We start from the raw sequence: 116,639 nt of genomic DNA on the forward strand, positions 1-116,639 counted from the left end.
TTGTCATGAAGGGTGAGGGTGGGGGGTGGGTGGCAGCTCATATGACATTCTGTTGCTAAAGTAATAAACATTAACCGACCTTTACAGACGATGTTATGCCTACTCTAGTTACTAAAAATTACAACTGGGGAGCAATTGTTTAAACAGTAATAAAACGCTTGGCGGTTTATTATAGAAATGAACTGACATCTCCTACTCTACTCAGATTACCGCAAAAGCAATAAACACTTAACACTGGACATTGACACACGATCTATTCCTTTCCAATTACAAAGGAACCGACGACAATTGGTGAAAGTTGAGATAGTCTATTGACAAGTGAGACCTGATCTGTTTATTTTAAAGCTGTATCGTCTCTAATTACACTCAAACCTGTTTTTGTGCGATTTGTTTTGTGTGGTATATGAAAATTACAATCAAATTGGAACATAATTGATTTCTGTAAAATTTTTTAAAACTCTATTGGATGTTTTCTATGACATCAGCAGGTTTTTTCATTCAGTAAAATTTTTTTCTCATACGTTTTTTCGGTTCCCTCGTATTTTGATAGCATAAAAATTTGAAATTTTGTGTTATATTTGAACAGATGCGGTAAGTTAGCTCCCCTCCAGCTTTAGAGACTGCAGGTGTGAAATTTCACGCCTTGCTAAATGAAACAATAACACTTCCTGCAGCTATATTTATCAAATAAAATCATTTTTTAACAATTATTATTAACTTCTTAATGTTAGATTCGTATTTAAGTGGAAATAATTAATTAATATAAAAAATAAAATTCTTAGAGGATTTTTTTTCTTAGTAGGGATTGCAGAAAAAGGCCCAAGGAGTTAAAAAAGCAATTTCTAGTTATTTCGTAGGGTTTTTTTATGCGTGAGGCTTTTATTATGCGGTCCCTATCCACCGCACCAAAACAGGTTTGAGTGTACAGGGAAATAAACGTACGTTATTTTTGTCCTAATGCACACACTAACGATGATTGCATTATATTCCACTTTGCCTGAGGAAGACGTTCATGCCATGTCAAAAGTTTCTTGCTAACTTTTTTATCGTTAAATTGCGAAAATTTTTATTTTTATTTTTATTATCATTAAGAAATTGTAACACCGAAAGACAGTATCGGTTTTTAATTATTGGCATGAAGTGTATTTGTTTATCGTAATTAAAGATGATGTGAGTTTAGCCAGGGTGGAACAGTGATTTATAATGAAATCCGTCCACCGCTTACTGGGTTCCAACCTAGATTGGCCTCTCCAAAGTCTAGGATGGCTTCCTTAAGATATATTATAACTGAACAAGGGTCTGCAAAGATCCCCTGTGGGTTGTTTTCTCCTGACACCGGGTTATCAGTTTTATTATACGTGAATAACCTCGCGTATTTGAATCTATCTCGCGGAATAACGAGTGGGAGGGACGCGAGTAAGTTTGTAAGGCGCTGAATGAATTGGAGTCAGAGATGATTTAAAATTAAACAATAACTAATATAATTTAATTTAACGAAATATAAATGGAATACAATAAAAGAATAAATGCAACAAAATCTAAGATGGAACTTAAACTACTTATATCTATTCCTATTCCGAGAGAGTCTCTCTCTCTCGGAATAGGAATAGATATAAGTAGGAGTTTCGGAGTTTACAATAATATTCTATTATTATGATACCTCAATATTCTCTCGGAGTTTACAATAATATTCTATTATCATGATACCTCAATATTTGATGAATGTAGACGTTTTCTATGGCACAATATTAAATCTTTATCTTCCATTTAACGACTGACAAGTATTTATGATGGGCACTTATTTCATATTTCACTCTATGTGGAGACTATCGATAAACTCTTAACTATTTATTGGAGAACCTCAGTTCACTTCTTCACGGGATGAAGCTTCTAAGCGGACTCCTCGATTTGGGTGCGAATTTCGATAATATTCTTCTGCTTTACCCAATCAAAACATTACAATCTTACATCATTTGAGGAATAAACAAAAGGGTAAAACACTTGACGTCAACAAGTTAAGTCGACGATAACGATCTTAAAACGGAACTCAACTTCTTCTTTAACGGAAGGGGGTGAGAATCCTCTCCTTCCCAAAATTATACAATTTAAATATATCTGGTCCTTTCTAAGTTACACAGATATAATAATTTGGTTAGAATCCTTACCTAATAACAAATAGTATAAAAATTAGGAACTTTTATGCCCAATATTACCAGTTACTATGTAAAGGGGGGCAAAATGACAACATGATGTTATCAGTCAATTTCTGTCAACACTTGCTTCTAGATTTTAACGCGTTTTGGCAAGAAAAATTATAATAATAATTTAAACAAAGTAAATTTTTAAATAAAAGTAAATATATTAATTATAACTAAAACTCAAGCTTCGTCTATTCTCACAATGTTGTTTACTCATCATTCCTTTATATATCTATGTTTTTTGACTATTGGGAAAGATTGTTATATTGTTATTTAGGTGACAGGTACGTCAGTTTTTTCTGAGAATTGCAAAAATTTCATCCTTGCAAAACTTTTTATGCGTTTCTAACATTTTGCTACTTTGTAGTGTGTTTTAATATTGTAGAAACCAGAAGAGCTGATAGAAATCAGATCCACGTGTCACCTTTCATCCCTTTATGTCTTATATTCTGAAATATGTTTAAGTAAAACTTGTAAGATGGGTAGATGAAAAACTAATTACATATTATTTTAAATTGCAATAACCACAGATTCAAATCTTAACAATGATTAAACCGAGACTGTACTGGTAAATAATGAAGGCAACAAATCAGATTCTGTAAGCATTAAAGTACAGCTAACAGCCGTATAGCACGGCACTTCTATAGCACTGATTTACTCTAACACGGTTCGAGAATTGGGTAAAACTCTCGTACAATATGAAATGTAATAAAAACTATTAAAAGCAAAGTTTATCTAATTTGAAAATAAGGAAATTCCCGTACAACAGTTCAATAAACGTGATAAAGCTTTGAAGTGCGAAAGATACCCCATTTGACATTTTTTATTCGAGCACGTATGTACTATCAGATTTTCCTGCATAATTTTTGTGAACTATTAGTACTTAAGTACAGTATGTGAATTTTTTTTTCCTGCCTTCTGTCCATACACGTGATCCTTTTCGAAACTTGTTTCATTGTTGCCAGATGTTTTTCCCTTATTCCATACTTGCTTTATTCAGTCACAGGTTTTTAGGCATTGAACCGCCCCTCCGACCGTTGGGACAATCCACACCTTTACAAGTATACTTTAAGACTTTAATTGTGTCTCATTTTTGGCTACGTAGATTAAAATTTTTCACTTAATAGTGCTTAGTGATGACAACGAAAACATTATTTAATTTATATTAATATGTACCACTTCTTACGAAAATTTTAATAAAGATATTTGTTGAATTTTCAAATGGTAGCTGTATTGTTCGTAGACTATCTTACAGCAATTGCTGTAAGATAGTCTACGAACAATACAGCTACCATTTGAAAATTCGGATTAAAGAGACAACCATTCACTGAAAGATATGTTACTATATATTTTCATAAATAAATGTTTTTTTAACTTTTGGAACCTAACCACCCCCTTTTCGTACTAGTTCTTTATTTCGCATAACACGGCAATTTTTTGGAACACGACTCCAGTGTAAACAAGGGTTACCTGTATATTCATTTTATTTAACATATATTATTTTTTATTGAATAGCGTGTCTAAATAGCTTTTTTTACTTAGTAACACTACTGTTTAAATATAAATTTTATAAAACTATCCTAAATATGCTGATGAAACTTCATTTTTCGTAGGAAACTGTTTGGACAATATTTGCCATTAAAAACTTATATTTTGTAAACCCATTTCTTGCTGATATTAGTTTTAAAAAAATGATAATCATGTAAATGAATGAATAAATTTTAATATTTTATAAATTTTATATAAAATGTTAAATGAGTATAAAATATACAAATAATATAAATAAAAAACGGAACCTTGAAATAACTGAAAATTAAAATAAATTATCAAATTAATGTTTTAGTTAATACTGTTTTACTCTGACAGATGGCGATTCTGATTAGAGAAGCAGTGCGCAATTATTATAATATATATATGAAGCGTGCAATGCCATAAGGTTGTAAATGCCAAAAAACAAATTTTTCAGGAGAGAGAAAAAACACTTTTTCTAATGAACAAACTTTAATCAAATGCTAGAAAAATTATTTTAACAATTTATAGTTTGGAATAAAACATTGGGTTTAATTTCAAACACCTACGAATAATAGTAAGGAAACAAAAAAAGTTTAAAAACAGGGTTAGAGCCATAACGTTGTAAATGCCAAAATTGTGCAAGTGCATAAAGTTGTAAATGCCAAAAACAATTGCAATCATAAAATTAATGTTTCTACAGCTGAAAAACAGTTTTGAATACCAAAAACTTACATTTAAATTATTAAACACAATTTACAAATTCAATATCAATTTTAACATTAAAAACGGACAATAATCTATTAACCCCTTTTGCTGCGTTTTTTTTTTAAATTTTTTGAATTAATTATGTTTAATTACATTAAAAAATATTAAAAACGAAAAAAAAACGAAAGAAATGTGTTAATTTTGAAGAAAACACTTCAAAGTACAATTTCCTTTTTCTCGCCTTAGCGCGAAACTTGACACTGATGAGTCATTGTTTACACAGCTGGATGACCTTGAGAACAGCTGGTGTCGTGTTTCGCGGGACATTCTCATGAAACTCTCGGGAGGAGAAGGGTAAAAAGTAGGGTGAATACTAGATGGCTGGATATTTCAAAACTTTTTTTTTTAATTACGATTTTTATTGAAATTTCCGACCCCCCCGACTTAATTAAACGTAATTATAAAAAAATCTATTAATTAAAAAAATTAAAAAACTATTGGATGTTGTTTTTTACATCAGAAAATAGCTTTAAATAACTTTACCGAAGTAAAATCGGTGCGCTAGAAGTTTAGAAGGATAAATAAAGTTCTATAAAAAAATCCCATAAAAAAACAATTAAGCGTTAATTGCCCGTCATTAAGGGTTAATTAAAATCGCAATAAAATTTTTTCGCGCGGGAAAAAATTTTTCAAAAAATTTGGGGACTGAAAATACATCCGAAAGTCCAAAAAAACATTTTTTTTTCGCCGATTTTTTTTCTCCGAGGGTCTAAAACACCATTTTCTGTGTAACGCTATGTAAACCGATCGAACTCAGTTCGATTGCGGGTACGAAGGGGTTGAACTGGGCTGTAATCTTTATCAATAAGGTATTAATTTAGTGTAATAAAAGTTAAAACGTATTTAAAAACTTCAAATTTGAAAGATTAATGGAAGTCCAAATATCATTTTGAAATATCAAATAATAAAGTGACAGGTTAACTATTAATAAACTGGCATTTAGTTATCCGGTTCTGCTAGCATCTCCTTGAAATAGGTTTGTGCTATTGGATTTAAAAATGGTATCATTTTACCAATGTCAGGTTTCTTCTTTTGAGGAATCCCAAAATGGGAGCGAGCAAGAGGAAGTGGAAGATTTTTGAAATCATCAATGCTAACTCCATCTTTCAGCACATTAAGCCCAGTGCACCATCTTGCTGCTTTACCTCCATCTTTAGCAATCATAACTTTACCAAAGTTATTTGATGAGAGTCTAATTTGGGATGCTGTTGAGATTCCCAGGTCTTTTGTATTCAAAAATGCGTGGGCAATCGATTTAAAGTCATGAAATTTCTCAAATACGATGCAGGTAAAAGGGTTTTTGGTCCCTGCACTTTTAATGATGTCCACAAGATCCTTTAGTGTGTAAGCTTTGCATTTTTTCTTCCGTTTTTCAATTAGAGCAAAGTCTCGATCACAGCTGAGAAATGTGTGACCCTTTACAGGGTATTTATGTGTTATTTCTGAAAATACATTATTGGCCAATAACACCAGATACATGGCTATCACGTATTGATTTTTGTTTTGACCAACACAATTGTCTGTCCACAAAGTCAGCTTCTTTCGGTCACCAATAGCAGCCTCAGTAGTAATATAATGGTATATACAGGATGATATTTCCAAAGACCCTCTTCCTCCAAAATTCTCACTCCACAAACACATGCATCCTTTCTCTTTAATTGAATCATGAATTCCAAGGTTGTAGCATGCCAATTGTTGAGCATAATACATTTCAGTGTGTGTTAATTGTGGTATATACATTTGCTGCTGCAAGTCAAAAGATATAACATACGAATCTGAGGTTTTAGCATTTTTTGTGTCATCAGACATGTCTTTTGTGGTTACTTCAGCTCTGTAATGATGTAATTCCAGTTCTGTTTTTGCTGATGCATCACCAGCTTTTTTTCGTACATCAAGGCGGTCACAAGTTGAGCAAGTGTCCATGCGAGGTCTTTGAAAAGACAGATTGAATTTGGTCAGGAAAATTTCATTGTACCATTGTCGAGTAACTGGGGCTTTGCTCCCAGCATACTGTTGACAATATTTCTCAAGGAAAGCTCTATACATTCTGCTAACATTGAGATCAGGTGATAAGTACATTTTATCTGTACTTTTGGCTCGAGCATAATGACTTTCTTCACTTGGAAAACTCTTAATGTGCTCAATTATTTTTTCCGTCCACAACTGCTTTTCAGTACATTTTCGTTGGCCTCCTCTTTGATCAGTAGCATCCATTCTTCCTTCCAAAATCTTTTCTCTAATCAACTGAATTCTTCTTGCAGTAACCCCGAATGTATTACACAGTCTTAAGACAAACTCTTATTTCACTTCCACCTGGAAGAAGCAAATGATAACTGAAAGAGTGTTGCCTTCTACTTCCAGAAGGATGGTGGTACTTCCCATATCGTCTCCTTTTTATCATCTGGGGATGAACAAGTCTTTGAAGATAACTCTGTTGCTTATTGTAGTCAGCCAGTTCATAAAATTGTTGGAAGAGTTCCTGACGGTAAGCCAACGTTACGTTTTTGCAAGCGAAGGAACACTTGCATGTCACCTGTAACGTAAACAAAAAGTTTGACAAACTTGTTGGAAACAGTCATATACAAGTTTTTCACCCATGCATAGACACAATAACTATCCATATCTTGCAAATCTCAAATCTACGTCTATATTTTTGAAGTATTAAGTCTTTTACTTACCCCTGTTGGTGAATCCTTTCTCGGATTAACTTTCTGTGATATGGGAGAAATGTACTCTAAGCCACTATTTTTTTGTTTCTTTCGAATGTTCTTCTTCCATTTTTCTGCACATTTCTTTCTTCTTTTAGGTATTTCATACTTTAAGGAATTCATTTCACTCGTAAAAAACTCACTGCGTTACAAATTGGAATAACAAAATGATGTAAAAGTAAACCGTAACATTTTACGCGCCAAAAGTCACGTGGCTTGCGCTTTGGCGCTTAAAACGTTATGGCTTGCACATAACGTCATCTTCAAAATATAGCCACTTAGAGCGCCACAATCGCCACAATATTTTTTGTAGGAAAAAATATTGTGGCGATAGTGGCACTCTAAGTGGCTATATTTTGAAGATGAATTTATGTGCAAGCCATAACGTTTTAAGTGCGAAAGTGTAAGCCACGTGACTTTTGGCACGTAAAATGTTACGGTTTACATTTACATCATTTTGTTGTTCCAATTTGTAACGCAGTGAGTTTTTTATGCAGAACCGGATAACTGAATCCCAGTTTATTAATAGTTAACCTGTATCATCTTATTATTTGATATTTCAAAACGATATTCGGACTTTCATTAATCTGTTAAATTTGAAGTTTTTAAATACATTTTAACTTTTATTACACTAAATTAATACCTTATTGTTTATATTTTCCTTTATTTATCATAATTATAATTATTTATCATAATTATTACAATTGATAAAGATTACAGCCCAGTTCAAGTATCAAAACTGTGGGCCCAACATTGTTGAAGCCAGGAAGCAGTCACTAATAGATTATTGCCAGTTTTTAATGTTAAAATTGATATTGAATTTGTAAATTGTGTTTAATAATTTAAATGTAAGTTTTTGGTATTCAAAACTGTTTTTCAGCTGTAGAAACATTAATTTTATGATTGCAATTGTTTTTGGCATTTACAACAATGCACTTGCACAATTTTGGCATTTACAACGTTATGGCTCTAACCCTGTTTTTAAACTTTTTTTGTTTCCTTACCATCATACTTAGGTGTTTGAAATTAAACCCAATGTTTTATTCCAAAGTGTAAATTGTTAAAATAATTTTTCTAGCATTTGATTAAAGTTTGTTCATTAGAAAAAGTGTTTTTTCTCTCTCCTGAAAAGTTTGTTTTTTGGCATTTACAACATTATGGCATTGCACGCTTCAATTATGTTATCAAATATGTCTCTTTTTAAAAAATAATTCAGAGAGAGAGCAGTGCTATACCTAGGTTATGAAATTTGATTTTAATTACATGTAAAAGATATCATTTTATAAAAAAAAATATATATATATATTTACCATCCAAAAAGAAATCTATTCAATTTAATACATAATACGTAATATTTTTAAAATTTTTATTTAAATAATTAATGTTATAATTTCAAAACGTTTCGTCATAAATTTATATAAGAAAAAAAAAAGTACAAATTATAATGAAGTATTTAATAGTTTGTGTCGCCATCTATTCGAACAAATTTCAACTAGTCATGATAATATAAATTCGTTCACCATTTTAGTTTTGTTTTCTCAAGATAGATGGCGACATCGAGTAGAAAAAGCATACCATTTCTTTCCACGATTCTTCCTTTCAAAATTATTTATTTATATTGTTAATAAATTATTAATAATAACTCAGTTGAACCGTGATGACTTTTTGTCAAGTGTCGCCATCTATCGTCGATGTAATTATTTACTTTTAATGTGTATTAAAATTACCTCACGAATATTTGGATTTAGCGTAATATTTAACTATAATTATCTCAACGGAGGAACATAATATAACTTATCAGACACAAATATCAGCTTTATAACGATTCTATTATCGTTAATTAAACTACAGGAAGATGACAGGAAACGTGGAGAGCGGGAGCTCGCGAACGCCAGGTTGAGTAACTCTATGCGTACTTCCTTCAGCGGTTAAGTTATATTTAAGGATAGGATATAAGGAGAAATAATCATAGTCAAATCGTAATATGTTATGTTTAGTTTTGTATCAAAACAATAAAATTCATAATATAACCAACAGAAAAATAGTAATTTAATGCAATATGAGCCTCTTCTTTTACTCGCGATTCAACCTATGACGACGGTTGACTTACGCTCTCCCGTTGGTGTCAGTTATATAGTGCCCATTTACACGTACGAAACCACATAATTCGTAATTAAAACGTGCGTAATGGACATAAAACCATATCAGTCGTTATATTTTTGAAGATATTTCAAAATAAACTGGAGCATTAAAGAATACAGTAATTCGTGTCATTACTGCTCTTCAACAATTTATTACTCGGTAAATATATTTATATTATTTATGTCTGACCTACTTAAATAAAATTATTTCACCAAATATGTATTTTACGTGGGTAAAACTCATTTTTTTACGAAGGTTATAAGCAATTTTATAAATTGAATACTTGAAGCAGTGATGGCCTCATTATGACGTATTAATTTTAATGAGGATGATAAGAAGTGTTCGGTTTATCATCCTTATTATAATTATACATCGCTTCCTTTCCACGATTAGATAAACTTTAGAGGAAACAAGAAAAAAAAGGGTCTGTAAACTTCAAAGGCCCGAAGCATTGAGGAATTATGAGAAGAAAAAAAAACAATTCCGCTTCGGGTGCTAATCCAAAGAAGAAGGAAGTGTTCAAACTTCCTAAATTTAGTGATTTTCGAGGGCGTACATCTGTACAATAAACTGGTCTGTGCTCCTAGAAGGCGTGAAAGAATGGAGAAGTATTCGACACGTGGGTTCGAACCCGAAATCAGCTTCCTCCCACGTATAACACGGGTTCATCCTCGGTCTTGCTTGAGGTGTTTTCTATGCTCGTTGCCGTTTTAACGTAATTTTTTAATTTTAAAAAAATGGGTTATGACTGGGGGCATTAATTCCACATATTTAGCAGGTCTGTTAATTATTAATACAATATACGTACTGTTTCAGGAAGCGCAACTTGTGCAGTAGTCAGTACTGTACACCAATAGGGAAAGTGAAATGGGCAGTTGGTGTTTTTCTATGGGATCTTTACTCGATAAATCAATTAAATCGGGGGGTATTGGCGGTAAATAAATCTTTAGAGGAGTGCACTTCCCGGTATTAATGCCAATTACTACACACCAACACGAGTAAACGTTCATCCAAAGATGTTACGACGTAACTTTTGCATATTTACAAAGGCTTTAATGAAGTGTGTTATTTAATAAACGGGACTACAGGTATGGGGACTCGATGCCCAATCCTTGTATTAACAGCTTCTATAGAGGGCAAGCAGATTAACAAACGAACAGGGAAAGCAGAGTGTGGTAGAAGTTGTTCACCCACGTGATCTAATTGAAATTCCAGGGGGTAATAAACAAAACTGGAGAGAGAGAAAGGACAACAAACAACGCTATCGACTCGACTATTTCCGCCAGTTGCAACAACCTGTTTGTTAATAGAACGTATTTGGTAGTAGCGAAGCGTTTGATAGATTTAACGCTTTTTATTGTTTGTAATAAAAGTTTTTACGGCCTCAAACGAGCGATAAGTTACTAAAATATGAGAAAAATTCAAGATTAAAATGGCTGAAACATGCCTTTTTTTTTATAAAAATTGCGAGTGCTCAATCATTAACACTGAAGCCTCGTCTGAAGCATCAATGATTTATTATTATTATTAGAAAGTAGAACAGTTCGAATTTTAAAAACATATAATAATAATTAAGTTGTAAACGTGCAGAAATATTCATGAATTGAGCTTTTATTCGGAAATTTACACAAAAAAGGAGAAAAGTACACTAGAAACAAGGTAAAATAGCCGTTTTTTCGTGTTTAAACACAAAAAATGAAGTTGCTTTCTGCATTTAAGTAAATAAAAAATTGTTTTACTTGTCTTTTTACAGTTTGAAACAATAAATCAAATTTAAAAAAAAATATGCAGTCGACAGTTTTAACTTGTTAAATTATTTTATTTTTATTTACTTTTTTGTTTCTACTCATGCTTATTTTTGAAACGTTTTTGCATTTTAGATAAGAAATTAATTGGATAAAAATATTTAAAAATTGGAAAAAGTAAGTCAAAATTTACTAGAAAAATTATTTTAAAATATTAGAAATTGAAAACAGGCGAAACGAGTACTAAAATTAGTGCAACTTACCGTTTTTTTAGTGTGTTTGACCGACATTTTTAAGTGGTTTTGGTACAGTTTAACTGAGGTTTTTTTTTTTTTACTATTTTAACCACAATGTACCGATCTTTGAGCCGTTCTAGGTGAAATGTGCCAATGTTTGAGCCATTCTAGCTGCAAAGATTGAGCCGTTCTAGGTGAAATGTGCCAATCTTTCAGTCATTCTAGCTGCAATGTGCCAATCTTTGAGCCGTTCTAGGTAAAATGTGCCAAAGATCGATACATTTCACCTAGAACGGCTCAAAGATTGGCACATTTCACCTAAAACGGCTCAGAGATTGACACATTGCAGCTAGAATGGCTGAATGTGCCAATCTTTAAGTCTCTCTATATGCAATTTACCGATTTTTAACTATTTCAATCCTACTTTAATACATTTTCACTCGATTTAACTGACATTTCTGCCAAATTTAACCGATCTAAAATAATAAAAGAACAGTAGTTTAAAGATCGTATATATTATATTTTAATACGCTCTTTCTATATTTACATAAAAGTTAAAACTGCCGATTAAAATGGTAAAAAAAAAAAAAAATGTACAAAACTGCCAGCTGAAAGCAATACAAAAGTAAAGTTACGTTCCTTTTTTTTAATAAATCGCTTAAAAAATTTATTTCTCGCGCTCAAAAACTTGTGTTTTTTTGCATTTTCTAGGAAGTTCAAAGGCTATAATTACAGAAAAAAGTAAAAAAAGAGTCAAATTTGCAGCTTGTTTGTTGCCGTTTTTCACACATCGATTTTTATAAAAGGCTCGCATTCATACTTGAATTTTAAGAAAATTACTTCCTTTCGTGTTCTTACCAAATTTAAAAACACGAAATTACATTTGTTATCAATTCGGGTCTATTTTTAAGCTGTAGCAAAGGAAAAATCGAGAAGATAATCACAACGGAAACCCCCTCGAGCCACGTAAATGCGCTTATTTCTCTTTTTTTACGTGTTGCCAAATTTCGATCGTACAATAACGCACAGACAGCTGACGGACGGACGGACGGACGAGAGATAAACGTCATCCCACCTCGAGATAAACCGGTTACGGTTAAGGTGGGTAAGTGACGTTTGCGGAAATGACAAATTTCCACTTCCTCGACACGTGAATACTACCCATCGAAGGGGTGCCTTGTAAGCCTTACATCACAATCAGAACGGGTGTAGTTTGCCGGGAGTATAGAGGTTCCTACCAGGGAAAAATCGGGAAAAAAAATCATCCTGTGGAGGAGGAAACGTTCACCTGACCTTAAGAGGCAATGTAGCGGGACTGGAGGAGGAGTGGACCATACATCTACACACATAACTGGTTTAGAAACTGGTTCTTTATTACACGATGTGTATTTCTCTCCGATCATTTTATAGTTAGGGGGAGAGTTTGTTAAGTGGACTCTGAAAACCATCCGCGTGCCGGTATCAAAGCATGAAAAGAAACAAACACACCAAACATTGACCCTACAGGTAAGGTGTTTTCCCTTATTTTTTTTCTGTGTTATAGGCGCGTGTATCTCTATAGCAACACACACACACGAGAGAAAATATCGAATTTAATTCTTTTATCCTTGTATTTGAGGAAAACCTGCGACCAGTCGAAAAATGTATTTATAACAATAATACTTAAATCGATTTTATAACACAACTTTACAATATGTAGAAGTATAATTCTATATTCTGTGTTTGGATAATTGATGTCACAGCTGATACTTATTTTAGAGGTGATATAAAGCTATTCTGTAACCTAATTCTAGAAAACTCGACTCTGTGATCGAATTTTTTTAAGGAAAAATAAATACTAGATTAGTTCGTAAGTTCTGTAGATTAGGGCCTCATATTTTTACGTGTATCCTTATTCAGTGGAAGGAAAGGGCACGTAAAGTTGAAGGAAAAACAATACCAAAAGCTTAAATAACAATAAAAATTCGTAGGCGAGGAGTAAGGTTTAACATTTAAACCCGAAGAATCCTTAAAATTCATCTATATAAAGCTGAAAGTAGAAAAATTTTAAATTTATGTACGTTAGAAATGGTAAAAAATCCAACGTTTCCCTTGTGTTACGTCACACAGCTCCTTAATTTTGAATCTAAAAATAACGGTAAACCGTCAAAGTAACCAATAAGATCCTTTGTTTTACAATTAAAAAACGTATTAGTAAAGGAGAATTACTAAATATTTCTGTAATTTCACTCGAGTAGGAAAAAATATGGCTTAGTTCGGATCACAATAGAATCGACGATTGCTTTTTATTTTTAAATTGTGCAATAATTTATTGCATGGACGTGCGCTAAATATTAATAAACGAGAAGGAAAACTCGAACGTGGATTGAAAATATATTCGAAAGGATGATAATAAGTAAGAATTACTTATGTTTTTCTGTCCTCAATTGTGTTTCCTAGTAAATGTTACTGAACCAGTACAACGTCGTGTTTTGTTGTGTTTTCGGAGGGGTGTTTTCGGTCACGTGATCGTCGAGGTGGTGGGAAAACGTCGATTTGCGTATATTACACCCGCTTAAAAATCATTATCTGTTATGCAAGATTTATAAAACACCCATAAGTAATGACATGGATTATTAACCATCGTGTGATACATTCCAGGAATGTGGTTATTATTCATGGTTATTAATAAAAATTCCCCCTCGTGGGCACGGTTAATTTTTTGTATTCTGGTTGCTTAAGATTTTGTTGCTATCCTTGACAAATATGTTTGTTTTTCAAGGAAGCTCTTGAAAACAAAACTGAATCAAGGTTAAATACCTTTATTAATAAGGTTATTATTGTTAGAGATAATGAATGGTGTTTATCTTTATGCCTGGTGGAATTCGTATTGAATTATCGTCGAGATGGGCCACCTCTTTCTGTGGCCATTCGACTAAGTAATTCGGGATTAGGGGAGGAATCGTTTAACTGGACACGACGGGATGAATGGTCATTGGATACGGGAGTAATATGGGATCGTTCAACGGGTAACCTCGGGATTAGGGGATCATTGCGCCCAGTTAGTGCCACGAGGTGACGGGTACGATATTAATAAAGGAGATCATTCATCAGGATATTTGAGATTAGAAGAGCGTTAAACAGGGGTTATTTGGCAAGGTATTTAGGATTAGAGGATCGTTGAACAATAAGCCGCGGTATTTAACAGGATATTTTAGGATTAGGTGGTCACTGAACAGGGGTAACAGGGTAGTTTAGGATTATGTGATTATTAGACAAAGGTAGTAGGAGTTATTTAACAGGGTATTTAGAATTAGATGATCATTGAACATAGTTAATATGGATTATTTAGGAGCTTTATGATCATTGAACAGAGGTAGTAGAAGTTTTTAACAGGGTATTTTGGGATTAGCTCATTGTAGAATGAAGGAAAAGAGCTGTTCAACAACGAAAAGAGATAGTATTGCGAAACTTCGATACGAATAGTGAATTAATAACTAATATATGCAATTAATACGTGTTTGCAAATTAATTGTAAACACGCCTATAAACGAGATTACGTGTACATTGTTTAGAAACGAATTAAACAAAATAAATATTGATAGAGACAAAGATAAGTTAATTTGTTCCTGTAAAAAATACAATTCGGTGTTATTTCTGATATAAATTTGCTATATATTAGTTCATAGATTATGTGTTAAACGTTAGAAAAGGAATGAGAATGTAACTAATTATAACACGTAATGAAGGGATGACAATACAGTAAGTATAGGCCTAACTAATGCTAACACAATAGGAAATAATAACAAAGATCAGACAGAGATGCGAGTGATAAGCACAATTGTATGAGGATGAGAATATAACTTTTTTACTGTGTAGAGGGATGAAAATAAATTTATTACACAGAACAGCGATGAGAACATGCTTAACATTTGTCTAATGCAGTTGAACCTCCAACAGCAGACTATACTAAACAAAAATGCATACAAATAACCTTTAAATCAATGCCATTTCTTACGTTTCCGGCAGTGGCCGCTGTTTACAAGTTTGGCTGTTTTTCCTACTGTATCAGTATGAGCTTATATCTATTCTAACATCATTCCTATTGTTTTTTACAGGTAAAGTATGGCAAAGCCTCTCATTTTCGAGCTTAATATTCGCTTTATTTTTACAATGTTTCTATTCTTGACAGACACAACAGATGTGTCTTTCATTCAATGTAGTTGTATAGGTCACAGTATTGCCTAGAGGTTAAGTAATCCATTATGTACAGTACATGTCCTAATTTCCGGTTACTTTATAACAACATTACTAAACAGGACGTTATTTAAATATAGCCTATATATGTGTGTAGTATCCTGTATAGAACACGGAGTAATTAATTTAATTTAATTAGTAATATTTTAATTACAGATGGACTGATTAACTTGATCATGTCAGTCATATGCCAAACTTTCATACAGAATTCTTGGAAGAAGGACCTGTGTTCCAACTGCTTCAAAACACTGGCCGATCATCGTCAGTCACGTGATAAGAATCGTTACTATCTTCACACGGCCACCCCTTATCACGGTCACCAATACGCCGATCCAACCGAGTGGAAGTATGTTTTTAACACGGATAAGAGCGCCAGGAGCCAAAACTGGTCTATACCAAAAGTTACAAGCATACTGAAGGATGATAGACATCAGAATGGAAGAAGTGTTGCCTTCTTGGATCAGGATCCTATCATCATAGGTTACGGCGGTGATGATTATCACACGGATGACGATGAGTTGTGGGACGTGCTATCGGATGATGGTGAGTTTAATTTGGATAAGTTCGACGAAACTGACGAGGATAGGGCAATCAGCAAGATTACCAAAGAAAACACTCGATTCAACACCGTGATTAAGGAAGAGGCGAGGAGTACGATACGTTACGAACCAGTTTACATGGATAGGAGAGTAACTAGAATCGACGATAGCTACAACAAAAATAGCTACCGCGATAACAGTTGGAAGTACAACGACAAACAGAAAACTTACAACGACTTTCCCAAACCTTATCACTTGCCTCGTGTTTCTATCGGTTATCAGAGTTCTTCCAGCTCCTGCTCAAATTCGTCATATCAGAGTGTTAAACAGAGTAAATCTGAGGTGTTACCACTGCTCAAAAACAGCCCTAAACTCGACTTACCAGATAAGGAGAGTATTTTAAGGAGTAACAGTCCTGACAGACGTCATCAATCGAGTCCAGCGAGTGAGAGATGCGACAGTAGATCCAGTACCTCAACAAATGATAATGCAAGCTTCGTAGCTGCTAAACTTAAGGCATGTACGGATAATGAGGCTAAAGGCGCTGTGAAAACGTCGGAATGTCCCGTACGCGGCTCGATTATTTCTTCAAGCTCTGATAAAGAAATGAGCAATAATAATAACAAAGATAAAGAGGAGGATAATCCAGATCGGAACAGTGATAAAGCTGCGTCAGATACCGAAAAATTACCCGTTCAGGAGAAACTGGTTAGCGAAACGATGCAGGCAGAGAGTGAGAAAGTGGAAAAAAGCGGCGAACTCCCAGAGGAGAAATGCAAAGTGGAGCCACCCTCCTCCTCCCCTAAAAGCAAAGAACTTCAGCCCGAAACAAGAACTAAGGACGAAGAATGTAATGAGAAAAGTGTTAAGAAGGATTCGGTTCATTACGCTGTAAGCAATGCGCTGAAAGAATCGCCTACCGAGAATTTTTACGCGGTGAGTCCTATCCTTGATGAAACACAAAGGAAACCTAACAGAGAAACGAAACTGGCAGCTCTAGCCATAGAATTGGAACAAGCTCGTCACGAACAACATAAAAATACCCACTCGGAAAATCCGCACGCCGACGATACGTGTACGAAATTAAATCGGAATCAGAAACACGGAGCAGAAACAGAGAAACATGACGAATGCCAGAAAAGCAAAAAGAGTAAATTCTCTCTCAAGAAACTACTTAAACGTAACAAGGACACGGAGAGTGGGGATTCCAGTGCAAAATCTTGGAAACACGGGGATTACGATAAGTCTACTTTAAGGTTAAAGATCGTCCATCCTATGGATTTAGTAGAAACGCTATGCAACAACACGAATGCTGCAGATACAGAAGAAACGGTGGCCAATGACTTATCTCATACAGTCAAACAGGAGAACGAAGAAAAAAACACCCCTGCTCACTCGAGCAAACAGCAGGTGAGATACTTTTTTTCCTCTAGAATTCTGATAAGTGTCGTTCTGTATTCTTTTGAGAGAACGGTTTTTTTTTTACTCTACGAAACAGCATTGTTTAATGTGGCAAAGCAGGAAAGTTTTCACGATAATGGTTTAAAGGTAATAAATATTCGAGTGTGAAGCTTTCTATACTGATCATTGTTATTCCGCTGATGATTTATGTAAACATCTCTTCTATTCTTTAAAAAAATTGATAGCGGATGTACCATGTTATGACTACTTTTTGTTGTAACTAAAAATAAATTTTGGCGGTTAATTTATTCATAAAGTTTTTTTTTAATTGTTGTTAACAGGAAATACCCTCAACCACTCCTCAAACTAGTCAATCTTCATCTATATCTCATCCCGCCAACCGTAATAAAACCAGTGTGAAATCAGAGAGGCCATCTAAACCACCGCCTCCTCCAAAATGCAACCCAGTTCGACCAAAATCTGCAGATTTGTTCGATTTAACAATACCCCTAAAGAACGGTTTACCAATGGTAACTTCATTACAGTTAATCCGTTAATGAGTTTAAGGAACGTTAATGAATAGACCACATCCTGTTTTCTTTAGGAAATCTCCACGAGGAACCATCAGGAGCAGGTTTACGACGTACCAAAAAACCTTAAAAACCAACAAAAGAATGAAGAGAAAAGAGGTTAGTGGTGTTTTTTTGGGGGATGGGTTTTATTGTTCTGCAATTTAGAAACTTGGAAGAAAAAACGTTAAACTCTTGGAAAATTTTCGTTACGATTGCTGGGCGCGGCTCGTAAATCACCCTTTTAACCCAAAAATAACTAGTTCGAAGAGTGATTTTCGATGATAACCTTTCATTGACGGTGACCCATTTTCGCGATAATTTACCAAGATAATGAATCATGAAGTGGATCTGTATCTAAGATTAGCTATCAATATGCTAAATTGCAGCTATATAAAGTTATTTTTGGATGAGATCTGTTAATATAAGTTGTAAACGAAGGTTTTTGTTGAGTCTTATTAGTCTACTTGATCATATTTTTAAATAGCTCAATTTTTTTTTCAGATAGCGCAGTTTTAGATGAGGATAAACAAAAGTTAATCAGTGATTCGTTAGAAACGAAGATTAATGGAGTTAATCCCGTAAGTTATTGTGCAAAATCTGTACAGAAAGTCTAGGAAGGTTGATTACTGGAAACAGAGTGGTCGACTGGGTAAAAACCACTGCAATACTGATTGTCGTGGGTTCGCCCCTCACCAAGACTGGTCGCGTAAAGTTGTCTTTACGTAATAGGGCCACTTTAATCTCTGGTCGTGGGTTTACGCCTCATCAAAGGGCTGATCAAGTGAAGTTTTCTTCACGTAATCGGGCCATAAAAGGCGGTTCACTCAAGTGTTGCTTTGCCTTTTAATCAATCAATCGAATGCCCACTATGTAGACTCGTGTGACATTACCTAAAATATATTTTATAATCAAATATTGACAAGTATTTCCAGTAAGCATCACTCCTGGACTTAAGCATCCTCTACAAGATCCTCATGAACCCCTCTAAATATTCTAGGTAACCCCAGATATCTCGCAAAACACTTGGAGAACCCTAAATACTTCCTTAGAATCACCTCAAACAAACAAAGAATCACCTAATTTAGATAAAATGATTAACCATAACGATCCAAGTAAGAAGGAGATGAATAAAACACCTAAAGCATGGATCACGTTAGAGCATAGTTACGCAGTAGTTACAGCAGCTAATCATGAAGTCTTGTCGAAATTCCTTGATACCGTAAGCTCAACAATGTAAAATGTATATAATTTTCCTTTATATATTTTTTATCGTTGTTTAACTCTTTACTTTAGGCAGCTGAAGAACGATCTCAACAACTGTGGAAACCAGAAAATTGTTCGTTAAACTGGACAGATTTCGAACTAGTTTCCAACCAACCGGTTAAGGTATTACACGATATTCTCCTCTTCGATGCCATATTCAGGCATGGTTTAAGGACGGAACTGACATTAATGGTAAATATGCAAGTTTATTTACGTTATTAACAGGATATACATTTTATTAAAGCTGATACGTTTCTTCAACAGGTGACTAAGAAAACTCTCCAACCGCTTCCCTGTGGGAAAGGTGAATCTACTTATCCTGTTTTGGGTTACTTTGTCGATAATTTACCTCAGGATATTGCGTCACGTAGCCCTTTAACCGATTCAGTGTCTACTGTACATATTTTACAGCGTTCGGATGTAGATACTTTAGAAAATTACTGCTCATCAACTAACACAGACGTGGACTTGACCACGGAGAAAACGTTCATCCTGCTGCAACTAGTTCACTTTTTGAAGGTGTTCCAGGGTCGAAACTTGAAAGGTGTACCCGAAATGAGGAACATCTTCCTATCCAAAAAGGATAAAGAGATGAATAGGGTTATTTTCCTTAACAATTCGGACTTATCACGTAATCACGATAAAGTGTCATTGTGCCAATTTGCCTTAACCGTTGCTAAGAACTTATTCCATTTCAATTCCCTGGAAGATATATCTTCGAGCCCTTATATACCAGCAACTCATAAGAAGATATTTAATAACATCTTTCGCCTGTTACAGCAAGAAAAATCCTTTTCTCTCATGCAATGCCAAGGATTTATCGAATATGCCCTATGGGGACCCCTCAATGTCGTTCAGAATTGCAAGAGAAATCAGCAAGAAATAGACATCACTCTTCAGAGATGGTTAGATACAGAAAGAGCAAAGTGCCTGAAGATACTTGTAAGAACGCTATGCACACCAAATGTAGTTACTTTTCTAATTTCCTACGACGAATTCCATGCGGAATTCCTTCTGAAAACCAGTGTCAGGAGCCTCAGAGAAGTTGCACTCAAGTCTTAAACCCCCGTGTAAATATGTAATACTGTACAATCGAGAGGTTTGTACGACTATTCTCCCATTGAATGAACATACTTAAGAGTATAGAAATCCTGCTAAACGCGAAACTGTTTATACGTATTTGTTAAATATCGAATAAAATCTTTTATAATGCTCTGTTTACAATCACCTCGCACGATTAATTCAAACACACGCCCCTCGTAATAGGAACTAAATCGAAAATAATCGGCGCATAACAAGGATATCGGAATATAGGACCCATTCAAACTAACCAACAGTTAAATGCAAATTCGTCGCTCCCACCCCCAATGCCTATTATGTTACTGGCTCATCAATATGGCATACGAGTCCTCCCTCTTTTTCCTGCTCTACTTAATTAAATATGCAACAAGTCATTAATTAATGGGATTTTTTAAAGGGTGTTAGCTCCTTAAATAAAATAGATATTGTCATTTTTGTATGACCCCAAAGGAAATTTGATAGCATCCAACCGGACACAAGTGGATCCGGTATGGATCTCGAGTTTCTAACGAAGGTACTGTAGAATTTGCATTCAAAATCTCGCGTAGTTTACGTTCTTATTCGATTGATAAAGCATTAAGAATGCAAGAAACTGTGTCAAGGATGGAAGCTTGACGTGAAGATCAACTTTTATTAATTAACTCACTCGCACGAATGTAGAAAACACATTTTATGCTAATAAAATGGTGTCTTCGGATAGTTTTAATAACGTTATGCTCGAGTTCCAGACGTAATTTTTAAAAAGGGATTTTTTACGTCAGCGCATCCGTCCCGTCCTACCGACGCCATATTGGATTTCCAGATGTTTCATCATATTTGCGTGTATTTTCGGTCGTGACCGCTGGTAACCCCTGAAGCTATTTCTTGTTTAAAGGCCATCAAGCAGCTCGACTTTTTAAATATATTATTTTTTTAGAAAATCCACTTAGATAAGAATATAGGAAGTGGATCGATAAATGTCAAGATTACTGAAAGATGCGAAGTTTTTATTTTGTTTTTAAACAAATATATTTCTTTGTATTATGTGTCATGAATTGAGGAACAAGATAAATTAATAGATTAAGGTAACAGATGTAAAGTACTCCAGAACACGTGATAATAATGATGAAACTATAGTGAAGAATGATTTATTTGGTATTCAAAACAATCCCTCCCTCCACACACACACACACACACTCATACCTTCAATAAAATTAAGTAAGGTGAGCAATATTAAAGAATATAAATGGCAGCCATATTCTGAAAATGTATTCCAGGGAATTCTTCACGTACCCAGGAATCTACAAACATTCTAGAGATTCACAGATTTCAGGAATTTTCACTAAACTAGAATTGACATTATTACAACGTGCAAACCTGCATTCACCCCTGTGCCACTCTGTATGATTTTTTTTCCTATACTTTATAAATGAAGAAAAATCACAAGGCATAGGTTACGCTACTAAATCCAAGCCGTAGTAGTGTTGGTACTTAGGCTTGCCGTTTGTATAGCACGTGATCACAACAATTGTGACGTAAGTGGAAACAATTGGAAAGTATTTCGTGTGTTAACAATATTGAAGTCAGGTACCAAAGGAGTGGTGTATACCACAAAAAACGATCCCAACACATTCGTGTTACTACCAGACTAATAACCTTGGTCACTAGCGACGTCCCGAGGGGGTCAGTCGATTTATTTGGGGGGTTGATAAATTAGAAAAGCAGCTATGATCGTGTGACGTGTGACGATGTTACTACCGTCATCCATCACTGCATCCACATTCAATATGGTGGATGATGTATGGGGAGAACGGCTGAATACTTCCTCTAATAATTTCGTTAGATAAAAAGTTTAATTAAACACATGACGAATACAGTTTTCAAGTGTGTTATACTATAATTTTTCACTTCTAGTAACACAGATTAAGGGAAAAATCTGGAATATTTGTCACGTGTCTTAAATTACCTTTATATTACATAAAAATAATTTTTTTCCTTACAATTATATGTTTGAAATAAAATTTAAAGGTATATACTTACTTTAACAATAGGTCCTTAATCGTCCATGTTTAATCCCTATGAATGATTTGGATGCGACGTTGTCGTGACGACGTAATTTGGAACGTCACGATTATGGTACGGTGGACGTTAGTGGAGTACAATGAGCTTGTGAATGAATCTGAATGACCGTTTGCGGTTATTTCCTGAAGAGGGTGCCTTATTTCTAAAGCTACTGCCCATTATGCCTCGTTAAAGTCTGCTCCGTGGCATTATCAGCATCTACAAATGGCATTCAGGATTACCCAGCGTTCAAATTTCTTATACACAAAGTAAGAAATTGTTTTATTAATAAAAGAAAAACTCCATATCTTTACTTGAATTATACGAACTGGATGAGATTTTTGTATAGATGAAAGGTAAAGAAGCCGCAAGGAAGCTGAAAAGAAAACACTTAAGACAAGTCTTAAGTGTTTTCTTTTCAGCTCCTTGCAGCTCTTTAGCTGTTGTTCAGATCATAAAAAGTAATGTCCAGAAATTCAAATAAATAGCACTAAAATATTTATCAGTCTGTCTTCTGTTTTACTTACTAGTCTTTGTAATAGTGAAGCCCTACCAAACAATAACAACAGCAAGACTTCCTTAATGTCTACATGTGGCAACATATGATCATGTATTTGAGGCAATAAAAGGGAGAAAGTTTCTTAACTCCACCTTTTAATGGTTGAAAAACTAAACACAGTTATCACAAGTTGCTTTAATGACTTCCCCAACTGTCATTATTGATGATGATGATGATGTAAGGAACATGAGCAAATCTGTGCAGGAATGGAGGGGCGCATACAGCTTAAAGATTGCACCATTCTGTACATTAACTAATGTACAATACAAACTTTTAGAATCAATCCACAGAATTCTGGACACTACACATGTATATAAGCTGAATAATGTAATTTATTATTCTTACTTTTACTCTTCATTAATACACAATAAGGGTTTTCTATGTATGATTATTCTTTTAAATGGAAATTTAGCATTGTGATTTTGAATCTAAAACATGAATTTTTTTTAATAAAAACTATTAGAAAAACATCACTACTCTATCATTTCGCCAATTTAAAATAAAAATACACTGTAAACTTATGACATTTAAAAAAAGAACAATCCACAGTCATCGCTGAGTAGACTGTGATGTATTATACACCAATAATAAACATTTTCAGATTAGTATACTCTGTACAGGATAAAGAACAAAGCCATGCCATTTGAGTAAAGGTATGTCTGCACTAAGATGTATTGAATGATGATGCAAATTATCATTGCATTTTCTGTGCAGCATTTGATATAAACATATCGTGAATTATTGTATACAGTACATTGGTACAATTCAACAATACTTGCCATTCACATTGACAACAGCGAGACGTGTTTCGGAAAGTAAAGACTGACAGTGCAGATGTGCTATTGCCTTCAGTAGACATTTCTCCTTGTTGTTATTTCTTTATGATTAATTTTAGAATGAATACTAAAAGCCAAATGAAGCAAGTTGTCTGGAAAGTATATTTGCATATCAGGAAAGCTAATCTGACACAAAGCACAGAAGTAGCTGTTAACGAAGCCACAAATCCGACTGACGTATCATCTTTCGTCATCTTAGTTTGAGAAAATATAGCAATTTAAAATGAGATTTCGGCACCTTCCTTCAAAATAGCAAACCGAGCACAATTATTATTTCAGTTAGTCAGTTTTCTATAGTTCAAAACTGCAACTCTCATTTACAGTTTGACAATTTATCTCAGGAAGAGAAATCCTATAAAGAAAGTCAATGGTCACAAGCTACTGTTTGCATAACAATTAATTGAATTTAAACGGCATCAGCTGTAGTTAGTCTATCGTAAACTATATTGTTCTTTTATTTACCTATATTAAAATGTATATGGTGTTCCAAGAATTATGTAAACTATTTATTGTAATTATGGAAATTATCAGTTGTTTGTTCTCTACACATATATTAAAAACACACACAAAACTCATTATCTTCAAATTAGTAGGCATTTCTAAACCCGTCTTTCTGTACTAACCAGTGCTTCGAGTGATATCATTTTAATCATTATTTGCTCACACTGCAGTATTTTAAATTGTCATAATTTATAATTAACACTAATTGAGTCAATAAAACTAGAAATTCCGTTAAGTGTTATTACTTTTCTTGCTTAATATTGTCAGTTATTTTTCATCATCAGTATAAGGCAGTGTTACTCGACCTCTTTTTTCTCGGGCTACATACACGTGGGCTGCAACATAACGATTATAATAAAAAACTTTAAATTTCTAGGGTGAGTGAGAAATTATATGTGTGACTGTCGACATTGCGAACATTTTTCACAATTTCATTTAAATTAGGCTTGTAACTGCCGCATGCTACTCGTAAAACAACACCCAGGTGTGAATCAGTAAGCCAATTTCTATATGTATGTTCTTTGCATATTTATATTTGATTTTTGAGTATGACATTTCACGCAGATACGTTGATGCAAACAACGTAAAATTTGAGCACATTTTTTTTACAGAAAGGATAAAAGGGACTTAGATTCGGTCACTTCGCCCACACTGCTATTTTTTGCCACAAAAATTTCAAAATTTATATTTTGACTGCATTATTTACGGGTCATGTCCGGGCCACTCACAAAAGCTCAGAGAGCCGCAGGTCGAGTATCGTGGGTATAGGGGAATCCTAAAGCTGATATAGTATGCTGAAGTGGAATTTGATCAGTGGGGGTTGCTGTATTTACATGCTATATGCACTGATCAAATTCCATTCAAATTCAGGTTATTGACAACAATCTCTCAATCAGTTTCCGCTTTTGTCACTGGTGATGATAGCAGAAAATATGATTGGGTGAATGTTGTCAATAACCCATTCGAGTATCATACACGCCAATCAAACTTCACTGCAGAATACTACTACATATTCACTGGAAATTTTAATATTCAATTTTTTGTTTCAACTGCCTTTAGTAAAGAAATAGGATGTGTTAAAATTGCCTACAATCAAGAGATAATAATGGAAGAGGAAGAACCCTATCTTTATGATGAATATACTAATGTGTATTCAATGTAAAGACTTGGAATCAGACAAGAAAACAATAAAAAGCAATTGTAAGATAGTAAATATATAATTTTAAAATATAAAAATTATGAGACATACATCACACTTCATAACAAATATCTTTCTAGTGACTACAGAGAGAACTTTTCTTCTTGGTAGAAAAAGAATTTTACATTTACATCTCATACCGTCAAAATATAATACAAAAAATTTGTAAAATACGGCGGACACTGTAAATCTTTGGATATAGAGAGATGGCCGACGCACGGAGCATTTGCGAACATAGAAAAAATTATACACATTCACATAAATATGTACAAAACAATGGATCGAACACTGATATGCACACCAGATATAACTTCTGTTCTGGCTAAAGAACCAGCACAATATTTACATTTAAATTAATAACGAGGGGGGAAAAATGTAATAGAGGGAAGCGAGTGATCATTTGTTTTCTGACTGTTGGTCATTCGGAGACACTCCTAAATATTTATTTGTAAATATATCACATAATGGAAGCTTCTGTATGGCTGAAAATATATCTTCAATTCCAATCGTGTCGGGATATCTGAAAAGTTTATATTTTTGTGGTGTTTATAACCGGGAGAATGCTCACTAGTTAGGTATATTTACTAATGTTTAAACTTACAATTTCTTCCCAATTTTATTGAAGCTTTCGCTCAGAGCTACTCTTAAAATGTCCGAGATGAATTCTTTGCAAGACTGGAATGTAAAAACAATGTATAATTATAAATAAATTGTAAAATTTTAATATTTAAAGCTATGTGTAACTCACCGCCAGTATCATTTCTTCAATGACGTGACCCATTATCGAAGGAGCTAGCTCGCAAGGTTGAAACTTCAGACCAATCTGGATGCGTAACAAATCGTAGAATTATAATTTATCCAAACGCAGAATAATTTTTATCATTCCGAATTATATTATACATTATTTTCCTTACTTTTGACGCCGCTTCTCTGACAAATTCGACGCATGCCGACGAATCGGGAATGGATAGTAGTGACTGAGTGTAAGAGAATCTGTCAAGGAGAATATTTTCTTTGTTGAGATTTTTACTGGTGATGCAAGAATGATCATTATCAGTATTCAGAATGTCTATTTCTTCTTCGAAAAGAACCATTTCGGGCACGGTCTTCTCCTTCTCGAGCATCTCTAACAATTTGCTGGATTCCGTAACCGTAGAAACTTCACTTAACACTGCATTAGTAAAAGAAAATGTACATCATTAGCCTATAAATCCCCTTCATTACAGTTCCTCTTTCATAATTGTTATTTCTCTTACCTCCGAAATGATGTTGAGGGTTGGGAATAGATTCATCTAAGTAACAAGAGAAGTTATTAAAGTACTTATAAACAATTATTTCTTAATTAAATTAATGCACTCACTTTGTCTTTTCGGGGTGTAGCCATTCCTATAACACCACACCAAAATTTCCTTCGTCGACCAGACGTCCTTTGACGTAAAGCTGGAGGATTTTTGATTTAGCAATTGCAAAATGGCTTGACGAACCGCTTTTGCACGATGCCACTAAACAATTTTGTTAAAATTTATTTTTTTGCCCTTCTCGTTTCCAATTTTGGTATAGACTTACCTCGGCGGCGCGTTGCTTCCCGACGTTCCAGGAATAGTATACTTCAACGGAAGGTGCGCAGTAAGGATGGCAGGAACGATCTACAAAATATTTATGTATTTAATACAGAAATTTTCAATTTGCAAAAAATAAAACGCTATGGTAGGTGCCTAACGTCTACCTATAGCAGCAAATTACTTTGCATTAATTATTTAAAATTAGCGGAATTGCAGCCCGATCATTTAGGCAATCATTGGATGTTTATATATACTTATTGGGCTTAGAGAACAAATAACGTTTTGAAGAAATGGGTTTACAGAAATGCAAATATACCTCAATGTCTGGCAGGCGATTTTAATCTTTTATCTATGTGACTTTTAAACATGAGTCTGTTATCTCAAATTATGCCAAACTAAAGAAACGTATTTGATATTGTGTGTGTTAATAGAGAATGCAGGTTGAAGAGTATTGCTTAAAAAGAAGTAACTCATGATGACATTTTCTGTGAAGAGATTTTAAATCGGCTTTAGCAAGAAGAATTGTTAGAAGTTGCATATCAAATTGAAGGGTATTGGGATCATAATTAACTAATTTGGTATCTTTGGCAAAAGTAACTGTTGTTGATTTAAGTTAACCTGAAATATTGTTAATATAAACTGAAAAAAACAATCCACTCAAAATTGAGAGTTGTTGAAAAATTCATAATCACCTATAATAAGTAATTAGTGAAATTGAGACCAAAGTTTTAAATGCGAAAACGTCTACATCAGACATTTGGCGCCACTTTCCTGTAAGCCTAGAAGTTTGACAATGGCGTTTGGAAAGTCAGTGGAATCACGCTCGACATTCCAAACGCCATTGTCAAACTTCTAGGCTTACAGGAAAACGGCGCCAAACGTCCGACGTACACATTTTTGCGTTTAAAACTTCGGACTCAACCTCGCTGTTATTTAACCATGAGTAAATAATATCAGATGGAACAAAAAGAACAGAACCAAAGGCTAATATCAGTGTATACAATATAAATGAGTTTCTTTTTTTCAAAGTTGTCATTAATTATGGATAGACTTTCAAGTAGGTTGGCAGAGGTCGAATGGTGATGGAGACCACAGTGCTGGATAGGGAAGAGTTTAGATATGATTGGGTAATAAATCTTGCAGTAAATACAAATCTCTTAGATCTTTAGCATGACAGGTAACAGTAATAGAGCAGAAGAAATTTCATCTTTTTTTTTGGAATGGCTAATATAGTAGAGGAATATCACTGTTTTGGAACAAAGATATGTTGAGTAAATATAATAAATAATCTCAAGAGAACTGCTATGGCCACTGGTTTTAACATTTTATAAAATACGGTTTGAATAAGATCTGGACCGGATTAAGATGCTTTTAATGTCTACGTGGCTTTGGAAGTGTCGGAAAAAGAAAATAAACAGTTATAAGTACAAGAGTGACGAGAGAGCGATTTATAATTGGCAAATTGTAAAATATTAATACACCTATTTTTAAAACTGTTGTAAATTTTTAAATTATCGGTGTTCTTTAATTTAAGCAATTTATTTAAATCTCTTATCATTTGCGTAAAGAAAGAATATCAGTATGTCTGAAACTTTTGTAATATTTGGTACCAAAGTACATTTCATACAGTCATAAAAGAAAATGTACACTAAATATTAGGAAAAGAAAAGGTTGCGAAGTAGGAATCTATTGTATTCGGACAGGAGAATTTGGAAATACACACGCTTTACATATTATTTTTAATTAAACTGATAAAGAGATCAATCAACGTAGACCTTTCTTGACTATATTATCATATTATTTAATGACCGATGTTTCATTTAATCTCCTTTGTATTATATACTAAAGAATTCCCAATATAACACTTCCCACGGCTAGTGCCAAATCCATAATTCTGTATTGTTAATGATAAATATGAACTTAAGCCAAATTATGTCAGATTTATTGTATGTGCCAGCATATAAGTCGACTTTGAGATTTTTGACTCAAATCTATACCTGCCATAAAAGCCGATAGTCAAATATTTAGTAGTGGATCTTAAATGCGGATATAGTGTATTGTAGCAAAAGTATATAAAGCCGAATCGCTAATTAATACTAACGGTTACATCCTTCAATATATATAAGGTCAACATTCCCTCTAATGTTTCATATTGCCACATGCTGCCAAAATTAAACATGCACAATATTTTTACACACCTTTCTAACAGTTATTTATTTATTTAGAAGACAAAATGAATCACTTTTGCTTATGTTATACTAATGAAATACATGAAACACAAGATTTAGTTGGAAATATTTCAGTTAGCCTGCCAGAGTTACAGTAAGTGGTGTTCCTGTTATTTACCACTGACAAGGAAACTGTTGAAATGACTTAATAACTAAATTTTATTAATATTTATTAAAAGACACTCCGACAGTTCCTTTACGAGTGGTACACAGATGGAACAACACTTCTATTACACTTACCGTATAAATTAAACCCTACTTTTGGAAAGAATAGTGTGAAAAATCACTGCCGAACAATTTTATCATGGCCATTTTTGCCAAATTGATTTACTTAGCATGGGGATTTCATGGAAGACTAGCTATGCGGTATCCATTTAAATGTAAACATCTTGGTCAAAAAAAATTTTTTTCCTACTTATCACAAGCTATCAAAAATCTGCTGCAGAAAATCACCATCTTATGCAAGCAACTGCATAAAATGTTTAGAAAATTGCCACTCTTGCATGCGAATGTGTGACAATAAGTAATCTTGCTTCATTTTCAATAGCCTGTGTCCTTTCAAGGACATTGAAACAGAACAATATTTCATAAATTTAGCATTTGCATTTCCTATCTGATAACTGTTTTAAGTCAAATTAACAATGTAAATGCTATAATTTCAGCATTAATAAGAATTTTTAAAGTTTGGTGAGGCACGAACTTGCTACGAAGAGTTTTCTTTGTGTGCAACACCTAAATAGGATCCAGTTTCCCTAAAAAGTCCCCACCCGGGAAGCATTCCTCTTGGACTAATTCGACACCCTGGTAGTCTGCCATCAACCTTAATCTTAAAATACATGAAAATTAGTGATGTAACAAATATTCGGTTACTATCCAGTATTCGACCTATTCGGTATTTGGCTGAATACTTAATAGGAGTACTTAAAAACAGGAGTAAGAAATTACCAAAATGATTAGTTTACTATGTTTTTGTAACTTTTATTAATGCTGAACATTAAATTATAATTATTAAAGTTAATAAGAAATAGCATCTAACTCTAGTATTAAATTATTTCGTAATTAAATAATATTATAGCCTTTATCTAGCCCGACATCTTATAGAATTGATGGCGTGTAAGTTAGAATGTATCGGGCATTAATGTTATTGTTTAGTTAATTATGTTATAATCGTATTCGCATATATTTTAATATTTTTTACGATATTTTAAAATGATTTACGAAACGTTTTATTGAAACTTATCGTATTTAATGAAAGAATTATTTATCTATTTCTAGAAGATGAGTAACTAATATATAATTTATTTTATATATAAAGCAAAGAATGAGCATTTCTCATTATATACAAAAGATAACATTTGAAATCATGTTAATTTTAAAAATATTGACAAAAACAATAGCAACAAAATATCACAAAACTTTACAAATAGAAACCCTCAATAATATATTTGAACTGTTCCACAACTGGGAAGAAACTAGACCATACGTCCCCACTAAAGTATATCCTTAGGGTACTATTCAGCATACAAATACGTAGTAAAAACAAAATTTTAGTGCTTAATTAAAAAGTTAAAAAGATCGATTGCAAATAAAATAACTTAAAAGTAATAACTTACATTTAAATACCAACAACTGCCGAATCATATCGGGCTATTTACGGCTATTACATAAATTACAAACCAATTTGGGACTAGAGGTAGATGTTAGGCTCCGTCTCATATTAACTTTAATAATTATAATTTAATTAATTAATTAAAATTATTTAGACCTACTGGAAAAAAAAATCGTAGTGACAGCGGGCCAATAGAGAGCAGGGTGCGCGATCCTTGCCATAATGCGGTTTGCGCACCAATTTTCGTACGTGCGTTAATCGAGCCAAATAGTTTGGCCGAATATTCGGTATTCGGCTGAGGCCGAATATATTATTCGTTACATCACTAATGAAAATGTTATGTACGCCACTCTTCAAGATAGTTTGCCAGATTTTTTTTTATCATAAATGTTTTGACTGCTTGAAACTATTAAGCATGATTATCAACAAATCTCTAACAGCAACTCACCTATATCTTTGTTGATAAGAGGAAACAACTTCACCACTTTATTAATCAATTCAAACATCGTTTCATAATATTCTAACCTAGAATACACAGATTCAAAATGTAAACAATGTAGTAAAGCATGTCTTAATAATCGGACGTAACCTACCTGATGGAAAGTAGAGCTTTCTTCAGAACCAAACTGTCGTCTCTTTTGGGTATTTTGGTGTTATTTTTACCAACTGTGGAAGAATCCAGTGAGATCGCCTTCTCTGCTGCTTTGTTCGGAGCCAGGTTAGAGATATTAACAGCATGTATACTCGTCGAAGGACTCTTTTTTAACAGGTGATCACTGTCTATACTAGTCTGATTGGCCGGAATGAGAATTACCTGGTTCATACTACCGGTGTGATTCGGCAGAACTTTCACCATGTACGACGACACGTTCTTCTGAGATTTTGGCGAAATACACTTAGAGTTCGAGCTCTGCTGATCGGCTTGCAGTTGGTTATTTTGGTTTGGCTGAACCAGAGATTCGCCGACACCTGTTTTGGTCTTTAGCGAATTGGGTAATTTCACTACAGAACTCTGAGGTACGAGAAGTATCCTGCCCTGGTTGTCCATACACTTCACGAATGTCGTCAACCCGTTCAGCGAAGCGTTCAGATTGAGATCCGTCGCAGACGTCAGATTTCCCGCGGTCTTCTGAGATAAATTATTTTTATTATTTAATGCCACGCTCGTCACCTGAGAAACGCCGGTGGGTTCAACGGAAGTTTTAGGAAAATTAGAATTTAAAGGCACTGGAATGATTTTCTTAGGAGACGATTCTTGCAACTGTTTCGATAAATAATTCTGCAGTTGAGGAGGCTGTTGTAAAGGTTCTTGAGAGATTATTGTTTTGTTAATCGTTGGTGGAATTATGAGGAGAACTGATTTAGTCTTTTTAACGTCTTCTATCGGTAACTTAGAGTTCTTCTGATTCGACGACGTATCTACAGTAGATTTTGGATAAGAGCAATTGTTCTCTAGCTGTTGCGCTTTGGATACATCCGAAAGAATTCCATTAGTTTCAACCAAAGGTTTATGAGTATCTACACAAGATGCTTTAAGATTATTATGAGGAGGTTCTTTGTTTTTAACTATGTCACAATTTACCGTTCCTGTATTTTTCTCCGGAGTACCTTCCGACACGGAAGAACTCCTCCTGCAGTTTATGCCACTCATTTTTCGTTTGGCTTCTTTTCTGAACAACCATAGATCGACTGCCTGCAGGAAATATTTATAAAATTGTTAAAAGTAATTTATTTGTAAATAATTTGTTTGATTTATTTATCTAGCAATAAGCTACTAATGAAATTAATTCAATTTCTTTTATCAGTTTAGCACTTGGATTTTAATAGAGAAGTTGAGCCCAAAGTTTTCAAAGTGAAAATGTGTCAGACGTTTGGCGCCGCTTTCCTCTAAGCCTAGAAGTTTGACAAGTCAGTGGAATCATGCTCAACATTCCAAATGCCATTGCCAAACTTCTAGGCTTACAGGAAAGTGGCGCTGAACATCCGACGTACACATTTTCGCATTGAAAACTTCAGCCTCGCTTTTAACCTCGCTAACACTTAGAAGTTAAACTGTAGAATTAAACTCCTTCCTATAACATGCCATAACTTCCCTGAACAGTATGGAACATTTGACAGCAAAGAATGTCAATTTTTCTCTTCTGTCTTCTCTATCTAAAGTGAGACTTTTTCTTCTCACTTTAGAAGAAAACAGGAGAATTGTTGACAGGAAAGACATCTCACAAAGCAACGCACCAAGCTAGAGAACAGCAGCAACCCACAGAAAACAAAATTAAGAATAAAGTGACTGGATGAATTCCTTAACCCAAAATACAGTCAAACTTCAGTTTTCAAACATAATTCATTCCTAAAATTTGTTCGAAAACCAATTTTTCGTAGCAGATTTACAGTGTTTAAATTTTAAAAAGTATTGTTACATGTAAAAACATGTAAAATTAATTACAGCAACAAATATAAATAACAGTTAGTATCATAGTTCATTATATACTTCTTATAGACATAAATAAGTAAAGAAAACTGATATAAATGTAATGGTGTGCTGAAGGTTTTACACAGTGGAATGGTGGAATGAAAAAACAATTTGTTCTTTTAGTTGTTTATGTATTCCTGTATTCAAGTGTTGACTATTTGTTGTTTTCCTGCTCACTACATTTAGGTACATTTGAATAAAATTTAATCACATCACCACAACTTTTATTAATGTTTGGTAGGAACTCCAAGACCTGTAATGTCAAGAGGAGAAAAAGCTTTTGTTTGAAGGGCTACATTGTTGATAAACAAAAAGGCAACGTATCGTATTGACGACGCAAATGCAAAGAAAGCCGTGTTGGCATTTAAAGTTAGAAGACGACGTCCTTTGAGGAGAAGTAAGTAATCCACCCGAAGCTAGATGCAACGTGTCATTGAAAACAGTGCATAAAATTAGAGAAAGAGTCAAGCAATCAGAGGAGGTAACGTCAACTATTATACAAAACTGCACTAGTGATTACCCACTTGATGCTGCAGATGCCCTTCCTAAGAAAGCAACCTTTGCGAGAATAATGCATAGACAATGCTTGGCACCAGATAGAGATATTTAAACCTATGGAAATTTTTGCCATCTGTAAAAGCGACAACTTGTTAATTTTATCAACGCCTATCAACCGAAACTTTTTGTCGTATTTGCTTTAAAGCAAATATCGTACATTATTTTAGTATATGTGTAATAAACTGTTATAAATAGAGATAAGGATATTACCATTGCTTGATTTTAACTTTGTTTCTTTTTCATAACTGATATATTAAGTAATAGCCAAAAGTAAATTGCTCGGAAATCCATTTGGTAAAATGTCTGTCCATTCGATCGATTGTACAGGGTTAGCAAGAAATAAGTTTCCTGCTTCAGAAAGCTCTGGAGTGTGTTCTACTGCTCGAAATGAAACAAAATTTGGACTGCAGATAATTCAAATGACGAGCTTGACATTTCTTAAATAAAAAAATAGTACAAAAATCCATCGACGGGTGGCACTGTAACATGAATGGTATTTATTTGCATATGTTGAACACATGAAACACCATGCAACTTTTGATTATGGTGTTTCCTGAAGGATGTCTACCATAGAAGACCTGCATCTGTGCCAGATCTGAAGGACAACATTTGGTGCCATGTTCTGGATATTGCAACAGGCGCACTGCATTCAGCTGTGGAAAATATGGTCTTGCAATTAGAGCACATTGTTCAAAATGACATAAATGATGAATATGTAGCACTAAAACTGCTCAATATATGTGCACGCATAGTCAATATTTCTGTGCGCTCATTTCAAGCAATAGAATGCACACAAGGTTCTCTGAAGTTGAAAACTTATTATTTGCTAACCCTGTACTTTCATCCACTCAGCAAAATGTCTGTCAGCACAATGGCTGGGTGCCTTCTCGGACGCCATTTATATAATGCAAATGTCAATTAGCATGGTTTTTATTAATTCATTTGATTTAGATTTTACAGTGGCACATACTAAAAAACACAAATAGATTTTGATGCCTGTGGAAAAGATACTTATTTAAATAGCAACATCATCGCTGATTTATGTCATGATTAAGGACAGGATTTTTGAATGCAGTTTTAGAATGGATTAAGTGCTTTTTTCTCCGTTTTGGATGCCAGTTTGGGTGCTTTTAAATGCTGTATTATTAAGACAAAAACAAGCAAGATGTACTATATTTACAAACTACATAATTGTTTATTGCAATTTACAACAGTAACCATTTCAATGTTCTTAAATGTGAAGTTTTCTTGTCTGGAGAATAGAATATCATTATATAAGGAAAAAGATTTTTTTACGTCGACCGAGACTAAGGGGACATATTTCAGTTTTACTCAGAATTCCAGATTAGTGAAATCCAGAATATTTTTCAAATCGGAATTTTTTTGATAAACTAGATTTGAGTTTGTCCAGTGCAAAACTGTCTGGTACAACAAGCACCTGACTTACAACATTCCCCTGATCCCACATTTCAATTCCACGTCTTTCCAGCTCTGATTTTATCCACCAATGATTTGTACGAATGCACAGAGTAGAGCTCTGTGGTCACTACTGGATCAGCGACCAGTTTCTCGACACTGTCAATGGTTGCAGAATCATCAGGAGGAAGTTCGTTGATAAACGCATTAATTTTCTCGAAGTTTTTGCAGCAGAATACCACACTGTTTATCTAAGACCCCCAACGGATGACCAGATATTAGAGTTTGTTGAGTTCATATTTTCAAATTGGTACATTTTGAACAACATTGGTTGTACATAGCACCTGGTCAGTGGTGCAACAAGAATGTTCAGCACGTATCGTTTTGTGGAATCCGTTGTTTCTTCCAGTATAAACATTACAGGATTGTCTCCAACAACGTCCAGGTGCCCCTATAAATATATGCTCGAAATTCCTCCTGTTTTGTTTGCCTTCTCTATGCTTTTCCAAACTCATGTGTGGCGACACATGATTTTCACTTCTCGGTCTTTCGCATCAACCAAAATCACATAATTGCAAATGGAACAGCAATTATGTTTCTGTTTGTGCATATGCCTTCATCTTTAAACTTATTTGCTGAAATTTTCAGTTTAGATGCAGACAATTTTACCATTTTCTAATGTCACCGACATCGAACATTGGAAATTGGAACCGTTGTGCTCACAAGTCAAGGTAAGGTGACCTCAATACAGAATTTTCTAGATTGTTCTTTTCTTAGAAAAAAAAACACGTGTTGCAGATTTTCAGTGAATATGCTTACATTCTTAAAACAACCCTAAAGCTTAGTTGTTTAGTCCAGAAAATTCCGCTTTACCCCCTTTTCTCTCAACAAAAGAAGAGAGTGAGCTAATTATTATATTTTTTCCCTCAGCGTATGTGGTCTGGTTTAACAAATTTGTTCTTCCCCCCCCTCAAGTGAATGAATAAAAACCACTATAAAAAGAGATAATTGTCAACATATTCTTTTAAAATGTAAAAAAAGGGGGAAGCTGGGTGCAAAATATATAGTTTGGGTGCCAGTCACTGTTTTGGGGACAGGTTTGCAATTTGGGTGCTAAACAAGTTGGCAACGAGTGAGCCTACTGCACTAAAACCAACTTAGTTTGTCTTTTTACACTCTGCCCCTTTCAAAAATCGAGTGGGTGCGACACCCGAAAATCCAGACCTCAGTCGTGATGTCTAATGACGCTTGGCAATCTCAGCACCACCAACTTTTGAATCGGTAGTCCCATCATTGATTGGTCGATCCATCACCTTCCTTTAGCATAGGAAGTATAGGGAGTTGACGGTCTTTTTCCGTCTAATCTGTGGCCAACTCGTGCCGAGTAGCTTGTTCAGAAACTGATACCTCAGTCGCCAAAACAATCTACTTGGTGCAATTGAGTCCAAAACTCTGTTTTCAAATCAAATTGTCCAAAAAGTGAGGTGTTAGAAAAGCGAGGATTGATTGTATTGCTTAAAGAACATTAATCAGAAACAAGTTGTGTTCTTTAGACAGAATAATTCCACATGTGTTTGTAAATAATGTCTGAATGAACAAATACTTCTTTTACACTCAATAACAATCAATCTTTAAAACAGTTAACTCAAACTTAACACAAATATACGTAATATAAAAAATAAAATACATTTAACGTAAAGAAAACATTACCGTTTCCGCCCCTAGGGTCTGTAATCCGGTATACGTTTTATCGAGCTAAATTACAAAAATATCAACACGTTAAAAATTTAACCCATTATTATTTATTATAAATGTAATAGAAATGGAACAAACCTTGAGATTATGAATGATGTCGACCGGTTTATTGGACTGGTTATGAAAATGCAACTGGACACGAATGGGAAACTCTCCCCAACCTCTTCTGGTGAGATGAAACGGCGGATCACTAAATAAATTATTCTATAATGAATCTCGTTTAAAACCATTACTTCGTATGGTAGAATCCAATTATAATGAACGTGGAAATTGTTATGGGTTGTTTAATTGGGGATTAACCCACCAAAAATCGATATTATTTTAAATTAAAAGGAAATTTCTTGAATCATTTAGCTATAATACAATCATTTATATCTTGAGAACTGCGCATTTGGGTATTCTAACTTTTGCAGTACAGTGGAGTCCCCAAAACTCAACTCTCGATAACTTGACATTCCATAAAACTTGTGCCGTTCAGAAAGAAAAAAAAATACACGTAACATAACTTTTACCTATAACTTAATACTAGGACAAACAAGTTATTGTTGACACTTTCATAACAGCAACGATTCCACGCTAACAAATAAAACCCTTTTTCCAAGGTGCCACTGCAAAACGCCACAATAGCCAATACTTTTTAAAATTAAAATTTAACTAGAAAGAGAATTAATCGCTATTGATACATACTTAATACATATATGAATTTGCATATATAATACCATTACAAAAATTCAGCCATTAATGTCTTCAGATAGAATGCTTCTCCTATACGATACGATATGCTTCTTCCCGATAATTTCTCCTATACTTAATAAAGAAAGACCAGATGAATTTAGCTATAGTTTTGTTAATTTGGATACAATTTTCTGATCTAAATTAGCCAAAAGGCTAAAACTCTTTAATGTTACAAATTAAAACCTTACTTAACTATAACCAAAACTTTGATTACAGATATCATTATCTTTGGATAAGCGGATGTTTCTAAGTTGTCTTTTCGCGCTAACGTCTTTGACACGGAATCGATAATGATTTGGAGTTAGTCCCGTCGGTCTCGACCGAGTTAAATATTAATAGTTTTAATCGTTATTTGCTTGCAATAAAACCAAATTTTCTGAGAAATTTTGGATTTATCAATTATTGTAGTTTAATTTGCTTATCCTACTCAATGTTACATGCATAGGTGAGTTCCCAAGTGATCACAATAAGTGGATTCTACTGTATTTATGTGAACAATACTTTCTTGGGGCAACCAGGAATGGCCACTTTCTAACTGATCTAATGTTTGCCGACGACAGTGCCGTCTTTGCTGACAACGATGCAGTGGCCACAGACACGCTTTATGATATAGCTACTACCGCTCAGTCATATGGCCTTAAAATAAATGTGGACAAAACCAAAGTGCTTACAACGGATGGATCGCGGGCAACTGTTTACCTTTATGGAGTCCAAATCGAGCAGGTACAAGAGTTCAAATACCTTGGGTCACTAATCCAGGAGAAGAAAGTGGCATCGTCAAAAGAAACTCATGCCTGTATTGGACAGGCAGCCCATGCATTTGCCTCACTTAAATGGTGTGTATGGAAAAAGAATAACATCTCTTTGATGACCAAGATCCGCCTGTTCCGTACACTAGTCATACCGATCCTTCTCTATGGGTCAGAAACTTGGACCCTGCTTAAGACAGACTTGGACAAACTTGAGACCTTTCAATTGAAATGCTTGAGACAGATTCTTGGTATCTCCCTTTGGGATCGTATCACTAACAATGCCGTCCGGGCCAGATGCCAACAACAGCCATCTGTTGAGACACAAATTCAACAGTGACGGCTGAGATAGTTCAGCCATATGTGCCGAATGGATATCAACCGAATTCCCCACCAACTGCTCTTCCGTCAGCAACCTATGTGGAAAATCCAACACTCCGCACCTAAGAAAACGTGGACCAAACACATTGAGGAGGACCTCAAGAACCAACAGCTTGATTTGAACCAGGCAAAAGCGGCGGCCATGGATCGGGGGCATTGGAGGGGCATTGTGGAGAAAGCTCAACTTCCTGCAACACCCACAGCAGCATACTGGTTGCACGGACACCCGCAACCAAATGCCAGCTAGGGATGATAGAATAGAAGATAGCTCATGTTTATAACTTGCAATAACTTTACTTAGACATTACAAACTACTGCCTCTGAATATATGAGCAAAATTAAATGAAATGTAAGTGCACATTCATTCTGTTTACATTTAAGAGCTTCGCAATTCTCATTTTGACTTTTTTAAAGAATCGCAAATGTCAGATTCCTGTCAGATGTTTGCTCCCTGAACATTATAAATCAAGCAATGAACTACAAAATATTAAAATATTTTGTTATAAAAACTCTTTGAATACAATTCTAATTCAAACTACTCCTCTTGGAGCAAGAGACAAGAAATTCGAAAGGATTTTTACTTCAAAAACAATTATTTTTTTCATTACTACACCTGTAATAGTCAGATGAATAATCCACTTCAAAAGATAACCAAAATAAATACTTCCTATAATTAAAGTAACTAAAACCACAATTTAACAATTAAACATATATTATCGTTAAAACCAAATGAATTAACTCACCAAACTTCCACTAAATCGTTTGGTCTGTAACTGGGGTGAAGAAAAAACTGGACTTTTTTAATTACGTTCTCTATGTGAGGATTATCTTTGCTTCCGCGGACGTAAACCATCCATTTGTGGGTCGCTTGATCATTCTCGTCACGACTGTCCGCCGGTATGTATCTACACCAAAAAAAAAAAATTTATCAACTACAATATTATGTATGTAAATGTAAAACAAGATAATGTTTTATTATCGAGTACCCCCATTTCTTAAGGTAATTCCTTAAATGTAAATCCAATTTAAACTGCTTTTCTCAGAGCAAAACGTTTTCGGAAAATTTAAGTGCAGTCGTGCTACACTCTCGTCCTCGGAAATAAAAAAAGAGACTCGCGAGTGTTTGCTTTTCGCTTACTGTAGTATACAGTACACTCTCATTAATCTTCCCGATCAATGTGAGTGATATATAAACAAACGCATATATTTATATTAAAATGTGTAGTAATAGGACTTTTTTAATATCGATCAAAGTTTCTTCTTATAACGGTCAGGTAATTTCAGAAAAGACAATGTAAAGTCAAGCCGTATTGCTTATTAAATATAATTCCTAGTTCTCGATATTATTAACAGATGTTTTGTACAGAGAACAATTATTTATGCAAATAATTGTTAAATTGATCGCAAATGAGGTCTTATAACAATGTTTAAATGATATTATCCGACGACTAGTTTCTTTGTATTTATAAATAACACGATACTTACTTTGATACATTGCCGACAATAATGGATAACTTCCTTTTGAGTCTCACTCCGTGGTTTATGTCGTTTTCTTTAATATTGTGCGTATCTACAGACTGAGACTTGAAAAGCAAAAATAGTAAATAGATAAACATTTATTTTAAGGATTTTGGAAACTTCTTATTCAATTTAAATACTTACAATGGCAGTGGAATCGAGATCGCTCAAAGAAATCTTCGAATTTGGAGAATAATTATTAATGGTCTTTTCTTGTGGATGGAATTTTGGAGATTTTCCAAGACATTTCTTCACCGTGGGATGTACAGACGGACTACTCTGAACAACCTAATTGGAAAACAACACCTTTATTGGTTACATTTTTTGACATTGGGAGTGGAGCCACACTCCTATAACATCATTAAAATGCATCGTCGTCGGACAGTGTCCTCTAAGTTTCGGCCTTCTATCTTAATTAGAAGGGGATGAAATTCAAGTTGCATTGCAAAACTCAAAGATAAGATACAAAGCAAGTTAAATAAAAATGATTAGTCAGTCTCAAGCTATTCATTAGAAACACAAATATGTTATGTGATACACGCATTCGGCAAGAGTATTCACCGAATAACTTCAATTCATTCGATACTGTGTACAAATAACTCAAGAAAGCTAATTTAAAGAGAAGTAAGAGACTGTTTAGAATGAAGAAACATAAAACTCTGTTCAAAAATAATAAAATTAAATACCTGTTCACCATTTGAAGAATAGTACTTCATCACTATACATGCCCTTAGACGATCTAAAATTATTCTTGCTTCGTGAAGTTTCTGTAACAAATATTTAATGTTAAGAGTGAGTAAACATAATATAGAACTGTGCAAACTTACGAATTATCCCATTAATAGTCATCCTTGAATAAACAATGCAGCCAAATCAAACAAAATGCCATATTATCAGGCTACAATAAGGCCAATTTAATGTCTTTAATTATTATTAAAGTTTGTAGATATATTTTTATAAACAACAGAGCTGAAAGTTGAAAAAAGTGATAGACAGTGCACTGTTTATTAGGTTGGTTGGATTTGGGGTTTTGTGGCACGACGGCCTAAGGAGGCCAAAAAATGCCAGGTTTAGCCAGTTATAATGCCGTATGCCTGCGATACTTTTATACCAACTGATAAACTGGCAATTACAAATAGCTGTGCCCAAAATGATATCTGAATGACTGATAATTGAAGAACAATACTTGTCCAGTTCTTGTTGTTATTTTGTTAAAGTAATTACACGTAAACAGATAACGATAATCTTCTTTACTCGCCATGTCCAATCACCAGGAACAAACTATTCTCCACAGCAGAGACGACCTTTCTTTAGAGGCTACGCCACTGCCAAATTATGTAAAACAGTCTAAAATGTCCACAGGTGACAATCCCTTCACAATTAAAAATATAAGATTTCTTTGTAAAATAGGGCTGGCGGAAATACAGTATTAATAGAATGAAAATCTGTTTACGCGTTTTTACGTGTTAATACTGTATTTCCGCCAGCCCTATTTTACAAAGTAATTACTGTTTAAATTACTAAACCAATGGTTGTTTTATGTAACTAACATCCCTTCAAACCTGAAATTACAATAACAAACTAACTAACCTCATCTATTAATTGTAGTTCGGCTTCTTTCATCTTTATTTCTTTATTAAACTGCATTCGGATTATTTTCTCTATTTTCTTTATCGTAAATTCACGAGCTAAAATGCGCAAAAATTGATTGTTTAGTTAAATTTGTTGGTTCATTACGCATTATTTTCTAAGAATAAACATTTAAGTACAAAAAAAAAATCTAACCGTCTTGTTCAATGAGACGCAATCTCTTCTGCTGAAGTTCAGCCGGAATACTCTCGTAGTCAGGGTCTTGGTCTATCTGACGTTTCGTCGTCATGTTTACGGAATTTCTAAAATCCAAATGGACACCATTTAAGATAATTATATATTTAATTCATAGAAAAGTCAAGAATCTAAAACAAAACTGTTAGAGATGTAAAAACTTATGACATCTCAGATGAATTTGTTTGGATATCAATTGTTTTTTGTTTAATAATTGTGTTATTATGTCAAGACGTAAGATTGGTCGATGCTCGGCAACCAGTGACTCGACGCACTGCCGACCGAATGCTTTCAGTAAGCAGTTTAGAAAAACCACCATAAAAAGTTTTAATTCGCATAAATTCGAACTTTTACATATCTGAGTTACATTTTGAATAAAATTCATTTGTTTCCATGCAATTTTATCTTTATAAATATAAAATTAAGCCGTAAAACTAAATTAGCTCTACGAGAAACCCCCGTAAACTCTGACCTATCGTGCCAGAGTTTCGCCAGCACCTCACCGATAACGAGAGGGACTTAAGTTTAAAATCTGAGCATTCTAGACTGAGTAGTTTTTCTGTATGAGCGCTTGCATTGCCGAATGAAGAAAAAGAAGAAAGTAGAGAGTCTTGGCAATTTTTGCACTTTTCAATTGCTTATATTTCGGCAACTGTTTTATAGAAAATCTTGAAATCTTGAACACTACCAAAGAAAACAACTGTCTTTTGAACAAGATATTTGGAATTACTTCAGGTGTTTGGAGACTGAAGAATTGACCCCCAAAAACCAGCAACTCAGATTCTTGTATATATAGTCAACCAGTGACTTTTATACTTGGCAGGGAGTCACTTCCATGACTCCAGATTTCATTAGAAAATAAACTGCAACAAAAACATCCAAATGCTATTCTTTCTGGATAATTAATTAATACAACTATTAGTGCACAACAGCAGGCCAATGCAGCTAAGACATCAACCTATCTTTCTGATGCTCCCAGAATCAAAGCCACATGAGCAACCCGGTAAACTTCGATATGTTCGGAACATTTGCCACCTGTAAAATCTTCATTCCTCGCCATTGGCTGCTCCCTTATGGGTTTGGCACCAACATGGATAACTAATAGACATCTGTAACATATTATGGAATTCTAAACCAATTCAAATCTAGTCTTACAGACTGCGTTCTTCAAGCTTAAAAACTGAACTGCATAGGAATTTGTACAAATGAACAGTGTCAAGTTCCTTAAAAATAGCTCAAATTATTTCATAATTATGTAAAACTGGTAGAATGATCAAAATAGTGGTCCATCCTGTCTTGTTTTGTGGGCACATGACACAAAAAACAGGAAACAGACGTGTCGGGTGAGTCAAACAACATCAAAAGTCTTCAGCAAAGGTCTATATTCTATAGCAGAGCCCATGGAAATGGCCTTGGATATAACAATACAGTTAAAATTATTCATAGTTGCAAATCAATGAGACAAAAATTAGAATTAACAGTTTTACTTTTATGTTTATATGTAACATCGAATCAAAAGTAACAAGATCGTTTGGTTAACTTTCGTGTGTTTAACTCTTTCTGTCTTGTGGGCACTGAGGGCTGATTTTCTTTCACACACGTTGTGGGTTTGACCGGGCTCACAATAGGAATAAAAAATGGAACCCACATATCCAGGAGGTAATACTGAGTAGTGTCATTAAGCAGAACGAGTACATTGTGATGTCACTTAAACGATAGGCAGGAAATGCAATACTAAACCTTGTGGCATTCTCATTTTCAGTAAACGAGAGTTGTCAACAAAAGGTTGGCATGAGTTACCTTTGAGTCTAATTATATATTTGACAGTTGTTTAAATTCCTATTTTATTTATTATTACTTTCATTTTAAAACTATATTGTTTAATTTATATTTATGAAACCCCACTTAAGGTTACCTGCTGTGACTCCATGTGGTGGTAATATCATGATCAAAATGGGAATAAATGATCCTCATTGCCAATTGGTGAAGAACATGTGACATTAACCAAAATGTTCTACCTGTTACCGGTGTGCCTTCTCTAGACGACCAAAAAACGTAATCAACACCAAACCTAACATGTGACATTGCAATTTGTGTGTTCAATTCAAGGTGAACGATTGTTTACAAACCTAACGAGAACGGTAAAGGTGTAGTTGAGTGTTGTTTTAGGCCATGCATTTATTAGAAACGATCATTGGCATTAAGTAGTCGAAACCTTTTCACAATGACAGTCGTTGCATTCGGTATTGCCTCTCAGGATAGACGACCAAAGAAAAATTCCCAGGGAGTTGCTCGATTGGATTCGACCCTGGGGTCCCGTGGAGTGGTAGACGGATGCCTTAAAGTTGTATTGAGAGTAAATTAATCAGCCACAAATTGCTTCTTTTGACAATTAAAATAGACAACCGATCAATGTTGCCTTAATTTTGTCACCTTCATTGTTTATCTTGTTTCTATTATCAAAGAATATAGCAATGATTTATAAATTAATTTCAAGAAGTACTCGGATATTTCTGTTGGCAATTGACATACGAAAATGTCAACAATTACACAACTATTCCTAAATTATTAATAAATCTGGAAGAAAAACAGTTTAACGCAAATAAATTGTGATTCACGTGTTGATATGTTGCGAAAATAAAATAATAATACAAATAGATAGAAACTAGGGTTTCTCAAACGGGATCCTGAGATCCCAGTTGTTTTTTAACCCAGGAAATCCCGCAAATTTCTTAAAAATTTACTTTTTTCTTATTTTGTGTTAAGATTGAGGAAATTTTGCAAATAGAAAGCATAATTAACTCATAAACTGTCAGAATATATTAAAAAAAACTAATTTTTGCTCATGATGGCATGTCACAAATAGTCAATAATCAACATGTAGCTTATTTGTGGCAGGACTCTTATTCATACAAGTAAAGAATTTTCATTGTGTTTATGCTGTCTTAATTTTTAACCATGCCCAGTAGCTTCAATAACTGCATAATGCCAGGTTGTGCAAATTGGGCAAAGATACAACCAAGTACAGAGTCTGCAAGTATGAAGTTTTCCTTCATAAACCTCATTAAAGTCAAACGAACTGCCGAATTATCGGGGTATAAGCTTAATACCGCTATTAAAGCAGCCGAGGTAGACAAATCGAGAATACTAGGGAGCAAAAGAAGTACTACAATCTCGAAAACGAACTAGAAATCTTCCAGGCTACGGGTGAAAAACACATAATATCTGTCTTCTCTTAAATGCATTAAACACGATTCCGATTACACGAATTGAATCGGAAAGCGCATTCTCGGTAGCAGGACTTTTCATTACTAAAGTAGGAATTAGATTGAGTGATCGGAGTATTGACCATCTTTGCTTTTTAAAATCTTATAAAAATTTCTACGTAATCCAAAGGTAATTTTTAATATATATCTTACACAGCATTATTGATATGATTTTGGAGGTTACAGAATGTATTAAATTACTTTAAAAAATAAAAAGTAATTATATCATTTGATTTCAAGGTGTTTTGTATATCTTAAAAACAATTAATTCTATCCTGGGATCCTGGGAAACAGTTCACTTTTATCCCAGAATCCCAGGACAAGCAAAAGACTGGGAAATATTCAGTTCAGCTCACCAGTGACCAAGCGGTTCCGTTCCCTGAGCACTGGGAGTACAATCGTGGGTTTTCACCTCAACCGTATGGGCTGGCCATGTGGAGTTTTTCGGGTTTTCTCCACCTCTGTAACACCCGAATAGGGGCCAGTTACCCTTAAAAAGATCTCCCGAAAGGCATTCTCCTAGGCAGATCACCCAAATGTTGCGTTGCCATAACTTAACAAAACAAACAAACACTCATTCAGTTCAATAGAACATACTTCAACACTCAACACTGGTAAACCACACATAGAATTTCTAAAACTATGATATGCAGTATATCATAATAAAGTTCTTTTACAATGACATGCATAAGTGATACACAACATACAATGGGCACTGCAAGCAGACCTGTCTTGTAGCATATAGTAAATTTACAACTGTACATCACATTTGTAACTGTAGCTACCTGAATTTGTCAGTTTAGTAGTATATAAGGACTTTACTGTGCATCCTATATTATAAAAACTAACAGTACTGAAAAATTTGATATTTCTTAAGTTTACCATGTCTAAGTTGTTTTACTTTGGTGGGCTAACTACACTCTCTCGATAAAACTGTCATCCATAATTTTAGTAAGAGGTCTACAGTAGGTAGAGCTCAAACTAAGTAGAAAATGAAAGCCATACTTATGTAAGATCATTCCACCGATTTCCCATCTCCATCTTGTGCCGCGTGATACAGCAGAATCAAAAGACACTCAACATGCTCTGTGAAGCAGTCAAAGTAGCCTGATTTACTGACAAGACAAAACTAAATCATTCATCGCAATAAAGATCCTTAGCATTAGTCATTTCTAGTCAACAGATGTCTTTCCCTACCTGTTTTCTCTTTCGTCTTTCCCATACAGACTGTTTTATTCATTTCTTAAATTGAAAGAGAAGTTAGAGAATTGCAAATTCCAAATCAGCAGCAGAGGAGAGGTGGAAACTGCATTAACATATGTCCTTAGACCATCAACAAAAAATCTGTTAAACAATGTTTTGAAATGTTTGTTAAAAAAAAAAACGTCCATTATGTTTAAAAAGACTGCCGTCTTCTAATTTTGTATGGAAAAGTGTCAATCGTTGATTGGCTATTCGATTTAAAGACATACGAAAATGATATCGTATCCAATTTCAATTCTGTAATGGCTACAATAAGGAGTGAAAAATAGTATTTTGCATTGAAATTCTATTATTGCATTAAAGAAATCACTAAAGCATACAAAGAAAATGTTTTATCACAGGTGAAGAATGTGTTTGATTGCACAAATGAGGTTAGGGAAAATTACGGCCGTCCCAGAGAAGATTGCGGTAGAAATAACAACATTGCCACGAAACGCATTAGGATAAAATGCAGTAATATCTCGGCTGAGCGTACGGGTCACTAATCGGAGACATTCACTGAAGCACAAGGAAACTGCATTTTAAAAGTGAAATTGGAATGTTTATATTGTTTCCAGTCAGTTTGGTTATGCATTACATCACTGCTACTTATAGATGAATCAGTCTTGCTTATCAAACCACAGTTGCAATTTTTACAAAAAATAAGACCAAAAGACGGCTTTAAAAACAACCGAAAAGAAAATACGTTTTTTGGAAAGTATTTAATAAGTGAAATTTCACATTCAAGCTCATTTCCCACACGGAATATTAATAAATTAATTAACTGAATTTATAAACTGTATCGATTAAACAGCTAAACAGAAGCTCTATCATCATTTTACGAACATCATTTTCCTTCATTTTTCATATATTTATTATGAAATAAAAAAAGATTAATGTCAAAATATACAGAATGCTCGCTTTGATATTCCACAATTTTAAATCTTAATAAGCCACATATTTTTTTATTATATAATATTAATACCCAAACTTTAAATTTTTTTGGCAACATGTTTGTTGTTATTGTTACAATTGCGTGTTTAAAATGGTTGTTTTTGAATTCATAAATCAAAAGAAGAGAAATACGGTTACATGGAATATTGAAACTTGTTAGGGTTGTAGTCGTGCCGGTTTTTGAAGCGGGTTTATTAACTAACATAGTAACCAAAGTCTGTCTGTTATTTTTTGTTTAGAATTTGCCTTCTCATTCAAGAAACCAAAAGAATATTAACTTCTCTATTACTCAGAAAAGATAGCAAGGAAATCTGTCTATAAGGCTATAGAGATTTTGGTATGGTTCCATACCTAAGATGCAAATGACAGAAGTGTTTATTTCATTACGGTCTGATATGATGTTCAGTTGGGCCAGTCTGACAAGTAAATAGCATTTGATGGGAACATAATATATTAATTTGGGGGAGAGGTAGAATAAATACATTACATCCTTTATCCCACGTTACGGTAACATGGTAAAACATACACCACATCATACAACCATCATTGGTGCAAATTATAGCACTGTTCTCCAATATTTGCAAGTGTGTATCTGAAGAAAAATGCCTAATATTGCTGGTAATAGTCGAGAATCGACTAGTGTCGGAGTACTTGATGCCTCAAACTAGTGAACAACCAAATTATTGCAATTGTACTTTGAAAAGATGGTTTCTTGCTGTCGTCAAACCAATGCCCATTGGGAAGCATTTTGGACATTTATAATTTAAAGCAGTATTTTAATAAAAGGATAAACAAAATGAAGGACTTTTTCTACTTAAACAAGGTTAGTTTGTGACACTTTTCATGTTTTTTTTTTATATTAATTACTATATTATTGAACTAAACATGTTAGTTTTCTCCATTCTAGGAAGATTTTAATATTCACCTTTCTTTATACACAGAGTTCTTAACTGTTAATTTATTGTTTTAAACAATATTTTCAAAAAGATTTTATCAAATCACTTGGGTAACATTGTGACGGTCTGTTTGCTGCATAAATCTACATTGGATACCACATCTCGACGTTACTCTTCTACAATTGCCAGTAGGAAAAGAAAAGAAGAAAACAAAAATCATTCATCAAAACTGATTCCATAGTAGCACCCTCAAAAATTACAATTAGAAGATAACCCAGAAGAAGAAAGCAATTGGTACAGTCTCCATTATACAAAATGTTTTATTTCATCATCTGCATCTCTTTATTCTGCAATTTTGCTCCCTATGCTATGACCAGATTCTTTGTATACTATTGCCAAACTAATCTACTACTATTAATAATTAATTGCTAAGTAATTTGACACTAGAGGTAGGCATTAGGAACCATCTCCTGCTAAATTTAATAATTATAATTATTAAACTTATTAAATCTCCATTTATTAATTATTAATAATAGTAGTAATATAGCACAATATAATAAAGCAATCATTTGGCTTTAATAAACAGTAAATACTTACACAAATAATGGGTATTCTAAGAGAATTTATATATATATATATTCTATATTGCCCGAAGAAAACATGAATGTGACGTTGAAATACTTTCTAATTTTTTGCATATCTCGTTCAACAGTTTGCTGTAAACGACTGTTTTGTAGTGCTTAGTTTCCTCCAAGTAGAAAAAGGCTCCATATATTGTTCCAATTCATCTCGGACACCAGGAACTATAATTCATTTATTGAATTGTTGCTATGTTGGAATACCAACGAGCAAGTATATATAGTGACACGGTCACAATGCTGTGCTGCAATTTTTAATCGTATTTATTTAGGTTAAAGTTTACCTAGGAAACCCCAATGGCCGCACTTCCGGTAATCTCGACGGCAGGTGATGTTAGAAATTCGGTGTAGGTGGCGCAATTTTTAAATAACACTATCGTATGCAAATTTTTTGTTTTTCGTGATGGCTCGACTGCTGCGAGTGGTTTTTTTTTCACCAGTTAAACATTTTTGAAGAAAAAATGCTACTTTCTGCTATTTTTAATAGTAAATAGGTAAGTTTTTATTCCGTCTACTTTTCGTGATGCAACGTGTAGCAAATTTAATAATTCTGTCGTATTCGTAATTGTTGTAAGAAGTTTTTTTCTTTTTTTTGACGACAAAATGGAAACTGCATACATTAATTCTGAAAATTTTTTGATTAATTGTACCTCCGGTCGTTTCTTTAGATTAATGTACTCTGGTTTCGATGATTTGGCAATAGATAAGAAAATACCTAGTGATGTGAAATTTGCAATATTCTCGAATTTGCAACATGTAGAAGAGGTATGCGACAAATGTGGGAAACATCGTAAATTAATGTATAGAGCAGATAAAAACTCTGTCTCGGTGCGATGTAATGTTTGCAAGACGAATTATTCAGCTTTCCAAGGAACCTTTAAAGGGAAATGTGGTCGTTTGTCGTGGGAGAGTATTTTGTCATTTATCTGGCACCTACTGTGTTTAGAGTGTTCTCTAACTGTTGCTGCTGGAGCTTCGGGAATCTCCAAAAAAACAGCAGTCAACTGGGCAAACTTTTCACGTTTTGTTATGATGGTTTCCATTAATAACCTATGTACTTTTAAGATTGGCGGGATAAATAAAGTTGTGGAAATAGACGAAACTGCAATTGCAAAGAGAAAATACGAGAAAGGTAGAAAATTGAAGGGGACGAGGTGGGTTGTAGGAGGTGTGTGCAGAGAAGGGTCCGGAATCGAGCCAAAATGGAAAGAACTGGAGTCCGTTCCAGCTGCTCCACAAAGCGACGAGTGTAAGAAGGGAAAAAAAAGTAAGGCACATTCGTGTGGCGAAACTAAAAAACGTGTAAAAATATCAAGTAAAAAGAGAAACATCAGCGATAGGGATCGCAAATCAAGGAAAAGCGAGAAGAAACGGAAAGGAAACGTATGATAGAGCATCAAACACGTGAGTAACAGTTTGTTTTATATTTCATAGCTAGCTGAACTTGCAAAATAATCTTAAAACATTTATTTTTTACTAATGTAATTATTATTTTTTCAAAAAATTATACATACTAACTAATTTGCATAATTTTTTGAACGTAGTACGCCTGCGTAGTACAGCAAACAAAATGGCGACCGGAAGCGCGGCCATTGGGGTTTCCTAGATAAACTTTAACCTTTATTTATAAATCTTCTATTCTAAATACTGGAATCTTGAAAAAACTCGTACTCACTTAACCTTTATTATCCAGTACTGCTTAACTACTCGTAAAACACGTTTTCAGCCTCAATTGAGGTCTGCTTCAGGATATAAGAAAAATCGGATTCCACTCTTAGAACTAACGTTTTGTTTTTAAATTATATTCGAACCTATGCACGTGTCATGCATCGTTAACGTTCTGCTGTTTTTCACATACCTAGCGCCAAGCATAGGAAAGCGCGTTGCCATCTTTGGCAATGCGCTTTCCTATCATATTTATTTAATTTAAAATATATGCTCTCCATCACAAATCATTAGTGGCTTGCCCCTGTATATCATACTTTTCCTTTAATGATAAAGTCATGCCAGTCATCTGTTAACAGCTTTCGGGGGATAAGTTTTGAATTAAAATAATGTGACTTCTGGTTTGCATCAGAAGTTCATATGGAAACGGATTAAGGACAGGAGGCCCACATCTGTTCTCGGATTTCATCTAACTAACTCCGTCCTCAAGATTAACGAAAGACAGACGAACGGACGTGGAAATTTATAGGTGTAAATGTTTACAAATTGAAGCCCGACCAGCTTTATCTTCTCATTAATACGATGCTATCATTCTCAACTTATTTTACATGCAAAAGCTAAATGTTTCAATTAATTCTGTCAAAAGTAATATATATATTTATTTAATAAAAAACATACTTAATATGCCAGAAATCCTTACAAGAATTACTTTACAGTTCCGAGCAGTGCAGATCATGCTACAGTCGTGCAGTTGGAGCAGTTCTTTTGTAAGAATGGCTATCTAAAGGTACATTTTATGTAAATAGTGTGTACTTCGACGTCAAAATGACGTCGTAATCACACTTTTTCTACGAAAACCCTGCAAATGACGTCAAATTGACGTACTAGTGTCCAAAACGAATGCACCTGAAGTAAGAACGCGTAATTAACATGCCGAATTGTTGTAAATAAGCAATATCAATGTATATTTCTTAAATTTTACCATTGTCATCGCTAAATTACGTCCTGGAAACCCACAAAATTGTAATTTAACCGTGTGCAGGAATTATAGTGTGAAATGTGAAATGATATTGATTAATTTCGTCGAGAAGTGCGCGTGGGAAGCTATGGAACACGTGAAACAGTCTCCTAACGCCTTCATTCATTAACATTGAGATAAAGGAAAACTTATCAAAGCGTGTTTCTATGGAATTTGACTGAATTAAGCGTCACGTGAATCATTTCGTGAAATTCTCTGGCGAAAATTTCATTTTCGATACAAATTTCATTTATTGTTTTTTTCACAAAGAGAAAAATAAAAAGTAAAAACGGAAAGTTCCTTTTTACCTGTTTCAGCTTCGGAACGATAATAACGTCCTCTGTCGGTGAAAATATTATAATTATAAATGTTTATTAATTTTTAATTTATTTAAATAAATTCGTTAAATTAATGGCGTTTATTCTTATAAATTTTTAAATGTTTTTAAAAATGTTTTTCTTCGTATATTTTTAAAAAAAGTTTTTAAATTTCCTCTTCTAGTAAAGCTGAATGTTTACTACGAAACTCGATGTAAAAGTTGAGTCAATAAATAAAACAAAATTATTTAATAATAAAGATTTATAAATATTAAACATTTAAAATTATCGATTTTTTGTAAATTAAACGTTTTTTTATTTTTGAATAAAAAAAATAATAATTATAAATTTGTATATTTATTTATTTACTTCGCTGAGAGGGCGCTGTATACGTTTCTGATTGATCATATGGTAACCACTTACCTATTAAGATGGTAAGAATTTCCTATTTTTCTTTGAAATTTTCCATTTTTTCCGATAATATTGACTACATAAGAGTTATTTTTAATGTTTTGAAGGCTTTTAGAAGTCAATAATTATGTATTTTAGGCGTTTCATTCTGTTAATGTTACTAGCAGCAGCATGCATTAACTAAATGGTAAATTAGTCTGTCAGTCACGCTATAAAAATCGTAAATGTATGTTGTTATATATATATATATATATATATATATTGTTCTATATTAATGGCTATATATAAGCATTAATATAGTATAATATATCACCATCATCAAATATTCATGGCACACCAAGATGCAGGAAGATGTCTTCAGCACTTTTATAGCTTATCTATTGCATACCTCTGAATCTGCTGTATTCCCATTGGTACAAATGCACGTGGTTGGGACCTTATCAAAGATGTAGACCGTGACCACAGGAGTAAATAAATTTAATGGAGTTGATGATTTGTGTGTGATCCTTTGCAAGATGTAGCTCCCTGAATTCAGTCTCTGGAATTTTGAGGACTTCAAAAGTGGGGTAAAATTTAAAAGTGAAAAATCCAGATTATTTCTCAAAACAATGCTAAATACGAACTGATTTCGGTTAAATTTACTATGGGGCAAAATGGCGGCCGTCTCTGATTCTGGCAAACAGAAGAAACAGTGGGGACGCATGTTCTAACGTAACCTAACTTAACCTATTCTAATAATTTGGTTGGCAATAATTATGGTAATTTAACCCTGATTTCTATTTTACTAGATACTGCTAAAAGCTCATAAAACACAAGAAATGCCATTGCACTAACTACTTCCAGGATGTGCTCAGAGTCACACTGTGTGCTCTGTTAAACCTCTCCATGCTTGCCAACCTTTATAGCTGGGATATTAGTAGAAAAATGTTGCTTTATTAGCATTGGTATTGCGCAAAATACTTACATTAAATAAAATTAAATTTTCTTTATTAATGGTATCTCTACATGTCATATCATGTAAAGCAGTGATTCTCAAAGTGGGGATCGCGACCCCCAAGGAGGTCTTGAAAAATATTTGGAGGGTTGCAGAAAAATTGATGACAGATCATGTTTTTCTACACATATGCATTTTTCAGGGGGTCCTTTGGGATTTATAAGTGCAAAATGGGGGTCGCGGACCAAAAAGTTTGAGAAACACTGAGGTAAAGCTACTTCCAAGCTCTTGACATTAACATTGTCAAGAGCAATAGCTTTATACTCTTTAACATCACAATTTAAAAAATGTCAAGAATTTTATGGAACACATGATAAATCCACACCCAGAATTATCATCTGTTCCATCTTGATGTGTCATGAGTCTTGATATCGCATGATATGGGTCTCCTGTTATATGTCTTTGTGAAATGTTTTGCTTTGTTACAGTGTTTTCATGATAGTTGTTTTCAGTCAGTTTATTAACTTTCACTGCAATTATTAAAAACAATGATTTTCCTGGTTGTGGTTTATTTCCTATCTGTTACTTTTTCTTATCATATTGAATATCTTTTTCCTTTTCTTACATAGTAATCATGAGAGGTCCTGCAATGTTGTGTTCAAAACCATCATCAGCCTTACTATTTAACAAGCCTCTAAAATATCAAAGAACCATCTGGTTTCTGTTTTTGAGAAAGTTTATACCATATGTTCTGTATATTCTTCTTAAGTGTGGAATTAGATGTTTCTTCATTTTGGGCAGAGAAGAGCTGTTTGGTAATTTGGTCCAACTATAAAAGTAATTTGTTTCCTTCTGCTGATGATTGATTTTGCTGCCAATGCAAATGCAATGCAATCAATCATGGTTCTTTCCCAATTGAACAAATCTGAGAATGACTTTTGGTTTGCTTCAGTTGTTTGTAATAAAATATACACAATGTCTTTGGCATATATATTGGTATGCCTATCGTGTGTTTAACAAGCAATTGATTTCAGGGGGCTATGTTGCAAAGGGTTACATGTAGACTGGTTTGCAACTGATTGAACCATTATGTTACAGCCATGTGGAAACATGGATAAAATTTGAACGAAACCTTTTGTTTGGTAACAGCGCTGCAACGAAAACTCTAACGTTTTCGGCCTTCACCAAGACCTGCCTCAGGATTTTTAATGAAATCAAATTTCCAAAGTTGAATGTCAGAACGATGATGTTCGAAAATCGTTTTTTTAAAATTTTAAATATCTCATCACAAGAGGGAAATTTATACGGTTATTTGACTAAAATTGTAAGAATGTGATCTTATGATCCATACCAAATTTTTAAGCTGTAAATATTGTATAAGATGAAATTATTATGGGTTAACTTTGCTCAGCTCTTTCATACATGTATACTTCCATGCGTGCACCACCATATTGCAGTCCTTAATACAATTGTCGGTTAGGCTGGCTTTATATATTTCCAACGCCTCCAGGCTACAAATATAATCTGTTTGAAAGGCTTGCCTGATTAACTTGGCATTCCTGAGGTTTTCATGTACTTCCGGGTGGGTGGCATATGTGGACAAGGCGGTGGTATGCCTGTTGTTTGCAAGGTTGTATTGATGTTTACGTACCCTTTTGCGTATTGATTGTTTGGTTATCATCTCTTAGAGGTATACAGTACATTCCTGGAGCTCTGATTTGATCCATTTTATCTTTTGCATTGCGTAGTAACTTCTATATTGTACCGGTTATCCTGTATGTGATTTCTGTACCATTCTGGCCTGCAATCTCTTTGTATAAGGATTTCAAATTTTGATCGAACAATACTGTGTTGTGCCTGGAGCCTGTGATCCTTACTAGATAAAAGGTTTCATTTGTGTTAAATTAATTACTCCAGTAATTTGTGAAGAACATAGTTAGAAACATGGTTTAGGTTAACTTCAACATGTTACATTGATAGTGGCACCTTGACACTACACTACTATCAAATTCTGTAAATTGTGGTCTTACATTATGTTTCAGGTTTGTTACATATAATCGGCTAAATATGTGCAATCATCTGATGAATATATTGGAATGATGGACACAACCACAATGGGTACAAGATTAAATAACAGAATACCCACTTGAATGGCAGGCAGTTGAAAAGTTAAAAAATTGCATGCAATATTAACTTTTGAAGAAGTGTTTTTAACTCCAACACGTTACCGGAAGAAATTGAAATCTGATTAAAGTCAATATTTAATGTTCTAAATGGAACAAAAATTTAATGGTGGATTTAAGACAAACTGGTGCACAAATTATCTATTTTAAGTTCCACTTGTTGCAAGCAAATTAGTTGTTATACATCTTTTATTGTTTTAATTTTAACTGTTATTTTACTAATAGCAAATTAAATTTATTGATTATTTTTAATAAAAAATTATTTTATACAGTGATACCTCGGTTTTCGTCGATTATCCGTCTGAAAACAATCGGCGAAATCCGAAACTGATGAGAATCGAGGCAATTATTTCTGTATGAATCAATGTAAATCTAATTAATTCATTCTAGACACTCCAAAATACATACCAAAAAGACATTTTAAAGAGAATTAATATAGCGTTAAATACTAAAAGCAATAAGAAATTAACTTAAAAGACTAATTAGCATAAAGATAATTAGCATTAAGATGAAAGCAATGGAATTGTTCGGCTAGACACGTGGGGTAATGTCTTGTAGAAGCTAGTTGGACATGAGCTTCTATCCTATATCGCCTCGTGGTAAAGTGTGACGTAGTTGTATGCGTTTATGATGGTCGTATCGAGGGGAATAATGCCTTCCAGGAAATCCGTTTAAAGGTAACTGGCCCCTATTCAGGTGTTACAGACGTGGAGAAAACCCGGAAAACTTCACCTGGCCATCTGCCCTGGCGAAGTGCAGACCCATGACCAAACTTCCAGTGTTCAGGGAACTATTGGCCAATGGTGGGTCATTGCAGGGTAATGTTCACACAACAAGAAATGACGCCACACTGAGCCGGAAAACGCATGGGTCGTCCTTTATTTTTGCAAAATTAGCAGCGAGGTCACTTGGGCACACCGACAAAATCCACGGCAATCGACGAAAACTGAGAGAAATTTTTTGCGAAAAAAATCAACAGAAACCGAAACTGACGATAACCGAAGTCAACGAAAACAGAGGTGTTACTGTATTTCAAAAATATATTCACAGTATCATAAAGCTGAACAGTACACTAGTTGGGCTGATGATGATCAGCACTGTATTCCTAAGAGTAACATACACCAATTTTTATTAATATGAGTTACAGCAGAGGTCGCCAACCTTTTTTGACCTCGCAGACCACTATCGTGAATTTTTTAAAATGATATATGATCATTATTCTATAAATGTTTAAGTTTTATTTTATTGATATGAAATTTACTTTTTTAATTATAACAAATTATTGTGAAGTTTGTTGCTGCTTTGGATTCTATCTTTTTTCCACGAAGGATGACAATCCCATTCACAACTTTATTTATTGATAACAGTCATTTCATGTTTAGTTTTAGATTTGAATAAAAAAAACCCAATGAGTGAGAAAAAGGAACCCAGCATTTTGCATTTCTTTCATAATACTTCACGTAACCTTGAGTTGATGGACGTCCAAATTTTGCCACAGACCATCAAAATTTTCTGGCAGACCACCAGTTGGCAACTGCTAACTGCTGTGTTATAGGACTTCTAAGCAGTTCTGAGGTCTCTAGCCTAATTTCTTTAAAACATTGAGACAAGAATCTTGACAAGGCCCATGCATTAATATGGCCTTGATTAGAATGTTTTATAATATTCTCTCTCTATTTTGAATAATGCAAATATACAGAGCAGCCTTAACACCCCTATGCGTACTTGTTAAAAATTAAGTTTGTTCCGTTATATTCTCTGCACAAATTTTAATCTTTTCTGTATTTTTTGGATGCCATTTTGCATATAGATGCTTTGAAGTAATTGGAACATTTCCCAATAAACTGTTATAAGGCAGTAATAAATAATATTTCTTTTGCAATTTTCTTAAAGCATACCGTTACATCTTACTCAAAGCCTGAACGTTAAAGTAAATTCATTTATTTCGCGGAAGATTTTTAAAGTATATTCATTAATATAAAGTTAATGAAAACGCCTGATTACTAATTATGTTAAGTCGTAATTATCGCTTACAAAATAAAGAATATTTTTTTATTTTAGAGATTTCGATTTTGTGGTGATTTGGACTGTCCCGACTGGGTGTTGGCAGAAATTGCCACTCTCTCCAGAATTGTAAGTAGGGAAAGATTTTTTTTAAATACTAGTAACTTCATAAATAATTTTGAAAAAATATTCTCAATATTATAAACAAAAATGAATACATTTATTAATAAGTCTTTCAAAAACATCTCTCGAGTCAGTGTCTCAGCTTTAGAACTTCTCATTGAAACATCTTTTAAAAAGAATTGAAATAATAATGCATTGAAATGTTGCTTAAGCTTAAAAAACTGTACTACTGATTTTCTGAACGTGAGTGTCATCAGTTGAGGTCGAAGGCTTTCCTGGTTGAGGGTCATCTTCAACTGATTGACAACCACTTTTGAATGGGATAAACCATTTGTAATACTGCATATGACCTAGAGCATTACCTTCGTAAGCTTGATTCAAAAGTTGAAATGTTTCCGTAAAAGTTTTTCGCAGTTTCACACACAACTTTACGTTGCATCATTGCCCTGTAAATCGCACATTGCAAAAATTGCCACAAACACTGAATCGCCTTTTACTCAAAAAACAATAGTGCAAGAACGAAACAAGATATCGACAATCTGAAAAAAGCAGCTTACTCGGTAGGTTATCGCGAATGTAGTGTTGTCAACTTCACAACACTAGAACACTCCAGTTTTTTCCCAATTCAAAAAGTTCGGTTATTTTTTGAACAGACCTTGTACGTCTCGGGAACATTGCAGGCTTCTGGACTCGACCTTTTACTAGAAGCTCTTGTCTGAATTAATGCATAAAACATTGAAAAATTTTCTGGCAGTGGCACAATTATGAAAATATATTATTAAAAAGTGTCTGAACTTCTACCAGAATGTCAAGGCAAAAATTAAATGACCTGACAAGTGCAATAAGTGCAGTTGATTCTTGAACACTGTAGCTTTACTTACATGCATACTGTATACTTTTTTCATTAAGTAAGTAGTAAAATTGTTCAAAGAACATACTTTGCATCATTTCCTTATCAATAAATAATTAATATTGCAAAATTAATGGCACTTTACAATGATATCTAACTGGTAACCCATCGTTCTCGATTAATAATACAAGAAATTGACAGTGAACTGCAATGTACTAGATTAATAAATTTTCTGTTTATGTTGAAAGTTTAATTCAACTTAGATCACATCTAAAGCTTATTAATTAATTAATTAATGCTGTCAAATGTATTTTATTCACTATTATTTTAAATGTAATGTGAAATTAAAAACTAAATAAAAGAAAAATTTATTAGTTTCATTCAAACGGACTTGCAGATTATCTGTGTTTCTATTACCAGTGATTAACCTGGATAATTGGGAGTGTACTAAAATGAAGAACATTGACGATTCTCTAATAAGAAAAAGATCCAAAGCTGAGACATAAAGTTATTTTACTGTTTTGTTAATAATTAGGTTTTCTGTTAATTTGTATTTAATTAAAATGCAGTTATGTGAGAATGGTTGATTAAGTGATGATAAATTAACTGTAGTTTAATTTTGTAGACTTCCATCAAAATGAAGATGTTATGTACTCATGTCACCAATGACATTTTAGGAAATCCTATTGACGTAAGTAATGAATTAGTTAACAAAGGAAGCACTTAAATTTCCTGTATTTTAATATACTTCGTATTGTTTATAACTTTATAATTAGTAGTTCTTTGTTGCCATATAATTATTTCATTTAATTTTTTCCACAAACAAGTATTAAATTACAAATTTTAATATAATATTCTAGGTATTTAAAGTTGTATTAATTATTTACAAACTGGTAAATGTATATAATTGCATTTTTAAATATTTTTATTACAGTATGAAAAGGTAAATAAATTAACTGCAGATGCCAAATATGGTAACTATTCATTACATATTTAGTAAAATATGAAAAAAGTATCGACTAAATATAAAAAGTTACGACGTTGATATTCATTATTTGCAGAATTAGGTGATGTAAAAGCTAGCATAGCGGCTCTCACTTTTATATTAACGAGCGCGGCAAAGAATGAAGTACACGAAGAATCTCTCTCCAATGAGTTGCAGCAACTAGGATTACCAAAAGGTGAGTAGTAATGTCTTTGTATTCTATATTATATAATTAAATTGTTATTAATAATTTCCATTTTATAATTTTTTTATTATTCAGAACTGGCAGCGGCATTATGTAAAGTTTTTGCCGATAAATATACAAATCTTCAGAAGGCATTAAAGGAGAATACATTAAGTTGTAAGGCTTGTATAATCATTATAAATATAAATAATTTTTTAATGGACATTTAAGGGTCATTAACAACAATTAATTATTCAGTGCCAAAGATAGAGAATACGCAGTGGAGGGTTGATTACGTTCTGAGTTCAAGTCACTTGCGAGAAGTGAACGAACCTTCCGTTCAACTCTGCCTGAAAACCAGAGATCCGAACTCGAACGGCTTACAAAAAGATTCATTCACACTTTCTAAAGATAAATTTTTGGTCTTATTACATGGTAAGTAAGAAAAAAATAGCTGCTAAATATTCGTTTTTAATTTAAAATACAAAATTTGAAACCATAATTTCTTATTATTATAGAACTGAAGCAAGCTTATAAAGCAATGGATGGGATTGTATGATAATTAACAATAAAAGAAATTGTTAGAATATATATCATAATAATTATGATTAAAATTGTAAATAAATTAAACATTAGAAAACATTATTAATTTTTATTGTCATATTGTATATATAGATTTTGAGGAAAATGATTAAATAATTTCTTAAAAGTAAATTTTGCATTAAATACATTAAGTGAAATATAATTAAATATATTTTTAATATATTATTTTTGACTAATAAATTGTTATATTTAAAATTGGAATGATTTTAAAATTTATTTCGAATAATCCAATCGGCTTTCATCCAAATAAAGCCCTTTATCATCCTGTCTGTTTTGTGGTTAACGACGAGGAGATGATTTATTTACATTTAATGAAAATATTATCATCATATCATTTCATCATCATTCTGTTATGGTAAGAGCAGGTGTGAGAATAATACTGTAATTGAGTGTTTGAAATTTCTAGATTTGTTTATTTCACTTCAAATTATATTATAATAAGAATGCAATTTTAGTGAATAAGGAATGAATAGTGCATAAACTCACAACATATAATTAAATGCACTAACAAGGGTAATGTTATTACCTTTATATTCTAAATGAAATTCTAAATTTAAACCTTTGATGTACTTTTCTATTCTGAATTTTTATCGTAGACTTGTGATATATTTTGCTTATTATAAACAAGCCTGATCAGTGAAGAATTAAGGTATCTCGAGCCTCTAAACGCCAACTGATTTCAAGGATCTCGAATCTTCTCTTCGTTTGTACAATCTATTTCAGTTACTAGTGATTTCAATTTAAAACAATGTTTAATTAAAAATAAAAATTGGTTTTTTTCCTTTGCATGTTTGATGTTTTAACATTCCAGTGGTCACATGGTGGATTATCTTTTTTACTCCAGTGTATTGTGTTCAGCCAGACCTAGATGTGTTTGTGACAGTGCATGTAATTTCAAATATATAAAGGTCAAGAAAGAAATGAATAAATCAATAGTATCACATCACCACAAGGGAGAAAGAATCTAGGTGACTTTAGATCCAGAGTTTATGATTGTGCTTTTCAGCTCTGGTTACGGCCTGACACCCAGGTTTCGCCATCCTTGAAAGTTCCCGAAGTTTCGATTCAGATTCGAACTGAGATCATGCACAGGTATCGGTTTTGCTTTGCTGTTTAGTAATGTATATTTATCTTGAGATAACCTGTTGAAAATATAAGGTTATTAATTAAATTAAAACTCGAAATTTTCAATTTAAAGAATATTTGGTATAGTCATCTGCATCATGCATTTTGAATTCTATTTGCTGTGTTGAAATGTGATATCACAATTAGCAATTAGACATACCCTATATGCAGTGGTGATATTCGGCGGGTTCGCACAGGTTCGGCCGAACCCGTTGTTAAAATTTTCAGTTTCCCAAACCTTGTTAAACACACGGAACATTTCTCAGTGGGTTTGTTTTTTTTTTTTTTTAAATATATTAAAATATGCGTATTATACTCTGTAATACTACTAAACTAGGGCCTTATACCCCGTTTGCACCGAGCATTTCAATCTAGATTGTGAGCAAGGTCAGGGAGTATGTCTTGGTGCGATCTCTCTCGACCGTTTCAATCGAGGTTTAATCGCGATCGATTCAAGAGTGTTCTTGAAAGTAGATCCAGTCATAAGAGAGATCCCAGAATGCCACGCGCGCGAGACAATACAAGATGGCTGTGGAACACGTGTGGGCTATGAACAGCGAAAGAAAAAGTATAATGTATCTCGAGAGATGATGACATACATATGCCTATTTTTAGAAGCGCCATATTGCGGTAAAGAATTTCTCTGCCTTGAAAAAGAAAAGGTCGACAGCTCTAAAATACTATTGTTACCTGGCCTTCTCCCATGGCTCGTTACGTTCTAAATACGCCACTGATTGTTAGATATATGGTTGCAAGAAAATGTATTGTATTTATTTCTAGCCAAAACTTCCATTTCGTTTGTCGGTGATTGTCAGGGAAAAATTTTCTGCTAGCGAACCCCTTGTTAAATATTTCGAATATCACCACTGCCTATATGACTATGGAAAGTTCCTCAGAAAAGTTTTTGGTGGTGATAAGTGGAAAATATTTACCATGACATTAGTAGCTTAGAAGATAATGCGTGTCTTTAACAAATTCTGTACATTGATGATACATTCACGTGCATGATACGAACATACAACTGCCGTATTTGGTCTGGCAAAAATTCACACATTTACCAACAAATTCCATTGCACTCACCAAAGACGACAATGTGGTGTGTCCGTTTTTCTGTTTTTTTTTTTTTTAAGAAAACTGCATTTGGTCAGTGAAATATTCTGTTAATACTAGATGTCCTCTGAAATTTCGTTTATTCCAGCACCTCAACAAGGAAATTGTCTGAACACTATAATCATTATTGCAAGGTGGTGCAACCCCACATGTCGGCTTAAATATTCACGTCTAGCAAGACTTGCAACAATACATCAAATGTCTTGTGAAGTGAATAGCGAGGTTGAGGCCGAAGTTTTGTACGCGAAAACGTGTACGTCGGACGTTCAGTGCCGTTTTCCTGTAGGCCTAGAAGTTTGACAATGGCGTTTGGAAAGTCAGTGGAATCATGTTCGACATTCCAAACGCCATTGTCAAACTTCTAGGCTTATAGAAAAGCGGCGCTGAACGTTTGACGTACACGTTTTCGCGTACAAAACTTCGGCATCAACCTCGCTAATAATTTTTAGAGCACTAAGAAGGTCCTTTTTCATATTTTTCGTGGGATCCTACGTGTTACTATTGATAGGCGTTATCATTACCGGACTAGTTACATAGGTGAATCAGATACTCACTCAATAGCCTTCTGGTCACCTGTGAATAAGCAAAATGCCTTTGGATTGCTTATGCAGCTACATTAAAACTTCCTTACAAGGCAATGCGCCCATAATAAGTACTATAATTATAATAAAATAAAGGTTACAGTATAAAAATTTCATATTTAAAAAAAAACTACATCATCAGACACATTCCTTTTTTAACAGTAGAAACTATGATACGACGACGTAAAAATTTATATTGTTCCTTTGACAGAAAATAACTGTTAAAAGTTCCTTCCATGTTTAAAGTTTTCAATGCAATTATTTCATCGCTTTCATGTAGGCTTTCCAGAATATCCCGAGGTAAATTCAAAGAATAATTGACATTTCTGAAACAATAGAAGCCACCGAGAAGATTATTTATGCCAACAAAGAAGGTCGAGTGATTGATTCGTTTAATGTTAACAATGAGATCGATCATACATGAAATATATTCTCGAATATCGTATGAATACTTTGAAGTTTCCAGCAAAATAGTGAGATAAAGATAAATATTTAAATTTGAGAAATTTTCATTGTTAAAGAAACTGAGAAGCTCTTCTTTCATTTCTTCATAAAACTCCTTGTTATACGAGAAACAACAATATAATTCTTTGAATTGATACAACTCCAATAACTCTCTTACATTATCCATATCGTAAGAGTGAACTTCCACTCTTGAAACGGAACAGAACTGTTCCCAGTTGTTTTTCAGTTCGATTTCTTTGTGGCTTTGAAGCATGAATTTGGGGGTAACTAGTCTCTCTTTAACACGACGCAAAAACTTTTTGGGAAATTTACATCTTCCATAAAATCCCAATAAAAATAGCAATGTCTTATCGCTGCATAGCTCGAAAAAGTAGTAGAAATCGTTGTACATTGTGAAAGCTGAAAGAAATTCTTCAAACGTTCGATGCACGAAAGTATATTGAATGATTTTATCGTATTCAGAAAAGGCATTAAGTGCAAGTATGTCCAGACCAATAATGAAATTGTATTCGTCTTCGTTTGGGAAATTGTCCATAAGAACGTTTGACGTGATCGGATAAGGTTTCAGGTTTATCTTTCCTAATTGAAGTAGCAAATTTTCTCCCACGAAATATTTTCCTCGTTCGAACTTACCATTTTGGTTAGTTTTTCTGACGTAACGCTCTGTGATAAGAGCGAATATTTGGATGTACAGATCTGTAATGGTTTTAATTTTCTTCATCTCACAACTATGATGAAGGCAGCACAACATGTGCAGCATCAGAGGACATTCTGATATTTCTCTATAAAACTCGTCTTCGTTCAGTTTAGAAATGAGTTCGTTCGCTTTTCTCTCGTCTTCTCTAAACATTAGTTCAATATATTTCTTCTGGTGTATTGGAGAAAACCCTTCTATGGAAAACCTCATTTTCATGTCTTCTCTGATGTCTTCTGCTGCTTGAGGTCGACTAGTTACCAGGATCATCATTTGTGGTGAAATGTCAAAGGACTCTTCTCTCACGAATTTTACAACCTTATGCTTTTCTATTAACTCGTCAAACCCGTCTAAAATGACTAAAATGTTCAGCTTACTGAGTTGAAATGTACAGTCTCTATCAATGTGTGAATCGTTGTGTATGTTATACAGTACCATGTCTTTTACACTTTTATCATCTAATTCTCTTAAAACAACAATTACAGTTAAATGAAAATGTTGCAAATAATCCGTCGATGCCCAATCGTATGCAATTTTCTTGCACAGGGTCGTTTTACCATAACCAGGATCACCTGTCACCAACATAGTTTGATGTCCATTCTCCTGTATGGAAAATAATTCATTTAGGCTTATCTTCTCTCCGCTTTTCTTCCCAAATAAATTAGCCTTTTCTACTGTCAATTCTACGAAATAATCCTCTATGGCAAAGTCGTTTCTTTTGCCTTCCCATAGGAAAGATCTCATGTAGGCAAAATATGTCTTATATTTGTTCTTCAACTTCTGGCAGCAATTGTCGTACATTTCTGCAATTAAAGAAAAAATAATTACTGGATAGTAGAGAGGTTACGGCGTCAAACTATAACTCTAGGGAAGTCAGGGTAGAATCCGAGTGCTGAAAAAGTCTCCATAATTTTATTTATGAGCGATTTATCCCTGTTTATCCCACTGGAGCACTGGCCGAATCCACGATGAGTATGGATAAAATGCCCCGTTATTGCCCACTAACAGAAACAGTAAACATTTATTATATTTTTTATTACATTCGTATTACTTCCCTCATTCATTAAAACTAAAATATAAACCATACATTACATTATGCCCACTAATGGCAGAATGGCTAACACCACCACCCACTAAACAGATGGCCGAGTGATTAAGGTTGCAGCCTACTGCTTTCAGGGAAAATCCTAACGGGTCGAAAAACCCTAGTAATTTTTTGGGGTGGTTCGTCCGGATATGTTTGGCTCCCCATTCCACCATCCAGCAGCTCCGTTAGGGACCTGGCCGAATCCATAACGGGCTTGCTAAAAGCAGTCTTATTGCCTACAGGGCGGAAAGTTATAAAAATACACCATTAAACATTAACATTTGGTTATGGATTCCAACCCTAACAATGGGATAACCACATGGTGTTTTCCGGGTTTCTTCACGTTCTAATACCCAAATAGGGTCCAGAAAGTCCTTCCAAAAGGATCCCCCTTGGAAGATCGCTCACGTATTGCGTTGCCTAAAATGCAATTTTAAATAAAGTATAAACTATTTAAATTACAATTGTAACTACTAACCATTTTTTTCGTCATCTTTTTTGAAGCAACTTGTTTTCGGTTCTTCTACTCTTGAACCAATGTGAATGTTTTTACACTTGGTAAGTATCACGTGATATTGTTTACATTTCTCCACTGAAATAACAATGCAATTGAATATTATTTCGTACATAATTGCTTTTTGTGTGATATAATTTAATAATAATTAAACGGTAATGGAAGTTTTTGAGTAATTAATTCTAAACGAAGTTTCAAAAAGTAATTAATTTAAAAATTATTAGATTTAAATCAATACTCCATGCTTGTGACAATAGTTATATGCATAGTATTTTTAAAGAAAATTTTATATGCATAGTTATATCAATAGTTTACATTAAGGTAGTATGCACTGTAATTTGCTGACTTACTTCTGCAATGGTTGCTCCCATACACAAGGACTATAATGTGGAGCGGATTGTATAAAGGTTTTCTTTCGTTGTAAAATACACGGGTGGGTTATACGCCAATGTATTTATAATTATCAATGTTTAACCATTTAATTTATGTTTTTTTCTTTAATAAAAAAAACGCAATCTTTACGTATCCATAAGAAATGAGGTTTCATAAAGGAAAAAAGTAATGAAGGATTCAAACTTACGGCTTAGAAGTCCTCCCAAAAAGTTTTTATTCTGCATCATATTGTTTGTTACCTGCGATTAAATAATAAATACTTATTATAATTTAGATATTTATTTGAAGTACTCTATAATACAGTTTATAGGAAATAAACATAGGCTATATATAACAATGAGGTGATAAAGGTGTTAGCTCTGGGGTACCCAGGTTCGAGTATGATACGGAAATTGCTTCTAATCTCCTTTACTATTCGGTTTCTCATTGCAGAAACAGTAGAAATCATTATGGGCATGATAAAAAGACCCTCTTAGTATTTCCTGGTTAATTTACTTTGGTTTATTTGTATATGGCAAAAACGACATACGGACGATCTGACTATGAGGATGCCTCCCGGGAGGACTTTCTGTGGAAAATTGCCCCCTATTTAGGTGTTACTGACTTGAAGAAGACCTGGTAAACACTCGCAATTAACACCAGTGTTCAGTGATTTTAATCACTCGGCCACTGATGAGCGGTATTTCTACAGAAGGAAGAGTTAAAGATTCATTCGTATTGCAGTAATTAGACGTAGAGGGTCGTTCGATTCTTATGTATGTTTAAATGAAATAAATGGAAGTTTATAAGTATTGAGTATTTTTAAAGAAAATTTTATATGCATAGTTATATCAATAGTTTACATTAAGGTAGTATGCACTGTAATTTGCTGACTTACTTCTGCAACTGGCGCATCATCAAATGGAAGAGCATCACTACTTTCGTTACTCGAAACGTCTGCCTCTTTCATTTTTTCAAATCATCTGAAAGGAAATGAAAATAATTTATAGATTTGTACATGTTATTTCATTATGTTTCTTAATAATATTAAATTATAATAAATATACCATTGTTTTAATGAAAGACTGTAAAAAATATTACAAGCATTTACAAAAACTAGTTAATACCTCTCGAAATTTTGAATTAACAGAAATACTGTGTTGCAAAGTTATTTGAAAATTTAAAAGATTTCAGAAAAATTGTACAGGAAACCTTTTTGTAAAAGACACGTACTTCGTGACAATAGGACCAATATTTCGTTACTAGAGAATAATTCCATCAAGTACGACAGAAATTATCGTGTCTGTCCTGGATACGTTAGGTCGTCCCTCGTCACACAATTAGCCCTATTGTGGGGACCTGTTAATGCTCTAAGAGCAGAAAAAGATCTCGGATCCTCAGTAGTGTACTCAATAAAATATTAAAACAGAAAACCCTATCGTAAATCCGTTCGAACGAAGGGTACCGAGGAAAACCTTATTGCGAATAAAATGGAAACATTCAAAAATTGGAAGTGAATAACAGAATAACTAATTCAGTTAAACTTTATTGTTTCGCCATCAAATTTGTATGTATTAAATTATTTTGAAATTAATTTTAATTGTTTTAAAACTGGATTGCGTGCCTCTTTCGATTGTTGCTGTATTTTATCATGTATTTTACTCTTGGACTGATAATTACGAAAAGCAAACAGAAATTCAATTTTCTCGCAACTGTTTCAAGCAATTTAATGAAATTTTCATAGAAAATCAATTGACCGAGACAGGAACGTAATCTTTCTTCATTCCATTCGTTTTAATGCCGTTAAAAGCACTACATTTCTCGAATAAAGAAATAGAACAAGTGAAGAGAAATTTCAACATGTAAGTCCAGATATTTCTTGTCTATTTTAATCTAGGACTAAATTATGATAAATATTTATAGAAATTATGAAAACGACGAAGATAATAGAAATTCATACAAATTCGGAGGAGGAAGATAATGAAATATCTCAATGTATTCCCAAAATACTTTCATTTAGCATGAAGTTATATGGATGGAAATTATCAAAGAACTCTTTCTCTATTATCAGTATTATTATTATTATTATCGCTTCTAATTTATGCTCATTGTACAATGTTTTAATGTTTGTTATTCTTGTAAAAAACGATTGCCCATTATTCTACTCCTTAAATTTTTTTCAAATCTTTACATACACAGTCATGTGTTCGTTTAGTTTTTACAGTTTTTTAAATTATAAAAAAGGCATCTGCGATAACTTACGAAGACTAATACAAATATCAAAATCAAGAAGACTTTATACACTTAAATCGAAGAAATTTATCTCGTTTCTGGTAATATTGGGTTGGTTTAACGCGGGAATCATCGAATTTCTTTCAATTTATCGTTCAAAACGGGAAAATACAATAAAATTTCTAACAGAGTTACAAATTGTTCGTTTTCGTGTTGACGGAAACATTCACGTAATTGTGATGTTACTTAGTTACACGGTGTTAAATTTCGCCAATCGTGTTCCGTTATACCTTCTCTTCTTCTTCTTCGTATCAATATGTAGAGTTAGAGAATGCATTCAGACAATTATCGATAAAGCTAAAGCACGGTGTGTTAGTTTCAACAGACGTAGATATTCTGTCGAATACTTACACAGAAATTAAGGAAATTGTTTATAACTTGAATGATTTATATTCGTCGACATTGTTTGCTTGGACACTTGTAATGGGAACGAAACTAACGTTCAATTTATGTTACTTTTTCTTACAACGGAGTTATAATTTTATGCAATGTTTGGGAATTTTATTCTGGGGTGTAATTCCGTTTACTTTCTTTTCTTATCTTTGCCTGTCTGCTGCACGTGTCTCTGAATCGACTCGAGAAATTGAAAATGTTTTAGAATATAGAAGCGCTTCGACCTCTGATATTTCATTGCAGAAATCCGTATCGAAGTTCTCTCGAAAATTTTCGCACGAAAGGATCTCGTTTTCGGGTTGTAATGTGTTTTCTATGAAGCGTGAATTAATGTTTACAATTATCGGTGTTGCTTTGACCTATACAATGATTGTGGTTCAGTTTTCCGGACCACCGTAAATAGTATGGACATGTATCCATTGATACATTGTATTAATGCATTCTATCATATACATATGTCATATTTCCAGTAGTGTAACCAGAACCGATATTAGGAATAATCGATTTAAATAGTTTACGCGTATATTTACATTTGTACCACTGTGAATAGAACGGTAACTGTTATATATTGTAAATACCTCTATATGAGCTAATATATGTGTACGTATTTGATATTTTCTTTATCTATTTCTTTAATACTTCAAGGACTGTCGGCGGTTTTATTACATAATATAATTATTGTAAATTCCAATTATGTATCGTTCTTGTTTATAGAAAACAAATCATGACAAAAGTCATGTGATTAATTAACTATAAATTGTCAAATATATGTATATGTGGTTGAATGTATTTAGGTATATATTCTAATTGTAGTGTTTTATATCGTATAACAACAATGCTTATCATTGTTGGCATCAGAATACCGAACTTTCTTTGTAGTCACAATAACTGCAAGTGCACGTGTGAATTATTAATAGCATATAAGTATCTTTCACTATGAGAAATTTTCATGCCATATTTTCTAAATAATGCAATTTAATATATCTTCTTCTCTGGGATTTCTTCGTTTTGTAAGTTAGAGTATTATATATAATAAAATATTACGGTCGGACATATATCGTTACGCTATCGAAACATTGTAGATATCTGATTATATAATAAACTGGTACAAGAATGCATTTCTTATCTTATATATAATATTCTCGTGTCACAATGTTAGTTACCTTACTCCTCCGAAACGGCTTTACCGATTTTTACCAAATTTTATATGCATATTCAGTAGGTCTGAGAATCGGCTACTATCTATTTTTCATACCCCTAAGTGATAAGGGTTGTTCACCCTTAACATTTTTTTTTAATTTTTGGACAAAATTTTTTGTTTTATTTTTCTATAATGTGGCATTAAAAAATACATACAACCCTAAATTTTTACCCTTTTATCACCAACCCCTATTTTTTAATAGCCATTTTAGTAATTTAATCATTTTTCATCCCGCTCGATAACTGATCAATTATCGTCTTTTTTGTAAATGTTTTTCACTCTATTTCGATTAAAATTTCCCTGAGCTTATGGCAAATCTAAAATGTTTTTATAAAAATAAACATTTATTTTGACAATTTAAATCTGAAGATACAACAGTTGTTGCCAGGGAACTTGGTATCATACAAATCTATTGATACAGTTTGCGATGCCAGCGAAGCTGTAAATTTTCCCACAGAGTTTTTGAACTCACTGGATTTGCCAGGCATGCCACCGCATAATTTACAATTGAAGGTTGGATCTCCGATTATCTTGCTTCGTAATTTGAACCCGCCACGGCTGTGCAACGGTACGCGATTAGTCATTCAAAAATTAATGAAAAACGTTATCGAAGCCAGCATTTTAAATGGCAAGTTTCGAGGTGAAAATATATTAATACCACGGATTCCTATTATACCTACAGATGTGCCAATTCAATTCAAATGTATTCAGTTTCCGATTAGATTGGCATTTGCAATGACTATCAACAAATCCCAAGGCCAAACGATGTCTATTTGTGGCTTAGATTTGAGCACGCCATGTTTTTCACACGGACAATTATACGTGGCATGCTCTTGAGTGGGTAAACCATCCAGTTTGTTTGTATTAGCTAAAGATGGGCTAACAAAAAATATTGTTCACGCTATAGCATTAAGAAATTGATATTGTTTGTTAGTGTTACTGTCGTAATTAATTAATGATATATAATTTTAAGGAATAAATTATAATAACTTAAAAATAATAATGTTTGGCATTTGTTATTTTTATATTCCCTCATCGTTCACAGCGCTCCATGCCTATTTCACGCATATACCACATCCTTAAACACTTACAATAAGTTAGTTATTTTTTGTCTACACTAGAAATTACCTAGAAATAATTTATATGGCAAAACAACGTTTGCCGGGTCAGCTAGTGCTATTTTATATATACACATACATCTCAAAACAGGCGGTGAACCTGAAGCACATAAAGAAAAATCATCTGGCATGTAATGTATCATACAATTTCTGTTCCTCATCTGTTTTTTTTTTTTTTTTTCATCTCTTTTTCAATCAGCATTTTTATATTTACGTTATATATTTTTATATAGCATGTTCGTTTAATTTTTTCGAATAACTTTATTCGAAGTCTAAAACTTTGGTACGCGTTAAACCTTTAAAGATAAGTATGCTTACTATATGGCACACGGACTCGAAAAAGGTCGCTATCCCTGGCACACATCATGCACAGTGATTACCAGCCTTAGGCTAGAGTATCTCAAGCCCTTGTATACCTTCTGACGTAACATTCTCGATTTATCACGTGTCAAAGGGCCAAGAAACATCAGAGTAGCCGGACTACGTGATTACACCCTCACATCCTTCCGTTTTTTCGGCCCCTACATCACATTACAAAGTAAAACAAGGAAATTCTAAATGAAAAACATTTATAATTAAATCGTTCAACTTTTAATTAATTTGTTAACGATTTTTATTAATATGTATTTTCGAAATACCTGAAATTAATTACTTTTTATGTTATTAAAAACTGTGTTTAAAATAATTTATTGAATATTGTTGTCAGTTGTATAAACAATAGATAAATTAGCATGGAAAACTCAACTATCAACTCACTCTTCCAGGAAGTGGTCATTAGTAAATGACGTCAGACGTGTAGTTCCTCTGATATCGAATGCATTTTTGAACCGAGAATCAGAAGCAATAGTAGCTACTCGATAACCGAGAACAACACTTCAAGAATATATACTAATTAAACAAAAAACAATACCTGCATTAACCAGTGAATTTTACAGATGATCAGCTCATCCTCTTGTTTGCAGTGATCCATTCGACACTTTTCTCCCATCGAAACTCTAGACTGGGAGTGCACGTCAACAACCAATCAAAGCAGTCGACACACAAGCCAATTATCGACGTTGACGTATACTATTGTTACTTTGCTAGGTTTGTTTTGACTATTGGAGCTCGTGGAATATAGGTTTATAATTAGCATTTACTAAACCACCCGTCACCAATTGAGTCACTTATTACTTAAAATTTATAAAGAATAGAAAAATAGTAGCGATTGATAGATGTGTAACGTCCCGCATATCTCGTATGATAGATTTCCCCTCGAAATAAACTTCGGATCGTCTCGAACTCGAACATTAGTTTCGCGAGATACTGGGCTGCAATTTGAAAAAAATTGTAGACTTATAAATCCGCTCGTCTTTTTGTAATCTCAAGAACGGAGTGAGAGAGATGAAAGGCAAGACCAGATTTGGAAACCAGAGGAGGAAGGGCAAGAGGTCCTAATTAAATATATGCAAAACTTCTGGTTTGTATCGAAATTTACCTTATTTTAGTTCAAACAATTTCATCTAAAAAGACTAAGAAAGATTCCGCCACGAGTCTATTGTTAACAAGAGAAGTATGATGTACAGTACATGGGCAAGCCACTACTAATTTGAGATGGAGAGCGTATATTTTAAATTAAATTTATTGAAGATTGCAGCCTGGCGTTGTGACGATATCGCAATAAATAATTGCTCATTAGTTCTTATATTTTTATTATTATTTTTATATATGTTTTACACACGTATCTAATCATTCGCCAGGACTCGATCCCGGGTGCCACCTTCACCGCTCGCCCATCCGGCCGTTAGGTTACCTGGTTGGAGGAAGCTACTTAAAACACGCAAATGTGTGGTTGCAGAGCGTGCATGATAAAAGTCCGTGAAAAATTAAATTAAAAGACTGCCGTAGAGATCAATGCAAATTTCTAGCAAACGGTCACTCAATTGACATATAGCGCGCAATTATCTTACATCCGGAAATTGGCCCATAGTTTTGACATGGCGAATTTTGATCTCGAATATCTCAGCCCATATAACGAATTTCAAAATTCCGTTGTCGTCACAACCTTGCTAAGCTGTGCATATTAGCCATAAATCATGATTTATGATCGTGCGATTGCTTTCAATTTCCATCAATTACGACACAAATTACGATATTAGCGAATTTGAAAATTACCAATTTTTTTATTGTGTCTGTCCTGGATATGTTACGTCGTCCCTCGTCACACAATTAGCTCTATTGCGGGGGACCTGTTAATGTTCTAAGAGCAGAAAAAGGTCTCGGACCCTCAGTAATGTACTCAATAAAATATTAAAACAGAAAACCCTATTGTAAACCCGTTCGAACGAAGGGTATCGAGGAAAACCTCATTGCGAATAAAATGGAAACATTCAAAAATGGAAATAAGAAACAGAATAACTAATTCAGTTAAACTTTATTGTTTCACCATCAAATTTATATGTTTAAAATTATTTTAAAATTAATTTTAATTGTTTTAAAACTTGACTGCGTGCCTCTTTCGATTATTGATGTGTTTAGATTAATATTTTATCATGTTTACTCTTGGACTGACAGAAAGCAAACAGAAATTTAATTTTCTCAGAACTGTTTCAAGCAATTTAATGAAATTTTCATAGAAAATCAATTGACCGAGACAGGAACGTAATCTTTCTTCATTCCATTCGTTTTAATGCCGTTAAAAGCACTACATTTCTCGAATAAAGAAATAGAACAAGTGAAGAGAAATTTCAACATGTAAGTCCAGATATTTCTTGTCTATTTTAATCTAGGACTAAATTATGATAAATATTTATAGAAATTATGAAAACGACGAAGATAATAGAAATTCATACAAATTCGGAGGAGGAAGATAATGAAATATCTCAATGTATTCCCAAAATACTTTCATTTAGCATGAAGTTATATGGATGGAAATTATCAAAGAACTCTTTCTCTATTATCAGTATTATTATTATTATTATCGCTTCTAATTTATGCTCATTGTACAATGTTTTAATGTTTGTTATTCTTGTAAAAAACGATTGCCCATTATTCTACTCCTTAAATTTTTTTCAAATCTTTACATACACAGTCATGTGTTCGTTTAGTTTTTACAGTTTTTTAAAATATAAAAAAGGCATCTGCGATAACTTACGAAGACTAATACAAATATCAAAATCAAGAAGACTTTATACACTTAAATCGAAGAAATTTATCTCGTTTCTGGTAATATTGGGTTGGTTTAACGCGGGAATCATCGAATTTCTTTCAATTTATCGTTCAAAACGGGAAAATACAATAAAATTTCTAACAGAGTTACAAATTGTTCGTTTTCGTGTTGACGGAAACATTCACGTAATTGTGATGTTACTTAGTTACACGGTGTTAAATTTCGCCAATCGTGTTCCGTTATACCTTCTCTTCTTCTTCTTCGTATCAATATGTAAAGAGTTAGAGAATGCATTCAGACAATTATCGATAAAGCTAAAGCACGGTGTGTTAGTTTCAACAGACGTAGATATTCTGTCGAATACTTACACAGAAATTAAGGAAATTGTTTATAACTTGAATGATTTATATTCGTCGACATTGTTTGCTTGGACACTTGTAATGGGAACGAAACTAACGTTCAATTTATGTTACTTTTTCTTACAACGGAGTTATAATTTTATGCAATGTTTGGGAATTTTATTCTGGGGTGTAATTCCGTTTACTTTCTTTTCTTATCTTTGCCTGTCTGCTGCACGTGTCTCTGAATCGACTCGAGAAATTGAAAATGTTTTAGAATATAGAAGCGCTTCGACCTCTGATATTTCATTGCAGAAATCCGTATCGAAGTTCTCTCGAAAATTTTCGCACGAAAGGATCTCGTTTTCGGGTTGTAATGTGTTTTCTATGAAGCGTGAATTAATGTTTACAATTATCGGTGTTGCTTTGACCTATACAATGATTGTGGTTCAGTTTTCCGGACCACCGTAAATAGTATGGACATGTATCCATTGATACATTGTATTAATGCATTCTATCATATACATATGTCATATTTCCAGTAGTGTAACCAGAACCGATATTAGGAATAATCGATTTAAATAGTTTACGCGTATATTTACATTTGTACCACTGTGAATAGAACGTTAACTGTTATATATTGTAAATACCTCTATATGAGCTAATATATGTGTACGTATTTGATATTTTCTTCATCTATTTCTTTAATACTTCAAGCACTGTCGGCGGTTTTACTACATGACATAAATATTGTAAATTCGAATTATGTATTGTTCTTGTTTACAGAAAACAAATCATGACAAAAATTATGTGATTAATTAACTACATAAATTGTCAAATATATGTATATGTGGTTGAATGTATTTAGGTATATATTCTAATTGTAGTATTTTATATCGTATAACAACAATGCTTATCATTGTTGGCATCAGAATACCGAACTTTCTTTGTAGTCACAATAACTGCAAGTGCACGTGTGAATTATTAATAGCATATAAGTATCTTTCACTATGAGAAATTTTCATGCCATATTTTCTAAATAATACAATTTAATATATCTTCTTCTCTGGGATTTCTTCGTTTTGTAAGTTAGAGTATTATATATAATAAAATATTACGGTCGGACATATATCGTTACGCTATCGAAACATTGTATATGTCTGATTATATAGTAAACTGGTACAAGAATGCATTTCTTATGCTATTTTATATATACACATACATCGCATAACACAGGCGGCGAACCTGTAGCACATAAAGAAAAATCATCTGGCACGTAATGTATCATACGATTTCTGTTCCTCACCTGTTTTTTTTTTTTTTTTTTAATCATCTCTTTTTCAATTAGCATTTTTATATTTACGTCATATATTTTTATATAGCATGTTTGTTTAATTTTTTCGAATATCTTTATTCGAAGTCTAAAACTTTGGTATATCTCAAGCCCTTCTATACCTTCTGACGTGACATTTTCGATTTATCACGTGTCAGAGGACCAGGAAGCATGAGAAGAAATCAGACTACGGGATTACAACCTCATTTCTCCCTCTTTTCGGACCCTGCATCACATTAGAAAATAAAACAAAAAGTTCTTCATCCCAGAAATTTGAAATGGTGAACATTTATAATTAAATCTTGAAGTTTTAATTAATTTATTAACTTCAGGTATTTTTGAAATACCTGAAATTAATTACTTTTTTATGTTATTAAAAACTGAGTTTAAAATAATTTATTGAATATTCGTGTCAAATCAGTTGCATAAACAATTGATAAATTAGCATGGAAAACTCAACTATCAGCTCACTCCTGCAGGAAGTGGTCATTAGTAAATGACGTCAGACGTGTAGTTCCTCTGATATCGAATGTATTTTTGAACCGAGAATCGGAAGCAATTGCATCTACTCGATAACCGAGAACATTTCGAGAATATATACTAATTTTAAAAAAACAATACCTGCATTAATCAGTGAATTTTACAGATGATCAGCTTATCGTCTTGCTTGCAATGATCCATTCGACACTTCTCTCTCATCGAAAACACTAGACTGGGAGTACGTCAGCAACCAATCAAAGCAGTCGACACACAAGCCAATTATCGACGTTGACGTATACTATGGTTACTTTGCTAGGTTTGTTTTGACTATTCGCTTGTGCCAACGATAGATCTGACACCTAGCGGTATTAGCGCGAACTACATAATGGCGGCTGCTTTGGTTATAAAGTAGTTTGTTAGAATAGAAAGTGTTCGTTCTGTCTATCATAGGCCATTGTCAGGTTTAATATTATAAATGTTCCAAAATGGAACGTACCGTTTTCGAATATTTTACATATTTAAAATTCAAAAAAATAATTTAACTTTAAAATAAATTGAAAGAAGTGTGTATATTAAATAAATAAATAAACAAATAAAACATAGAAAACAAAGCTAAGTAAAAAGAAAAGATTTAAGGGTTTTTAAGTGTCATTCTTTTTTTTATTATATATTTCCACGCTGTTGGAAGCGCATTAGCATCTATAGCATTTAGGCAACGGTTTTTCATTTTACTTTTATAAATTTTTGCCTTTTCCATCTCCAACGGAATGGATGGAGAGTGCACCGTTTAAATGACTTTAGCCTCTTCCCATTTTATAATCGTCCTTTCAGTCTGTGCTATAATTGATAATATTGTGTTGTGTCGTTTGTCAAAGTTGTATCAAATGCTCTTTTTTTTATATAAAAGTCGAGAATGATCTATAAAAGAGCACCTAATATCTGTAGCTTGCTACGGAACGATAAAGACGGCGTTAAAAAGGAAGGTAAAGCTGCGGTATATAAAATTCCATTTGAAAATCAACAGTTAGGAATCGAAAAACATTATGTGGGTGTGACTAGAAGAAACCTGGCGGTACGTCTGCGAGAACATACATACAATTTTGACAAAGGACACAACACAATATTATAAATTATGGCACAGACTGAAGGGACGATTATAAAATGGGAAGAGGCTAAAGTCATTTAAACGGTGCACTCCATCCATTGCGTTGGAGATGGAAAAGGTGGAAATTTATAAAAGTAAAATGAAAAACCGTTGCCTAAATGCTATGGATGCTAATGCGCTTCCAACAGCGTGGAAATATATAATAGAAAAAGGAATGGCATTTAAAAACCCTGAAATCATTTCTTTCTACTTAGCTTTGTTTTCTATGTTTTATTTGTTTATTTATTTATTTAATATACACACTTCTTTCAATTTATTTTAAAGTTAAATTACTTTTTTAAATTTTAAATATGTAAAATATTCGAAAACGGTACGTTCCATTTTGGAACATTTATAATATTAAACCTGACGATGGCCTATATTAGATAGAGTGAAAACATTTGTATAAAAGAATTTTAAGCTCAGAAAAATTAGCTGTGGTGAAACTGAAGTGAATTGTTTTCTGAGAAAGAGCTGGATAGATGTGAAGTTATCAGTTTTAGTATTTCCTCTCCTTCCGTAAGACATCTTTTTCGATCAGCCACATATTCTAAAATGTCACAAAGTGTAATCATCGTGACTTAAACAACTACGAAATCATCTAGGATTAATGTCGGATACAAATGCGAATAAAACGTTTTGACTACAGAGAGAAAAGTTATTAAAAAGACAACACGCAAGTAACTCTCGTACGTTGTCAAGCACGTTATACCCTTTGTGGCAGCCATTTTGGTCGACACATACGCCACCTATATTTACTGGCATAATCGAATTGGAGCTCGTGGAATATAGGTTTATAATTAGTATTTACTAAACCGTCACCTATTGAGTCACTTACTACTTATAATTTATAAAGCATAGAAAAATAGTAGCGATTGATAGATGTGTAACGTCCCGCATATCTCGTATGAAAGATTTCCTCTCCAAATAAACTTCGGATCGTCTTGAACTCGAACATCAGTATCGCGAGATACTGTGCTTTATTTGAAAAAATTGCACACCTATAAACCCGTCCTCCTGTCTGTCTTTCCTTAATCTCGAGACCAGGCTTGGAAACAGGAGAAGCAGGAGACCCCGATTAAGTATAAGAGAACATCTGGTTTGCACCCGAAATCACGTCATTTCAATTCAAAATGTTATCCCGAAAAGAGTTATATAGATATCGACACGAGTCCATTGCTAACAGGAAAAGTATGATGTATAGGAATACGCTATTACTAATTTGAGGTGGAGAGCATATATTTCAAATTAAATAAATTAAAACTTGCAGCCCGGCATTGTGACGATATCGCAATAAATAATTGCTCGTTCGTTCTTATATTTTTATTATTTTTTTACATATTATTACGTATCATTATGTTTAGAAGTGTGTTAGAGGACAGACTGCAGTTTTATTACCATGTCTCAATTAAAAATTCGAAAATATGAGATTAGATACAGAATAATTATAATAATTACAAAATACATCTTTGCCCATATTACCTCTAATTTAAAGAAGTGCAATATGTAATAAATAAAATACAGTATATAGATATTAATTTTATTGCTAATGAACACATATTGGTAAAACCAAACGGTTTTATGTATTTTAACCAATTAACAACACTAATAATATTCCTTTGTCTATGAAATACTACACAGTATTAACACTTCACTTTACTCTGTTTACAGCTAGCAGAGTATTATTATTTTTTTTAATGTTGTCAAAAGGTGGCAGCGGCGACAGTTAATACTACCAAGGGAATGAAAGTGACGACACTGTAGTTTAAAGCTAAACGTAGCAGAGATGGCGCTGCTGCTACCAGAGGGACAAATCTAGCAGCAGCAGCGCCATCTAGGTTTTGACATTTTAAAATTATATTAAATTTTACCGAGATTAAATAGGTTAATTTATTATTAAGGTAGTGTTATGAAAATGAAATTGATTAACCGACTAAAACGACTGTTTTACCATTATTGTATATTGTTAGTATGTGTGTCTGTTTAAAACACAAACACACTTTTTTCTTTCGTTTTTTGGGGGGTTTAGAAGATTTTTTTAAAAAAACGTGGAGGTTTGCAATACCCAGAGAGTCAAATTTGACAGTCACAATACTTTCCTGTGTAATATACATAACGGAGAGAGTAACATACTCCATTATAATCACAGATGAAGTTATTACCGCATCGGTATTTTACTCAGAATAAATTATATGATTGCCTGTTAATACAGCTGGATAAGTAATTCAATGGTGTAGTCTGTTTCATTTGAAACGTACGGTGCCATTGGTTTGTTTATGCAGCTGTATTAAAACCTCTTTACCAGGCAACTCCCCCTATGCCTAATGATGACAACAGCTTATTGTATCGTTTTACAAAGTGCAGAATGCCTATTGGCAGCTCTAACTCGGAGGTTGTGGCAAATGATATCATCCAACACACTCTCGAAGCGGACACTTCGTGACCCAAAGCAAGGGGAAAACACCATGTCGGAAAAACTAGAATTATATCTTACGAGTTGTTTGTAGAACGGGTCCAGACTTTCTTCCATACGATGTTAAATTAACTTGATTTAAAGAAATGGAACAAGCAGCAGGTTCGAGTGAGGACAAGAGTGTCGTCGTTTATCCAGTTCACGACACGCAAGTCGAAAAGGTAAGTCATTAAAACAGGATTAGACTGAAGCAGAAGGTCTTAAGTCTTTATATTAACGAATAGATTTAGACATACTCAGTGGTGATATTCGAAATATTTAACAAAGGGTTCGCCGCTAGCAGAAAATTTTTCCCTGACAATCACCGACAAACGAAATGGAAGTTTTGGCTAGAAATAACCTTTTCTTGCAACCATATATCTAACAATCAGTGGCGTATTTAGAACGTAACGAGCCATGGGAGAAGGCCAGGTAACAATAGTATTTCAGAGCTGTCGACCTTTTTTTTTTCAAGGCAGAGAAATTCTTTACCGCAATATGGCGCTTCTAGAAATAGGCACATGTCATCATCTCTCGAGATACATTATACTTTTCGCTGTTCATAGCCCGACACGTGTTCCACAGCCATCTTGTATTGTCTCGCGCGCGTGGCATTCTGGGATTTCTCTTATGACTGGATCTACTTTCAAGAACACTCTTGAATCGATCGCGATTAAACCTCGATTGAAACGGTCGAGAGAGATCGCACCAAGACATACTCACTGACCTTGCTCACAATCTAGATTGAAATGCTCGGTGCAAACGGGGTATAAGGCCCTAGTTTAGTAGTATTACAGAGTATAATACACATATTTTAATATATTTTTTTAAAAAAAACAAACCCACTGAGAAATGTTCCGTGTGTTTAACAAGGTTCGGGAAACTGAAAATTTTAACAACGTGTTCGCCCGAACCCGTTCGGAAAACTGAAAATTTTAACAACGGGTTCGGCCGAACCCGTGCGAACCCGCCGAATATCACCACTGGACATACTTAGATGCAATTCCATAAGAAATTTACGTACGATCAACCGTTTAGAAGTTACGAAGGTGTTTACGTGCATTTGTTACGCTTCAGATCGACTTTATTAAAAACCACGCACACATTCATCGGCCTTAACAAAATGATTACATTGATCCACCATAATACATTCCCTATACGAGAAAAAATGGACATTTACGAAGGGTTTGAGACGAAGATACGACAAACGTGCAGAACAGATACAGGGAAAAACTTATCCCAAACCGGTTGCTAGTGGGGGGACATAAAGAAAAACATCGTGACATTCGTAAAGAAAAACAAAAATGCTTCCATTGTTCTTCAGATCCAGGTGTAATTAATTCAGGAAAACAATAGTTGTGAAGTATAAGTATATAAATTTAAAATGGAAAAAGTGATCTTTAAAACACTTAACAGTAGTTGCAATAAATAGTTACCTACTATTATCAATATGTCAAAATTTAACACCTTTTATTTGTTTCAATTGAAATACAGTAATTTGGCAATCACATTAAAAATACGCATTAAACCAAAGATTTCTTCTTTTCTGCACGCTTACCGCTAATCTACAGTTATCAATTTATATTTCTGGTGAATTTTATCAACGGATGGCAGCAGTTAACAGTAAAATATTCAGTAACAATTCTTATTCTATCCAAAAATACATTAATCATTCAATAATCTACACAATCACACATTTTGAATTTTGTTTACCAGTTGAATGAAATTTGATATAATCACGTAAATCTTCATACTGCTCCAACGACAGAACGTAACTCTTCGAATCTTCCATATCCACAGTTTGCAATCCAACTAATTTTTCATTTTCACTTACATTTAACTCTTTTAGTACATCGTCGGGTAAATTCAAATTATAATTAACATTGGTAAAGTTTTCAGGCGGATGACGATGAGACAATACTAAGCCAATGAAAGAGATATCAAAACCACTTGCCTTCATTGCATGAAGGAAATTGATAATGCACGTAACGGGTTCTCGAATATCGCGTAAATTCTTCAAACTTGTATTTTCAAGTGAAAGTACAAGATAAATACTGAGAATATTTGGAGAATTGCAGTGGCATAGAGAATTTAATGCTGCCATGACTTTGTTGTATTCATTTTCGGAATCGCCGAGATGTAAATAAAATTCTTTGAATCGATATAGTTGCATTAACGCTTGAAAATAACAGATATTCCAAAAATAACATTTAATTTTTGAATGAGAACAAAACTGTTTCCAGTTCGTTTCCAGCTTGATTTGTTGGTGAACGTGGAGCATGAATTCAGGAGTGAAAAACTTTTTCTCTACGGCTTTTAACAACCTTTTGGGAAAAGATTCATTCTTATAAAATCCCAATAAAAACAATAATTCAAAATCATAAATAAAATACGGAAATGAGACATCACCGATATACATTGATAAAGCTGAAAGAAAGTCGCCGAATGTCCGATGTACAAAACTGTATCGAATTATATTATCGCATTCAGAAAAGGAATCGAGGGTAAGAATGTCCAGTCCAACGATGAAGTTGTGTTCGTCTTTATTCGCAAAATACTTCTTCAAATCACCAGATGAAATCCTGTATTTTGATCTGATTAAGCTACCTAATTTAATTAACAAAGTATCTCCTATAAAGTATTTTCCACGTTCGAACTTACCGTTTTGATTATTTTTTCTAATGTAACGTTCAGCGATGAGAGAGAATATTCGGATATACAAATCAGTTATGGTTTCAATCTCTTTCATTTCTTCATTTTCGTGAAGGCAACAGAACATGTGCAGCATCAGAGGACATTCTGCTATTTCTCTGTAAAAGTCGTTTTCATTCAGTTTAGAAATGAGTTCATTGGCTTTAGTCTCGTCTTCTCTAAACATTAATTCAATATATTTCTCTTGATATCCTGGAGAAAATCCTTCTATCGAAAACCTCATCTTCATGTCCTCTCTCATTTCTTCTGTTTCATGAGGTCGACTCGTTACCACAATAGTCATTCGGTCAGAAATATCAAAAGATTCTTCCCTTATAAATCTCCTAATTTTATTTTTCTCTACAACCTCATCGAACCCATCCAAAATCACTAAAATGTTCAGTTGTCTATTTTGTAATATCCAATCTTTATCAATTAATGAGTGTCCATGCATATTATCGAGTAATGCATCTTTCACACTTTTATCACCTAATTCTCTTAGAAGTACAATAAGTGTTAAATCAAAGCGTTGCAGATAATTGGTGGATGCCCAATCGTATGCAATTTTCTTGCACAGAGTAGATTTGCCATAACCAGGATCTCCTGTCACTAAAATAGTTTGATGGCCATCTTCCTCTATAGAAAATATCTCATTCAGACGTATTCTTTCTCCGCTTTTCTTTCCAAATAAATCGGCCTTCTCTACTATTAATTCTACAAAGTAATCCTTTAGTGGAAAATCGTTTCTCTTGCCATCCCACAGGAAAGATCTCATGTAGGAAAAATAAGTTATATATTTGTTCTTCAATTTTTGGCAGGAATTGCTGAACGTTTCTGTAAGAAAGAAAGAGCAAATTTAGTTAATTATATGAAAACATTGGTTAATGTTACCTATGGTTCCAAGATGGCGGCTCGTCTCTGATTCCAGCAAATAGAAGAAGGGAAACAGTGGGGACGCACGTTCTAACTTAACCTAACCTAACCTGTTCTAATAAATTACCAGAATTATTATCAACAAAATTATTAGAATAGGTTAGGTTAGGTTAGAACGTGCGTCCCCACCGTTTCCTTGCTGGAATAAGACACGAGCCGCCATCTTGGAACCATTCGTAACATTAACTAAAATATTTTAGTTTATTTACACATTAGTAATTGTAAAGGAATTGAATCCTTGTTTATGTTCATTTTTGTACGTTTATTGTAAATACAAACACTTACCATTCCTTTGTTCATCTTCTTTCTTTACGCAACTTGCTTTCGATTCTTCGGAATGAATTTCTATTTTTGGTCCAACGTGAACTTGTGTACAGTTCTTCAGCATCGTCGGATATTGATTACAATTCTCCACTGAAATTAATATTCAGTTCAATATTATATTTTTTATCGAATATTTCTGGAAAATTACACTTTAATAGCAGTTAAATAATGTCAAAAATTGTGGGATTTTTATATTTAACATGAATTATTTTCATGTTAAAAAAAGTAACGATAAACCCTTAATTGTCTTTAGGTGAAAATACAATAATTTATTCTCAATAAAGTATTGTCTTTTATTTAAAATTTAACCTATTTCCCGGATTTTGTTACATTCATTTTTTCCATACTTGTTTCTAATACTCTTACAATGTCACACAAGTCTTCTTATTTATCCCCAATACTTTGATTATTGAAAAATTGCGTAAATACTTAATGCATAAAATAATACACACAAAAGCATTTACCTTTTAGAAGTTCCTTAAATAGATTTATATTTTGCCTCATCTCATCCGTTGCCTTTAATTAAATAATATATTTACTGTATTACACTTTCTTAACTCGTCTACAGTACAGTTTATAGAAAAGTAAATTTATGAAATAAGCATTTTACTGACTTACTATTTCAACTTGTTTGTAATTAACTGGAAGAACAACTGTATTCTTCTTCTCATTTGATACTGCAGCTTGTGCCATTTCTGTTATTCGAATTAAACATTAAAAATTTACTTATAATTATAATATATGATTGTATAGTAAACACATGAATACTTACTTTACATATAACAATCGAATGTATGTAGGTTTACACATGTAAAATTGACTTGTAGCCGGATTTTTCTACACGGATAAATAGGAATAAATTTTTAACACTACATTATTATTTCAATCTGCACATATTTATCAAATCACTCTTAAAGCATGTGACAGCATCAACGTCATCGGGAAATTTGCACGTAATCCTTTTGATATTGAAAGTATCTTTCAGTCGAGATATCGAAGTTGTATTGATAATAGTATCCACTCGATAACCGGTAACATCACTTCCAGAACATATATACAGGAATACGTGTATACTTGTATTCCTATGAAGTAATTTTATTAGTTAGAAATCGTAACCTTATTCTAACTGTATTAACAACTGTCAAACACTCGAACCGCACATTTACGGAAGGAAGCTTTACGGAATTTCAAAAGGAAACTATATTTTAACCTTGAATGTTTTACCGTTAACTGCTGCCCTCCGTTGATAAAATTCACCAAAATAATAAATTAATACTTTATATCCAAGCTTATTATTCAATCCGTCGTAAAAACAATGTTCACTCTAATGAATAAAAACACTCCTCTGACAATGAAGCCTGTGCACAAAATTAACATTTCACCTTCCTTACTGCTTATTTACAGTTATCAATTTATCTTTTCGAAGAACTTTGTCGATAGATGGAAGCAGTTAACAGTAAAACCTCTCAAGGTTAAAGTACAGTTTCCTCTTAGAATTACGTAAAACAACTTCCTTAAATGCGTGGGTGTAGTGTTTGTCTGCTATTATTACATTTAGGACGAGGAGATCAACTGCTTCTTAGTAAAATAATTTGACAGGGATAAAGGTAGGACATGCTAGTCATTGCTTATGTCGTCGGTTATCGAGTGGATACGATTATTTTCCAATTCTCCAATCAAAGATCCTTTCAATATCATAAAGTGATGTCACTGAATGTAACGACGACGTTAATGCAGTCACGCGCTACTTCAGTAAGCTGAGATATCAATTTCGTACGCCATATATTCAATTGTATGAAATGTTAATACAGAAATCGGACATGGCATAAATCTTTACGAATTTAGGTTACATTAAGTAAGATTTTTTTCGATATTTTTTAAACTATATCATTTAAAACTAATTTAAGAACGATAGACTTAAAGTTTAAATGTTAACAAATTATTCATAAGCTGTATTACTGAAAATCTCTCGTTATATCTAATAAATTCTTTTCGTTAGATAAGGGAATAGCGGGCGTTAAGTTTAAGTACTTATAATATTAATCATTGAAATTGGAATAGGTCTTTTCATCTGTAAAATGATAGATTTTATACTATTAAAATCTAAAAATCACGTCATAACACGTGTTAAATCACGTATTGTATGCACACAGCCTGTATATAAACAGTATTTTTTCATCCATCAAAGATCTTACGAAACATCTGCATACCTGTAATCTCTACCTTCCCCGTAAGCAGAGATACAGGAATAAATGAGTAATACGCTTATCAGTAAAATTTTCCTCGGTTAAACAGCTTTGTTGCTCTTTCGTATGTTATAACATGCCTGTATTCATTTGCAATGAATCATTTAAAAATCCTTCTATTATCAACGATTTCTACTTTCCCAGCTGTTATAACAGAAGGAAAGTAAAGTAAGAAATTTGGCAAAATTGAGCCCCCCCCCAAGATTTTTACATTTCTGGCCTTACTCATTTTGCATTTGTCCACCTTGAACGTCGAGAAATGCAAAAAAATTCGGGGGTAATTTCTCTATACATAGATGTTAGTGCGTGAGTTTGGCGTAATTTTATTCACCCTATTTGAAACTTAATAACTCCTTCGCTTTTTATTGAAAATTGTTTATGAGAGAGATTAATGCTGTTAAATTCCGGTGGTTAAAGATCGAGGGACAGAATGGTAATCGGGAGTATCTCCAGTAGGGACAGACTTAACGATGATTTTCCTCGTCATTACCATTAAACAATACATTAAGAGATACTGTAATGACAGCTGTATAATATGATGAACTGATAAAAGTCTCTTTAATCCGAAAAATTGTTTTAAACGGTAGACTATCTTACAGCTTATACAGGCTATAAACTCTTTTATTGTTTCACTACAGATGCATTACGGTCCAGTGTTTTCCTCCTGGTCCCTCTTCAGTGTTACAAAATAAATTTATTTACTTAACAAACAACATTACAAAATTCAATAAGAATTGTAGTATAAAAAATAGATATGACAAACAGGCTAATAACCCTTACTAAAAGAGTGGAGATGTTAGAACATGATGTAAACTATTTCAAGTGCTTTTTACGTGAAGAATATACTCCAAACACTTTAAGATTAAACAAGAACATACGTAATATAATACCAAGACACATGATCTGGAAAATTGAAAAGAAAATCATAAAATCTGTTATTAAAAGTAAAGTTAAAAAATGGAATAACTTGAAATACCAATTAAGGAACGAGTTACATAGACAAAATTATATTGAGAACCCATATAAAGAAATAGCGAATAAATATAAATATAAGAAAGATATAAAATTAAAAAAACTTTTTAAATATTCAACCCCTAAAGAGAAGAATATATGGGAAAATAACTTAATTGTTAACAAAACTAACATACAATGGAATTAATGGAACATAGTTTAGTGCAAAATAACATCAGTTCAGAATTAATAAACCTCATAAGATTTGCTTATAAAAGTAATTATTTTGAAGTGTACGATGATTTTTACAGACAAATAGATGGTATTAGCATGGGGTCAAGGATGGGGCCAAAACTAGCTGAATTAGTAATTAAAGATATAGATAATAAGATACAAAACAGTCATGAGATACGTGGATGATTATTTATTGATCTTTAACAACCAGATAACAAGCGAAAAAATAATTTTAAATATAATAAATAACATAAATCAGCACATAAAATTTGACACTGAATTAGAAAAATATAATAAAATTAATTTTCTTGATATAACTATAATTAAAGAAAAAGAGAGATTTTCATTTACAACATATAAAAAAAACCTTTCAACGTTGAAAAAACGATAAACTATCACTCAAGTGCCCCTGAAAGTATAAAAAAGAACATATACACAATGGAATTAAAGAAAATATATACAAACCCAAATTTAAAGAACATGTTGAAATAATAAAACATAAGAGTAAAGATAATAATACATTAATAAATATATCAAATGGCATGCAAATGGACGAAAGATGGTATGTTCTGATAGAGAGCGCAGCAAGTTAGTAATAAGTGTATTATACAATGTCGCGAATAGAATTGTATTATCAGTCAAAGGTGTTTTAATAGTGATATTCGTTTTGAAGATCAGTGTGTAATTTTTAAAAAAATAAAGTGTAAAAAAGTGAAATTCTTTTAGGGGAAAGAAACTTGTACGTATGTATAAACATTTAAAATGTATTACAGTAGAGCGTCGTAAATCGGAATCAATTGAAGACTGGGGGTGTTCCGATTAGTCATTTGTTCCGATTACCCATTATGTACAAAAAAATACATTAACCTGTCCGATGTTCAAATTTTTCTCCATTGCGTGTCGCTTCGTGTTGAATTTTTCTCCGTTGCGTGTCGCTTCGTGTTGAATTTTCGTCGATTTTAAGCCTAACGAAAATTTTTATAATAATAATCGAGGCTATCGTATCGTTAAAAATTATTTCTGCATTTTGTACAAACAAAATAAATATATTGAAGAATATAAAAACATGAAAATTATACTTTAGAAGTAAATCTAGTATCAAAAACGTTCGATTCAGCATGACACAGTCCGACTGAAAATCGTTCCGATTACCGGCGTTCCAATTAACGACTCTCTACTGTATATTATACTTAGTCGGGTTTTGTGAATAATGATAACGAGTAGTATACATTTATTGTCACTAATACAGCACCAATGTAATACGCTGACACAAATGTGTAACAACGACAAATATGCTGGAGCAGTGGCGTAGCGTGGGTGTCAGCTGCCCGGGGCGGAGGAAAATTTCGCCGGCCCCTTATTTAGTTATTTTTGCATGATATTATTATTTTTTGTGAAATTTTGCCGCCCCCTAAGAGTGCCGCCCCCACTACGCTACGCCACTGTGCTGGAGAATAGTATGAACGGATACGCAAAAGTACCGTAAAAGTGTGAAGGAACATCAGGAGAACTTCGGGTATGGTGGGATAGTTTTAATGTGTTTTATTTTATAATGTCTTCTACTCGCGTTGTTTGTTAAGTAAATAAATTTATTTTGTAGCACTGAAGAGGGAACAGGAGAAAAACACTGGACCAAAATGTATCTGTAGTGAAACAATAAAAGAGTTTATAGCCTGTATAAGCTGTAAGATAGTCTACCGTTTAAAACAATTTTTCGAATTAAAGAGACTTTTATCAGTTCAAATAGTATTATTGCTGTTTTTTTTGCGAGAGACGTACCATATTAATTTACATTTCCTAATATACTTGGACGCAAACTTCGCAGTTTGCCTTGTTATGACAGTAATCATTAACTCTTAAGCTCCACGTTGGAAAAACGTAGAGTTAAGGAATAACATATTGATAAAAATGACAAAGAAACAGCAGGTTAATTTATTGATTATGCACAATTCAGCTAAATTTCTTGTAATAAGTTTCATCCTCATAGCTCTCGCTTTTAACAATAGCTTCGATCTCATTTTTCTCAATTTCTATTTAACCTTTCAATGCCTAATATGAAATTTCAAGATGTCTTATGATGTACAAATTTGACTAGACTCACTGGGTACATTCAGAGCCCATTATAAAATGGAAACTCAACGACGATGTCAGGGACACTACCCACCACCCTCCATACCTTTGCCACCATTAACACAAATTTAAACTGTGTTTTAAGATTCCATGCTGTGTTGATTACTACAAATGTTAATATTAAAGTGTAAACTGGATATTTCAAGAGTATGTTCTTGTGTGTATGTCAGAAATGTAAGTTTTTAAAGTTGGTTAAATTCATAGCATTTTTTAAATACTTACATATAACGTGTATAAATATATATATAACAGCTAAACATAAAACAATATGGAAGTTAGCTGAATTCAAGAATTTTATACAAAATATATTGACGATGACACAGAAAAACTAATAATCATTACTAAAGTGAAATCAGTTTTATGACACAGTTGTGCAGGCCCTTGTAGTATACGTGCCTTAAAAAACCTCGGATACATTGAATTGGCTGTAGTATTACTTGTAATAGGGTTTTATATAATTCGGTAGTCTATATTCCAGAAGAAAACTCGTATAAGACCAAATCGATTTTTTTCTGTTGCTGAGTTTAGTCACTGGTTAATTAACGCAATTACATATTTCACTACAGTAGAGAGTCGTAAATCGGAATCAATTGGGGACTGGGTTGTTCCGATTAGTCATTTGTTCCGATTACCGATTATGTACGAAAAAATATATTAACCTATCCGATGTTGAAATTTTTCTCCGTTGCGTGTCGCTTCGCGTTGAATTTTCGTCGATTTTAAGCCTAACGAAAATTTTTATAATAATAATCGAGGCTATCGTATCGTTAAAAATTATTTCTTTATTTTGTACAAACAAAATAAATATATTGAAGAATATAAAAACATGAAAATTATACTTTAGAAGTAAATCTAGTATCAAAAACGTTCGATTCAGCATGACACAGTCCGACTGAAAATCGTTCCGATTACCGGCGTTCCGATTAACGACTCTCTACTGCATATATAATGAACCTTTACAAGAGAAAAAGTTACTCTATTATATGCAGTATTAATTGTCTTTTGTTGCTCCTATAAATTTCCTACTATATAAGTAATTTTGGGTCTTACTAAGTTTTACATGTCGGGGATCAAATGGCTCCAATAAAAACTGGAAGCCTCTATTCTGCTGAAAAGCCCTGATTCGAAATATTCTTTTTATGATGCACATCTACAGAACTACATTACAACAATTACATGAAATGTAATTGTTTAAACATTGTGCATAAATTAATAAATATTATTTACACAGACTTTCTGTCAAGTGATGATTTGCAACACCTATTTTTATGTATGAAACGTAAATTTCTATCATGAAAGTATTGTTTTGTTTTTATATCTATACAGTATGTAAGATTACAATAATACTACGGTATTAATGAATTATTTATGTCTATCGGTGCAGGAGAATTCGACTATTACAACCTCATGCATATGAAGACCTGTTTGCGTAGAGTTATATTCAAGTGTTATAGTAAGGTAAATAGTTATATGTTAACTTTAAAATCATAATTTAATAGTTCTGAAGTGAAATGTGTCACATATTTATATTTTATACAGAAATTATTTAAGTTAAAATAAAGAAATGGCAGAAGCAGAAATTTCAAGTGAGGAGAAGAGTGTCGTCGTTAGTGCAGTTAATTATAAACAAGTTGCAAATGTAAGTACACAAAACACATTTTATTTCAATATAAATTGTAGGTATACTTAAAATAAATTACATTGAATTACTGTGATTATTTCATAATGACAAAGTTTTGTTTAATTTCGTGCATGAAACTGAAATATGTAACTTCGTAATTATTAGATTTTAAATATGAGAAATTATTTACAACTACCAAAATGTATGTAGGGTCAATCAGAGTTTCATGGTGAGCACGTGTAATTAATACATAAACTGAAAATAATCTCCATTCAAAAATAACAGATTAGGTTCTAATAGTGTGGTGAGTCATGCACCGTTTACCAACTAATTAACACTTGAAAGGGTGTGATTATAATTTAGGAAAATATGATATGTTCTTTTATCAAAACTATTATTCGGGAACCAGTATTATGTCGCTTTGATTTTCTGTTACGATAAGGAAAAAAATCTAGAAAGGAGTTACGTAACTTTCCCGGCTTTGGGAGACAATATTCTAAAATTAACATATTTATTATTAATGAAAATAAATAAGTAAAATCGTATGTGGAGACATCTGATATAAAAATTTAGTTATTAAAATTTCCCATATTATTAATTATTATAAAATAGCAAAAGACTTAATTTTGAGGGCAGAAATAAGTTTAATAAAACACTGTAAATTCTAACAAGTGAAATCTTGAATGAGTCTGACCCCTCGCGAAATATGACACGTGACCCTCTACCTCTTCATCCCCTTGACCTATTACAGTTAAAATTTAACAGAATCAATGCCCCTTGTATTCAGGCTATCGTGCCAAATTTCGTTTCTTTATCTTCGCCCTATCCTAAGATATTAAGGAATTACACATCAACACATACATATCTATGAAATTTCTTTTCGTTTTGTTTGAATTTTTTTGGGTATAGTTGTTTCAAAACGTGAAGTTTTGCAAACACTCGGAAGGTTAAATTCGACAAGATTCCCTTTTCCCCCTTGCTTTGTATATATAACAGCAGGGGAAGGAAGTAGCACCAGTGTAGACGTTTTTAGAAAAAATTTATTTTCAAACTCACAGATTCTAAAACTTTTATTCACCATTTAACCCTGGTTTATCGTATAGAAATAATAAACTAAAAGTAGTGTTGGCATATACATGATTTCTATTGTTGATCTGTTGTAATTTCAAACACTGTGTATTAAAATGATTCGTGTCAAATTAGCTAAAACATAATAAATACGACTTTTTATGAACTGTTAAATATTCAGAATGTTTCCTTATGCGGCAACACGTTACAGAAGTGCATTAATATTAAATACAGTTTATATTCTTAATTTCATTTTCTATTAATTGTACTGTAAATTAATAACAAAATAATAATGTATATATATATGTATTACTTAACAGGCAACGTATGGAGTGACGCAAAATGAAAATGTATTTAAAGAACTATTAAAGGGTATGTGTTTTTGTATTTCTTATTTTATAAATCAAACGTTTTCGTTGTTATAATAGATGAGACTCTAAACAATTCATTTACTTTTGGCTATTCGCTTTTCTTTGTCAGTTTCTATTAGGTTTTAAAAATGAATCAGTTGTATTGTATTATTGACAGAATAAACAATATCTTTAATGAGTACATATGTTAAAGATTCGTCATTTTATTCTCTTAAGATAAAGTAATCATAGACAAAAACTATTATTATCAATTTTTATGTATTAGGACACAGTTTTAAATACAAATATGCCAAAAATAAAAACACCGATATTCACATAAATCGTTGTAAACAGAAAAGACAATAATTTACTGATATTAAATTGTTGTGTTTTAATATATTTCTACAGAGATTCTTTTGGAGCACAAAAATGTTTCCCATTATATAGTAACACAGCTTAAGTTTTACTATTATATAACTAATAATAGGTTAAACTTATAAAATAATAAATAATAATTTCAGTGGAAAATTGTAATCAATCTTTGACGATGCTCAATAACTGTACACAAGTTCACGTTGGTCCAAAAATAGAAATTCATTCCGAAGAATCGAAAACAAATTCCTCAGAGAAAGAAGATGAAGAAAGGAATGGTAAATGCGTGTCTTTACAATAACATTTCAAGAGCATCATCATTATAATTTTAATTTGAGTAATATTGTGTACCAATATCTGTAATCTACTACATTAATTATATCATTAAAGAATTAATCATTAGATTATTGAATAATTAATTATATTATCGCATTATGTGAATTCTTTAATTACATAGTGTTTTATACAGAATTTATATTTACCTCAATATCTCAGGACGGTTTAAGATAAAGAAACGAAATTTTTCACGTAGCTTGAATATAAGAGGCATTAATGCTATTCAATTTTGGTTGTTAAAAGTGGTGATGATGAGGAGGTAAAGGGTGGTCACGTGTCATATTTGGCGAGGGGTCAAGCTTAATGAAGACCCTTTACTTGTTGTTAGCATTCACAGTGTTTTATAATACTCGCCTCTACACTTTAAATTTAGTCTTTTGCAATTTTATATTATTAAATAAATATATAAAATTTTAATAACATAATCTAATAAGAGATGGGGCCACATACAATTTTAGTTATTTTTGATTAATAGCGAGGTTGAGGCCGAAGTTTTAAACGCGAAAACGTGTACGTCGGACGTTGAGCGCCGCTTTCCTGTAAGCCTAGAAGTTTGACAATGGCGTTTGGAAAGTCAGTGGAATCACGCTCGACATTCCAAACGCCATTGTCAAACTTGTACGCTTACAGGAAAGCGGCGCTCAACGTCCGGCGTACACGTTTTCACGTTTAAAACTTCGGCCTCAACCTCGCTAGTAATACAAATTTTAATTTTAGATTAAAATATCACAAAAGCCGGGAAAGTTACTGTTTGCTGTTGTTTTTATGTTAAAAATATTTATTGTATCTTAAAGAACTTGTAGAGTCGCGTTCATATTTTATTAATTTAGGATTCTGTAATAGCATTTAGTAAAGGACAAACACCTTTCAGACGTAATGTCATTGATACTGTATAAGAAATACTAGAGTATTAAAAATTTTGGAAAATTTTCAATTGCATAAAATTTTTACCATTTTTCTTTCGATAAACAAAATAGGAATTTTGAAACGTATTCGAAGCCTATGTAATCACTGAAGTTAAATGATAGATAGGCTATCCTGCTGGGATTAGCTACGGCAGAATAGCTGTACAACAGGGTGATTCTACCTGCAATATGGCAATATTCCATAATTTCTTCCTGCTGTCTCTTCTCCACTTGGCGGTGAAACAGCTGGAGAGGTCGCAGAATAGATGGGGAGACATAATCACTATTGAAAAAAATGAAATTTGACATGTTATAAATATATATAAAGACACATATCCCTGTGGAAAAAGTGTTATAAGAGAATTATCTCATAATCAGTCGACATGGCCGACTGTAATTTACAGAAATTTCAGTACGACGATACGAAATTTTAATAAATGGTCCAAGTAGGAAAGAATAAACTTTTGTTACTGAGCTAGAAGTAATATTTAATCTCAGTATAAAACACGAAATTGTGTTGCTGAAGTCAAAACAATGATGGGTTTATTAACATTATAGATTGGCGTGCCAGGCCATGATTGAAATGATGTGCAAGAACAATTTGAGCCAGTGCCAGGTGTGCAATAACGTTATCTCTGCCATATGGATGACAGTAATAGCAGACAATTTGTTGCCAGTTATGATTTTGGAAGCAAACAGCACAATATCGCTGCATACGTTGCCTGGCACCTGTAAAACTGCACCAATGGAGATAGATTTTGTAAATATTACACAGCACAAATAAACAACTTCTAGCCATCGTTATTTTCGTACACGCTTTTAGAAACTCATTATGTTAGAAAATCAAACGTCCCGTCTAATTGGTTTTATAATTTTACGTCATTTATATTTTGTTACTTATCAGCAAATTTTATTATCATTTAATAAATAATAAATTACAAATCAGTAAATATTATTATTATTATTTACAAATCAGTAAATATTATTATTATTCTTTTTATAGGAATGCTTAACAGTTGCCGCCAGATGTTGGAAGACAAATACAAGACCTACTTTTCCTACATGAGGTCCTTTTTGTGGGAAGGCAAGAGGAACGATTTTCCACTAGAGGATTATTACGTAGAATTGACTGTACAGAAGGCAGATTTATTTGGAAAGAAAAGCGGAAAGAAAATAAGCTTGAATGAGATATTTTCCAAGCAACGAAATGGACACCAAACTATTTTAGTTACAGGGGATCCCGGTTATGGCAAATCTACTCTTTGCAAGAAAATTGTGTACGATTGGGCAACGACGAATTACCTCAAACACTTTGATTTAACTTTTATTGTAATTTTACGAGAATTAGGTCTAAGAAGTGTAAAGGATGCATTGCTGGATGACATGCGTGAATACACACCAACTGACAAAGATTGGGATCTACAAGACAGGAAACGAAACATTCTAATAATTTTGGATGGCTTCGATGAGATTGTAGATAAATATAGAATAATAGAATTTATAAGACATGAAGCTTTTTATATTTCTCGTCGAATGACGATTGTGGTTACCAGTCGACCTGAAGCAACAGAAGACATCAGAGAGTACATGAAGATGAGAATTTCAATAGAAGGGTTTTCTTCAGAATATCAAGAGAAATACAGAATATTAAATTAATATTTAGAGAAGATGAGAGTAAAGCGAATGAACTCATTTCTAAACGGGAGGAAGACGACTTTTACAAAGAAATATCGGAATGTCCTTTGATGCTGCATATGTTATGTTGCCTTCATCAGAATGGAGAAATGGAGAAACTTGAAACGATGAGTGATTTATACATCCGAATATTCAGTCTCATAACTGAACGTTATGTTAGAAAAACAAATCAGCAAAACAAGTTTGAAAGAGGAAAATATTTTGTGGGAGAATATTTACTACGGAAATTGGGAAAACTATACTCATGGGCAGAGGTTATCACATCAAAACACTTGAGGGATGATTTTGGGGAAGGTGATTCATACAATTTTATTATTGGACTGGACATACTTACTGTCGATTCGTTTTCTCAATGCGATAATATAGTTCGATACAGTTTTGTACATTACACGTTTGGCGAATTTCTTTTCGCTCTCGGAAAGTATGACCTTTCTCTTCCACGTAGAGGTAATTTCTGTTACATGGGCTTGTTTTTTTTGTTAGGATTTCATAAGGATGAACCATTTCCCGAAGAGTTCTTCGCAGATGTGAAGGAAAGGATGTTCACGCCTGAATTCATGCTTAAAATTCACAAACAAACCAAACTGACTACAAATTGGGAAAAATTTTGTTCTAATGCCAAATTGATAGTTGATTCTTCGAACTTTTCTCTTCCTTTAGAAAAGTTATTGAAGTTGTATGAATTCAAAGAGTTATATTTCTATTTCAATGTGAAAAGATATACACCCGAAGAAATTGCAAATGACATATTTTATTCTTTGATCAACTTTACTCGTAGTATTCGGAATAATATGAAGATTTATCTTATTCTCTCAGTTCGCAGATGGCTTCGTCTAAATGTATACGATATCAGAGAAATTATCTCAGAGATTATCGATTTACTTCATAAAAAGAACACAAGTAATTTCGACATATTTCTTATTGGAGCAGTGAAACTTTCGTGGGATACACTGTATACGTCATTCGATAGATTTATCAATGTAAATTTCAATTTGTCTGACGACAAGCTGAAATTATTAGAAGTCTGTAATGAAGAAAGATTGGTTGCATTGGAAACTGAAAATAAATTAGAAGTTTCTTGCAGTTACATTCTTTCATCGAAGCAATACGAAACTTTACGTCATCACATCATAGTTGAATGTACGGGTAAACAGGTGTGTGAAACAGAATCAACGAGTAAACAGATGTGTGAAACAAAATCACCGAGTAAACAGATACGTGAAACAGTCTCTACGAGTTCAAAATGTGTGGTCATGTAGAAGAATATAAAGTAAACGACAGAGTTTTGAAATAAATACTGTAGTTTGTGGTGTAAAGGCTGGTTAATGAAGATTGAAAAGTCATTCAAGTACAGCACTAATCTAAAGAAATTGAAAATATATTTTCGTGCTTGACAAATGGATGGATAAATCTACCTGAACCTTTCACCACTTGTTTCTCCTATCCTATGTGCACCTATCTCTAACAGTTAAAGGGAAAAATAAAATCTTTAGCATGAGACGGTGCCTGAAATGAAAATTCATCTGGATCCGAGTTACAGCCATGATTAGAATGCCGATTCAAGGACCTGTTTTGTGTTAGTACTCAGAATATTGACGTGGTTTTTATAATACGAACTTTACTATTACAACTTCATGTAATAAAAACAACAAACAATTTCCATTACTAAAGTTTGTAAATATTTAGTTTTATACATAAAAATTACTAATTTATGCGACATATAAATAAGTATAAACGACGTAATAGAGAAGAAAGGTTGTCTTTCTGAATTTTTCATCGGTTTCCAATTTTTCACCTGCCACACTACTTCTCTATGTAAAATAAAATTTTAAAACAAAGGTGTATTTCAACGTTTTACTGATAGCTGCTGACATTTGTTGGGAAAACTTTATAACTAACAATGCTGAAATGCCCACTAGTGGGCGATTGGATAAAACCACTGAACAATGGTAGTTAGTAGTGGGTTCGCGCATCAGTAACGAATTGGCAACATAGTTATAGTTTCACGGGTTTTCTTCACGTTAGTAATAACAAAATAGGGACAGTTTCCCATAAAAGTCCTCCCGGGAGGCATTCACCCTTGGCAGATCGCTAAAGTTTCCAGTTTTCCTAATCGAATAAAAAAACAACCATGCTGAAATGTTAACCCTCCGATTTTCGTGTAAATCTTCACAACTCGAGACATCCTGAACCCAAAATATCAAAGAAGCGAAAGTAAAGTTGTCCCTGTAAAAATCAGAATTTTTTCGCGGGTTTTTTGTGTTTGATGTTAGTGGGTTTGTGTTTCTGATGTATTAATAAAAAATTTTACTTAAAATATGTTATTTTTGTTTATTTATAACGAAAACAAAAAAGTATTACGTTTTGGGAATTTTTCAGGGAAAAAATTGTTAACTTCAAAAGTCTATTTTTCAAACTGTAAACAAGTCTGTTGCTATCTAATCGTTTAATCGTGTTCCCGTATGTGTTTTTTAAGTGTTACAACCATTAAATGCTTTGTCACAAACTCCGGGCCAAAAATATTTCACTATTTCCAAAAATACACCCCCCGAAACTCTACAGCAACTAGAGATAAAAAGGCAGATTACATCGATAGTTAACTTCTTTTACACTGTAATTGGTTACTTTCTTTGTCTGTTATTAGATTCACCAGTAAAAACAATTGTCGGTAAAATTCCCGCGAAAAGCCACGCTCCCGCAGCCTGCCACTTTGACTTATGTAAACAATCGCTATAAAATCGCTTGTTTTAGTCGTTTTCTCACTTCTAATTTGCTAACGAGAAGTTGATTGACGTTATTTAGACAAATAAATATGTTTTCAAGACAATTTAGAAATAAATATTCCCAGAAAACTCCACCTTTCAAACTTTCAATGCTAAGTCTATGAGACACTTTCTTTCCGTTAACTGGCCTTAAAAATTTTGTTTATACGCCTTCTATGCTCTCATTCGTCATTTCTATTATGACTGATTGGATATCAGGCAATGACCGTTTTTTTAGTACACTAACTCAGTTCCAACCCCTCCAGTGGTCGCGCTAATAAAACTTCCTCCGTTAAGCGTGTGGGGGGGCAGGTGCACCCCATGCATTTTGCTGTGTTTTTTTATGAAAAGTTTTTTTTGCTGGAATTTTTAACTTTTTCAGTGCGATCGTCAGTACTTTGAAGGAAGATACTGAGGGCATCATTTTTAAGCATTCATTACATGAAAAAATACACGCGTTTATAAGTGTTTGGGGTGCACCTGCTTCCCGCGCGCCTAACGCAGGGTAGGGTAAAGATGACGAAACGAAATTTATCATAGGGCTTGTGTGAACGAGGCATTAATGATATTAAATTTTGGTTTTTAAAGATAAAAGAGATGGAGAGATAGAGGGCCATGTGTCATTGTTCGATGGGGAATGGACTTAAGGAAGATTTTATTCGTTATTAGAATTTATAAAACTCATCTTTACCCTCAAAATTAATCTTTTTGCCATTTTATAATAATTAATAACATAGTTATTTTTTTATAACAAAATCTCATAAACGATGACGCTACACATAATTTTATTGTAATTAATAATATAAAAGTTATTTTTTAAATAAAATCTCGTAACAGCCGGGAAAGTTAGCCAATTCCTTGTCGAATTTTTTTTTCATAACGTTCGTAAGTTATCGCAAAAACCAAAAGAATTAACAATTACTGAACATTAATAAACTGATATACATATAATGGTTTAATAACTTAGACAATTTTTGAATTTGTATAATTCAAACCATCACAAATGCCAAAGTTAAAGTTTTGGTGATAACAAGTAAAACTTGTTTAATTTTAAAGGAATCTGGGGATACTTAAAAAGTATTTAGTTAAGTAGGGGTAGACAATGATGAGATGTATGATGGGGTAATTCTATATTATTGTGGATAAAAAATTGCAGGAAAATGTATTAAAAAATGACATCCCCGTTTAAAAAAAAATACATAACATCATGGGAGTGGAACATTGCACCATTTTACCACAAGTTGCAAGTTGTTTTAATAAGAAGTTTTTTTTTATATTTTGGGCTATATCAAAAATTTAGTTGCCAAAGGTAACAGGAAGTTTCAAGACTTATCTGTAGGATAATTTGTTCCTATTTATTACGCAGAAACGTTTTAACGTTAGTTTAGAGCTTTTCCACACTCTACATCTTTCTTTTGTTTGTTTGTTTTTTATGTAATAAGATCAAAATTTAAATAATTTAAAAATTAATTTAGTGACAAAAAAAATATTGAAATAGAATAATTTCCACAGAAAGCACTAACAGATCCTTCTTTTGTACCTCGAGTAGTACGCATACCACTGATTGAGATCTATTGCAGATAAAAATTGCTATATAATAAAGGTGGCACGCGACAAACACGAAATTTGCATGAAAGTTGTACAGTCCCGACCAAAATGATTGACTATCAGTCGATCGATTGCGCAGCTGTGGAAATTGATCACTTGTTACACCAGGACGTTCTATCTCTTAGCAAAGGCGTTTCAGGTGGACTGATCCGATTTGAGCCGTAATAGGGGTGAGGAAATCGAGCCGGAGGGACTTAAGCGTGCAGTCAAGCGCTCTGCAGGTTGACAAGACTAATCGCTCATCGCTTGCCTAAAACTGCGTGTGTAGCATCGGCCTTTTTTCTTTTAAAATTGTAAATTTGCCGCCACTGATCATCAGAAATATGATTTTATCCGTTATCTTTATACTTTTCTTTCTGTATAATGTTTTATTTACGTTTATTTTCCTGTAATTTGAGACGATACAGCTTTAAAATAAACAGATCAGGTCTCACTTGCCAATAGATTATCTCAACTTTCACCGATTGTCGTCGGTTCCTTTGTAATCGGAGAGTAATAGGACCCTGTGTCAATTTTCACTGTTAAGTGTTAATTGTTTTTGTGGTAATCTGAGTAGAGGGGAGAAGTTACTTAATAAACCGCCAAGTGTTTTATTACTGTTTAAACAACTGCTCCCCAGTTGTTATTTTTAGTAATTGGAGAGGAGTAGATCGTGTTTCAAGGTCAGTGAAAGTTTATTACTTTCGCAACAGGGTGTCATCTGAGCTGCCACCCACTCCCCACTTAAATGACAACAACGTGCTAAGTGTTTTATTATTATATAAACAAAAACTCCTCTCCCTGTCAGAAGTGGGTCAAATGTCAAGGTTACTATTTAATAGTATTGAACAGAATGTTGTCCTTGATATTTAACTATCATTTTGTCAGAACTCTTTATTTTGAATACTTTTCTTATAATTTATTTCCGTTTCGGTTATAAAATTGTTTTTATCTCTTCTTTGTCTATATATATATATAATGACAAATATATTATAAGAAAATTATAAGAAAAGTATTCAAAATAAAGAGTTCTGACAAAATGATAGTTAAATATCAAGGACAACATTCTGTTCAATACTATTAAATAGTAACCTTGACATTTGACCCACTTCTGACAGGGAGAGGAGTTTTTGTTTATATAATAATAAAACACTTAGCACGTTGTTGTCATTTAAGTGGGGAGTGGGTGGCAGCTCAGATGACACCCTGTTGCGAAAGTAATAAACTTTCACTGACCTTGAAACACGATCTACTCCTCTCCAATTACTAAAAATAACAACTGGGGAGCAGTTGTTTAAACAGTAATAAAACACTTGGCGGTTTATTAAGTAACTTCTCCCCTCTACTCAGATTACCGCAAAAACAATTAACACTTAACAGTGAAAATTGACACAGAGTCCTATTACTCTCCGATTACAAAGGAACCGACGACAATCGGTGAAAGTTGAGATAATCTATTGGCAAGTGAGACCTGATCTGTTTATTTTAAAGCTGTATCGTCTCAAATTACAGGAAAATAAACGTAAATAAAACATTATACAGAAAGAAAAGTATAAAGATAACGGATAAAATCATATTTCTGATGATCAGTGGCGGCAAATTTACAATTTTAAAAGAAAAAAGGCCGATGCTACACACGCAGTTTTAGGCAAGCGATGAGCGATTAGTCTTGTCAACCTGCAGAGCGCTTGACTGCACGCTTAAGTCCCTCCGGCTCGATTTCCTCACCCCTATTACGGCTCAAATCGGATCAGTCCACCTGAAACGCCTTTGCTAAGAGATAGAACGTCCTGGTGTAACAAGTGATCAATTTCTACAGCTGCGCAATCGATCGACTGATAGTCAATCATTTTGGTCGGGACTGTACAACATGCTAGGCACTCTGTACCTCAAGATTATCTATCAATGTAATCTTGTCTTTTTCTCATTATTTATACTGTATCTGTACAATAAACACGATTCTTCTTTTTGCTTTTCTTCCTGGTATAGCAATTTTAATAATAATAATTAAAAAAAAATAGATATTAATGTCTGCTTAATCCAGCGATTCTCAAACTATGAGTCACGAAATGATACTACTTTCTGCAGAAATACTTGATTTACTGAAATATTCTCTATGAACAAGGAACAATAGGTCCTAGGAACAATGCATCCGTTAAGTAGTAAAAATTTTTCAGTAATTTGTTTTATTTACAATCGTCGGTCTTACATTTTTTTACTAGTAAAATTTCAATAATAAAAATCTAGCAACGAGTAGCGTAACTTTCCCGGCATTTATGAGATTTTCTTTTAAAATTAATATTTGTATTATTAATAAAAATAAATAACTAAAATTGTATGTAACGCCATCTATTATGAAATTTTGTTATAAAAATTTCATATATTTTTAATTATTAGAAAATAGCAAAAAACTTAATTGTGAGGGTAGTAAAGAGTTTAATGAAACAATGTAAATGCTTACAAGTAAAATATTCATTAAGTCTGACCCCTGGTGAGATATGACACGTGACTACCCTTTATTTCCCCATTCCATTGACCTTTCACAATCAAAATGTAATAGAATCAATGCCCCTTATATACAGGCTAACGTGCCAAATTTCGTTTCTTTATCTTTTCTCCATGCCACATATTAAGCGAAGTAGACACCAATACACATACACATACATACATATCCACAGAATGTTTTTCTGTTTTGTTTTACATTTTTCGGAAGGTTCACGGGTCTCAAAACGTGAACATTTGCTAGAAATTCGGAGGGTCAAATTTCATACGATTCCAATACTTTCTTTTTGGTATGTATACATAACAGACGGGAAAGTAAAAGTGAAATTGTAGTAATTTATTTGTTAAAAATAGAAATTGGCCTGAACCTCTCTTAATAGAAATGTTCTCTATGATACATTTCACACGTATAAATTATTACCAATAATAAATAATTGTTTTTCGTTGTATAATATAGAATGACACCAGTTTACCGAGATATTTAAAAAATTTATCTTAAAAACTTTTGGGTCACGTGAAGAAAAAGTTTGAATAAATCTAGTTTAATCGACTATTAAATATGATTAATACGCATATCCAGATATTTAATATTTGTTTTATTTACTTGAAATTTTCATGCAGAAAACGTCAAACTGAAATTCCTTCGCATAAAAGTTTTTCTAAAAGTCAAAATAATTCCCGGTTTTCAAAACAATTAATTTAATTCTGCAATTGGCGGTGAATAAAATATACAGCAGTCACAAAATCCCGACAGTTTGAAATATAACTGTATCTATAGCCTGTTACATACACTATTTCCTATATTAAATATTAAAATATTTGAAACAAAAGTGTAGTATTTCCAATAGAAAACGTTCGTGGTTACCTTATTGTTTAAGAAACAATACAAGACTTGAATTTATTATATACTTTTTAATTAGAAACAAAAAATGAAACATTATTTGAGTGGGAAACGACTATATACAACAATATAACTATATACAACTGCAAAACGTGCATAAATATTTCAAGAAAAACAATTTAAAACTTAATTGTGATTCGATTTGCATAATTATATTTACATTACAATTATCTAAGTTGTAAACTCACGAAATTACTTTACGTGACACCAAGGGCCAAGCGGTTCCGTTCTCTGAACGTACTTTATAAGATTCTCTTATTTAAAAACTCTGTCATTTATTTAATACTCGTCTACATCATCACATATTTTGAATTCTGTTTACTCGCAGATTCAAATATAATATGACGACGTAAAGTTTCGTATTGCTTCAATGAAAGAATGTAACTAAAAGAAACTTTTAAGTCGTTTGTAGTTTCCAACGCAACCAATGTTTCGTCTTTATTTACTTTTAATAATTTCAGATTGTCGTCAGACAGATATAAATTGAAATTTACATTTGTGAATCTTCTTAATTTACTTCTATAAAAAAGCTTCTTAACACCAATAAGAAAAATGTCGAAATTTCTGGTGTTCATTTTATGAAGTAAATAGATAATTCGTGAAACAGGTTCTCTGATGTCGTATTTATTTTCCCAAGGTTCTCTCTCAAGTGAGAGGATAAGATAAATCTTTACTTTATTCGGAAAACTACGGTCGTTCATGCAAGAAATCGCGAAATCCTCTGTTCCTACGTAATCATTCATATTCTCATAAAAATATAAATACAACTCTTTGAATTCGTACAACTTCCATTGCTCTTGGATAAGAAAAAGGTCGATCCAAGAAGGGAATATCACTCTTGAATGAGAACAAAATTTTTTCCAATTTCTTTTCACTTTAATATTCTGGTAAACAAGCCGCATGAAATCAGACCTTAACGTATCTTTCTCTATAGCTCTTAATAACTTTTTAGGTAAAGGTTCGTCGTTATAAAACCCCAATAAAAATAGTAGCCCCACATTATATATACGAATAAATGGGAAAAAATTGAAATATCTTAATAAAGCTGTAAGAAATTCGCCAAATGTGCGATGTACAAAACTGTATCGAATTGTATTATCGTATTGAGAAAAGGAATCCAGAGTAAGAATGTCCAGACCCATAGCAAAATTATATTCATCTTCCTTCGGAAAATAGTATCTCAAGCGTTCTGATGTGATAAAGTGTGACTCTCTATGAAGTTCTCCCAATTTCAGTAGCAAATATTCTCCAATAAAATATTTTCCACTTTTAAACTTACCGATCTGATCTGTTTTTCTAACATAACGTTCAGTTATCAGAGAGAATATTCGGATGTATAAATCTGTCATTGTATCAAGTTTTTCCATTTCTTCATTCTGATGAAGGCAACACAGCATGTGCAGCATCAGAGGACATTCTGCTATTTCTCTGTAAAATTTATTTTTTTTCAGTAAAGAAAAAAGTTCATTTGCTTTACTCTCGTCTTCTCTAAACATTAATTGAATGTATTTCTTTTGATATTCTGGAGAAAACCCTTCTATGGAAAACCTCGTGTGCATGTCCTCCCTGATGTCTTCTGCTGCTTGAGGTCGACTCGTAACCATAATCGACATTTGACAAGAAATATAAAAAGATTCCTCTCTTATAAATTTTATAATTTTAGATTTTTCTACAATCTCATCCAAACCATCCAAAATCACTAAAATATTCTGTTGTCTTTTTTGAAATTTCCAATCTTTATTAATTGACGAGTATTCGTGCATATTATCGATTAATGCATCCGTTACACTTCTATCGCCTAATTCTCGTAAAATTACAATAAAAGTTAAATCAAAGTGTTTGAGGTAATTCGTGGTTGCCCAGTCGTACACAATTTTCTTACACAGAGTAGATTTGCCGTAACCGGGATTCCCTGTAACTAAAATAGTTTGGTGTCCATTTTGTTTTATAGAAAATATTTCATTCAGACTTATTTTCTCTCCGCTTTTCTTTCCAAATAAATCTGCCTTATTTACAGTCAATTCTACGAAATAATCTCTTAATGGAAAATCGTTCCTCTTGCCTTCCCACAAAAAAGATCTCATGTAGGAAAAGTTGGTAGTGTATTTGTTTTTCAACATCTGACAGCAAGTCTTCAACATTTCTATAAGAGAAAAAGTAATAAAATATCTTGTTGTTTATATTTTATTTGCAAATTAAGAATTATAAATAAATTTCGTCTGTTTTTAGGAAAAAAATTTCTAAACTTTCTTGTAGTGTATACGTATTGATGAAGTTTTGAGAAATAGCTTTGGCTTTCATGAAAATAGCGTAATAAAAAAACATGGAATGTAGACAAGTCAGAAGGAGTATTAAAAAGTAAAAGTAGATGAATGACGTAAATTGAAAAAGCCAATTAGACGTCGTGTTTAATTGTTTCTATGTCTCGATTTAGTTCGTTTGTAATCTGTCAAATTTACAAAATTATTACACTTAGAGGAACCAACGAAAAGTTGAATTAAACTAATTTCATGAAATACCTGAAAAATTGATTCGTTAAAGTTATATGTCCTAAAACATGGCGTGAAATTAACGCGATGACGTTTTCAAAAAATGAAAAATAAAAATGCATATTGGTTAAATAATAATTAGAACTCATTAAAAGCCAGCTCTTCGCGACTGTTGAAATAAATTCACTCTTAACGAGCAATTATTTATTGTGCCATCATTACAACGCCGGGCTCTAATTTTTAATCATGTTTCTAATAATGTTTTAATTTAAAATATATGTTTTCCACCTCAAATTAGTAGCCCCTGTACATCATACTTTTCCGTTAGCAACGGAGTCGTGCCGGTCATCTAACTCAGTTCTCGAGAATAAGGAAAGACATTCAGACAGACGGCAAGAATGGGAATTTATAGTTCTGCAATTTTTTTTCAAATTGCAGTTCAAAGAATACTTTTTATGTATAAAACCGTTATACGGAAATTACCTTTCGTGTTGCAGTGTAGTAGCGACCGAGAATAATACAAGAAAATAATATATAATGCTATAATGCATTCGAAATTAAGGACAATGCATTCCAAGACATTTTGAAGCTATAAAAATATTAGTACTTTCAATGGGTTGAAACTGATAACTCAGAAATCATAATTTGTAACTTTTGTACGTTTCTTGTAAATACAAGCACTTACCAGTCCTTTCGTCGTCATCTTTCTTTACGCAACTTGCTTTCGATTCTTCGGAATGAATTTCTATTTTTGGTCCAACGTGAACTTGTGTACAGTTCTTCAGCATCGTCGGATATTGATTACAATTTTCAACTGAAACATATTTAACAAAATGTACAGTCAAACCTGTTTTTATGCGGGGGATAGGGACCGCATTAAAAAAAATCGCACGAAACTTCACGAATGGCTGTAAAAAATAGTTTTCGCAACACAATTTAAAAAAATATTTTTTTTATGCGGTCAACAGGGACCGCATAAAAAAAGTCTCACATAGAAAATAACTCAAAACCGTACGAAATAGAATTTATTGACAACAGATGTCAGCACTTGTCTGCATCGTCTGGTCTATCGTCTGTTTTACATATTTTTGTCCAGGTAGTGTTTTGTTGACTTAAAAAGTAAATTATTTCATTTTTCGCATATTCATGCAATAATATTACTATAATAAGTGCATTTATGCTATAATAAGTTTATTTAGCTATAATAAGTCAACGTAAGACATGACGAATCGCACGAGACTAGTCGCCAACTATACCGCACAAATTAAAAATTCGCATTAAAAAAATCGCACAAATAAAAATCGCACATAAAAAGAGCGCATAAAAACAGGTTTGACTGTATTTTATAAGAATATCTTCTATTATAACAACGTAAAAATTTCATATTTAAAGTAAAAAATACAAAAGCGTTTACCGTTTAATAGTTCTTTAAACATATTCTCATTTTGCTTCAGTCTTTCCATTGCCTGTTAAATAATATACATATATACATCATATTCTTTAAACTAGTATACAGTACAGTTCAGTTTATATAAAGTATATAAATTGTATTCAATACTAATGCACCTCTATAATGTTATAAGGGCACTCGATTTCAGTACGATTGAACAAAGTGTTACTCAACACTTGAGTATTCTACACCGACCTATTCATAAACCATGAAGGGAGGTTAAATATAATAATTGTTGTTTGTCTTATTATTATGCAGTTAAATAAAACGTGCGAAATAAAAGCGTTTATTCGGAAACAGATCCGAAAAAACCGAATATATTTTCTTGGTAGATCAATATCTCACCTTAGAAGTGTGATTTAGTTGGTGAACCCTCTATTAGACCACTCTGCTATTTTTAATCGATTACAGTTAGACTCATTATTCAAATATCTACAGTATTATGTATAGGAAACAAAGTCGTCCTCTGATTCTAGGTCTTTTCAAGGCTACAGTAAACATTAAGTTGTGTAAAAAATTTCGCGTCACAGAAACATTCGGTATATTCATCTTTTTTTTTACAGCAATTGAGCGGGAAGAGCAATTTCAGGTTGCATGGTAGGCATGGTTTTCAACTAACACAATATAACGACACGTGGCGATAATTTTCGGTTTATACAATAATTACACGTGTCTATCATCTTACCCTGAATTATCCTTTTTAGTTTTCAGTTGATGAAAAATTTTCTGTTTTTTAAACCTAACGATTACGAAGTTATGTATTTCAGTTTATTGGACGAGATTAAAGTCTCTAATCTATTTTCATAAATAATAGACGTTTCACAACACAATTATATGTAATTTAAATTAAAATAAAATTCGTTTCGCTGACTTACTTTCTCGACATGTTTGTAATTAACTGGACAAACGACGACACTCTCCTCCTCACTTGAAACTTCAGCTTTTGCCATTTCTTTAATTCAACTGTTATAATATACACACGAGATAAAATATTTGGCAAATTTATTCGTTTTACTTTAATTTTTTTATAAACAAAACGTTAAAGTAAACATATTACTATTTATCTTACGTGTAACAGTTAAATATAACGCTACGCACACGAGTCTTCACGTGCCAGATGATGTAGCCGAATTCTTCTGCATTACTAAACACAAAGAAATTTTAATAAGTACTATATTATTATAGTCTGTATGTAACGTGCATAACTCGGTAACCGTTGCAGATAGGTCAATATAATCTTTCAGCAATCAATTCCTTGTGAAATTCTAATCCTGAATGATGTGTGGCATGATCCCATTCCCATTTACATTTCTGGAGTTGTCTTCAAAAGGTTGCCATCTTGATGATGGCCGTGCGTATAACACACATCAATCAGTTTAACCCTTGGTTTAATGTGTTTCTGATATGAGCGAATTAACTTTTGGTACGTATCTATATTCTGTAGCAGGGTACACAAAGTTCTTTTACACTCTGTGTTATATAAATGTAAAGACTAATTAAACGGGAAAATATAAAGGATGTGGCAGTAACTAAAACCCCATATTAACCATGGCAGGCAGTCGTTTCCGACAGATAATGAAACGCTCATTTTCAATTTTTAGGAGCATACCTTTTGCCCATTTCTCACGTGCCACCACTTATGAGCAGCAGCAATTTTAAATAATTTCATATAATAGGACATTTAAATGATTTATTATATCATACTAATGCGCAATAAAGTTCTTTATCTGCGAAAATTTTAACTGATAAGATTATTTGTAATTTATTCCTAAAAATCTATTCATTGGAAAGGTCGAGCATATTATATATGTAGTATGATTATTATGAGAACTATAATAGGTTACAACATACTAGCTGTGTGCATACAATACCAATAGAATGTGATTTGAAACCTGCGATGTAACTTTCGAAAAAGCGAGTTAGAACGTGATTTTGATATTCTGATGTCAGACATTTTACAGATGAAAGGATGTATTCTGTACACTTAAAATCCTAAATTGTAGAGAACAATGGAAAGCTTTTCGATTATAACGATTAAAATTATAATGTACAGTACATAAACTTAACGTGTTTGATATGCCGATATTTTCTTATCTAACAAATAGAATCTATTAGATATAACGAGAAATTTCCTGTAAATTTAAACTCTCGTTCCTATAAATATAAAGCCAGCGTTCTTAAATTAGTTTAAAAAGACGAAGTTTAATGAATTCATTTTAAAAATATCGAAAAAAATCTTACTTGAACTGAAGTAGTAAAGTGAAGTTTCCTGCTGTGTCCGATTTATGTATTAACTTTTCGTACAATTGAAAATATGGCATACAAAATGGATATCTTATCTTACTGATGTAGCGCGTGTTTGCATCAACGTCATCGGTATATTCAGTGACATCACTTTATGATATTGAAAGTACGTTTGATTGGAGAATTCGAAAATAATCATATCCACTCGATAACCGACAACATAAGTAGTAACTAGACAGGTCTACCTTGATCCCTGTCAAATAATTTCACTAAGAAGCGGTTGATCATGTAGTCCTAACTAGTAACAGCAGACAAATACTACACTCATACATTGAAGGAAGTTGTTTTACGTAATTCTAAAAAAAAAAACTGTATTTTAACCTTGAGAGGTTTTACCATGGTTGGGAGGCTGCTATTGTTTTCACCCTTTGTTTTCGTTCTAGGGACAACTGCTCCCGATAGGGCGGCGTTTCGGTCGTCGGTAAGCTAACATGGCGAGAGTTGCGTTAACACACGATTGTCGATTCGGCTTTAGATCGTCTGCTTTTGAAGAGACGAAGAGACTCGTGAATTTAGAATTGGTGGATTTCTAGCAAATGGAATGTCAAAATGCGAGGCACAGAGTTGCTATAACAGCGAAAGTTGTACATTTTTACGTCATTTGTAGTCCGCAAGTGATGTAAAAAGGTACAAAAGCAAGATAGAAAAATAATATATTTCATAAGAAAGTGGAGAAATCGGCAAGAAGATTGTTCCGCTCACATTAAATTCGTAACTGTAAGAAAATTTTAGATAATTTTATGTAAATATTGTTAATAAACTGGATATTAAAGTATGTGTTATATCTATATTTATTTATACTTTCATTGTTCTAACACTGGAACAGTTTTATTTTAAAAAATCATTTCTAACTTTTGATTTCTTGCCATTCAATATAATTCAGCAGTGAAAATATGGCCCATTTATGGAATTTTGCTGTTATAGAGTAATCGAATGTGGTAATAAAGTTTTTCTAATAATTTTAGTGCTGTGCCTAAATAATATACACGAAGGTAATCGTAGTTGTTTACTGTCCTTATATTTAGAAGTCGAGTTACATCATAAGTTTTATATACCTTTCGTATATACTTGACCCATTTTTAGCCTGATTCCTAACCGCAGTGCTCCTAGTGAACAAAAGTGGCTCTTGGTAGAAAATTCTTTTCTGCTCCCAATCCAGTTTATATAGTAACCATTGTTTTAGTGTTAACTGTTTCCATCTGTTGACAATGTAGACATTTTTAGTTAGATTTACAAAATTCTTAAAATATTTTTAATTAAAGTGAACAAGCTAAAAACCTTTCAGTAAATAGTCTGTGAAGTTAACACTAAATCTATAACAAATCTGGTGGTGAGCAGGAGCCAAGTATTTTCAAAAAAATATAACATCGTTGACATACGAAAACCTCGTAATCACCAGTACAAATCAAATAAGTTGATGATGTAGTCTGTAGAACCTCGGAGTATGGGTGTTCTGCAAAAAATGTCAACAACGTTTGTCAGCAAAAATTAGATCTCTGTTACTGTACTTGTAATAAGCTTGTATATAATTGGACAATGGGCTGAAAAGACGACATAAAAGAATAATTTTTCCCTTGTATTGACTTTAGTAAGTTGTAAATCTAGGAAATTGCATAATCACATTTTTATAATGAATCACGTTGATACACGGGGAAATCGTACGCTATTATAACAAATATTAATTACCTTTTGTTGCTGCTTTAAACGTTTATTTCGGCGCTTGCTGAGTTTTCGTGTTTGATGGTTTGGTTCCAAATCCGAGGCAAAATATTACTTTTTGTTGCGTATTGACAGAACAAAGTCTACCGAAGTGTAATTTTCAAGTATTTCATATAAATATGTAAATAAATTCCGTAGATTCCGTAGAAATATGATAATTCCGTAGATTTCTTGTCAAATATTAATTTCCGAAAGCCAGCAATGTGTAGTCGCAATAGTAAAGATCCGAGCCTATAAAACGTATGTATAGGCCTAACAAAACCCGAATCAAAATTATTTTTCTAGTGTTAGTTATTATCTTTTTAAATTATGAAAAGGTCATTAGCATTTTTAACTTGTGTAATATTTAATAAGGGTCCTTTTGCTGTCGAGCCAGACAACACCCTGGGTTGCCCGCTACTGAGATTATGGATTATGAAGTTTAAACGTTTCTGTTATTCAAAAGTGTTTAATGGGTAAGTTGTTAAAAGTTGAGTCAAAATTATATATTCTAACTCAGATTCTGTAAACTATCAGCGAAATTCAAAAGTATCAAGCATTAAAAACGTGACTTCCGGTTTCCATCAGACATTCATATATAGTTAGTTGCTCCGTGCCTACTGCCAAATACTTTTGGATGACCAAAATGAAAAAATAAACCCGTACTTCTATACCAAACAAACATTATATGACATAATATATTTTTGAAAATAAAATATTCCATAATATAGTGTCATATGCGAGTTACATTTATCAGAGTTTTTTGTTATAAAAGATGTTTTTAAAGCTTTCAGTTTGAAATAAAGAAAACAATGAAGGAAATTTCATTCAGAAATTAAAATGCAAATAACAATAATCATTTTGCACAAAAAAACTTCTTCAGTAGTACGTGTATCAATAGTTAAAAACTGCTGCAGTAGCAGATCACAATGCAGAAAACTTAGAAATGTGTTTAAGTAACAATCGCATAATTGCACGAATTATTTTATTTCTTCATCCAAATGAGAAAATAAATTATAAATAAAATAATCATGGCAATCATTTTCATTCATCTTAAATATGTATATCAGTATATTACCTTAATTGCAACATGAAAAAGTAAAAGAAGGGTACTTGCTGTCTGCTGATGATCTTCTGCGGAAATCACTGCGATTTCTATAGCAACTTTCATTACCACGTTGAACGTTTGCATATTGTATCGTTAATAATTGTTCAGGCTACCACTTGCAACACAACAATTTGCATGTTAAGTACAATAAACGAGAGTTTATAAATGTTATTAGTCACATAATGTTATAAATATTAGCAGCTCCCAACACTTTAGTTCGAATTTAAAATTTATCGATTATAATTTCCGGACATCACACCAGTTTCTACGTATTAATACTATCGAAGAGATTGAAGATTTGATTATGTTTAACTAAAACGAATAAGAGAAAACGTGCGTTTATTTATCTTAGTATTTCTTAATTCTTAATATACAGGGTGGTTATATTTAAAGTTGCCCTACTCAGAACTGTCTAGAGCCCGTTCTCGTGGACGTATTTTGATGAAACTTGGTATATGCACCATGGGGATGAGGAAAATGCAAAAAAAATATTTAGTTCCAATTTTTACCACTAAGTGAAAAAATGGCGCACGAAGAACAAGAAACACAAAACGGAAACACGCAAAAGGTTTTTATTCACAGCATTTGTTTAATGTGCAATCCACTTGTATCAATTAATGTTCAAAACACCTCACAATGCTGTAAAGCATTTTGAACATGTGACTGATGTTTATATTCTTGGGGTCTGTACGAGTAATATTTTACACTTTCGTGTCAATCTTTGGACAATAAGTCTTGAAATGTCTTTTTTAGTTTTTATTTATTTATTTATATATTTTGAATTTTCCAGATTCGATTCTCGTAATATTTGTAAAGATTTATACTTGTTTTACATTGTTTCGGTCACGAAAACACACATTCGACGATAGTTGATATACAGAAGTTAGTTTTGTAAGATTTAAAATCATTAAAAGAAAAAAACAATGTAAAAATTTCAGCAACGAGTTGCGTATTCTTATCCCACGAAAAACACTAATAAGCAAGACACATTAGTACAAAGTTAAAATTGTGTGTAATACCATGTTATTACATATTATTATGTTATAAAACGGCAGATAGCTTCATTTCGTGGGCATAGATGACGATAGTCACTATGTCGTTGCCGGATAAAAATATCATATTCCGGTAAAAGGTCACTTCCGGGTGACTTTGTCACATTCGGTGAATGTCGAAATCCGTACAAGAGAACCTCGGCAGGAAAAAGATTATTTTTCCAACAGAAAAACGAAGGCCTTTTACGCTTGACGGAATATTTATTCCACGGTTTCGTTGGACCCCTGTCTGTCGAGTTCTCTCTCACGTGACCGTGTCTCCATCGTCCATCGCGGAACTTAGGTGTAACGCCGCTGCAGATAATGAACAAGGGACGAGGCGCTGTCGTTCGGAGTTACGACAAACACCCGTTTGTAGGCGTGTAGGCAAATTTCCCACTGAATCTTTCGGAAGCACCCGTATTACACGAGCCAAAGACGATTCGCCATCCTAGGGCTCGGCAGAAATTAATTTTTAAAACTCAGAAATGAATATAATAATATAATCTGTATTTATTATATGGGCTATAACCACTTTAATTTATTAAAGATTATACTATTCTGTTGACTGTCGTAAAACAAAACATTGTGAAATCAGAGAAACCGATTACGAATGAACTCGGATTATTCTAAGTTATTAAGATTCAGCCGGGATATTAATGATTATACGTATGTAATATATAAACTATAGCAGGGAATAAGAAATACCAATTTTCATTATGCTTTAACAATTTCATTGGAAAATTAACAATGAAAAGATCCGATTCCTCTGAAGGAAGCCAATTGGTTTTTAATGAAATCTACCGCCGCTATTTGTAATATTTTGCGTATCAAAATTAACAGTATTTAAATCTAGGAGAAAAGATATAAAACACGGTCAGAATTAGAAGGAACGATGGTAGAATCTTGCAATACAAAATTATAATTTGAGTTTTTATAATTCTTGAAAAGTTATAAAATTATCTGTTTGACATCAATTTATGTTTTCTGTTCAGAAAGAAATTTCTAAAAGTGTTTCTCTTATTGAAAACCTTTGTTGAATGCTTTATTTGGACAAAAATCTTCTGTTCGATGCACCGTTGAAAGTGCTTGCTTGTATATACACAGTCGACTCCGTTTAATTGGGCCAAATCTCAAACAACGAAAACGAAACGAATAAATTAATATATAATTTAATCGCTTGATTGGGACAATAGCAGAAAAGGAATTTAGCAAGTTTTGATATATTTTAGGGATTTTCCGAAAATATGTAAGCACTACGTAGTACACTAATGTCGTGTAGGCCTAACAGCAGAGACAAAGCGATTTTGTCTTTTCCTCGGGATCCCGTCTGAGATGGACCTGAATGCGAGCTACTGACCCTGCTCTGGATTGAACCGGACGATCTTCTTCAAAGCGAAGGGACTAAGATCTCCGGACAATTTTTCAAGGTCTCTCGACTGAGTTGGAAGCCAGTTAGTGTTTCCTTAGAAAGTATTGTGTGCATAATTACGTCTAGATTCGAACAACAGCCATTCGATCGTTGAAATTAGCATCCGGAGCTGGCAGATTCTATGGACGCTTCTGCCAAAATGGCCCGTCTCCAAGTAAAGAAACCAGTGCTCAAAGGAAGACCGTAGGGCGACTTTTAGACAAACTGTTAGATGAGAGAGATGGCATAGAGACAAGACTATGAACAGGGCCCGCTCTAGCGATTACGTCGCCCCTTAAGAATATATATACAGTATATATATTTTAAAATAAAGGTACATATTTTTTATTTTCAATAAAAATCAAATCATTTTATTTAAATTTTAATAAAAGCACATATTTAGAAAGAAACATATAACGTAACATTGATAATCAAGCAGTACAAAACAGTAGAAATTAATTAAGTAATATCTGTACCTAGCCACAAATTGTTAACCATACAATTTTTTATATTTTTAAATTCTATTAAAAATGTATTATTGCACAAACAATCGAAATGCCATTATTTTGAAAATAAAACAACTCAGCTAAAATCACAAAATTCTTTTTTATTGCATTTTTTAAATTTACTTGATCAGCAATTTCATGCTCAATTGCCAACATGGCCAAAAATTTTGGTCATTAAGACGATTTTGTGTAGTTAGTCGAACGTAAAAAGTTCTTAACTGATCCCCACCTAAAAGACGGCAACCTTTTTATTGGTGCCGAAAAGTGGGCTTTCATGTTCCTGTTCCCCACAAGTCGGTGACCTTACACAATTCAACTATTTTTAAGAAATTATCGTTTTTATACTCAATCAACTTGTCGCTTGTACGTCGAAAAGCCAGACCACTTTTACCAAGTATTTTAGTAATTGCTACGATTCTTAGAAGCACCTCGTTCCAATGATTTGTTTCGGCATTAATAATTCTTTGAGAGGCCGCATCTATAGTTTTACAACACTTTAACCTTAGGTTCATTTCTAGCCATGATTTTTGGAAATTTCATGCTCTTTTAAAGTTTCGCCGAGGTGCTTCCAACTTTTA

General features: G+C 33.1%; 7 protein-coding genes across 11 annotated transcripts; 3 read left to right on the forward strand and 4 right to left on the reverse strand.

Moving 5' to 3' along the window:
* Positions 1 to 12,627: 12,627 nt before the first annotated feature.
* LOC136982083 (triadin-like) lies at positions 12,628 to 20,541 on the forward strand. The gene is made up of 8 exons (XM_067278498.1): positions 12,628 to 12,812; positions 15,699 to 17,491; positions 17,824 to 18,012; positions 18,087 to 18,171; positions 18,556 to 18,632; positions 19,052 to 19,273; positions 19,348 to 19,509; positions 19,582 to 20,541. The coding sequence occupies exons 2-8, from the start codon at positions 15,719 to 15,721 to the stop codon at positions 20,377 to 20,379; spliced, it is 3,306 nt and encodes a 1,101-aa protein (XP_067134599.1). The 5' UTR covers positions 12,628 to 12,812; positions 15,699 to 15,718; the 3' UTR covers positions 20,380 to 20,541.
* Positions 20,542 to 25,531: 4,990 nt separating this feature from the next.
* On the reverse strand, positions 25,532 to 52,368 carry D12 (YEATS domain containing 2 homolog D12). 2 transcript variants are annotated; one of them, XM_067278499.1, is made up of 18 exons: positions 52,324 to 52,368; positions 42,298 to 42,404; positions 42,103 to 42,200; positions 41,199 to 41,279; positions 40,657 to 40,800; positions 40,480 to 40,577; positions 39,738 to 39,899; positions 37,208 to 37,319; positions 37,085 to 37,129; positions 31,524 to 32,623; positions 31,379 to 31,455; positions 27,098 to 27,177; positions 26,892 to 27,033; positions 26,788 to 26,823; positions 26,446 to 26,702; positions 26,280 to 26,354; positions 26,133 to 26,206; positions 25,532 to 26,051 (listed from the first exon to the last, which is right to left on the reverse strand). In XM_067278499.1, the coding sequence occupies exons 2-18, from the start codon at positions 42,389 to 42,391 to the stop codon at positions 25,928 to 25,930; spliced, it is 2,799 nt and encodes a 932-aa protein (XP_067134600.1). In that variant the 5' UTR covers positions 42,392 to 42,404; positions 52,324 to 52,368; the 3' UTR covers positions 25,532 to 25,927. The 2 variants fall into 2 exon arrangements, with proteins under 2 accessions (XP_067134600.1, XP_067134601.1); XM_067278500.1 differs by lacking the exon at positions 52,324 to 52,368 and adding an exon at positions 51,980 to 52,000.
* Positions 52,369 to 52,706: 338 nt separating this feature from the next.
* LOC136982078 (COMM domain-containing protein 4) lies at positions 52,707 to 60,810 on the forward strand. 2 transcript variants are annotated; one of them, XM_067278494.1, is made up of 8 exons: positions 52,707 to 52,743; positions 57,922 to 57,993; positions 59,463 to 59,528; positions 59,772 to 59,811; positions 59,899 to 60,018; positions 60,103 to 60,183; positions 60,265 to 60,441; positions 60,525 to 60,810. In XM_067278494.1, exons 1-8 carry the CDS (start codon positions 52,741 to 52,743, stop codon positions 60,563 to 60,565), a joined length of 600 nt encoding a protein of 199 aa, XP_067134595.1. In that variant the 5' UTR covers positions 52,707 to 52,740; the 3' UTR covers positions 60,566 to 60,810. The 2 variants fall into 2 exon arrangements, with proteins under 2 accessions (XP_067134595.1, XP_067134594.1); XM_067278493.1 differs by having other exon boundaries at positions 52,714 to 52,766.
* A 2,719-nt stretch (positions 60,811 to 63,529) lies between these two features.
* LOC136982089 (NLR family CARD domain-containing protein 4-like) lies at positions 63,530 to 77,038 on the reverse strand. The gene is made up of 5 exons (XM_067278514.1): positions 77,002 to 77,038; positions 67,456 to 67,540; positions 66,766 to 66,817; positions 66,150 to 66,263; positions 63,530 to 65,387 (listed from the first exon to the last, which is right to left on the reverse strand). The coding sequence occupies exons 2-5, from the start codon at positions 67,525 to 67,527 to the stop codon at positions 63,556 to 63,558; spliced, it is 2,070 nt and encodes a 689-aa protein (XP_067134615.1). The 5' UTR covers positions 67,528 to 67,540; positions 77,002 to 77,038; the 3' UTR covers positions 63,530 to 63,555.
* A 4,892-nt stretch (positions 77,039 to 81,930) lies between these two features.
* On the reverse strand, positions 81,931 to 85,238 carry LOC136982086 (NLR family CARD domain-containing protein 4-like). 3 transcript variants are annotated; one of them, XM_067278506.1, is made up of 5 exons: positions 85,177 to 85,238; positions 85,023 to 85,099; positions 84,869 to 84,920; positions 84,366 to 84,494; positions 81,931 to 83,981 (listed from the first exon to the last, which is right to left on the reverse strand). In XM_067278506.1, the coding sequence occupies exons 2-5, from the start codon at positions 85,095 to 85,097 to the stop codon at positions 82,138 to 82,140; spliced, it is 2,100 nt and encodes a 699-aa protein (XP_067134607.1). In that variant the 5' UTR covers positions 85,098 to 85,099; positions 85,177 to 85,238; the 3' UTR covers positions 81,931 to 82,137. The 3 variants fall into 3 exon arrangements, with proteins under 3 accessions (XP_067134607.1, XP_067134608.1, XP_067134609.1); XM_067278507.1 differs by having other exon boundaries at positions 85,023 to 85,192; XM_067278508.1 differs by lacking the exons at positions 84,869 to 84,920; positions 85,177 to 85,238.
* A 992-nt stretch (positions 85,239 to 86,230) lies between these two features.
* On the forward strand, positions 86,231 to 97,105 carry LOC136982092 (nucleotide-binding oligomerization domain-containing protein 2-like). The gene is made up of 6 exons (XM_067278517.1): positions 86,231 to 86,259; positions 91,350 to 91,423; positions 91,505 to 91,604; positions 92,975 to 93,026; positions 93,526 to 93,654; positions 95,621 to 97,105. Exons 3-6 carry the CDS (start codon positions 91,530 to 91,532, stop codon positions 96,271 to 96,273), a joined length of 909 nt encoding a protein of 302 aa, XP_067134618.1. The 5' UTR covers positions 86,231 to 86,259; positions 91,350 to 91,423; positions 91,505 to 91,529; the 3' UTR covers positions 96,274 to 97,105.
* Positions 97,106 to 104,354: 7,249 nt separating this feature from the next.
* On the reverse strand, positions 104,355 to 108,953 carry LOC136982081 (uncharacterized). Its single transcript, XM_067278495.1, has 4 exons — positions 108,879 to 108,953; positions 107,968 to 108,019; positions 107,239 to 107,367; positions 104,355 to 106,207 (listed from the first exon to the last, which is right to left on the reverse strand). The coding sequence occupies exons 1-4, from the start codon at positions 108,951 to 108,953 to the stop codon at positions 104,355 to 104,357; spliced, it is 2,109 nt and encodes a 702-aa protein (XP_067134596.1).
* Between the last annotated feature and the right edge of the window lie 7,686 nt (positions 108,954 to 116,639).

This window comes from Centruroides vittatus, unplaced genomic scaffold, assembly GCF_030686945.1.
Source record: "Centruroides vittatus isolate TY-2023 unplaced genomic scaffold, ASM3068694v2 contig_806, whole genome shotgun sequence".
Taxonomy (NCBI): domain Eukaryota; kingdom Metazoa; phylum Arthropoda; class Arachnida; order Scorpiones; family Buthidae; genus Centruroides; species Centruroides vittatus.

Excerpts from the sequence above, each read along its gene's own strand:
- LOC136982083 (XM_067278498.1), top strand. The coding sequence starts at position 15,719 with ATGTCAGTCATATGCCAAACTTTCATACAGAATTCTTGGAAGAAGGAC. Across the intron at positions 18,172-18,555 it reads AAAGAATGAAGAGAAAAGAG|ATAGCGCAGTTTTAGATGAG; the intron begins GTTAGTGGTGTT and ends TTTTTTTTTCAG. Across the intron at positions 19,274-19,347 it reads TGTCGAAATTCCTTGATACC|GCAGCTGAAGAACGATCTCA; the intron begins GTAAGCTCAACA and ends TCTTTACTTTAG.
- D12 (XM_067278499.1), bottom strand. The coding sequence starts at position 42,391 with ATGACGACGAAACGTCAGATAGACCAAGACCCTGACTACGAGAGTATT. Across the intron at positions 42,201-42,297 it reads GCGTCTCATTGAACAAGACG|CTCGTGAATTTACGATAAAG; the intron begins GTTAGATTTTTT and ends TGCGCATTTTAG. Across the intron at positions 37,320-39,737 it reads AACGATTTAGTGGAAGTTTG|TGATCCGCCGTTTCATCTCA; the intron begins GTGAGTTAATTC and ends TAATTTATTTAG.
- LOC136982078 (XM_067278494.1), top strand. Across the intron at positions 57,994-59,462 it reads TTGCCACTCTCTCCAGAATT|ACTTCCATCAAAATGAAGAT; the intron begins GTAAGTAGGGAA and ends TTAATTTTGTAG. Across the intron at positions 60,184-60,264 it reads AAAGGAGAATACATTAAGTT|TGCCAAAGATAGAGAATACG; the intron begins GTAAGGCTTGTA and ends TTAATTATTCAG.
- LOC136982089 (XM_067278514.1), bottom strand. The coding sequence starts at position 67,527 with ATGAAAGAGGCAGACGTTTCGAGTAACGAAAGTAGTGATGCTCTTCCA. Across the intron at positions 66,264-66,765 it reads TTTGGGAGGACTTCTAAGCC|TGGAGAAATGTAAACAATAT; the intron begins GTAAGTTTGAAT and ends TTGTTATTTCAG. Across the intron at positions 65,388-66,149 it reads AAAAGATGACGAAAAAAATG|AAATGTACGACAATTGCTGC; the intron begins GTTAGTAGTTAC and ends CTTTAATTGCAG.
- LOC136982086 (XM_067278506.1), bottom strand. The coding sequence starts at position 85,097 with ATGGCACAAGCTGCAGTATCAAATGAGAAGAAGAATACAGTTGTTCTT. Across the intron at positions 84,921-85,022 it reads ATTACAAACAAGTTGAAATA|GCAACGGATGAGATGAGGCA; the intron begins GTAAGTCAGTAA and ends ATTTAATTAAAG. Across the intron at positions 84,495-84,868 it reads ATTTAAGGAACTTCTAAAAG|TGGAGAATTGTAATCAATAT; the intron begins GTAAATGCTTTT and ends TATTAATTTCAG.
- LOC136982092 (XM_067278517.1), top strand. The coding sequence starts at position 91,530 with ATGGCAGAAGCAGAAATTTCAAGTGAGGAGAAGAGTGTCGTCGTTAGT. Across the intron at positions 91,605-92,974 it reads ATTATAAACAAGTTGCAAAT|GCAACGTATGGAGTGACGCA; the intron begins GTAAGTACACAA and ends ATTACTTAACAG. Across the intron at positions 93,027-93,525 it reads ATTTAAAGAACTATTAAAGG|TGGAAAATTGTAATCAATCT; the intron begins GTATGTGTTTTT and ends TAATAATTTCAG.
- LOC136982081 (XM_067278495.1), bottom strand. The coding sequence starts at position 108,953 with ATGGCAAAAGCTGAAGTTTCAAGTGAGGAGGAGAGTGTCGTCGTTTGT. Across the intron at positions 108,020-108,878 it reads ATTACAAACATGTCGAGAAA|GCAATGGAAAGACTGAAGCA; the intron begins GTAAGTCAGCGA and ends ATTATTTAACAG. Across the intron at positions 107,368-107,967 it reads GTTTAAAGAACTATTAAACG|TTGAAAATTGTAATCAATAT; the intron begins GTAAACGCTTTT and ends AATATGTTTCAG.